Raw genomic sequence first — 144,179 nt, 5'->3', positions numbered from 1 at the left:
TAAAATCTGTTACAAACAAAACTTGATTATTATTATGATGATGATGATCAATGTTATTATGATGATGATGATTGTTCATCATTAATTCGGGTAAAATGGGAAGTGGTTGAGAGAAAGTTGGATGTTCTTGTTGGACTTGTAACACAACTTGTGAAGAAGGAGCAATAGTAGTAGCATCCGGTATGCTAGACAACTCAACTAATGGTGGATTATTGTAGCCATCATTAGGGAGTATATCGTTACTATTTTCGGGTTTTTGTGTCAAGAAGTTGGCGTAAACAACCGCAAGGTCGATCGGAGGAGCCTCGGAATCCGTTGGCGAGGTGGTGGAATCAACCATGTTGTTATTCAATTTACCATAAGAAACATGTCCACCACCAAGTTGATCTTGACTATGATGATGTTGATTGTGATGACTACCAAACATGGTGTTGTTATTCCTAGATGTGAGCCCATGATGGTTTGAGGATGGATGAGTTAGCCTTAGGGTTGTCGACCGAGACCTCCGGCTCTTCCGGCAACCACCACCGATGGGAACGTTCCGAAGGGACCCACCTTTAGTCCAATACCTTCTACAACCTTTGCAAAAATACCTAGGTTGTGTAAGGCTATAATTGTTGTAGTAACAAAATTTGGTGTTAGATGAACCACACCTAGGACATGTAGGTGCCATATCCCTCCATCCTCTTTCCATAACTAAATCACTATCTACAACATTAGCTAAAATATAGCTAGGAAAACCCATTTAAATTTGTACTGATAAAAAGTACAAGAAAAATGCACCTTATATATGTGATAGTGTTGAACACAATGTTAGTAGTAACTTAACTTATATGGGAAGAAGCAAAACAAATTTTGTAATGCACATGATTTAGAGTATTGGGCTGGCCGTTAGAAGGACGGCCACTAACAGCCCCCTTAGAATATTACGGCGTGTCGGCGTTCGAGACACGTGGCATGATATGATTGGTGAAGATGAAGGTAACGTGGGATGCAAATGCCTTGGGTTTACTCAGGTTTTCCTTAAGAGAGCAGACAACTTTGGAGGCTTAAAATTGTTCAAAAGGGTATAAAATAATGATTAATGAATGTGGTAATGTATGAGTAGAAGTGATTGTGTGTAGTTTAAGGGCTCTAATCCCAGGGAATGTACGTAGGATATGGTGCTTAGTTTAAGTTTTGCCATGTGATTGATAGATTTTGGGGGGTCATCAACCATTTTTGCTTGCTAAATGTGAGTGAAGTGGAGGTAACATTGGTACTTGTGGATCTTAATTTTAATTTTATTTTTTGAAAAAATGGTTAAGGGGGAAACACAAATAGGTCTCCTCAAATCATTACAAAAGCTACTAGCTCTTCTATATTGAATCTAATTAAGATTCAAAGTGATTTCCAAATATGTTAATGAAGGTGGTTTCGTTAATATTCCGCCTATATCAGAAAAAGTGTTTATACAGATGACTTTTTCTCGAAACTTTACGTAAAATTTAATAGTTTGATTTTTTTTTTTTTAATTGATAGTTAATTGAAAAAGTTGATGCGATAAGAGTTAATAGAGTGTTTTATTGAAAATATATGTATATTGGAGGGTAAAGATTTTACTCCGTATAAAATTTATCATTATTTTACAATACAAAAAAGTTTGATTGTATAAAGTGAGCTATATAAATATATAAAAATTAATAAAAATAAACGGCGCCATCTATTTATGATCGAAGGTGTGTTACGTGTTATAACGCATATCTAATTCCTTGATTATTTCTCTGTCAAAGAAAAAAAGTAATAGTTCGGAAGATTTGGAATAGTAGATACAGAAAGTGGATTATCCATTCTACTCATAACAATGACTTAGTACAATAACTTTATATGGGGAACCACTTGTTCAATATAGGTTTAATGAGTCAATACACAATTCATATTAAGGCACATTTCATTATCAGATCGGTCAGCTATAAGCTTCTAGTTTGATTATGTCTAATCGTTGAGTAAGGTCCTATTCTTTTCACCTTAAAAAAATAATATTAAGTAAGAATAATTTCACTTCAGTTCAGTAAAATTAATTTCAGATCAGTAAAAATAATTTTAGTTCAGTAAAAATAAGTTCTGTTCAGTAAAATTCAGTTTTCTTAAAGAAGAATTATAATAGAAAATCAGTAAAAATAATTTCAGTTCAGCAAAATTAATTTAAGTTCAGTAAAAATAATTTAAGTTTAGCAAATATAATTTTGTTTCAATAAAAATAATTTTAGTTAAGCAAAAATAAAGTGAAGTGAACGGGGCCTAACTCTTGCTAATAATCATACATAAGCACCTAATCATATTATCAAAACATCATAGTTGTGCAAATCCCATAAATTGCACACGAGTACCTCTAAGTGTACTCTAAAACTTTTATCTTTTGAACATTAATAAGAGTAAAACCTTTAAGAAGATATTGAGTGAAAAGAGTGAGAAAATTTATGGAGGGAACTCACGTGTGCATAGAGAGCTTACTTAATGCTAGTGTTTCGGTCCATAATAACAATAACAAGGAATGTTTCCATTTTTCTTAATGCATTGCTTAGAATGGGATTTCTCGGATCATGGGCTTCTTGGATCATGGGATGCTACTTTCTTACTCCTTGAATTTATTTATTTTTAAATTAATTTTGCGGTCCACTCTATTAATCCGTCAAACTTTAAAGGCAGACAGCTTTCATAAAATCCGATATCATCCATGATTCCTTCGCAATCATTTTTAATTTATTTTTTATTATTAATTTCAATTGTAATATTGTAAAGGAAGTTAGCTAGTTAGCTATAATAGCTAGGGTGTAAGATATAATATGAAATTATGAATTCTAAGTGTTTAGCTTCATATTAACCATGCCTTGAGTATACTCAAGAAAACTGCAAGTTATGAATTCTAAGTGTTTAGCGTTTTCTAAGAATTCTCCTCCTAAACATCACAAATAAACCAAAATCAATACTATGAAACAATAATTACATAATCTTAAATATATTTGCAGCTTTATAGATTATTAAAACTCTCATTTTATAAAACTTTAAAACCCATTTTAAAATCAAAACAAAAAACCAATTCAATACTACATAATTATTACTCTTTAAATTCATTTAAATTCAATGATAAATATTAATTAATCTTTTTGCATTTGATTATGAATATTAAACTTATAAACTTTGAAATTTAGATTAATTAAAATCTAAAAAGTAAAGAAAAGAAGGAAAAAAAAAGAATTTTTTAAAGTTAAGCTTTCAGATACACACACCACCATCACGGTGGCAGCAGCGGCGGCTAGTCGTTGCTAGAGTCTTTGTTGGCTGCCCCATGGTGGCCGGCGGTAGCTGGTGCTTCCTTTGCTGGCCGACTTCCCTTCTTACCCTTTCTTTATTATTTGTTTTCAAAACTTTTTAATAATTAAAATGCTTAATTCTTTAAAAATTTGAGCAAACTTATGAATAAATGGTATTTATTCACTACTCCATTTAAGTCATAACTTTTCTTAAAAAATTTTAGCTTGTCCATCAAGTTTAATTGATTAACAAAATTTGATGTTTCATATTATTCAAGAAAATTCGTACATTATTTTATTTACTATATAAAATCTATGTAGTAAAAATTAATAAATTTACTTGCTTTAAAATATATAATAAATATACTTAAGTTATTTCTTGATTACTTATTTACTTATGTATTAAATACTTGTATAAATACTTACATGCATTTATACTAATAAAATACATGTTTTATACCATATAAATACTCTAAAATACGGGTTATTACAATATTGGGTATAATACGACATACATTAAATCACTCTTATGTTAAAGTAAACCTAGGCAGATCTGAATTTAAAGTAATAGATCAAATAATCCCACTTATTTAATTTTTTTTTTTTTACAAATATTTAAAAGATTAAGAAAATAATGGGTTTATTTAATATTAAATTATTTAACATAGGGAAAAAATAATATGCTAATTTAAGTAATATATAAATACACATGATTATAGGTGTCACACTACAAGAAAAAAGATCAAAGAGAGCGACATAAATTGATCAAGGAGAGCGAGTTGTATTTTGCCTTAGTAGTTTCTATCAAAGAGGGCGAATTTGTAATCACCCCTTTATTACAGAGCAAATAGGGCGAAATTTACTTTTGTGTTTTTATTTTAAAGCAAACAGGACGAATTTAAATTTTCGTCCTCTATTTCATAGAAAAGAGGGCGAAATTTAAATTGCCCTTGTTGTTCTTTGACCCTCACTTAGACACTAGTACTACAAGTAATAAAATAAAATAAAGTAAATACTTACCCAAAATGATTTATTCTCTCTAAACGCTCATTCTTTTACTAAAAAATGATGAACCCTAAAATCGCCTTCCATTGATTGCTCGAATCTCCCAAATTGATTGTTCGAATCTTTTATTACTGCACGCTTCTCTTTTGCTCGAATCTTGTTGTTCTTACTGCTCGATTCTCTTTTGCTTGAATTGCTTACCATTGATACGAGTAGCTTGAATTACTTCCAATCGATTCTTTGTTGAATTATTCGCCCAAATCGAAAGTTTCAGGTACCAATTTTATAATTATATTTTAATTTGAGTTTTTGGTAAAACAGGAGAAATTGTGTGATAATTTATTGATTTCTCGCGATCTGTATATGTCATTTAGTTTTGCCTTATTAATTTTAACTCTAATTTTCTCTATCCGCTCGAATTTGCTTCATTTTAGATATTGCTAAATTTGTGATTCTTAATTGCTACATGTTTTTGTTAAATTCTTAGTTGTGTGAGTTGATTAGTGTTTATTTCCCTGATTTATGTGGAATTCAACACACTAAGGCATGTTCTTTAGAGCTTCCCTACTCTGTTCTGCTATGATCTGCTTTGTTCTACTCTACTCTGCTGAGATTTGCTCTTCTCTACACTGCTCTGCTTAAATCTAATAATTAGTAATAATAATTAAAAGAATTAAAATTTAATAAAAATATAAATAATTAATTTTTATTAATAATCACTAATATTTATAGAAAATAATAATTAATATTTAATATTTAATAATAATAATAATGATAATAATTAATATTTCATAATAATAATAAGACGAATTAATATATAATATTAATTGATAATAAGAACTAATATTTAATTGAAATAATTAATATTTTATATTATTTAACACATTTTCTAATGTTATAAAAAGAGTAAAAAAAAATTAATAATAATAATAATAATTATTATTATTATTATTATTATTATTTTACTAGGATAGGATTTGTTGTAGCTAAAGGAGGGTCTAAATTGTATCTCATAATAATAATAATAATAATAATAATAATAATAATAATAATAATAATAGTAATAATAATAATATTAATAATAATGTTGAAATCTGCTCTTCTCTGCCTTCTTTGCTCTGCTCTGCTTAAATTTGCTCTACTTTGCCCAGAAGCTCAAAAGAACAGGGCCTAAGACTTCAATGGTGGTGTTTAAGCTTAAATTGTATTATAATTCACTACAAAAAATTCACTACAAGAAATAAGCTGATTTTCGACGAATAGGTTCTAACGGACACGTAATTCCGTCGGAAAAACTAAATTATCCGACGAATTTATTTTCCGTCAAAAAAACTAAAATTTTCGACGGATTTACATTCCGTCGGATATTTTCGACAAATTCATTAAATCCGTTGGAAATTTCCGAAGGACCTTAAGTTTCGTCGAAAAATTTCAATGTATAGAATCCGTCGAAAAATTCCGACGGAATTGAAATCTGTCGAAAAATTGGTGCTTGCAGACGGATTTTTTCTTGAGAACCATTAAAATAGTATTTATTAAAAAAAAAAAAAAAAAACCTTAACCCTAGTTGGAGAATTGCGCTGCTAAGTTTTTTCCTCCTTTCTCACGTTGTTCTCCCTCTATCCTCTTTCTCTTTCTTCACGCTATTCTCCTCTCTTTTTTCTCTTTCCTCTGTTCTTTCTCACACCTCTCTATCTCTATCTCCTCTTCTCTTTCTTCTTTCTTTCTTTCTTGTGGTTTTCCCTCTTCTCCTGTTCTCCTCTTTCTCTATCAAAATTAGCACCACCGTCACAAATTTTGCAAAATTTGGCCAAAACAAAGGTTAACATAATCAAAACAAACCTTCACCCTAGTTAGGTTCGAGTGATTGTTCGGCCAGATTGTTTGGTTATGGTTGCAGATCTGGGTTTAGGGTTAGGAATGTAAATCTGGGTTAGGTTGGGTGGGTTAAGGTGGTGGTGGGTTTAGGGTTAGGAATATAGAACTAGGGATTAGGGCCAGGTCGTGTATTAAGGTGGTGGGTTAAGGCGATGGTGGAGGCTGGTAGCGGTGGGGGTTGTGGGGAATAACCTGTAGTTTTTTTTTTATTATGGTGGTGGTGTCTGGTGGCTGTATTGGTGGTGGGGAGACTTTATTTTTATTTTTTTGGCAGGGGTTTCCGACGAGCTTTTCTGGGCTGGAGAAACCTCTTATGACGTCTGAATTTCATAGGAAATTCTTTCAAAAAAGTGTTTCCGACGAAATTTTCCGACGGAATTTCGTTATAAACACGTTTTCCGATGGAAAACAGGATGTCTTCGACGGAATTTTTCCGTCGAAAATGGCCTGTTTTCAAGTAGTGATTATGAATTTCTATTTGATTTATCTCGAATCTAAGTAGTATTAGCAGTCTATTTATGTAGTTGATATATGTACTTGTGAATATTAATCAATGAAAATGGTAAGGGTAAGTAGTTTTTTGAGAAAAAATGTACCAGACCACTAATCTCTCTAGAGATGAGAGACAGAGTCCCCCTTTCCCTCCAAACAACAGCCTCCAACTTCGATCACCACCACCTCACAGTCAATCTCTTGAGCCAGCACCGCAAACAACAACTCCTCCACCCCATCTTCTCCTTCCATCGCTTCTTCTCAACTTCAATTCATGGTTCTTCTTCTTTTCCTTTTCCACCTCTCATGCCTCATAATGTCGAAACTCCACCCTCCCAGCTCTTCTCTTCAACATCGAACACCATCCTTTGGCCACCTTTATTCAAGTAAATGGTCTCCTCAACAAATTTCCCCCCTTGCCATTGTTTTGCTTCAACATCCCTCCCCCCCCAGATTCTTTTGATGCCCAATCCGAGCTTTTTATCCCTTTAGAGGAAACAGAAGAATGGAGATTGTCAATCATCTCAAAACCTTGTGGAAAATCATTCTCATCTGAATTCTTTGTTAACAACATCGCAAAGATTTGGAAAACAAAATCCAAAGTGACTACTTTTCCAATTGGGAAGGGTTATTTTATTTCGAAATTTTCTCTATAGGAAGATTTTGACAAAATTCACAAGTCTGGGCCATGGTTCATAAATGGTACGGTTATTTACATTGTAAGATGGAAACCTGGCTTCAAACCGTCTTCTGCACCACCCCAACAGTTCTCGATATGGGTGGAGCTTCCGAAACTTTCGGCGGAGTTACACTCTGCTTCCATCCTTTCAAAAATAGGAAATTTTATCGGCACCTTTATAAAAAAAGGATACCAATAAAGGAATGAATTACCTGAGAGCGGCAAGAATCCTTGTGCTCATTAATGGTAAGGAGACTAGAAAGGAGTCCATCCGGTTAGGAAAAATAAAGCAACCCTTGTTCTATAAAGAATTTTAACCTCACAAGTCCACCCAAAAAACCGATCAAAACCAAGCAAAATAGAGAAAAAACCACAATCCACCCAATCCAAACCTCCATAAACAACCAGTCATTGCCGAACTTCCAATCCCAAACCTATGCGAAAACGACGACGGACTTGGTTCGATGGATTCATGGAAATTGGTTTCGAAAAAAGGGGAACGGGCTTCGTTGCCCGTTGGATATTCAAGTCGTAAAAAGTGGATCCAAATAGTGAATTTTCCTCTTCTCCTCTTCCCAATATCCTGCGATTTTCAAATCTTTACCCCTTCTACTCTTCTTTTAAGCCTCACGCCTTCACACGCATCACCAATCTACTTTACTCTATAACACTCCAACCAGAAAAATGGAAAGAAGAGCTTCCAAATCTCCCAAACCAGCCCCAACAAAAATCATTCCGCAACCACTACCAAACCCGATGAAAGTCATTCTTTCATGAGCCAGAAACATAAGCATCACAACCAAACCTCAATTCACCGAATTAGAGATAATTATCAACCTCCAAATCTTCTATGCCTAGGGAATTCTAGGTTCATGGAACTCCCTTACCTTGGGACTTGTTCGTCAAATACTCCTCGAATTGGAGAAGGTGGCACCGATGCTCACCAATCTGAAGATGGGGGACTATGTCGACCCCAGGGTGCTGATTCCAGGAAAAAGCGCACATTCTCTCTCTGAAAAATGTCAATCTCATGAACGAGCTGTTGGGAATCCTACTCAAATGATCGATTGCCAAAATGCAGGAAAACTACTCCGGTTTGGTTATGCCATGGGAGCTATAGATGTTGTCAGATCCAGAACCTGTGCTTCTTCTAGAAAGAAAAGCCTTGTCGATTACAAGCGACTGGCTTCTGGTTTAATCCGGAATAGGAACAAATAATGTAAAGTGGCTACATCTAGTTCGACAAGCAACTCAGCTTCAACTCCACTCTGTGTAAGGGAAAGTGAAGAACTCCAACAAGTAGATGTCGGTGGTGAAAATCAAAGTCAACACCCTCAAGAAATATAGTTAGTACTTAGGCCACTACATAACTCTAGACAACAACACCTCATACAAGTCCAAGTAAGAGATGACGAAACTCCCGTTCTGAAGCCCATAATGTCGATTCTTCTATGGAATGCTAGGGGTATCGTGCGCTGTGGCTTCAAGCGCAATATCTGTCAGCTTCTAAAGGACCATAACCATGAGATTGTCATCCTCACAGAGACAAAAGTCAAAACATCAAGAGTGGAGGAAATCATTGACAATCTGCCGTGCAATTCTTTTGAGTTGGTCGATCCAGTGGGCCTTGCTAGGGGATTCTCATTCTGTAGAAATCAGGAGCAAACAACATCCAAATTGTCTCTGAAGACCCCAGATCCATCCACATTGTGATTAAGGTGAATCTAACTTCAAATTGTTTTCATTTCCGTCATATATGCTAGTGCATGTCCTAAAGCTAGATTAGATATGTGGACTGACCTTATAAATCTAATGTCCAATATCTCTTTGCCTTGGGTTGTTTGTGGGGATTTTAATGATGTTTGTTTTAGCCACGAAAAATGGGGAGGTGATCCTCATCCTATTATCCAAATGAGAGCTTATAAGGATTCTATGGACAAATGCAACCTTATAGATCTGGGCTACACAGGCCATAAGTTTACTTGGTTTAACAAAAGAAAAAACAAAAAGACCCAATTTTTTAGTGTTTGGATAGAATTTGGGCCACCCACAACTGGATCCATATGTATCTAGAAGTGGTAGTTCAAAGTCTTCCAAGAATGTCCTCGGATCATAACCCGATTTTTTTAAATTTGGAAAAGCAGGTCGACATGCCGGGTGAAAATCTGTTTCGGTTCGAGCCCATTTAGATGTTGGACCCAAGTTTTAGTCACTTTGTTTTGAACAATTGGGCTGCAATCCAACAGTCTTTGCCTTCTAAATTAACTTGATTTACAAAAAATTGAAAGATTTGGGCCTCAGATATTGATGGTTCTACCCAAAAATAAATAAATAAATAAACAAGATAAATAAGAGCCAGAATTCATGGGGCAAAAAAAAAATCTTGAGAAAAATCCCTTAAACGAGTTTTTTTTTTTTTTTTGTTCTAGATGGCTCTCTTTCAAGTGAGTTAAATCTCCTTCTAGATTATGAGGAAATGTTTTGGATCGCAAGAGCTAGAATCGATTGGCTTATCAACGGTGATAGAAATACCCATTTTTATCTTTCGGCCACAATTCGAAAAAAGAAAAATAAAATCTTTTCTCTAAAGAATGAGGTGGGTGAATGGATTTCTAGTCCTCAAGAAATCCACGGCCACATTCATTCATATTTTTCCGCCTTGTTTTCGGCTAATCCTCTGACATTGCCTCCTAATCTGATTTCTACCCATGATATCTCTTGTTCCTCAGTGCCTTCTCTACTTGAATTGAAAGAAGTTTTCTTCACTGTAGGGGCCCTAAAAGCCCCTGGATAAGATGGCTATCATGCTTTATTTTTCCAGAAAACTTGGGAGATCATGAAGGAGGATTGCTGTGATCTAATCACCTCAATCTTTAAAAATAAACAAGTTCCCCCAACCATCAATAAAACAGTCATTTGTTTGATCCCAAAAATTGAAAACCCTACCAAAACTTCCAGCTTCCGTCCTATTAATTTGGTCAATTCCTGCTACAAATTCCTTTCAAAAATTTTGGTGAATAGGATTAGGCCTCGGCTGCAATCCATTATCTCACCCAATCAAAATAGTTTCATGCCAAGAAGGGGTAGCGAAACCAAATTTGTTATTGCTTCCGAAATTCCTTATTCAATATATGGGAAAGAAGAAAAAAGTCAGGAAAGGAGTGTTTGCTTTAAAGCTAGACCTAGGAAAAGCGTATGACAGACTTGAGTGGTCCTTCATTTACCATTGCCTTCTTTTATTTAATTTTGACAGTGATACTGTATCATGAGATGTGTTACTACGGTTTCATCCTCTATCCTCATAAATGGAAAATTATCAAACCCTTTATAGCCTTCTCACGGGTTGAGACAAGGTGACCCTCTTTCACCTTATTTTTTCATCATTTGCATGGAGTATCTCTTAAGAATGATACTCTCAATGCCAAAACAAAAACTGGTCTCCATTTCGATTTAGAGGAGGAAAGATTGAAATTTCTCACCTCCTCTTTGTCGGCGATGTGCTTCTCTTTGGCAAATAAATCAAAAACACCCTTCACTCCCTCGTTAAGACTCTGAACGAGTTCTTCAGCCTTTCCGGGCAAAAAAAGAATGATCAGAAAAGCTCCATTTTCTTTTTGAAAACACTCCTCCTTCTATGATTGATGAATTTGAAAATGAACTTAATGTCACAGCTAACTTTGACCTTGGTAAATACCTTGGTTTTCCATTGACTTCCAAAAAACCATCTAAAAGAAACCTCTAGTTCATTATTGATAAAATTGGTGGAAGACTAGCTTCGTGGAGAGCTAAGGTTATGACAAAAGTAGGGAGAGCAATTCTTATCTAATCCACCATTTAGTTTATCCTTGGGCACTATATGCAAGCTATTTTTTCCCTTTGTCTTTGTGCAATCACCTTTACTCTATCTGTTCGAACTTTTTATGGGGTAGGAGTGGTGAGTCAAGGAAAATTAGTTAGATTTCCTGTGATAAAATCTGCACCTCAAATAAATATGGGGGGTCGAGTTTCATCAAACATGAACACCTCAACACCATAGCTTCGACCAAGCTTTGTTAGACCATCTTTAATAATATGGGATGGGCAGCATGCAAATGTAATCAGAGAAAAACACATTGAAAAAAAAGGAACCCAAAAATCTTCGAGAAAGGTTCTTACATATGGAAAGGGACTGGTAAGGCTTGGCTGGTGTTTGAAAAAAGCTGAATGTGGGATGTGGGGGATGTTAAATCCATCAATATTTGGGAAGACAGATGGCTTCTCAAAAAATCTCTTCGTGAGTACCTCATTGGCCCAACCCAATTGCATCTTCTTCATCTAAACCTCTCCCAACTTTCTCTCAAATCAAAAGCGCACCTGCAATCTTTGATTTATTTTCCCACATCAAATGATTTGTTCGATCTCCTTCACTCCATCTCTCTCTCTCTCTCTTTCTCTCTCTGATAAAGAGGACACCTCTTTCTCTGACTAGACGTACAAAGAGAAATTTGTTTCTGCAAAAGTGAGAGAAGTTCTGTACTCCCCCTATACAGACATCCCCCAGTTTCAATTGGAGAAAATATGGAAGTTGCATACACATCCAAAAAAAAAAATTCTTTTTATGGCAATTGGCTTGGGATAGAATTTCTAACAATCTCAATCTACACAGAAGAATCAATCATTTTCAACCATATTGTCTTTTCTGCCCCCATTGTGAGGAATCTTCCCTTCACTTGTTTGTTTAATGCCCAAGAGCTAAAGAATATTGGGACCTTTTTCCATCTTTGCTTCCATTTAAACCAAACTCTACCTGGAATTCATGGTTATTTCAAAACATCCATATGTCTACAGAAAGCTTTAACTCCATCCCTTGGAACTCTATCTTCCCTTTTGCACTATGGCACATATGACTTAGAAGAAACTCATGGTCTTTCTCCAAATTAAACTCTCCCGTAAAACAATCAGTCTACCAGTGCTTATGGGCTTCTTTTAAATGTTACTACTCCAAGAGTAACATTCAGAAAGTCCCAAGCCTTCCCTCCGACCCTAGTGCCCCCCCCCCCCTTCATCTTTCTATAAAACTAACTTGTGATGCCTCTTTATGCAAGAAAATGGAGAGACATTGTAAGCGTCGTTCAAAGTGAGCCTACTTAAGCATGTTATGAATATGCTTGGCACTCATAGGAAGTGGGAATTAGCATATACGATTAGGGACACGATTAAGGAAAAAGCAAAGTAGGGAGCCGCCAACAAGTTTTTAAGGAACTTGTAAACCGTTCACGAATCATAAAAGGCAACCACAAATAAAGGGACAACGATTGACCCGTGAAGGTTACACCCCATTCATAATCCATGAGATTACTAACTCCATATGGTTCGGAACCACGAAAGGAGGATCGGGGATGATGGCACGAAGTGAGTCATGGAGTCACATTCACTCATATTGGCCTCTACTTGATTCTTATAGCGAAAAGTGATTCATGCGATCTCAAAGGCATGCAAACAAAGATTCAATTCGCTTCAAACTATTATTATGCTAAATTGGTTGAATATTAATGCAACATATAATTCTAAAATATTAGTGATCACTTTAATTAAATAACAAGATTAAAAAGGAACCTAAATCGGTTGTCCAAATTATCTTATTAGGCATGATTTTCAATTACATATTCCCTTTAAACATGCAATATGGTGATCAATAACAATAGAATAAACATTAATATTGGAAGCAATTCAACAATAATAACGTTAGTCAAATCAAATATAAATTAATCTAACCATGATACTAGAAATATAAAAATAAAATAAGTAATTAAATTAATTAATTACTCACATTAAGCGCGTTCCTTAAAATTGCTACATCATGAATAAATTGTTAGTAACTTCAATAAAAAAATATAAATTAAATTGAAATTAAATTAAATTATAAGTAGAGTTGATTTGATACAAACCCTCAGTTAATTATACCTTTCACGCTTGGTTTAAGCACGGAACCTCAGGTTAAGTATGGACTCCTTGGAGTGCTTAAGGAAGGAATGATGTAGATAGGAATATAAGTTTAAGGCTTAGAGTATGAGAGAGAGAGAAGAGAATGATTTTTGGTGTAGAAGAGAGGAAGAGAGAATGATTTAGTGCCCCGAAACTGCAGAAATCAGGTCTATATTTATAGAGGAAATGAGCAGAGGGAACACACGGAACCTTAAAAAGATAAAACCCTAATTTGGGGCACCGTGACAGCAAAAAGTGTCGTGACACGCTATAGATTACCGCGTCACGGTGCAATAGCTGCCCTAAAATGATAAAACACATGCAGGTTTTACATGGATAAAGCACAGAAAATTCCCGTGACGCGGCAGAAGCTGCCGTAGTGCGGCACGTGGGGCCATGTCACGGTGCACTGCTTTTCCCGAAATGCATCCAAATTCATAAACGTGTGAGAAAAACGCGGAAAATACACGAATAAAGCATCGTGACACGGTGTAGAGTACCATGTCACGGCAATATGCACCGTGCCACGTCATCTTTTGCCGCGACGCGGCATTTTAGCTGTTGCGCGGTAATTCCAGTTTTTTACACGTTTTTAAAACTACAATAACTTTTAATCCGTAACTCGGAATAAGGCATATAATGTATCATTGGAAATCTTATCAAGTCTACTTTCTAATTCAATTAGAATCAGGTAAAAATAATTTTTAGATTTTAAGATATGGTCGTTTTAGTGAAAGGGTATCGGTTTTGGGCCGAGTTTAGTACTTTGCTCATATCTTCTTCGTTTTATATCGGAATTGGCCTTATGATATATCGTTGGAAAACTTATTTCAAGGCCTATCCAACCAAATAATAATTGGATCAAAATTATAGGGCCACAAAATTAATTTCTCTCAGTTTTGTGATGTGGACACGAAAAGTGAAAAATAAGTTATGGTTTAGCAAAATGGGCTAAGAATCGAATTGGTTTATGAAATGTATTGAATGGAAATATGGATTAAGAACTCCAAAGTTTAAATACTTAACCTGACCAATAATGGCAGTGAAAGGTTGTTCATCATCGGGTTTGGTTTTGGGAAGACATTTTAGGTGTCTACAGACAGGATTTGCTGCAGTGTGTAGAAACCACCTTAGTCAGTGGATTGAAGGGATAGCTTGGAAGAGTTATTGTTCTTCTATCCATGAAGCAGAACTACAAGCTATAAATCTATGCTTAATTAAAGTAGGTTAAACAAAAAGGATGGGAAAAGATCATTCTCATCTCTGATTCTAAAAGGGCAGTGGACGAAAATTTAACAGACAATTGTATTTCTAATGCGCCAAATCTGATTAATAATTGCTAGGATTTGATAAGGGAGCTCCACCATCTGGAGTCGCGCTTTGATGGACGAACAACTAACTCGGTAGCAGATTTAGTAGCTAAGGATGCTAGATCTAACTTGGAGGCTTTGAACACGCACTCTATGTATTTTGTACCACCCGCCTCCGGTGTGTAGTGGTGTTTTTGTGAATGATGCTATTCCATGGCCTGTAAACTCTACTTTTTATTCTACTGGGTGATGTCCTAGCTGCTACTACCTCGTTTGTAATTGTCCTTTAATCTATGCATCCTCTCTTTTTAAAAAATAAAGTAGTTGTTTGAGAATTTATTTTTGAGAATTTATATGCAAGTCTGATAATGTAACAATATGTGTTTATTTATATTTATGTCAAAACTTCTATTACTGAAGTAATTAAGGATTTGTTTTTTCATTGTGATGGAAGAATGTGTCGTTCATCGGTCCTTTACTTTTAATAGTTCAATATATAAGAACTGGTTTATTTTGGCACATACGATTGCAGAGGTATCTCTAATGAGTAATGCACTTTGCCAAGTTATTGTCCTGATTGGGTTGATCATTCCATCAAAGCTAAGTACGTAGTATGTGACTATGTTATGATGTTAATTTCAAGTCACTCATAGCTTAATACTAACTATTACTCTCCTTTAACTTTTTTGCTATGTTGATAAAACTTCCTACTTCTTTTGTGTAATATATTATATATACTTGTAGTTTCATGTAATTTGTCAATGATCTTTTAAAAAAAGAAATGTAATTTGTAAATGAACCTTTTTAGGGGGAGTTGGGCTTATTATTCAAGGGTTATTGGCCCTTTTAATTTAGGGTTTTTATAGGATCATATCTTATAGGGCTTTTATAGGGTTTTCAATTTGAACCCAATAATTAAGGAAAACACTAATAGGTAGCCCAATAAAAACTTAGAAGACTAAGTCAACCTAGAGAGTTCATCATCGCATATCACCGAATATTGAGTCGACTTGACGAGCAGAAAACCAAGTAAGAATCGCCAAGCGTTTCAAAGTATAGAACACTAAAATGAACAAGGATGATTCGTAGGCGAACACATACACGTTATTTGTCGCAGTAGCTGAAGATGATGGCGCCAATCAATATTTGTCGGCAGCCTCTACTTTATCAACTTTGTCGTTATAATAGATAGAGACCTCCTCCGACTCTTCCGACGATGGTGAATTGTTTAAATTATTTTATTTTTTAATAAATTTTTCGCTAAAAAAAATATTTACTCATTATTTGCTTTCATCGCAGAACCTTCGCTGAGTGTCGGCTTCGTCAAAATCCGTGAGTATACTCTAGAGGAACCGGTGGTCTTGGAGGTGAAGAAGCATAAGGAGGTCCTAACTGAAATGGTAACAGGAGCCAAAAGAATGAATCATTGACAAGCTAAAGTAGTATCACCTAATCAAAAGTAATTCCTAAAATCACTAACTAAAATAGATATAGAAGTAGGGTCGAATCCATAGGGAAACATCGTTCTTCTATTCCTAATTAATTATTATAATCTAAATCATCAAGAAACAAATAAAGGTTTGTATGAATTAAAATAAGGAAGAAATCAATAATAATAATAAGCCTAGAGTCACAGGTTCATCAATAATTATACTCCGGAATAAAACATAACAATCAATGATTAATATTGCAAATATAACATGAATAACAGGCTCTGGCAATTTACTAGATCTAAGTTCCTATTGAAAATAGTCTTTAATATCAAATTAACGTCTACTCAATTCATCAATTCAATATTGCTATACTTTTACAATCAAATCACATCTACTTGATTCATAATCCAATTGTAAAGAATTAAAACAATTCAATAAGAAATTATCATGCAATATCAATAATCAACCAAAATAATTCATCCATTCATATTAATTATGGATCCTTCACTAACCCTATAATTAAACTACTCATGCATAATTAAAATTAAACTAATCAAAGCAACTAAACAAAGAATAAATAAAAACAATAATCAATAACATAATACTAAAACAGATACCAGGAATGACACGTGTCAATCCCCTGTGTAATTTTTTCCCTCAAAAAAAGCCTTCCCTTTTTTGCTAAAATCTTCTTTAAGAAGTTTGGTATAATATAATTATCATAATATTATTTCAAATATTTTATACGTATCTTTTATAGTAAATATATTCCTTTTAGTTTCTAGTCTGTTTTCCATAAATATTACTCTGTATAAATACATCAGAATTTTTTTCATTCAATTGATTAATATAATTTTAAATGATGAATCTATTAAATAATAGATTTGTCTACACAAATTATTATTTCTTGGGAATTTTGATTTTTTTTTCAATACTTAATTGGTTTCTCGCCTAATTCTAATGCGAATAGCCTAATAAAAATATGAAGGGAGTTTAGCAACATAGCTTAACATTATCAACACTTTATCTATACATGTATTCATGTAAGATAATTTGATTATATTCTTTGTATTTGTATCTCCAATACTTTCATATAGTATCATAATTTAGGGAAAAATTAACAAAACATCAAAATGGGGTTATCATTCCTGCCCATTAAGCGTAATATACTATTTTAAATACTTAGTTGATTAATAAAAAGAAAATTTTATACTAATTTATCATTGAATTTTTAAAACACTCATATGGTCTAACATGTAGATGAAGTTTTAATATACTCATTTATTTAACTCATTCTTTCGTTATATTTCATGTTTCATTTCATTATATACGCAAAATAAGAAGATAAAAATATGTTATAGATGTATTTTATCTATACTATTTTTTAATACAATTTTTTTTCTTTTATTGATTAAGTTTAGTGAAATAACCGTGCATAGCATGGGACCTAATATAATATTAAACTAATAAGAAAGCAATTAAAAGAGAACTAAATTTAAAATAAAACAAAGACGTAAAACGTTACTCAAAACCAAAGTATTAACCGTTAAACAATCAAGAACTAAGAAAAAAACAACGCTGTAAGAAATCTAATCCTAAAATAATTAAACTAAAAGGCATAAAAAAGGGAGAGTCTACAATACATGTTATGTATTGTTATGTAATGTAAAAGTTATGTATTGTAATGTACATATATATTGAAAAAAATAGCATTATTGCTTCAATTTTCTTCATTCATTCACCCGGATTTTCGTCTCTCCTCCCCTTAACCTTCATTCTTCTTAATTTGCTCACCCAAATTTTCATCAAATTTGAGGTTTGAAGCAAATCATAATTTTAAGGAAACTTGAAAATTCGATTGACATAATTTATTTGTTTTCATCAATTTTTATGTCTCCCCTCTTTGATCTGATTCCCTATTTTGTACTGTGTTAATCTCCAATCGTTAATAAATTGCTGGTTTTAATTTGTTCTTAATGTATTTTAATAGAATCAACTATTTTTTAATTAACAAAATTGAAATCAACAAATGAATATAAAGCTATTTAGTGAATCTATAGGCATTACACGGCCAATTAGCCATTATTATTCCCGATTTAGCGTCTTACAATCAAATTTTGAGTGTACATATCATGTGCTCGGCCCTTTGGATTGAAATGTTTGTTTCCTCAAAAATATCCTTGGATAGTTGGATGTTGTTATACTGTAATTAGGCTAAGGGAAATATACTTTGTACAAATTTAATCTATATAATTTTTAATGGAGTTTCTTCGACTTTTGGTTCAAGTTTTACAAGAGTAATGGTATGGACGTTCTACATTTTTCAGTCTTACTTCAAGGCATGGACATTCTAAAGTATCATATAGTGTATAGTCGTACAGAGTAGTACTTGTGAAGTTTATCATCAATTAATCTAATGTATTCGATTGTTACGAATCATAAACATATTTATTGAGTAAAAATTGAATGATTTGATTTTAATATGAATGGCTAATTTTGATTTATTTTGTCATTTTTTTAAAAACCATAATATAAGGAGAAGTCGTCCATCCATTCAATATAATTACAAAGAAAACGTCTCTGCTGATACAAAATAGCAATGTAGCATGATCTAAAAGCTCAAAGTAATTGATTCTAATTATTTAAATTAATACTACAAAAAAATTAAAAATAAAGGGCTAATTATGATAAATCATGAGATAAGAGTGTCTTTTAATCAAGTATAGTGTTCTCAATGAATTATCGTCCTCTCAAATCCTATAAAAAAATATTGATAATTCTCCATTATCGTAGTGTGAAGGGCCAAAATCACAAAAATTAAAGAACGATGAGGTATCGTACTATCATGGTATTCGTGGAGAAAAATAACATATATAAAAAAAATAAAGTAAATTTATTGTGGGGAAAAAGATTTGATCACTATACCTCTAACAAAACCAATAATTCACCAACTTAGCTAAGTGTAGCTAGGGATGTCAATGGGGCGGGAATAGGTCTTGGTTTGGCGAGTGGTGGGGCGAGGATGGGAATAAAAACCATACCCGCCATGGGTGATAGGGCGGGGGTGGATTTTAAGTTGTACCCGCCCTATCCCTGCCCCGCCCCACTTTGTACCTGCCCCATCCCCACATCTATATATCTTTAAAAACAAAATTATATACGTTTATACTATTTTATAAAATAATTACGTGAAATAAAATATTAATTATAATACTTTTTACCACACTTATATTATAAACAAAAACGCGTGTAATATTAAGAATTTTTTTATTATTATTGTAATCCGTATTAATTATGTTGGATTGTGAGTTTGAGAGACGGAGATTAGGTGGGGGTGGATATCTAAGTGGGGGTGAGGCGGAGATGGTTTTGAAGTTGTACCCACTGGGGCGGGGATGAGAATGAATTTTAGACACAGGGATGGAGATGGGGATGGAGATGAAAATGTTAGGTGGAGATGGGGATGGGAAGACCAACATCCGTCCTGCTCCGCCTCACCCCATTGACATCCTCAAGAGTAGCCCATTTTTAAAAGTGCAAAAATATAATTAATATATTTAATTAAAATTATTAGTGACACATTGCTGTACATTACTTTAGTAATATACATAGCGGTACATGACATTTACTGATTTACTATAGTATTTTCGATAAATAAATAAAAATAAAAATAAATAAAAAAAATAAAAAAAACTAACTCACTCCCTCCCTCAAAGCTGCGTACTACTCCTCCTTAAATAGTCAAGCTCATGGGCTTTTAAACAAAACCCACTACTAATAGAATTCTAAAAGAAATCAAAGCCGACAATAATGCAGTAGAAATAAGTGTGCCCGATCGGGCCTCGGCTTGGTCGATCGGGTCCGGTCAGTTTCACCCAGTTGGCAGCAGTCTCCTTGGATTGTAACTTGGGCTTTATACGAGTTGGCCAATTTTCTCTACTCATTACTTGGTCCATGCTATTATTTCTTCGTAGTCTAGCTATGCACTTAATCAAATCTTTAATCACCGAACTAAATTCCTTTAACTCGGTCTTGGGCTTAAATATTCAATCATAAAATACAATCACACTTCAATATCTTTGTAGTGACTCAATAAGCTCGGGAATCATCATAAATCTGCAAATTTCTAAAAAAAATACCAACTCTACAAAAACACTAGAAAACGTATATTAGTAATAAAAATAGTTCCACAAAGCTCAAATAAGTACAAATATGACTATAGGACGGGGAATAAAATATATATAAATAGACTCATCAATCATGGTTTTCATAACAAAGACATCTGTATTTATCCTTTTGCTTGAAGCAATTCATAAAATATGGGTACAAATATACTTCCTCCGTTTTTTTATAGTTGCAACAGTTTGACTTTTACACTATTCATGTGTTTCACTTTTACTAGTTTTGACGATTTATACATAAATAAAAATATAGTCATGTGGGATCTTGTTAGATTCGTCTCAATTTGTACAATTTTAATATCTAAAATTTATAATTTTTACATATTGGTAATCAAAAATATTAACGATTCAAAACATGCATCGGAAAGCGTGAAAAGAGAAGTGTTGCAACTAAAAAAAATGAAAAAAAAAAGAAAAAGAAAAAAGAGAGGAAGTATAAACTAGTTTGGTACCCAAGCGATGCCTTAAGTTGTTAATAAAATTTTAGATAGAATTTTTGGCTTGAATGTTAATTCTTATCAGATATAAAGTACTTAAAAACACTTAAATGGACGTGGTCCACACAAATTTATTGTGGTCCACTAATATTAGAGACACTATGGTTACTATATTAAAATAAAAGTTATTATGTTGAAATAAAAGTTCATTGTGATATTATAAAGGTTATAAGAGGTTATTTATTTTTTTGATGAATTTTATATATACTGGACAATATAAATACTACTTCTGCCACACATTATATGCAACTTTGGAGCTCCCACGAAACCCAAGGCAAAATTTCATAATAGTTAATTAATGAATAAAAGAGTATGTAATTAAGAGTAGGAGAGAGAATGGAGATAATTAACCACCACCATCAACGACAGTCACCCCACTAGGCTACCCCCATAGCCAAACCGCAGCCTCCTCTGCACCACCTCCACTCACCCCTGAACCACCGCAAAACTAACCTGAAACCACCACTACTCACCCAGAACCACCGCTAAACCACCCTACTCACCCTAAATCACCCCTGAACCAACCCGAAACCAACCCAAAACCACCCTGAACCAACCCGAAACCACCCTAAACTCACTTGAAACCACCCTGAACCCACCCGAAACCACCTTGAAACCACCCAAAAACCCACCCGAAACCAACCCTGAACCCACCCGAAACCATTTTGAACCAACCCGAAACCACCCTGAACCCACACCACCACTAACCCGACCTAGTCCCATCGAACCCACCCCGAAAACACCCAAAACCAGTCGAAACGTTCCACTACTAACCCCGATCTACTCGAACCTACCCTTAAAACCTTGTATACCACCCAATACAAGCCCACCCACCCCTACTTCATCAGATCTGAAGATTTGATTAAGAGAAGAAGAGAGAGAGGGGGGGTCTGATTCTTGCGACAGAGAGAGAACGAAAGCGCCAAAGAGAAAGAGAACGAGAGCGCGCGAGATGTTAAAGGTGGTGGTGGCTGGTGATGTTGAAGGTGGTGGTGGCCGGTGACGTTAAAGGTGGTGGTAAGAGGAGTTGTGAAAGATGAATGGATGGAAGTTGATTGTTGATTGGAATTTGTTTTGGGTGAATTGAATTTGGTGAGAAGAATTATGTTAATTAAGTTAATTTATTATTTAATGAATTCTGATTTGTTGTTTAATTGTGTTTATGATATTTTGAGTAAGGGTATTTAAGGGATTTCATTAAAAAAAACTACTAAAATGGAAAGAATGGGAAAGTTGCATCTAATGTAAAATTTCCATTTTTGGCAAAAGTTGCATATAATATGATCCAGAGGTAGTAATAAAGGTTATTATGTTAAAATTAGAGTCACTATGTTTAGCATATGTCGTACTTCAGGTTCATAATAATATTAAATGTCACACAAGTTTTAATAAAAGATTACTATATGTTAAAAATAAGGTTATTGTGAAAAAATTAAGGTCACTATGTTCCATATATAACGTCAGTTGTGTGCGTATAAACCTCGGGTTCACGATAATATTATTGTGTACCATGTCCACGCAAGATTTTTTGTGAAGTACTTATAAATGTTTCAAAATCTCTTTTGATAATGAAAAATATTTAAACATACGATATTATTGATTTATCAATAGTGTTCTTTTTATAGTTTTATTAGTAAATAGATATCTACGTTATTTTTACTTTGTTATTTAACAAAAAAATAAGGAATATAACGTGAAAATTATATACTACCTCCGATTTTTATTAGTTGCAACTTTGGAATATTTTATATCTCACAAATAATACCCCAAAGTTGCAACTAATAAAAATCGAAGGTAGTATCATTTTTTAATATAAAATACTGGTTCTCTAAAAGTTATAAAATCCAATATTGTAAAAATGTGATTTATCAATAAAAATATATTTAAATTAATTTTTAAATAATTTAATTATATAAAATCAACAAGATTAAAAGATTTTTAATGAAAATTTTAATTTATTTAATTTATTTTATACCTATGAAAGATTGAAGGTTTACAAAACTAAATTTTAAAAATAAATTTTTTATTATACTAAATCATCTATCTTAATTTCGATTATTTGAGTTTTCAGCAAGTGTGGCCAACTAACACACAAGCAACCCCCTAATCAAGTAATACCTGACTCACTTAGTAACCCCTGACGTAACCCCTGACCGACCAAGTAAACCCTGATCAAGTAACCCCTCCGACCTAGTAACCTGTAACACCCTAGAAATTCCTTTCCTTCAAAATATCTGTTTTGCTCTTTTTAAAATACGAAATAGGAAAATTTAAGGCATTGTCACCACTGTGATAACGGCTAAGGCAATCATCAAAGACACACAGCGGAAGACTCTCTTTAAAACCATCCAAAATAAGTCAACTTAAAAGTCAAACCAACGAAAGTAAAGTCAAATCGAATTCAAACAAAATCAATCTACAACTTGGAACCACTATAGGCCCATTCCAAACCCAAACGAATAATAAAAACCTTTTTGTTAGTCTAACAAACATATATATATAAACCAAAGCAAATAAAACACATCATATTCTTAGGGAAACTAAACAGGATTCGCTCTTCATTCATACCCATCATGAATATGATTCATCACCTGAAAAGCTTCTCTTTACTTTGTCTCCACTACTCGCCATTAGAAATGGGTCGTCGTAGGGCGAAGATAAAGACAAGGCCAAACAGACATACAAACACACAATGAGCAATGTTGAGTACACAAGCGAAGACGATTCACACTAACATGCTTTCATCCTTACATTACACAACTTACCTTGTTGCACCTGGTTATAAGCATACAACACATATTTCATTCAATAGACATTTACATTGCTTATTTAATTTGATTACGCATCGAACGTGTTTCACCCTAACTTTTCCCAATAAAGGGGTAGTAACACGGGAGCTAACCGTGCCAGTATAGAAGAACCACTTGTAAGTGGCGGAATTCCTACGCATAATAATAAAACGAAAATATAGCGTCCTATACTCCCAGTAGAAGCTATAGTTAAGTATAAAACCAATAACTCCCCCCATATGTTCATACTCGAGGTATATACGTTCCAAAAGTTTTGGTGCGTAATCTCTTTCACTTTACGTTGTTTACATATTTTACACTTGGTGATAACTCTCAAACCATAACACAATCAATCATCATAAATCATATAAGCAATCAAACATAACAATTTAATTCTTGAATAATTAGTGCCCACATTTAATTTAATGTTGAACGTTTTTAAAACTACCTAGACGTTAATAACACCTTAAGCGCATAATGCACCACAAATCGTATCCCTTGGTGTTTCGAACACCTTAAGTGCACTTAATTGGGCACCAAAATATAAATTAATCCTCGTGTACATAGACACTTAAATAGCTTCAACCTCATGCTTATAACATCAATAAAAATTATATGAACCATAATAAAATTCTCTTTCAATATTCTTAACTCAATTAAACATTTAGTTTAATTAAACATACCTTCGGTCATTCCAATAATAAAAATGGGGTCCATATACAACATTCCAACATAATTAATTCCAATCAATAATTCACCTCAAATAAATTCATGCTTCACAAACCCATCACCAAATCAATCTAATCAACAATTCCAACCAATACCTATCATGATACTAACTTGGAATTAATTATACAAGTCATAGCATGCTTCTACACACTTAAATAATTACCGAGTACTCGAATGTACCTCGAATATGATCTTAAAATCACCACGACTACACAAACCTACTCACTTAAAAGTCTCCTACATCCCAAAATTACAATGAGACATTGATACCTATTTATAATAAATTTTCAGCAATATACACTTTTTAAAACACTTTTAAACTTACTAAAACATGCTGAAAATTAATTAAAATCATCTACTTTTATTCCCAATTAATAGGTAATTAAATATCCTTTCAAGAAACATATTTCTAGCCTCTACATAAAAATTCCAGCATTATAAAAACTCTTAAACTTGATGAAATTTAGTTTAAAAACATTAATTTCATTAGTTTTAATCAACTACAATCAAATTCCATCAATAAACATCAATTTAGAAACCTAGGGTTATCAATTTGGGATTTTTAATTTAATTCAAAAACCAAATCTGTAAATTATATACTACTTTCGTCACATATTAGTTGGAACTTTGGGGTATTATTTATGAGACATAAAATATTCCAAAATTAAAACTAATATATAACGGAGGTAGTACATAATAATAATTATTAAAACATCATAAAATCATCACACACACCCAAAATCAATAATTAATCAAGGCTAGATTGAATTAAAAATAAAAGGATGGAGAAGTTTTTATTTATTTTTTGTAAAACCCGAACGTACAAAAAGGAGGGGAAAGTGCCCGGTGCGCCACCTCCCCACGGCTGCTGCTGCTGCCGCTTTGTGTTGGAGGCAGTCGGCTTTGGTGATGGTGGTGGTAGCTGGCCATCGATTGATGGTGAGTGGTGGCGTGTGCGAGCGTGTGAGGTGAGAAGAGAGCAGGGGGAAAAATCAAGGGGAAAGAAAAATAAGAGGAGAGAGAAAGAGGGTTTACTTAGGTATTCTCCACCTTGAGCAAAGTCTAATTTGTTCATACGATGGGTATATACCCTTTCTCAAAACCCTCCTAACTTAATTTCTCTTTCTACCCTTAATGATTCCTACTCCTATTCCAATTGACATTTGACTTTCTTTAAAACTCCATTGACTTTAAAACTTCCTTTTATAAATTTAATATGCCCCAAAGTTTTTAAATGATAAAATAAAATATTTTCAAAACAAATAAATAAATAGAAATGGATTTTTAATTATAATAAACCTTTTTAAATTGTTAAAAATACCATAAATAGTTTACTTCGAATTATTTAAATACTTCATAAAATAATATTTTAAATTAATATACGTATAAAAATACAGGGTATTACATAACCCCTAACCGACCTAGTAACCCTTGACCAAGTAACCCCTGACCTAAGGATGGCAAGTGGGTATAAAGATGCGGATTCCGCACCGCACCCGCCTCAGTTGGGGCGGGTATGGGTACAAGCTTGATGGGTATGTGGGCGGGTATGGATACAAAAGTCATACCCACTATGGGTAGAGGGTAGGTGGTGGATTTTGAGCTATACCCGCCTATTACCCACATAACCCGCCTACTTACTCGCATACTCGCCCAAATACCCATATATAGCCTACTACATTGTATATTATGCTATTATATTACATATTTCACAACAATTTAAAGTGTATAATGACAAGTTATATAGGAAATTTATAAAAAAGAATGTTCATTGGGTGGATAAAAGGAGGGTGGTGGATATCCCACTTGGGTGGTGGAGCGGGTGTGGGTTTAGGTTTCTACCTGCTTAGGCGGGTGCAAGTGTTGAAATTTTACCCACCGCGGGTGGCGGGTAGGTGGTGGGTATAAAATATTTTGGCGGGGGGGTATGGGGGAAGAAATATCCGCACCCACACTGCCCAATTGCCATCCCTACCCTGCCGACCAAGTAACCCCTAAACGACCTGGTAATCCCTGATCAAGTAACCCTTGACCGAACTAGTGACCCATGACCGACCTAATTACCCCTAAACGAACTAGTAACCCCTGACCAAACTATCAGTTCCATCGCTAAAGCAGCCACCAAACCACTAATTCCATCCACCACAACAATCGTCGACTGAGGATCCAATTTTGACTATTTAAAAGCCCTCAAATTAACACCCTCAGATTAACGTTTTTCGTTGCTCACACAAACAGATCTTAATCGTTGGCCTTCATTTTCCAGCAGTTTCTTTTTCTCTCTCCTAAAATTCTTGATTTTTGAACCCTAGAAAAAAGCTTCGATTTATGCAAAAATGGCGGCGATTGAGGATCCAATTGTTATAACTTTAGAGCAAGAGGTTGCTTCTGCTCTGGCAGCCGAGGAAACTCCTAAGGAAGAGAACACCATTGCTGAAGAAGTCGTTAGAAAGCTGAGGAAAGCGAAGGAAGTCAATAGGAAATTGGAATGAAATTGTTGAATTTGTACCTGAATTTATTTAAATTTGGGGGAAATGTTAGGGTTTGGAGCTTCAAAATTTAGTGGCGGAGATCTGGGTTGGTTTGATTGACTAAGACGACGAAAACGACGACGACGGCGGAGACAAAGACAATGGAGGTATTCGGTGCTCCGGCCACTGACGGTTAGAGAAAGTTAGAAAGAGAAAATAAGAGGAGAGATCTAAGAGGAGAAGAGAGAGAGAGAAATTAAAAAAATTGTGGCTGGCTGGACGGTGTGGCAAGCCACATATGAAAGTTCATATTAAGCTTTATGGTTTATGAGTGTTCAATATTTTTTAGGATTAAAAAATCATAAAAGATTTAGGTTTGTACATTAGTCCAGAGTTAAAAATATATATTTTGGAATTTAGAAATAATTTTTGTATATCTTTTTTTACTATATCTATTAAATTAAAAAAAAGTACTATGGTTTAAATATATCATAATTGATCTTTTTATAAAAAAGGTTTTAAAATGAATTTTATGATAACGAAATTTGATGCAAAAATTACAATTTTATAAAATGAGTATTGAAAACTATAAATTATATTATATATGTGAAAGATTAAAAGTTTCTCGAAAATAAAACTCTAAAATAACCTTTATTTATATATATATATATATATATATATATATATATATATATATATATATATATATAGCCATTCATACAATATAATCTAGTGGCTGATATTAAAAACAAAAAAACAAGTAGCTTTACTTCATCTTCCTCACCAAACCACTACTGATAGTTACCGAATTTGTTCTCAGAATTTTGCACTTTTCCTTTTTATCAATCCCTGCCAATTTCGTTAGCTCCCACTAATTCAACAACTTTCTATTTAATCAAGCCTAACCAATTTTGTTCAAATTTTCACTCCTTGTGCACTTTTATCTGACATTTTTCTTCTATTCTCTCTCTAAAAATTATGATATCTTTGTTTTTTAATCAATAAATTTAAGCTTAATCGGTTGAAAATCGATGATTATTAAATTTGGTTGCACAAATTTAGTCAGTTATATGGAGATACAAGAGTTGATTTGAGCGCAAATTCGGTGGCCGTAGACATGTTTGATGACATTAATAAAATATGCTTATTTGTATATCTAATTTGCAGATCCTACACAAATTAAAATACGGAGTACGTTCTTTTTGTTTTTCATGCTCTTTTCCGGTCAATAAGAATGCATGCACATATTATTCGAATATAATGCATATTAAACTATGAGAATATGCATGGTTGAAAAAAATATGAACTGGTACTTCTTTTATGGTGTAGGATCAAGAATGACATGGTATATATATATATATATAATATATGATATTTTGGAAAAGTGAAATTATAATGCACATCATAATCAAACTTTATGCACCATAAAATTGATATACCTTTTTTTTTTTTTTTTGGTATGCACATTTACTTTTAAAAAAATGCACATTCAATATAAAAATTATGCATATTAAATCCTTCTCATCCTTTTATATATATATATATATATATCATGTCTGCAGGGCTCAATTTTATTTATTAGTGATATTATAAGTAATTTTTAAATAAGCAATAATTTAGTTAAGTAAATTGAAAATAAATTTTGAAACTTAATTGAAAAATTATCAACATTTGTTCTTGATAATCCGACTACTTATTCATATGGTCAAAATAAAATAAATTTGTGATAAATGCGAAAGATATATAGTATGTAGGGCCTTATAAGATTAAACTTAGAACAAAATTTTCAAATATAAGTTTTTATATTTTAACTTAACATAGCTAAAGATAATAATGGTCGAAAATGCACATTAAAATCGCACAAATTCAAAGTGATCAAATTATACCAATATAAAAGCTTTAAAATACCATAAACAAAAGATAGATGTATATGTTTAATTTTAAACATATGCTTTAATCTAACATATGTCCATTTTTTTTTTTTTTTTTTGAAACATAACTTATGTCCGTTTTAAGTAAAAGCTTTCATTTAATTTATGAATATCCAGGAGAACTTTTCTAGGGCATAGGAAATGACACCAAAAGTATTTTATATTATCTAATTTAATTTGTGCGCGATAACCTTGGATGAAAATAAATAGGATGAGTGGGAGGGAGTAGGGGTAACTTAGGGATGGCAACGGGTCGGATCTGGACCGGGTCCGGATGGACCCGGATCCAGATCCGTTTTTGTATCTAGGATCCAGATCCGACCCGGATCCATCGGGTCCGAAAAATGAAGACCCAGATCCAGATCCGACGGGTCCACGGATCCGGGTCCAAAACGGGTCCAATATATTTTGCCTAATATTTTGCAATAAATGTAATGTTTGGGTCAAAAAATTTATTTTAAACTTTCGTTGGGGGTTATTAATTTAATTTCAACCTTAATTAATGTTATACACCTAATCTAAAAACACAAAGTAACTAACTTATACACTTATATTTTGTAATAAAAATTATAAACAACGGAAAAAAGTACGATGCTACATATACGATGATATATTCAATATGAGCATCCAAAATTCATCTCTTGAAAAGGCTAATCTTTATCACTACTAACAGCATCAACATTTTAAATAAAGAAACAAACAATTTTTTTTTTCAATATGTAAAATAAAAAAACGGGTAAACGGATCTGGATCCGGGTCTGGGGCTAGACCCGGATCCAGATCCGTTTTTTGTCAGCAGGACCCGGATCCGACCTGGATCCGTCGGGTCCAAAATTTGAAGACCCAGATCCATGAAAAATGGATCTGAATCCACGGATCCGGGTCGGGTCCAGATCCATTGCCATCCCTAGGTACACTATGTATACAAAAGCATCTTGTACACTACTCTCCTATTGGTGGAAAGGGAATTTTCTTTTTGTGTGGGTCGTGTTTATTTTCATTTGAATTTCAAAACATATTTTTTAAATTTTAAATTTTGAATTTTAAATTTAACTCTAACTCTCCAACTACTATATTTAATTAGTATATAATCCCAAAAAAATTATCTTTGATTTTTTTCCCCTCATTTTTTTTCTCTCTCCATAGCAATAACATATGATAAACATTCAAGAAATCCAAGAAATCTAAAATTTCTTCCTTAAAAAATAAAATCTGGAATTTTTTGTGTTGTCAGGATACCTTATCCCCGGTGCGATTGTCAAGGATTTCTTTCCCGGTGTTTTTTTTTTTACTTCGTTTTGTATACCGGCCGTTTTTCCCAGTGGGTTAGAATTATTAAGATGAAATTTATTGTAAATAGTTTTGAAGAATAAAATTATTTGAAAACAAATTTGGTTTGAACATTAATGTTGTAAAATTTGTAGTTGGAAATTGATTTAATGTCGCTGCCGGAATTGAAATTGGACACAGAATATGTCGGAATTGTAATGGATATGAAAGTTTTGCCGGAATTTTAATTGTAGACACCAAAGTTTGGCCGGAATTGTCATTGACACATGTTAATAAATAAATTTCTTTTCACATTATCAACGTGCTGATACCCCTTAGTCCAATGGTTTAGAATACAAGTTTTGTGTGTAAATGTCTGATTACCTGAGTTCGAAATCTGTGACAATAAATAACTTTTTTTTTGTTTGATTACTTTTCGATTTTACGAAATCATATTTTATTTTAAAATAACAAAAACATACTTTTTTTTTTATTTCTTTGAAGGGAACAAAGATATACTTTTAGATGTGTAACTCTTTTATATTTAATAAAAAAGTACCTATAACTAATCTTTAATAACTATTTTTTTCTCAAAAAAAAAAAAAAAAAAGTATTTCCAATGATCTGATATACAAACCCCTTGAGTGATGATGGATAGTCATCTTGTGTTCGAATCTTGTGGAGGTACAAAAGAAACACGTTTTGCTTTTTTATATTTTTTATAAATTTTCATTTTAAGTATCATTTTTGTATTTCAAAAATCATAACTAATTGTTATCAATTTTAAAGGAATCATATTTGTATAAATAAAGTCAAAACATACACCATATTTCAAAGTAAAAAAAATCAAATAATTCTTTTTATTTTAAATTTTTTGCATGTAAATTATTTGTATAATGTGTCCAATCAATTATTTTTGGGCATAAATTTTTTCTAGAAAATAGAATAAAATAATAAGCTAGGAAATTTAGTCTAATGGATAATCTATAAAATTAATTTGTTTTCATCCAATGTATGTGTTGATACCCCTTAGTCTAGTAATAAACAAACCCTTTGAATGACTATGGATAGTCGTCCTACGTTCGAATCTTGTGGAGGTGTAAAGAAAGACGTTTTGATTTTTTATTTTATTTTTTATAAATTTTCATTTTAAGTATCATTTTTGTATTTAAAAACTCAAAAATAATTATTATCAATTTTAAAGGAATCATATTTGTATTTGTAAAATCAAAACTTACACCGTATTTCAAAGTCAAGAAACTTATTGGAACTTTGTAAGACCTTATCAAACTTATTATACCTTACTGAACTTATCAGTCCTTACTGAACTTATTTGAACTTATTATACCTTATTGGACCTCATTAGTACGGGTATCCATCATTCGGATTAAAATCGAAATTTAATCAAATCAAAACTGAATTATTAATTCGAATCCGATCCGAACTTTAAATCGAATCGGATTGGATTGAATTTTTTTGAAAATTTAGACGTTCAAATTGGATGGGATTGACCTTGTTTGAATCCAAAAAAACCAAAATAAATTAAATATGAAATCGTTAGTTTATAAATAAGAATTGTTAATATAATCATGCTAAACTATGATTATAATTATTACTATTTATCATGTAACTTACCTACGTTTTCAATACTTCTATTAATCGTGTGTACAACTATACTTTTAAGAATTAATTTTTTATTATTGTATTTTAATTTTTATTATCGCATTAGGACCCAAAATATTTGCAACGCATTTTAATTTTCACTCTCGTATCGAGTCTAAATAACCGAATTTTAAATCGGTTTGAATCGGATTGGATTTGGTGAGGAATTCAGATCGAGTTGGATTTGATAATTGAAAATCGAAATTTATTTCGGATCAGATTGAATTTGGGCTAAATTCAAGTCAAAAATCGAATGGACACCCCTACTTATTAGACCTTATCATTAGACTTAGTAATGGATACCAAAGAGTGTATATAAGGATTTAGATCAATACTTACAATTTACCTCTCTTTTAATACGTATTATTAAATTACTTACAATTTGAACTCCGTGGTAATACATAAAACGTACAATTTTAAGTTACAAAATGCATGACACACATTTTTTTAAAAAATATAAACATTAAAATAGTATTAACATATCAAAGAGAAGAAATCATTACACTCTATAAAAGCAACTAATACATCTGTAAACTAATGCATTTAGAAAGTGATTCACATAACAAAACAAGAACTATACATAAATTATGGTTACTGTTTCGTGTGTTTTTGTGTCCCTTGGGAGAGTTACAACTCGAAAACTGGGTCCAATGAAGCCGCCTGTACCTGCTAAAGACATATTTAAACAAAGCTTTTTGAATCAAATGAAAGTCAAACACATTCAAACAAAGCTTTTTTAATCGAATGAAAGTCAAATGCATTCAACGAAGCTAATTGAATCAAATAAAAGTCAAACACATTCAAACAAAGCTTTTTGAATCAAATGAAAGTCAAACACATTCAAACAAAGCTTTTTGAATCGAATGAAAGTCAAATGCATTCAACGAAGCTAATTGAATCAAATGAAAGTCAAACACATTCAAACAAATCTTTTTGAATCAAAGGAAAGTCAAACACATTCAAACAAAGCTTTTTTAATCAAATGAAAGTCAAACACATTCAAACAAAGCTTTTTGAATCAAATGAAAGTCAAACATATTCACACAAAGCTTTTTGAATCAAATGAAAGTCAAACATATTTAAACAAAGCTTTTTGAATCAAATACGGAGTTCAAGATGTTCGGAGGTCAGCCTCCGAAGATTAAGTTAGTACGGATTCAGAGCAAAACGTGTGGAAAGTAAATATCTTCTCGGATTCCGAGATTAGGTGTTCTCTGTTTTCGAGAGCAATAAATGATGTAATGATTAACACGTGCCCCAATAAATGGGAAAATCCCCCTATTTATAGGATCCTAGAAAGGTGTGCCCTGTCCTAGAAAGGTGTGTCATATCTGCGTGACATGTGTCAACATATGGGAGGTCCATTTGGACACCTCTTTCAGTGACACGTGTCGCTCTCTTGACGGGGTAGAAATACTCAAATCAGTTACATATTCTTGTTAACACATATTATTAATGCAAATTTTTGCTCATACATATTATTAAACCATACAACGACATTCAATACCATTATCCTTACATTTGAAGCCCCGTAAACCCTAAACCCTAAATACAATGATAAGAAGCAATAATTATCATCTATACTGTATATTAAAAGGCGCCCCTTTTAAAGGAACGGTGCCACGTGACACTCTTCAACGTATATGACAACATGTCACAATGCCACGTCAGCGACACGTAAGCTTGCGACTTCATTTAACAAAATTAATAAAATATGGTTTTATCTAGATTCAAATCCTCAACCTCAAACAAATAAATGCTACATGTTTACCATCTCAACCAACTTTTATTAGTGTTCTAAATTTCACATATTTAACATTATATATTCCTTTTAAATTAGAGGTTATTTAATTTATTTATTTTTCGCAAGATTAGAAAATAAATACATATTAATTATAAAAATAAAAAATAAAAAAATAAAAAATAAAAAAACGTAACATTCGAGACAATGCCCAAATCACACACAAGCTATACAACAGTTGAACATAATTTTCAAATTAAAGAAGTATAAACTAGCAATCCGAGACATCGCCCAGGACACACACTAATTATGTATTACTAAGCATCATTTTAATATTTAAGGAATCATATTGTCGTTCACAGCATCATGGAATTCACTTGACATCAACATCAAATGTAGAAAATAATATAAATTTCGTTCACCAACGTGATTATACGCCCTGATTTAGTTGGTCATTGCTTTCCTATTGTACACAACAGATCTGTGATCGATACCTAACTATACCCATTTTTCTTATTTTTTTTAAATTTTTTTTACGTAAAATCACATATTATCATAGATTCTCCTGAATAAACAACTGCTCTATATTCCTTTTTTTATGTATCCAATTTAAATTAGACTTTTAAATACCAATTAAAGGGTTTACAAAAAAACAATCAAAATAAAATAATTAGCCATAGATTCACCTGAATAAAACAATTTGAGGGTTTAAAAAAAGGTCAAAATAACAATTCAAGAAATCATTTTTTCTTTAAAAGAATCATGGAATTCATTTGACATCACAATAAAATGGTACAAAATACTAAATATTTAAAGATGTACGTGTTGATACCCCTGGCTCGGTTGGTCAATGCTTTCCTATTGTACAAAAGTGATCCGTGTTCGAAACCTTATTACTATACCAGATTTTTTAAAAACAAAAAAAAAAATCAACCATATATTACCCATAAATTTGCCTGAAACTGTGTTATCTGAATATTTCTATAAATATTTATAAAAAAACAAAAACATAATACATATATATTCAAATATAAGATGTACCCAACTTACAATAAATGTATACCCATGTTTATGGATATGATTCCAGAAATAAAAAAACGATCATATGAATTCTCAAATGATTAATATAAATAGTTCATTTTAATGGATGTTTTTAAATATGATGAATTTAACACATGTATGATTTCAAACCAAACTTAAATAAATGAAAACTACCTTAGTAATGGATAACATATAATTTATATAAGGAATTAATACTTACAATTAACCTCTCTGTTAATACATATCCCCTACCTTATAAAAAGTACAAGATTACTCTTATGAATAGTGTAAAGTGTGATGCCATTTATACCATTTAAAATGTGTATTTACACACATACCCTCATTAATTTGTACAACCTTTTGTAATGAATATTGTTTGGACAATTATACCATTTAAAATATTTAATGACTTATTTACCCTTATTAATGATAATTATCTCTCTTCTTTTTATAATTTTTAAAAATAGTGCGAGGATATTAATTCCCCTAAATACATTTGATTATATGTTTTCTTTCACTAAATCGGCCAATAATTTAATTTGTGATGTATGGCCAAATCGAAAAAGATTTTGGGTATGGATAGCTATGACGCGCACATCGCGCGCGTTAACTACCCTAGGTATTAAAAAACTTACAGTTTAAACTCCGTGGTAATATATATAAAATGAACAATTTTAAGTTACAAAATGAATAACCCACTTTTTTTTGAAATATAAACAATAGACTAGTATTAAAATATCATATAGAAGAAATCATTACAATCTATAAAAGCAACCGATACATCGGTAAACTAATTCATTTACAAAGTGATGCACATAACAGAACAAGTATTGTATAACACTTCTTGTTAATACATTTTATTAATACATATTCTTCTTAAAATACATTATTAAACCAAACAACAACATACAATACCATTATCTTAACATTTATTGCTCAATAAAATTTTAACCCTAGACCATGTAACCTAAACCCTAAATCCAACCCTGACAACATTTATATGCAATAGTAATTATCATAATATATTAATAAGCGTCCTATTAACATTTAAGGAATCATATTGTCTTTAATAGAATCATATAATTCATTTGACATAAATATAAATGGTAAAAATAAATAAATAATACAATAACATACGTGCTGGTACCCCCTGGTGTAGTTGATCAATGGTTTCCTATTGAATATAAGTGATCCGTGTTCGAATCCTAACTACACCGATTTTACTTTTTTTTGTTTTAATTTTTTTTTTATTCACCTTCATCAAATTACTAATGTATCCCAATAAAAATTAGTCCTTTTAAATACTAATGTTACCAATCGTCAATAAAACAATTCGAGGTCTGATTTTGTTTTAAATCCGAAATTATGAGACTCCTACTACAAAAGCAAAATCTTTCTGAATTTCAGAGTATCAAACTACATAAAACAAAATCTTTCTAGGTTTAAACAACATCAAAATAGTATTTACAGGATCAAAAAAAAAATTTGCTTACTTATTCATATCAACATAATACTTAGTCATTCAACTCAGAAACATTGGATGGATGTGGGGATCGATTAACATTCGATTGTTGAGAAATATTCTGAGAGCTCATGACAATTTGTCTGGGAACGCCTCTGCCAAAACTACGTAGGTTCAAAATTGTTCCATACTGTTGAAATATTTGACCACCGGGGCTTTGATTTAATCCTTCGTATGGGTTGTGCTGGTAAATGCCTCAAGGGTCAACTGATCCATAGTGGACCGGACCACCGTAAACAAAGCTGAAATTACTAGTATGGTTCTGCGGATTCACTCCATAAAACTAGTTTGCATCACCAAACATACCATTGTCAAAAGTATCATCCCCCTCACCTTCATCCTCAGGTTCCTCAACATAGAACAGTAAAAAAAGGTCTTAATGATAGGAAGAATTAAACTATATAAAACCAGAATAATTATCATTCTATCAATCTAACAAATTTCACTTTCCATTTCACTGCCACAATGTCAACACACTGCTGTATTTTATTTCAGATGCTAAAAAATAAAAAAAGATACTATGAAATAATATTTTAATTTATTATTGAAAAAATGATCTTAAATACAACAAACACATTCTATAAAATAATTTATTATTGACAGCAAATAAACCTCGCTCGATTCTGTTTAACAATTGCTTCCATTACAATGGAACCCATAAACACTCCTGCAATTAAATATAACATTTCACAAGAAACAATTTTAAAATAAACAAAACCAAAGCCAACATACAAATTAATCTATTAATCTAAAAGATTTACCCATTCAAATCAATCTTTATAAAACTTTTAATGTTTACCCAAAATCAATTTTCTTCAAAATCAAACAATGAAAACCCTAAATTATCAAAATCATCAAATTAGGAAATTTAAACGAAATAATTCAACAACAAACAAGATTACCAGTGAATACTTGTAACTAATTAACAAAATTGATATCCACACTTGAATAATTTCTTCACAATTCGTTCCCTTATTTAAATTGGTATGTTCTTCGCCAAAGAATTTTAGGGGAAAAGATGAAATTTTGGGGAGAAGATGATAACTTAATTGTGTATCATCTATTAATTGCATTAATTGTTTGGCGCCCAGTTAAATTTTTGCCGCTCACCTTCCTCACAATGGCGCTCGGCCTGAAAATTTTGCCGCTCTTCTTTCCCTCTTATTTTTTTTCCATTCCCTCTTCTTTTTTCCCCTTCCCTAACTTCAATGCAGGGTTGGCGAAAACTAATTGGTGGTGTATAAAATGCTTTCGTACACCATGTGTACCCCTAGCTTTTACCAGGACGAGTAGTACAAATAAATTATAAATTTTATTGAAATTGAGTCATTGTACATAGATGACAGTTATGAAGGGAGAATACAATTCCCCAACTTTTAAAAAAAAAAAACAAAATTAATTTTTTTTAATACCTCATTCAAGATCAAGAAACAGAGACGGAAATAATTTTCCAAAATAAATTAAACAATGGTAAAAAAAACCAAGCATAATTCAATCAGTCAACTCATCACACCAGAAAAGGTAATGACTAAACTCACTAAAGAGGTAGAACAAGCAGTAACTAATAACAGGAACAGATGAGAATAAAGCTTTAGACGTTAATGACATTGAGTTGAATAGTTACAATAACCCTTCTACTCTACCGCTACTTAACGCTCCATATGGTTATTATCAGGCACGCCAATTATCTCACTGTCCAATCTAACAATTGACGCTATATATAAGCTATATACCAAGCTACATCCTCCTCGATAGTTCATGGCATTGGCAAAAATTATATAAACCAGAAATCTAGTACACAATATGTTTATGGACACAAAATAATGATTTTTTTTTTTTTCTAAGGTGGCAATTTTGAATACCATTAAGTCTGTTGAGCTGCTCATCGAGTTATAGTCACCATTGATATGTGAATGACTCCATACAATTTGAACAAAATCTAGTATTTGAAGTTTTGACAGTGCAGCAACTCAACCACAGCAGCAACCACACCCTTCCCCTCGGCAGTGATGTCTAACCTAGGTTCTTCAATCTTCCTGCTCAAAAGTTTATCAAGCTCCCCTCGCAATTTCTGAGGAATCATGGCGTCAGTCACATTCAATCAAATAGCAATGTAGGGGAAGGAAAAAGAAAACAAAAACTAAATAAAAAGGAGAGGGGGGTGGGGGGGAACAAGCTTTTACCTTCATCAATTCTAACACACTTTTTGAAGCCGAAAAATGAAGGTAACCCCCAAGCATCTCAATTCCTTCTCCAGATTTACTAGGAAGGAGACTACCACCAAATAGAAGAAGAGCATAGTCGGATATATTAGTTGAATCACGAATGAATATGCTAGTTGTCTTCACCTTCTCACTGTAAACCATATACGGCAATGGAAAAAGATGAACACCAGCATTGACAGAAGCAGGATGAATGTCAACTTGCCCAACTTCTTTAGTATAAAATGCTGTCCTCTTTCCTCTTCTCTTACATTGAACAACATTAGGGTAAAGCCCAGCACAGAGGATAGCGCAGACCATCTCCATATCATGACTATACTGGTTATAAGCCTGCATGATCGCATAAATCTAGGTTTTAGAAGATTTAAGGGGATTGAATGTGTCAGCTTCAACTGAAGAAAACACAGATGCAGCATGCAGACAACTAACTAGATATATCAACAGTTTAATAATCCCTCCATCTCTAACAGATTGCCCCAAACTCTCAATTTTACTTTTAAAGAAGCAACACATTTTTTGTATACATAGGTGGACACAATTATTGATGAGGAGAGAGATAGAGAGAGCAAGAAAGGTTGCAACTTGCAAATGAGATAATTTACCACATAAGGTATAAAGCAATCTTTTAGGGACATCTTTTTTTAGTATATGGGGGAATCTTTTAGGGTCGGAGGGAGTACCTTCACCTGCCTTTTATTACAAGCAGTGTTTCACATTCATATCTACAAAATTGTTTATGAGAAACTTGTCTGAATCAACCAAAATTTTATTCAGAGCTTGGACTCTTAATATAGATTTGATGTAAGATGCCACCATCTACCTCTACCCCAAACCCAATCTTTACTAGCCTTGTCCTTTTAAATGCATCATTTTGACTAATGAAGATAAATATCTATCAGACACAAAAGTTCTGGAGAAAAATGATTTCAAATGTCTTCCTACTGCATGTGAATCCAAAATGTCATAATTAGAGAAACAATTGAGTTAAAAGGCTCACATTAGGACCCTTTGCCTTGTCCACAAAGCCGATGTCTGAAAGTAGATCTACAAACTGTTTCCGCATATCATCCATCATTTGCAGAGTTACTGGTGACAAGAAGTTCTCCCAGCAATATGATCTGTCTGTCCTACTGCATTTTGCTTCTTTCCACCCTTCAAATGCTTTTAAAAGTGCTATATGGTCACTGCAAAAAGCACATCACACAATAAAATAAAACAATAAGAACCTTCTATGGACATTTTTCTTTACAAAGTTCATCAACCAGCTTAGAGTTTATTAATAAAACTTAGGGCCATACCTACAAGAATCGCCGGCAAAAGATCTCTTTGCAGCATCAGCTTCCTCCTTCCTATTAATTGGCAAGACAAATGGATTACGATAAGCAAGAGCAGCAGCAATTGTCAAAGCCGGATTCAGGCATTGAAATATCGATCCCATGAGCAGCATCTTCCCAATATTTGGTTCCAAAGGCAGAGTGCAGAGATGTCGGCCTGTTCAATAAATCACATAGATATTCAAAGGTAATTATTATTGGAGAATGAGCTCTAATACTCCAGCCGTTTTGAAAACACTTCGAATAGTTACTTGGGCAAAGAGATTTGGAAATAAGCTGATGAGATGTCTCAATTATTTATTTAATTTAATGAGAAATAATGGGGAATTACTTATCAGAAAAGTAGATATGATAGAAAATTAATTGAATATGAGAGCGATTAGGGCCCTAATTGTTTTTGTAATGGAAAAGGAGATGTACTGTGTATTAAAATAATAATATGGTCTATTCCAAACAACAAGTGTTTGAACTTGGGACGGACAAATAAAGGAAAGTGCTCGAACTAGTTTGAGATGGAGGGGGCAGTTTCTTTTCTTCACAGAACTCTTTATACAGAGAAAAAATAATAATAATTATATGATAAAAAGCCACGAGTCTCTAATTCATAATTTTCATGTTGTAACTCAATTTTCAATAATAGTATCAAGAATGTCAGTGTGACACATTGTACAAGTACATCAAAGTTGATCAAAACATATTTTAAATAAGCCTTAGTCCCAAAATGATTTAGGGTCGTCTAACATAAATGATAAGGACACGTCTGACAAAGAAAAGAACTTAACCATTTAACCAGTTGAAAAAGTTTGAAAAAAAAGTGTAAAGTGAGAAAAAGATAGAGCATCCAAAAAAATAAAATTTAAGAAAGTTTTAAAGGAGTTGTAAAAACATAATGGTTTGAGAATACTTTAGCAAAGAAAATCAGTAAAGTTAATAAAAATATGATTGAATAAAATAATAAAGTAAATGTTAAAATAAAACAAAGTATATATATAATTACGACGTGTTGACGTGAATTTTCTCCCACACCGCGCTATCCAACACCATATTTTCCTCGAAAATACTTGAATCATTTTCAATCAACTTCTAAGTTTTCTTAGGTCATCCTCTACCCCTCGCGATCCCAACACTTTGCAATTCTTAAAGCCTCCTTACTAGAGCCTCACTTGGTCTCCTTCTCCCAAACATCTCCAGACCTCAATAGGAATGTCATCAGGCTCAACTGCTTTCTTCAATCTCATCTTTTTGTAATGCCATTTTGAATCCTCTCTTTTGAATCCTTCGCATAAACTCCCAATATCATGAGGGACACTTGTATGACCAATATCTCGGGTTTGATCTAAATTGAATAGACTATCAAAGTAAGACCTCTATTTATTATCTCCTCATCTCCCACAAGAAAGTCACATGGCACATTAGACTAACACTTTAACTCACATTATCTTCAAACAAAAAGGATTTAGGTTAAATGAACATGGATCTAGGAAAAATACTGATAACGAATAGCAAGTGATTTGCTATACACCCACCAGGCCACCAGATATACCAAATTACGAATTGTAAGCTTCACTAATAAAAGAAGGAAGAAGATTAATTCTGGAAATGAAAATCTGGAAATGAAAATTAATCCTGGAAATGGAAACTAAATGGTGATTGACAAATTAGTAGCTTTAAGAGTAAGAAGATGAACTGATGAAAGGCGGGAGGGATTTTTTGGGGAGGTTAGGAGGTTCCTTATGCTACAAGGAAGAGGAAAGAGAAGTAGATTTAATCAGAAAGTAATATTTTATCATCTCTATAGTGAGAGAAATAGTTCTGGAGTCAAACCAGCAAAGAAAAGGCTTCTTATAGGTCGATCCAGCTGGGACTATCCTATCAAAGACTAGAAGTTGCAATTGCATGCTAATCAATCAAAGCTCATTATGCATGCAATTATACAGTAATACTCTCCACCACGCTCATGATACACCCACACATATTGTGCTCATTGATTATTCTGCCAAATGAAGAAATGTACCAGAAAGAATAAATAAATTTTAAAAAAAAATTAAAGCCTTGGGTGTATGATGAATATTAGAAATTTGCACAATATAAGCAATATCATTATTTTGGTGTATGCCATCACCTTTATCACTAAATTTTATTTGCAAGTATGAATTCATAGAGGGGTCAAATAACATAGAGCAAGAGTCTTGTAAAGTTTCATTTTTTTTAGATTTCTTTAATCTGCCATGGACTAGAGACACAAGTAAAAAAAATCCAGGTTTTTGGTCACCAAGGTCAAATCTTTACGGCCTATCCAAGTTCAGGATGGTGCCTATGTCAATATGATTGATTATGGCTTCCAGTTGAACACTAATTCAGTATCGTTATTAAGGGAAATAAGAACCAACATGGCTGCAGTAACAAGGAGGTAGAGCTATGGTGGTGCAATATGAACACGAAGATGTAACCACAAGTTGGGTTTAGTGAATTATCTTCACAATCTTTATCAAGACTTCACTAACAGTGAACAAGTAATCATAACATTTGACAAAGAGCAGAAACAAAAATGAGAAGGCGGAAATTTGAGATAGGCAAGAATTATTACTCAACCCAGAAACATAAAAATACTCAACCTTTAGCCAACTCATGCAAGGTTGAATTTCCAAACAAAGTTCTCGTCAGATGATATTTAGGTACATTCAGCACATACATAGAATCAGCACACAAAAAAATAAGCAAAAGACATAAAACAATCATTGTACATACCAAGAGGAGTAAGCTCTTCCCTTTCATCTAAAGCTCCAATTGTCTTCAGAAGTTCAATCGCATTTTCAACAGAGAGAGAATCCGGTGGCTGAAGTGCTTTTGCTAAGAATGACCCCACAGTTCCAAGTTGCAAACTCTTTATGTTTAAACAAAGTTCTTGCAAAGGTGTCCGAAGAATTTCTGGTAACTGATATTGAGGCATTGCATCATAAACAAGTTTTGGATACAGCCTATAACAAACTCCAGGCTGCACTCGACCAGCACGACCTCGTCTCTGTTATATTTTCAACCATAATGAAAAATGGGTTAATAAATGTTAAAAATTCAGAAAAGTTGCTTTAAATTCTAACAAACATTACGACGTTGAATCTGAACCTGATGTGCTGACGCTTTTGAGATCCATGACGGCAACAAGCAAGCTAGCTTGTTCAAAGCATCATAACTAGTTTCCTTTGCCTTTCCGCAGTCAACAACATAAACTACATCATCAATAGTAATGCTACTCTCTGCAATATTTGTAGCAAGAACAATTTTCCTGCAAAAAAAAGATAAAAAAAATCATAGGATTTAGCAGGTGCATTTTTGAGAAGATAGAAGAGCCATGCAGTAAATTAGATAATAACAGAAATACCTCAAATAACAGAGAAAAAACAAGTATAACCCATTCAATCAGAGTAGTAAACGAAAAAATTGCTTTAAACAGACTAAAATGCATGCTGAAGAGGGCTGAGGACTGGCATAAAAGAGTATCACTACTTCCTATATCAGCGCCAAGCAAAAATACACTTTTGATAAAGAAAAAGTCCAGTAGCTTAGATTTCTTTAATACTTCCTCCATTTTTTTTCTTTTGTAAAATATCTTCGGTGGTCAAACTTTACAGACTTTGACTGTATATTTTTACAAATGTAATAAAAATTAATCATCACTTGAGAATTTTTTAGATGAGTTTTAATTTGTAGTTCTAAACAACATTTATTACTTATATGTAATAAAGATGTTGGTCAAAGTTTCCATAATATCCTGGTAAAAAATAAAAATGCAATTGATTAAGAACAAAAGATGTTGGTCAAAGTTTGCATAGTATCCTGATAAAGTCTTAATTGGAAAAAGTTGTGATACATGAAGTAATTAGAGACTTAGAGGACAAGGATTTCACAATCAAGAGAAAACAGCAGCTGTCGCTGCAATTGGGTCTGTCCTTCAAGCAACAATTGAATATCTTGCTCCAGATAAGAATTCCACCCATCAGGAAGGTGAGGTATCCTTACATGTATGGAGGAATTTAAGGACTTCAGATATAAGTCAGTAGTATAGTAGCATGACTGGAGTAAGTACAAGATGCCACAGTATCTCTCTTACACCCCCATACCTCTATTCGACCTTTGTGAAATGATTAATGTTTTTTTTTTTTTATTTTTTTTTTTAATTTTTTTTTTTTTTATATCCAATGGATGATCAAAACATCTTCAACGGTTGAATAAACCAAGAATACTGAAATTTTTCTCCTGCAACATATAGCACATCTTAATTCTGACTTCTAAGAAGGTAGCAACACTGAGAATGCATCACAGGTACCGTGTTCTTCCATTAGCATGAGAAGTATGGACTTACTAGTCTTCCAAGTTATCTTGTGTTGGTATCTTCCTTTGTTTCATTATGAAGACAAAACCAAGAGTTTGCAAATGATTTCAATCAATCTAATGGGACCATCCATAATACAATACCTTATTTCAGATCATCAGATATCCAGACCAGTAGACCACCTTGTCCTTTTAAACAATGATGCCCAATAACATCATTACAACCCAAAACGGATGAAGATTTTACTCAAATGATAAACATAAAAAAAAAAAATAAAAAAAATAAAAAAAATAAAAAAATAAAAAAATATTCTAACTATTTTTACTCCCTTTAAGTGAGCACCTCATTGTTGACGGTAAACTTTCCATACAAATAACCTCCAAAATTCATACCAAAGAGAAAGTTGGAAATTGAAGATTGGAGATTCTTCTGTCATTTATCTGAAACTTACTCCCTCAAATATTTACTTTTCTTTTCTTTTCTTTTTTCTTTTTTTTTTTTATTCTTTTTGGGTTCCAAATTGACTTTTGCTTATTTCACAAGTCTTATATTGATCATATATTACTACATTTAAAATTAAAATAAAATAAAATAAATCTTTAATACAACAATATTTTATTATTTTTACTTCTATATAAGGTATATACATTGATGGTCAAAGTTGCAACATTGGCAAATGTGAGTCCATATGGAACAATTAAACAAGAGTAATATCAAAGACGAGTAAAAAAAGAAAAGAGTGAGAAATAAACCGGGGAAAATAAGGGAGGGAAGGAGAAGGAGAAAGAGGGGAACCCACCATTGCAAAGAAAGAGAACAATGAGGCAGATAGAAAGGGACTGAGAAAGAAGAGAGTAGCCAAGAGGAATACAGCCATGTCAGACAGGAACCCTTCTCCAGAAACCAATTTCTAAACCAACTATTGGCCCATTTGGCAGGTAGAAATGGTGGTGATGGGAATGAATTTTAAGTGTAATCTTGCAAGAAAATTGTCATCTTAATGTCTCTGGTAATGCAACTCCCAAATGGTATTGAGTGCTAATGAAAATTTATGAAGAAAAAGAGATACTCTGAGGTGAAGGAGCATAACCATCATTTACTACCACTTACCAAATGGTGCATACATGTAGTTTCCACTTTTTCCCTTCTATTAACAAAAACTGAGCAATAGATTTTTTTCATTTCAATGCTAATAGCGAACATTTCCTTTTTTTTTTTTTTTTTTTTTTTGTACCTCCAGGGGAAAAATCTGAATATACCATAACCATAACGATCACTTAATAACTTATAATGCTTAAAGGTTTGGGATGGAGGAAGCCCCTCTATTCTGAGACAAGGACTCTTCCAGGTAGAATGCAGTTTCTTGGTTTCTTAAACTAGATCATACATGGCAAACACAGCAAAAAGAAAAAAAGAAAAAAAAAAAAAATAGTAAGCCATTTACATTGAGATGTACTTCGTATTAGATTACGAATCAAAAAAATAAAGAATAGATCCTACACTAAAGGGAAAAAAAACAATATGGCCACTTAATTACAAAGATCAAGAGTCAAAGCTAACCTTGTATTTGCAGGTGGTTTATCAAAAATTTCACGTTGATTAACAGTTGGCATTGAACCATGTAAAGGGAGAACAAGAAACTTCGTTGTGTCTCCAAGAAAATTGTTCGCCTTAATGCTGTCAAGTAACTTGGAAATTTCATCCCAGCCAGTGAGAAATACAAGTATTGCCCCTTCACCCTCATGCCGACATATATGCTCAATTGTTGATTCCACCTACAAGCAGATCAAACAAAAGAACTAACGGAGGTTTCACATAGATGTCACGCAAAAGTCAATTGAAAAGAACATGAAAATTTAAGTCTTTTATCACCTAAAGAAAGAGGTACAGCATATTAAATAGAAGATAAAACTCGATATCCTTGTAAAAGTCAATTCATTTCATATATATTACGCAATCACTGGTATATCCAATTACCATAAGCAGCTTCATAAAATAAAATATTAATATGAAAACATTGTTGTCATGACATTGTTCAGAGACAATTACCAATTACAAAGATCATGATCCAAAAGCTTAAACCTAGTGAAAACAAAGGCGCCAAACCATAAACTGACAGAAAGCAAAAGAATGAGCGAAATTTTCTTTCTGAAGTGCATTTCATTAATAGACAATGTATGCTCAGAAAAGATTTACTAATATATCTTCTTTTAATTTGAAGACCATGAATTTCATCGTAACTAAGTTGTTTTAAGCAAGAAGGAAAGCATACTAGTCACATGACAGGTAGCAATCTTATTAAATACTCACAAGACTCAGATCAAGCTGCACACTAGACCAGGCTTCAAGAGACTTTCTTGTATTGATGGTGTAACTCCGGTAATGTGAATCAATGTCAACATCCTGACCAAAAAAAAAAAGTGAAGACAAATACATCAGTATCATTTTTAGAAATATAATCAACAGGCAACAAAACTATAAACAAATCCAAAAGTAAAAATTTCAATATATTACATCAACAATGTCACTCACCATAGAAACAAAAGTAAAGGGAGGTAATTAGAAAGAATTCAGGCTACAGTATCATTGAAATTGTAGATGACAAGAGAACAGTGGAATCTATATACCTATACTAAGATAATCAATCAGAAAATAGCATATCCGTTGTCTCATTTTACAGTCTCTATTAAAGTAATTGATAAGTTAGAGAACTGAGGCAATTCTCTTAATTCTAGATTCAGAGGAGAGCACACAATATTTTGTAGTTGGGATTTAGGGCTCAGCTTGCAAACCTACAAAGCTGTAGAATTCCACACTGTGAAAACCAGAAAAATTGATTCAGAAAATGACTCTGGCAAGTTCTCTCAGAATTTAAATCCTACTTCGTATGTCACAAAGCAATCAAGCATACTACAAATAACCCGTGGAAAGTAATTAACCATATAAAAGTGATTGTGATGGATGTTGTTATAGCTAATAATTATCTTATTTACTTCCCATTCTTCATCATCATAGTCAAGCAATCACACGTACTGGTCCCATATCATATTTTCTAAAGTCGATAGTGCATTCCATTTCATGGATCTTTCAAATATCATGGTGTTTGGACCCCTCAAGAGGGCCCAATTCCAGCAAATAGTGAAATTACTAAAATACCCTTAGGGATAAAATTACCAAAATACCCGGTGCAAACCTACAGTGTGCTCATACACGCCTAAACCCTAATCAGGAATGTTTTACCTCTCCATATAAACGATGCTAGGTCGCTCGCCCAGTGGCATAAAGGGCACCTCGTGCCATAGGGCAACAAGAAGATGAGGGCACCTTGTGCCATGGGGCGACAAGGGTACCTCGTGCCTTTGGGCAACTAGGGCACCTCGTGCTTATGGGCGACAACGGTGCCTTGTCTTTTCACGAGAGAATTTGAGAGCTAACTTTTTAGGTGCCTATGGGCGACGAGGGCGTCTCTAGCCCTTCACAAGGGCACAACCCTCTAGTTGTTAACATACACTAGGCCATCCGCCTGTACTCCATAGAGGTTCCCATGGTTCCAACAGGAACTTAAACATCCAGATTTACATCGCATCACTCATCCATGTGCCCAAACAAATAGGACTTACATTGCCCACCTTGCTTACTCATCATGAAGATGAAGTCAAGCACACAAGATCAAACACTTAGCAATTCACGAGAATTGGGCATTTGTGCATAACTCCCAATCTCAACCGCACTAACTCCATTGGGTTATCCCCTATTTCAATTTGAATTCTCGGAATCCTAACATGATTTGCAAGGGCCTTTACCACACTTGTGTTATTCGTTTCATGGGGGGCAGGGTCCATTCCCTTGTAGTGCCACTAGTTCCTTCGACATCATCCCATATTCCCATTAGCAATTCACGAGAATTGGGCATTTAGGCGTAACTCTCAATCTCAACCGCGCTAACTCCATTGGGTTATCCTCTATTTCAATTTGAATTCTCGAAATCCTAACATGATTTGCAAGGGCCTTTGCCTTAAGGTCTTAACGCCCACACCCTAATTCACTATATTCAAAACCAAGTTTGTAATTAAAGGGAAAAGTGGCATATTCGATTACAAGTAGAGTTTAATGCCCACATTTGGCATATATCTCGTTGAATTACTATGCTACATAGTCCTCTCAAGGCACTAAAGACTACAACATCATTCTAATGTAGCATAAACTTCATTAATCCCAAAGCATCATACAAAATGCATATGTGCAATGAAAGCAGAAATCAAAACCCAATAAAAAGGAAAGATGATACGTTAACTTAAGTAAACAAACAAGGAAACCAAGAAAGCATATCTTGAACCAAAGGAGAGTATAGCATGAACTAAGACTTGAGTAGGATTCAGGGGTGGTTGGATTGTACTCCAACAAAGAAATTGTTAAGTTCCCTTCATCGCCACTAAAACAATACCCTTCCAACTTACCAAAGTCCCAGACTTGGTCCCTGCAGCATCCTCATCTTCTTCCTTATAATCTGATAACAATATCACCTCAACCGACTTAGCCGCATCTTTGAGTACGTTAGTCGCCATAGCTACCTCCTGGTACTTCTCCTTTGGTACAGAGTATCCTGGTTGCTTTGCAATGGAGCATCAACGATCCAACCACCCACACATGAACCTACTGAGGCACTTTGAGAAGCACTTTTGACCAAGGTCCGACAGACGTGAGAAATGAAGTTGTTGCTGACAACCCAAACTCGTCCAAACCATTTCTCCATTGCGGCCCCATGTCGAACATATCTCCTACCTTCAATTGGTTCCACCTAACGATTCAAGACATCTTCAACAAGGTCTCCGAGATAGGTCATTATCTTGGCATACAAGGGATCATCATCTAATACACCCTTAAGCTCCTTCGTAGGATAAGGAGGCACCAAAGACCATTTTCCAAAGGTGGAGTTAGCAAGAGAATAGGGCTTCTTAGCCCCACAAGAACTTGACACTCCCCTTAGGATGTCTCTACAGTTTGCCGACGAGTTCTCTCAGCGATTATCACTGACTTGTGCTTTCCAAGAAATTTTTAAGGCTAACTTTTTTTCATTGACTAAGAACCCATGATGGTGTATGGACCAAGTAGACAAGCCACACACTCACAATAAGCAAAGTTACACATACAAACAAGATAGGACACAAGCACACACCCAAATATGATTAACTTTATAATTTGCGGCTCACAGACTTACAACAAAAATTCTTTCTCTAGAGTTCCCAAAATTCTCTTCCAACAAATGAATGTCAAGGGTGCTCTGAGTATAGCCCAATCAATTTGAAATAACTACCCACTATGCCCACTACATCCATTACTTAGGTAATGGCCCACTACTTTAACTTCTCTTGAATGAATCTAGACTTGTCCACATATATGGGGGAGATCCACTTTCAATAGAGTCAAGGTCAATCAATCAAAGCCTTAATCCCATAAGTGGGTTCGGTTACATGAACCAAAAGTGATTATTCCATGCAGTCATCAGCAAAAATCAATAGAGTCAAGGTAACCGCCGCATAACTATCGCGACCCAATAAGGTCGTGCGCCTAATATTTTCATAGTCATGCATTAGTGGTGATCCTACTACCTATTATCTAGCATAACCACCCACTAGCATAGTGTTCCTACATTTTAGGAACCACCTATGTCGTGGCATAATTTCTAGAACCTCGCATAATCTCCTTAGGATAACTTGCCCACGTCCAAGGATAATTAACCATTAACTTGGTGCTCCTATTTTCTAGGAACCACCTTGCTAAGGGCGTAACTGAAACCAATCGACATTGGCTGTTGGTCAACCTAACCGTTAGTTAGCCCACTAAAATTGGGGGATTTTCTTTTAGAAACTATGCTTAGCCAAGTGCCACATCAACATAACCGTCCCGCCATTTTAGGAAGAGTGGGGCAACGTGGTGGTTACCATAACCGCCTACCATCCCATTAATCAACCTTCCTAGAATCAAGGCAAACGTGTAGACCGTCGGTGAGCAATGAACATGGCTTGACCGATGTCCTACTCGAATCTCGCATGAGTGGGGATTGAGGTGAGTCGTGGCTAAGGGATGGGTGCTTAAGGGACCGTGGGGTGGGATGGTCTGCCACGACTACCACAACTACCTAGTTGGGATCATAAAGTGGGGTTCCTTGATGGTTCACTAAGCCATAGTGTGAGAGCATGTGATTCCCTTGATTCTTGGAAGGTTGAGTAGTGGGATGTGGTTATGAGAACCGCCCACGCTGCCCACTTGGCTAAGCATGGTTCTCGAAAGATAGGACCATGATGTTACTGAATTGACTAGTAGCTAAGTTAACCGATGGTTTCGCGGTTACACCACGAATAAGGCGTTCCTAGGAGTTAGTGATAATTTGGTCCGACGTGCCGAAGAGCAAACTCAAAGTTTATGCATTCTACCAAGATGACAAGGCCACCATCTTGATTAGGAAAAGAAGTTCTGTCCATTGAAATCTTGTTGCCTTGAAAGCTCACTTAGACTAGAGATATCCCAAGGGGAGTGTTGAATCCCAATCGAGCTAAATGGCCCCCGCTGACACCACCTTTGGGCAACGCCCTACAATGCCTTCTCCGAAGACAAGTACCTCGGATTTATTGGATGATAATCCCTTGTATGCCAAGGTGATGACCTATCTTGGAGACCTAAGTGGAGAAGAAAAGGGAGAAGAAAAAACAAACAAACAAACAAACAAAAAAAAAAAAAAAACAACTAAAGCAGGAGGGGGAAAAAAAGACCAGATTAAAAAAAGAAGGTGAAAACATAGCCTAACTATTGTATTATCAAACATTTTGAGAATCTGATGGAAGCTTTCCATCAACTAAGATCACATATCACCAATCCTAGGTCATTATACTTAACAGACATAAAGAATTCACAAGCATAACCTCCACAGCAATTCAGAGAAAAAAATAAAAAATAAAAAATAAAAACATGAGCTCATGCAGCAAAAAATGTGAGATAATAAGAAGAATAATACAAGTAGGAAAAATGATTATCAAAACAGCACAAAAATAACTGGGCAATTGGCAGATTTTTAAAATAATAGAAATTAAAACAGAGCGAAACTACCATAACTTAAATAGTGCCTAGAAAAAAGAAAATGAAGATTTTAGAATATCTACAATATTATTATTGCCATTGTAATAAAAAGTTCCACACCCTTGAACTATATAGAAGTGGAGATGGAAACACAAAATGCTAATCCTCCAAATCCATAAAAAGTCACACTTTAAAGTAATTTTTTAAAATTCCAGAATAGCCATAGTTCCTACTGCCCATCCCCACAACCTTCTGGCGAAATAGGTTTCCCTCACAAAAATCATTTGTATAAAATAGAAAGGGGTAAACTGGTAAAGCAATTGTTTTCAAGAAAGATAAAAGCAGAAGTCCTAAGACAGAAAATTTAGGCATACCTCAAATAATTCAGTTACAGGATCTTTTTTAGAATCCAATTGTTTAACTCGCCGCCTTGAATTGCCCTGGAAATTATCAGATTCTTGTTTGATACGATACCGGGTTTTCTCTAAAACATCTTCCAAAAAGAACTCTTCAACTGGAAAAGTCAGTCCCTGTAAACATGTTAACAAAAAATTAACATGTTTGATCATTCATTCACATAAGTGTACAGATCATTCATCATTAGAATATGTTTATAGTATACACAATACCGGGATATGAATAGTAGGGGCATTCCCAAAATAATGGGAAAATAAGTCAGCATTAATAGTAGCACTCATAAGAATAAGTCGTAAATCTGGACGGCGAGGAAGAAGATCCTTTAATATAATAAGAAGGAAGTCCTCATACATTCCTCTTTCATGAATTTCATCCACTAGCAGATGGCTCACACCAGTTAAATTTGGATCCTGAACCTGTACATTAGCAGAAAATAACAAGTAAGACCAGGACAATCTAAATGCACTCTTCAAGCACACAGAAAACAAGATGCTGGGATACAAAAGAAACCAAGAGATAGATAAAAGCTTACACCCATGCATATAGACTTATAACCAAATACATGAATTTGCATAATTTGCTTCACTAATATAAAAGTGTAAGACTTGATAATATTATACAAGCATACACACAACAACTCGATAGTGAATTAGCAATATATAAATACCATTGAAACCAATGACATTTTCTTAATCTAACTTCACCTTGCCAATCAAAATTGGTAGGAGATAGGAATTGGGCATTCCTTTAATCTCCCATTAGTTACCGGATAATGTCATAGATGAATATGCACAATTCCTGTACTTAAATCAGCATATTCAATGCGGCTTTGGCTATCATAACGATAGAACTAACGAAAAATATTGACATGTGAATGATTCTTCAATTTTCAATTACTTTCATGTGAATGACCAAAGAACTACACTGACACAGACATACGTAATAACTCAAATGTAAAACTGCTGCAAGAAAAACATCTCAATGATTCATATATTAATAAAAATTACAATCATGTAAGAACATTTTCCCCAAGCAAAATTTGTAAGCTCAAGCTCAACTATATGAAGAAAGCTATACAGGCATCACCACATTATGGAACCATAGCTTAACAAAGCTATCAGTCAAACCTCAGCTAATACTGTCAGTAAATTACCAAGATACCAGGGGGAATCAAACTCAGATAATTGTGGGGGTTTTCATGGTATTCTGATTGCTATGAGGTATTTAAGTATTACATTATAATGCCAATACCTTAACCTGGATACCTAATCCAATTTGGGTGAAAGCTAGAGCCTTAGTAATGTAAATAGTCCACATACACACAAATAACTTTCTATGTATATAACCTTACATGTTGAGACTGAGTAAAGGAAGATAATAAAGACACACTTCATTACACACCAGAGCCGCATATAATAATCCATAAAATGATCAATAGAAGCTACCAATTGTCTGAGTAAAACTCCTGTTGTGCAGAACAATAACCGTGTCCGTGCAGAACGTTTTGTCTCCAGACGTATTTGATAGCCAACAGTGTCACCAAGATTCTCTCCCCTTTCAGATGATATACGAGCAGCAACAGATATAGCTGATATACGACGTGGTTGTGTACATATTATGCTGCAATCAGCACCACGCAGCAACGAAATCTCCTCTTCTAAAATGAACTGCGGGAGCTGGGTTGTTTTACCACAGCCAGTCTCCCCTGACACAACTAGGACCTACAATAACAAAAACAAAACAAATCATGTGAAATAATTTCAGGAAAAATTTTGCTTAGTTCTGTAAATTAATAGTCAAACGCAGAAACTAAGTACTCCCTCAGCCCTTATGGTATGCAAAAAAGTACATATTGCACTTTTTAATGTTTTATAAAATGGGCCAGATTAAAAAAATAAATAAATTGGAGAGCCAACAGAGCTTTGATAAGAGACAGAGAGAGTACAACAAAAGGACCACATGACTAAAAGGATATTGTTGCATAATTTAAGGGACAGGAGGAGTAATAATTCAATGCATGTAGCAAACACTCCATACATTCCTTATCTAAGAAGGTATAGAGGACAAAAGGACAAGGAAAGAGATCAATTCATGTTGCAACTAAATATCAGAGCATATAAGACTAATGAAGCCTCTGCAATAAAAATCTGCTTTCAAGTAACTCAAGAGAAAGAGATAATATTAAGTTTTTAACCAAAATAAGAATTCTAAATAAAGTTATGAGACAAAAACCTCGATTAATAAATAATAAGGGAGATCTAGAGTTCAAAAATCAAGTATCCAAAGTATTTCATTCATGCATAAACAGGTATCTTAATTCAAATAATATTAAGGTAAAATATATCAGAATGCAATAAAAGAAGCTAGCTATATTCTACATACTGTAGCCAATCACACCACCACCCCGTAATAATAGGTTTACCCAAACTACAGAAAAAAAAAAAAAAAAAAAAAACCCACCTGATTTTTAGCAACAGCTTTTAGAAATTCAGTTCTCACATTGAAAGCAGGGAGCTTTGCTCTGAACGACTGCATGGCTTGTACATTTGCACTTGCCTAAAAACAAACAAAAATGAAATGTTTCAGAGATTGCAGAACGTACTCAGGAGTCAGGATCACAAGATATGATTTCTATAGGTTGAGATTGCAGTGAATTAGTAATCATGATGGAAGGGAAACAAAATCACATGAAGACAAACCTTCAACTTCTCTTCCTGCTGCTTGAGTGCAGCACTGATTTTATCCTTATCAACATTACTCTCTAAAACGGACACTGGTTTCACAAAGCTTTTTCCTGACGGTGAATTCTTAGAAGTTTGAGAAGATGCACCAGTGGAATTTTCAGTAGAACTTTCACCTTTAGAGGTATCCAATAGTGATCCAACCCGCCTCTCAATGTCTGTAGACATCCGTATCTGTATAGTATTTGTAAATTAAAGTAAAAGATCAGCCAGAAAAAAAATAAAATAAAATTTACATCCACTTTTTGCAATCATACCTCCTTCTGCGTGGATCCATGACGTTCATCTAGATCTGCACGATAATTTGGTAAAGGGACTTTGCTCACAACAAGTGTCTTTCCTTTGTTATATGCATGGCTTTCTTCCCACAAACGCCAAACAAGGAGAGAAATGGAAAACGAAGCAACCACCATATACGATTTCAAGGAGAAAAAAATCAGTTAGGTCAGCTATTCTAAAAACACAGGCTACTTTTGCCAAGATAAACCAACATTTATAATCTGAATGATTCATGAACTTTGTAGTACCATAATCTAAAATATATAAACAATGGACACTCATCTAATGTAATGTCACAGAAACATAATGCGTGGGTAGGGGTGGGGCATTAAAAATCGCCTATTAGAAAAATTGTAAGTCGACTCAGATATTTAATAGCACACATTAGTGAGATTCTCTTTCCTACCATGTATCAAAATATAAGCACAGGAATAGAATATTTCGAGATCAACAAGGTTTTTGGTGCCTTGCTAAGAGACATATCTGAGGCCAATGACAAAGCTTCAGAAGGAGTCCTTAGTACCCCCCCCCCCCCCACCCACCCAAACACACCCCCCCCCCCCCCCTCTTCTCTCTTCCTAGATATGACCTTAGATATACAGAAAAATCAAGGAGAAAAGTTCTAAAGATATGATGAAGCTTAATAAACACATGTATGAAAGATCATCAACAGAATTGCTGAAGACTACAACACAAGGAATAATTACATTAAATAGAAGGGGGGCAGAAAATTTAGGAAAGTTTGATTAAATACAAGAACAAGGACAGTGTTTGTCTTGAGTAAATGGTTATAGTTTAAAAGGATTTAGAAATGTGATAGGATTCTAAGTTCTAACAAAGTCTTAAAGTCGAACATAGATATGATGGTGGTCATATTGTTTGAGCTCAAGATTTATTGCCAAAATTGGAATGAAGCTTGTGGATGCAAACTTCCCAAACACTGTAAAGTCCCCTAAACACTGTAAAGTCGGTTATACTCAACTATGGTTTATCTGGGATCAAACCCAGGGTAGATATTGTTTGTATATGATATTGTATTAGTGGACGAAAGTAGAGCTGAGTTAATGCTAATTTAGAGTAATGCAGTTACTGGTTAAATTCTCGAGGCTTTAAGGTGAGTTGGACTACTATTGAGTATATGGAGTGAAAACTTTAATACTACTAAGAGGGAGCCAAAAGAGGATGTACTAATGCTGTGATATGAAATGGTAAGGATTTACACCTAAGTTAGTATTGAAGTACCTTGTGTCAATTTTTCAAAGAATGGAGAGCTGGGATTGTAGAGACTTTAGAAGTTGTCAAGATATGCCAAAATAATTTGAATGGAAAAGGTAAAGATAATGTGAAGGAAATTGGTTTGCAAGAGCATGCAGCACTTGATATAAGTGAATGGAGGAAGAGGATCTTCATGGACAGCCACAAGAAATAGATTCTTGGTTCATTCACTCAACCCCATCTATTAATGCTTTGGCATTGGTTTTGTTGTATTCTATCTTTGCCTCTTCATGATGATTATTCTGGACTAACAAGGCCAACGGAAAAGACATGCAAAGAATCTTACACTTAACTTTAGCTACGAACAATAACCCCTTGTTCCAAATCATTCAAAACACCACCAATTGAAAGGCTAGCATGCATATGATTCGGTGACTTTAAACTCATTCTAGTGACTCTGGTCACAGTATATTTTCTTATTCTTTTATAATATACAACTTACCCACACGCAAATCAAACAACAACAACAAAAATCAGTAGGAACAATAAAATATACGAAAGTAAAATACGTGCATACACACAACAAACATCAACATACAACTTCACAAACGCATATCAAACAACAACAACAATCAGCAGAAACACTTGGATACAATGTTTTCAATACATTCCCAACAAAACTATAAAATACTTAAAATGCAATTGCTTACAAGTATAGACCAAGCTGTTGCGCCATGTCAGAGAGAAGTTGTTGATCTTCCCGCCTAAAAAGACGCTTAATTATCAACTCCTGCTCTCCTCCTTTCTGAAATCCTTCCATCTTATTCCACCACTCATTCTCATCCAACACTTCATACTACATCATCAACAACAAACCTCCAATCAATTAATCAACAAAACAAACCCTAAAAATCAATTATACAGTCAAAAATGACAATCTAATCAAACATTAGAAACTTCATAAACACGCAAAAAAAAAAAAAAAAAAAAAAGCAATACTTCACCTCAGCTGCTTTCTGCGCAAGCTTCTGAGCTCGCCAAACAGGGTCCCACCATCGCTGCTCTCCGCCACCGCCTCCACGACCACCAGCGCCGCCACGATTGCCGCCTCCGCCGCGATTTCTGCCGCCGCCGCCTCGACGGCCGCCTTGGAAGTTAGGGCGGGAAGACATGGATGTTGAGAGAGAGCAATGGAGAAGGAGAAGAGGAGGTTTGGAAATGGAGGAAGAGAATGAAGAAGAAGTGAGGTGTTTGAGGAGAGAGAAAGTGGTTGGAACACTTGTTGTGGAGAATGCGAAGCAGCGCATAGACGTTCAATTCGCTTGTGTTTAGTGTGTTGTTGTTGGGAGTTGAGTGCGCCGGTGTTGTGTTGTGTTGTGTTGGCTTGCGAGTGATGCAACTCTCAATTGCTCACAATTGCTCATCATAGCAATTGAAGTTTTTTCAAAATGGGTGTCACATCAACTCGTTGAAAAATGGCCGAAGCGGGGAGATTTTGGGAAATACTGGTTTTTTAGGTTGTCTTGATAGAATTTACAAGTTACAACCTCTATTTTGATTGTTTAGTTTTTTTTTTTTTTTTTAATGAAGGAATACAAAGATATTCAAATGACACTTACAAACAATTAGTAGAAAATCTAAAATTTCAACAAAAGTACAAATCACCTTAGAACGAGTTACATCGCAGATTCGATCAACGATCGCCTTTATACAAAACTTCATCCGAAGCAATACAATCTGTGAGTTAGCACTAATTCGGCTTGAGATCCACGAATGAGTAGTTGTTTTGGTGAAAAAACTTATATGGCCTTTCGAAGACGATGAAATCCTAAATCTTCAATCTTTAGCACACGAACAAACAAAAAAAATAAGCCTAATTGAATAAACACCATCATAAAGATGGGATTATTTATTGAAAACAATTAAAAAGTTTTTTGGGGCTTACCACCGGTAAAAACACCGGTGGAAGCCCCTACAAAAATTTACAATTGAGATCAAAATAAAAGAGATGAAAAAGAAAAAGGAACAAAAAAAAAAGGAGAAGATTGAAAGAAAACCTTTAAAAAAAAAAAAAGTAGAATAAATCTAGCAATGGATGCTAGAAAAACACTCCTAAGGGGAAAACCTAGAGGGAACGAAAAAACCCTCCCAAAGAGAAAAACTGAGAGGGAACTCAACTACCCCTCTATTTTTTTAGTTGACATGTTTTGACTTTAGCATTATTTACTCACTTTTCTTTGATTATGTTTTGTGATTTACGTATAGTATTGAGGGATCTTTTATCTGTAATTAAAAATATTGGTAGTTAAATTAGTGCATCGGCAAGCGTGACTAAAGAAGTGTGTCAACTAAAAAAAAGAGGAATTCTTTTATATTTTGATTTGGAAAAGTGCAAGCACCCTTAGGATAAACTTGATATAAGATTAAGAAATCACAAACGAGTAAATTCATGAAAATTCTACAATTTTTGACATGCATTGCTATGTACCACTAAAGTAATGTATCGCTATGTACCACTAATTTTATTTATCAAATATACTATTTAATATTTGTATATTTAAAAAAATTTCAAATCTAGCTAAGATGGTCAAGTGTTTCCTATTTTCACGCTTTTTTTCAAACTCTTTTTTCTCTTCCCTAATTGCTCAAAATATGATAAAATTTTATTTTCATTTCAATTGTCTTAATTATTGTGCCATATACCATACACAAAGGGATTTAATTCTCCCAAAATATGATAAATGAGTATTTATCAATGGGACAGAGAATATTTGTACAAGTTGTCTATTTTTTTAAGGCGACATGAAAAACAAAATATGAGATCTATTAGTTTGAGCAATTAAGTCATCTTGACTAGAAAGGATGCCTAAAGCACCACAATATTTCTTTTGCCGCATCCAATTTATATGTAGTGCTGTAATTATAGCTTATGTAGGATTTGAACCTACATCTATGTACAAAGGTACATTGCTCTACCATTTGAGCCAATAAGCTTTCAAATTCAAAATAAGTTATTCAATAGAAAATACTACAACACGATTTTAAGAGTACAAAACTAAATCTCCACACGATATGAATTTAATAAGCTAGTATAAACTTACATAAGAGCAATTGAGCAAACACTTGTTTTGGCAACACGACACTTACATTCAAACCCCAAAGCTTTTGAATAGTTATTACCTATGATAATCATATATCACTTGATTATGAAGGGATCAATCATTATAGATGACAATAATTTCTTCAGATTTCGATCTTAAGAGTTTATAATCACAAGTGAGTTTCAAAACTTTGGAAAAACCAAGAAGAAGCAATAAAAGACATACAATAATTCTAGAGTTGCAAGTTTGCAACAGCACTCTAGCCACTATGTATTTATACAGGAGCATTAGGTGTGTCCTTTCAAAAGCAAAAAACATCCGACGACATTCTTGTAGATATTCACTTTCAAAAGTAATCCCACCAAATATCTAATAGGCAATGGCGAATCTTCACTATGGGCCAAATGGGGCCTGGCCCCTGGTAGAGTCCAATATATTTTTAGTCTAAAAGCCCAACTCAAAAAATAAAGTTATTGGTTTTTCTATTTTTCTCCCGTTGCTCGTCCACCATTGCTGACCTCACCTAATTTTCCCTCAAAACAAAACAAGAAATGCTGACCCCACATAATTATAAAACTTAAAATATTATTGGCAAATCATCTAAAGTATTCTCAGACACATCCTAATTAATTTAGAAAAAAAAAATAGTACGAGTACTGTACATTTACAAGTGTGTTTTTTTTCGCTATGTTTATATACTAAGGGTCTATTTTCATTTACTGAACTGAGCTGAGCTGAACTGAACTGAATTGTTTATGAGAGAAGGAAATTAGAAACTGAACTGAAATTAAGTTGAAGAGAACAAACCCTAAGATGATTACATTTTTTTTAAGTAACCTTAGTAAAAACAAATTTTATCGTAAAATATGTTGTCAAATACAAAATATTTTGGTTTTTATACTTAAAATTTCATATTAACAATTGTTTAAATATTTTTACATTCAAGCTAGTTTATTGATATATGTGTCGTGTTTAACTATATGTCAATTATGATAGAACTGAAACACCTTACTTAATTATTCATACTCAATAAATTTTAGTCTTTTAAACCAAATTTATAATTTAAATAAGTTTAGTTTGCCCCTAAAAGAAAATTACTCAAGATCCGCCACTGCTAATAGAAGAACTTTCCAAGACTTGTTATTATAACTTCACAATAACAAAATGTTTCCTGCACACAAAACATATTTGACAATTCTTATTCTCTATTTTATCAGTTATTTTGATCGAAGGTTCTGCAAGACTCTCTCCTTAATCAATTTATTTATTTATTCCATTTTAATTTTCATTGATACAAAAATAATTAAATGAAATATGGTACTTGATTATGTTTGAAATATTAATCACGAACTCAATTATGGTACTTGATTGATTCATTATTGATACACAAATTAGGGTTTTAGATCAGTGAGGGGGATTTAAAATTGACAAAAATAAAATTAGTTACCTCAATTGATCTACAATGATATTGAGTGATTTTGTTCCTTCTGATTATAATTTGCTTCAAGCTACATGAAATAATAAAAAGGAAAGCATAATGAGGAGAAAAGGGATGCGAGGAGAAAGAATCAAACTTTTTTTTTTTTTTTGACAGGAGGAATCGATTTTTTTTTTAAATTAAAATTTTAATTTTAAATCTATATATATAATTAAGTAGTACATATATAGCAGTACATATCTTTTATATTACATAGCAACAGAATGAAATTGGCAACAAAGCAAAAACACAGCTACTCTCATACTGTTATTCAAATCTAGCCCTTATAATCCTCCAAACAACTCAACAAGCTCAAAACATAGCAAATTCACAAACACTTAATCAACAAAAACAAAAAAAAAAAAAAAAAAAAAAAACAAAAACAAAAACAAAACCATAAAATGACACCCGAAATAAAACAATAAATTGAACGTCATGTACTATAGACTCTCCCATAAACTCATGTTTTTCATATTGATAAACAAGACAAGTATCTCAAAGGGGTATTTGTGTCATTTTCAATATGTAAGTGGGGTTAGTATTGTAAAATGATCTTAATTTGGCTTCCTCTCATCCATTTGTTCATGTTCTTCCTCCATTCACTCACCTCCATTAATGGAAGTCAAAATCAATAACCTTCGATGGAGAAATTGAAACGCACGAACAACTTCAATGGAGGAGGAAGACAAACTCTACTCTTAAGGGTTAACCATGCTCCAATTTCTCCAATTTCCTTAGGATTTTTTCGTTTAATTTGGAGACGAATGTAATACCCCATATTTTATACGTATTTTAATATAAGTATTTCTTAAAGTATTTAAATAAGTTGAAATGAATTATTTATGATGTTTTATTAATTTATAGAGTTTTATTTTTAAATTAAGGTCCAACTTATTTATTTAATAATTTTGAAAATACTTTATTTTATAATTTAAAAACATTGGGGCATATAATTTTATAAAAAGGTAATTTTTAAAGTCAATGGTATTTAAAGAAAGTCAAAATGTTAGTTTAAATAGGAAAGGGATAATTAAGGGTAGAGAGGCAATTTAAGTCTAGAGGGTTTTAGTAAGGGAGTATAAATACCCATCACATGGGCAAATTAAACTTTGTCCAAGGTGGAGAATACCCAAGGTAACTCTCTCCTCTTATTTTCTCTCTTTCTCTTATTTTCCCTTTTCCCTTTATTTTTATTTGTTTCATCACCACCCACACACACCACCACTGGTCGCCCACCACCACGGCTGCCCACCAGCCGGCTGCCACCACCAACACTCGCCGACAGTAGCTCGGCCTTAGTGGTCGTGCGCGTATCTTCAAAAGTAAAAATTCTTTCTTTTTTATTTTAATTCAATCAGCCCTTGATCTAATTATTGTTTTTGGGTTTTGTGATGATTTTTATGATGTTTGATTTTAAGTATGATGTATATAAATTTTTAGATTTGGTTTTGAATTAAAAAGGCCCAAATTACAAACCCTAGGTTTCTAAGTTTATGTATATTGATGGAAATTGTGTTATGGGTGATCTAAATTATTGAAATAAGTGTTTTAAAACACAATTACAACAATTTTTGATGATTTAATAAAGCTAGAATTTTTGTATATAATTAAGCTACAATTAAGTTTCTTGGAAGGATCTTTAATTACCCATTAATTGGGAATAAAAGTAAGGGTTTTAAATTAAATTTCAGCTTGTTTTAAAAGATTTATGAGTGATTTAAGGAGTGTATATATTGCTGAAAAGTAGTGTGAAATAGGTATTAATGCCTCTTTGTAATTTTGGATTGTAGGAGATTTCCAAATGAGTGATTTCTTGTAGTCGTGGCAATTTTGAGATCATATTCAAGGTACGTTAGCGTACTCGGTAATTATTTGAGTATGTAGAAACATGCTAGGCTTGATTTAATTAATTACAAGGTAGTATCATGATAGGTTTTGGTTGGAATTTGTTGTATGGTTAATGTTGGAGAATGATTTGTGATGAATGGATTAATTATGATGGATTGGTGATTGGAATTAAAGATGATGGCATGTTGGTTATGAACCACGCTTTTATTATTAGCAAAATTGAAGGCATGTTTAATTGAACTAAATGTTTAATTTGGTTTGGAATATGGAAGGAAATTTTATTATGGTTCATATAATTTTTATTGATGCTTTAAGCATGAGAATTGAGCTATTAAGTGTCTTAGTACACATGATTGAATTATATTGCGGTGCCTATGTGCACTTAAGGTGTTTCTAACACTGAGTGATAGGATTTACGGTGCATTATGCGCTTAAGGTGTCTTTGAATTAATTTGGTCAACATTAATTTAGTTAACACTGAGTGATAGATTAAAAGGATTCAACATTAAAAGTTATGTGGTCACTAATTATTCAAGAATTAATTTGGTATAATTGATTGCTTGTATAATTATAATGTTTGATTATGTTATGGTTTAAGAGTCATCACCAAGTTGAAAAATATGTAAAACAACGTAAAGTGAAAGAGATTACGCACCAAAACTCTTGGAACGTATATACCTCAAGTATGAACTTCTTTATATTTAACCATAACTTCTTTTTTTTTTTTGGAAGGTAAGAAAGTATATTGAACAGAAAAGCTGTACAAATGTACAAATTTACAACCTATAAAACAAACTCCAAGCTACACAAGCCCACAAAGGGCACACCCCCCTCCCCAAAGGATCAGCTCAAACTGATCACCTTCTAGGAAGGGTACTAAGAAGAGCTGAGAGCCTACCAGTCAACGCATTCCCTGGTACCTTTTAGGAAGGGCACAGGAGAAACCCTAACCAGAGAACAAACAAAACATCCAAAACCAAAACAATAAAAAAAGCACCAGATTACAACAACCAGGGAAAACACAACCAGCACTTAAATACTACTCTTGAGCTGATGCAGCCATTTGCAGTCTGTAACTGTCCATTTATGATCAATCAGCTGCTGACATCTAATCACCACCTCCCTTTTTACAGCCTTGGCCAAGATATCAGGCCTTAGAACTGCTTTATGCCAGAACACATGGTTCCTAGCAAGCCAGATGTTGTAAACAATAGCAATCAGGCTAGCCAAAATCAACTGTTTTTGAACTCGGTTACTGCCCTCAGACTTCCATGTCTTCCAAGTGTGCAGGATGCTCACTTGATGCTTAACAAAACAAAGCCACTGAGAAACATCACACATCACTCTACTGCTGTATCTGCAGGAGAAAAAGAGGTGAGAATTTGACTCTACAGCTTCCCCACAAAGCAAGCATTCACTTGTATCATAAACCCCAAACTGAAAGAGCTTGTCTCTAGTCCTGAGACTGCCCAGCACAACAAGCAAAGCAATAAAGGTGTGCTTAGGAACATTAAATCTGTTCCAAATCCATTTGTGCCAAGGAACCTTCTCCATATCACCCTGCAGCTAAGTGTAGCCATCCTTGATCTTATATTTCTTATTCAACCATCTCTCACTGTCAAAGCCAGCTTTCATTTCATCTTTCACCTTGCACAGTAATTTCCAAGCCCATCCAGCATCTTTCTTTGGAATGTAATCCCACCAATCCCTATCCTTAATATAGACAGAGTGCACCTATTTTACCCATAAAGAGTTAGTTTTCTTGGCTATCTTCCAAACATAGGAGCCTAAAGCAGCCCTATTCCAGTTACTATAGTTTCTAATCCCCAAACCACCTACCTTCTTAGGTCTGCAAATCCAATCCCAGGCAATAGGAGGAGCCTTAGAAAGGAAAGCATTCCCACTCCAAAGAAAAGCTCTACAGAGTTAAGTAATCCTGTTTATGACTGTCTTGGGCAGCAGAACATATTGAGCCTAATAGGTGTGCAAACTCATCAATACAGCATTGATGAGGGTAACCCTGGCAGTATAGGATAAATTCTTCCTACTCCAGCATTGCAATCTGGCCAGCATCTTATCAATCAAGCTGTCATAATCCACAACCTTTAAGTACGTACTTTGCATTCAGAGGGATCCCAAGGTATCTGAAAGGCATCTCACCCATCACAAAACCATACTGTTCTAGAATACTATCCTAAACTTGTTGCTGCACATTGCCAAAATAAATTGCAGTTTTCTCTAGCCTGCAACCCTGATCTAGCTTCAAAAGTTTTCAAGGCTTTGATTAAAAGTTGGACAGACTTAATGTTCCCATATGAGAACAGCATCAGATCATCAGCAAAGATCAGATGGTTCAGAGGCAGGGGAGCACACCTTTGATGATACTTAAATCTCCTTTTCTTCCCAATCTTCTTCAATAATCTTGACAAATACTCCATCACAATAACAAACAAGAGTGGGGACATAGGATCACCCTGTCTCACTCCCTTCCTGCTTTTAAAAAAGCCATAAGATCCCCCATTAAGCATCAAGGAGAAAGAAGGGGTAGAAACACACTACATCACCCAGGAAATGAACTGGATAGGAAAATTAAGGGCAACCATCATCTCTTGAATAAATTTCCAGCTTACAGCATCATAAGCTTTCCTAAGATCAACTTTAATAGTGCATCTAGGAGGCTTCCTCTTGTTATTGTAAGCTTTAAGCATATCCTAGCAAATCAAAATATTATCAAGAATAGATCTTCTAGACACAAAAGCTCCTTGACAATCATCAATCAACTCAGGTAACACTTCTTTTAGCCTTGCACAAATCATTTTAAAAATGATCTTATAAACAACATTGCAGCAGGCTATAAGTCTGAACTGAGTGACCTTATTAGCATGTTCTACCTTTGGAATCAAAGTCATGATAGGAATGGTGTCCTTCGAACAAGTGTATTATTCCGGTAGAAGGTTCGGAGCTATTGAAAAGCTATTTATTCAGTTTGTTCAAGTGATCGGAATGCCTAGGTGGAGGCCGCTTCCGATCAGTAATATTAATGCATAATTAATATTACAGCTTAATCTTGACTGAACCCTTCGAGTCACACCCAAGCAACTAACGATCCGACACGACGAATTAATTCGGGAGGAATTAATGAGTCGCTCGAGTAATTAATATTTAGACGTCGAAAATCGAGCTTGGAGCGTCGAAACCGAGCGTTGTAAGTCGAGTCGAATTAATTAAAGACGAGACGGTAAAATCACTAATTAATCAACAATTTACCGAAATACCCCTAGCATCGGAATGCCCCGAGCAAATCGAAGCCAAGGGGTATTTGGTATAGCCAAGATGGCTAGCAAGCACACTAAGCCGAGCCTAGGCTGGCTGGTGCGTGCTAGCGCACCAAGGCTAGCATGGCACACTCATAGCCGTAGTTGCTATGGCGCGCCAGCAAGCTAGCTAGGCACGCACATAGCAGCAGCAGCTATGGCGCACCATAGTGCTAGCTATGCTTGCGGGGAGATGCGGGGCAGCAAAGCAGCAGCGCACAACAGCCCGCAGAAATGCGTGGCGTGTTGGTGCGCATGCTGCAGGCTAGTGCACAGCTAGCGTGCCCAGCCAAGGGGCCAGGCAGCCAGCTGGGCAGCCTTAGCGCCCAAGGCAGGCAGGCAGCGCCAGCTGGCGCGCACGGATTGGTGCAAGTGGATGCTTGTGGCCAGCTTTACTCAAGGCTTAGGGATCAAGTTTGGTCCCCCCCTTTCCATTGTGGTCCTTACCTAACCCCTCCTCTAAATGTGCCACTTGTTGATTAATTAGTTGTTGGCTATTTTCTTTTATTTTTGATTTAAAAATAAAAGGAGAAAATTGATTTTACCAACTCTCCCACAATTTCTCACTTGAGTTTCCCTATAAATACCCAACTTGGGATATGGGAAAACTCACTTGAGTAAGAGCTCAATTAGGAATCTCCACTTGAGAGTAAACCTATAAGCTCAATAATTACTCGGGGAGTCTTTTTAGTCGGACTTGGATAACCTCCAAGTATTGGACCGGTCGGGTCGAGTTGTGGGCGGACTTTCGTTGGAGGTCCTTGCCATTTGTGAGGCTCGGCTTTTCTCAAGTAAGAGCTCCGTCCGGGTGAGTGAAGCATGCTACAAGGGTAATTTAGTCTTTTATCTATTCTTGTTATTTATGTATTTTGTTACATTAATTGTGAGTTTGTTCTTGGGCTCGGGTTTTATTTCCGCGGTGAGTCGGACTCATCGAAACCCAACAAGTCAGGGTAGTAGTGTTGATCTGCTTGAGAAGTTGTCCTGACCTGAAAAAATCCAAAAAAGCTCTAGTAACATCAGAACTAACTATGTGCCAGGCAGCCTTGAAGAATTTGCTGGAAAACCCATCAGGGCCAGGGGCCTTATCATCATCAATACTCCACAAAGCAATCTTCACATCATCCTCAGAAAAGGGTCTACAAATGCCAATCCTTTGCTCCTCAGTTAAGATATTACCCTTAGAGATAACAGCATGATGAATGCTGCCTAACATTGGAGCTTCAGCACCAAGAAGCCCCTAATAATAATCCAAGAAAGTATCACAAACTTTCCTAGCTAGGATCATCAGTTACCTCCCCCTCATTATTCACAATAGAATAAATGTTATTATGAAGCCTTCTCTTTTTAATGATGGCATGAAAGAAAGCAGGTTCATATCACCATCTTTAAGCCAATGAACCTTAGCTTTTTGTTTTAAGAACTTATACCTATCAGAATGGGTTTTAGCATAGCTCACTCTAGCATTCCTTTCCAAGGATATCAGATATGCATTCTCAGGATCATCTTGCAATCTAGCCTGAATATCAAGAAGATGCTTTTCAGCAACAGCATCCTCAGTTTCAATACAGGAAAAGTTCACCATTTTTAACTTTTTCAGCACCTTTTTCACTTCTCTTAGCTTCCTAATACACTGAAACATGGGAGTTCCAGTAACATCTTCTTCCCAAGCTTCCTTGACAGCTGGCATAAACTCAGGAGAGTCCACCTAGATATTCACAAACCTAAAAGGTTTCTTGATCTGAGAACCAGAATCAAAAAGGTTGAGAACACAAGGGCAATGATCCATTAACCCTTCAGGAAAAAAAACAGCCTACATATCTAGAAACCTATCCATCCAGTCATTATTCACAATGACTCTGTCAATCTTAGTACATACCCTATCACTTCCATCTTGCTTATTACACCAAGTATAGAACATTCTCCCAGTAGCCCAATTAGTAAGGGCATTTTGTCTCAAACAGAATCTAAAGGGTTCAACCTCAGCCAGAGAGACAGGGCTCCTAATCCTATCATTAAGATTCAGAACATTATTGAAGTCCCCACACAGAATCCAAGAACCATTAATGTTCACACCAATCTCACCAATCTACTCCCAAAGCTTAACTCTAGCAGCAGCCTCATTTAAGCTATACACCATAGTACAGAAAAAAGTTACACCAGAAGCTTTATGAGTGACATGCAATTGAATCAATTGAACTTCACATCTTAACACAGTAACATAAAAAACCTGAGGCAACCAAATAATCCAAATTCTACCCCCTTTATGGTGAGAGTAATTTTCACAAATAGACCAATCACTTCCCAATCTATTGAAAACAACACCAAAATTACTAGCCTTCACCTTGATTTCTAGAAGCCCAAACAGACCAACTCCATGATGTCTAATGAACCATAAAACATCACAAAGCTTACTAGCCTTATTCAGGCCTCTAATATTCTAGAATCCAAGCTTATCCATGGAAAGAGTGAGAGCACTCCCCCTCCTCCAAATCACTGAATCTATTACCACTACTGCTAATCAAAATAACACATGGCTTTAGAATCTGAAGCTCCTGTTGCTTCTCCTGCACTTTGCCAAGATCATTAGTCAACCCACCCCCTTCCTTAGGACATGTCCTGTTCCTAGTCTCCACCCCTTTATCAGGCTGAGCTGGAACTGGTTTCTAAACTGGTCTCCAAACCTTCTGAGTATGGGTAGTCTGCCCCTTCCTTGCCTGCACCTTATGATTTGGGCAGTGCTCATTAATATGCCCCATACCACCACAAACTTTGCAAATCACAGGTCTCCACTCATATTCTACCCTTTGGCTTACACAAACTCCATTTTCATTCAAGAACTCAATACTGTTAGGTAATTGAGCATTGAATTTCACCTCTACAAGAATTCTAGCATACTCCAGTCTTTCTTTGGTAGTTGTTGCTTTATCTGTCTTTACAAGTTTACCAATTAAGGAAGAAATTTTCATAAGAGCATTATGCCCCCAGTATTTAAGCTCCAAACAAGTCAACCTCACCCATATTGGTACCTCAGAAACCATTTCATCAGTCAAGTTCAATCCAGGTTCCCAAGCTTTCATGATCATAAGCTTTTTATCAAACAGTATAGGTCCAGCATTTAGAGCCTTATCTCTACCCTCAATAGTTCGAAATCGAACAAAGAACACACCATTTGATTTCATTAAGACTCTATCAATCCTAAATTTACCCCATATTCTTTGCACAAACCCATTAATCACAGCTAAAGGAGGCTTAGCATAAATTACATAGCAAACAATGGCCGAGCTCCAAAAATATATTTCTAGTTGAACATCATCCATCGTAATTTGAACCTTCTTAGTGCAATTGCTCGAATCCCTCCCTCCAGATAAGTCCAACCCTTCATCCCCTGTCCCCTTGAATAAGCTATCCTTCCAGCTTAGTTGAGCAACAGGAGTGGGGGTTGGAGGATGAGAAACAGGGGAATGCAATTCGGGGGTCACAGAAATTGGGGAAAACACGTTCTTAGTGAAATTAGAATTCTCAATCATCAATAATGGGGTAGGATTACTAAATCCAATTACACTATCACAACAATCAGCAGTTCTAAGCTCATCATCAATGACGGAAGAAGAAGAATGTATTACCTTAAACCATCGATTGAACTCCTCTTGATGCTTTTCACGGTCCTCCTCAGTCACCTCCATCATTGGAATAGTGCTCTCCATTGCAGCATCAAGCCAGCTGTCCATCAAAACATCATCTGAAACCATGCTCTGTTCTTCCCTCTTTGAGAAATTTCGAGTTTTGGGTCTTGGATTTTGCTTCGACTTCTACTTCTTTTTGGATTTTGAGCTTGAATTCTTGCTTCCCTTGCCCTTCTTCCTCTTCGCCATTTAACCATAACTTCTACTAGGAGTACAAGACGCTGTATTTTCCTTTTATTATTATTATTATTATGCGCAAGACGTCCCTCACTTCATGTGAGATTTGCATACCCGGTTAGCTCCCGGTGTAGTTTACCTCAATTTATTTGGGGCAGGAATTTGGTTGGAAACCCGTTCGATGCGTAATTGTAGACACCTAATTGTGTCTCCCCAAAAACCAAACCCAGTGATGAATATCTTTCACGTCATTGATTATCGAACGATGTGAAATGTGAAAGAGTCTCGTGATGCGATTGTTTTAATAAAAATAACTTTATTTCTGTTTTCGGAAATGTACTCTATTTATGAAAACGTCCAATCCAGGTTAGTTTGGTCCATGATAAGGGTCCAATAATGGTGTAGTTGGATTGGGCTCAAAAAGAGCTTTCCAACGATATATTATAAGCCCAATTCCGATGAATTATGAGGAAGTTATGGCCAAAATACTAAGTTGGGCCCGAAACAAGTTTTATATACGGCCCAATGATCTAGTGGAGGGCCCATTAATTATTATTCCTAAGTCATTAGGATTGGCTTTAATCTTCTAGAATAATCTAGAAGGTTCTCTTAAGTTCTAGTGGAATTAGGATTAATAATTATGTTTTTAGAAAATAAAGAATTTTGTTTGGAATAAAACAAGTGTTTTTAAAAGAATTAAATCTGATTTTAAAAGATAAGTACGGACATTAATTAGTCTAATTTAATTAGATTAAGGACTTTGTGCGGCTTTGGGCTAACGCGTGAACCATCGCGATGACGCTGTCGTGCTGTGCTGGATCCTGTCGCACCGCGACATAAGTAGTTTTATTCCAGATTGGATTCGGTCTTTTTCTGATCGTTTCCGGACTATTTTTCTTCTAAATAGGGTCGTATTTCCCGTTTTCAATCGTCAACAATAATCTTATTATATCCTCTTCTCTCTTAAGTATAAGCTTATTCTTTCTCCCTCTTCATAAGCACAATTTCGTATTCACGAGTCTTAGACACACCCAGCCAAGCTCGAAGTTGCCTTCGTCCTAGACGTGAAAGGTTGATAATTTCTGAGGGTTTGGTCCCAAATCCCTATTTTTAATTATTTAAATTAATTGTTTGATTTAATATTTTCATTAAAGTTAATAACGTGTGTATTGTTTTGATAGAAAGAGATACGAGGCATTGAAGTAAGTAATTTAATTACTTAATTATTCTTTTGATATAGAAATCATGCTTAGATTATATTAATTCCTAATATCATGTATGTTTTTAGTATCATGCTTAGGTTGCTTCCTATTTCTTTTATCATGTTAGTGTCATGTTAGGGCTAAAGTTTTGATCTTTAATGTTTAGTGACATGCTAGGATTTGTTATTAATCTTGTTAGTATCATGCCTAGGATCTTGCTAATAATATTATTATGCTTTATTGAGATTATTATTATGATGATGATGTTGTTATTATTATGTTGCTTGAAATTATTGTTATTGCTTGATCACGCCCTCTCTTGTAGGATTAAAGGGAACTTGTACTTGTAATTGAAAGGAATGGTGTACTTCGAACAAGTGTATTATTCCGATAGAGGGTTCGGAATTATTAGAAAGCTAATTATTCAGTGAGGTTTAGTGATCGGAATGCCTGGGTGGAGGCCGCTTCTGATCAGTAATATTAATGTATAATTGATATTATAACTTAATCTTGACTGAACCCTTCGGGTCACACCCAAGCAACTAGAGAATCGAAGCGACGAAATAATTCGGAAGGAATTAATGAGTCTCCCGAGTAATTAATATTTAGACGTCGGAAATTCGAGCTTGGAGCGTCGAAACTTGAGTCGATAATAATAAAAGACGAGACGAGAAAAACTAATAAATCAACAAATTCCCAAAATACCCCTAACATCGAAATGCCCCGAGCAAACTGAGTGCTAGGGGCATATAGTCTAGCATGCGCACCAAGCCGAGCCTATGGCTGGCTTGTGCGTGCTAGCGCGCCTATGCTAGCATGGCTGCCGCGGCCATGTGCGCACAAGGCCAGCAGCAGCCCTCGGCAGCAGCCCGCACATATGGTGCGAGGCATGCTGGGCGAGGGAGCTAACAGCAGCCCACGGCAGCAGCAGCCCGCACGCTCGTGCTGGGCCTGCTGGCCGTGGGTAGCCTCGAGCATAAGGGGTAGCATGGCAACCCACTTGGGGTGCCTTGGTGCCCAAGTGGGGCTGCCATGTGGCGGCTAGCAAGAGAGGGTGAGAGGTGTGAGATGACGGTTTTTAGGAGAGGAGTGGGGAGTAAGTTTGGTCCCCCCATCCTCCAAATGGTCCTCACCTAACCCCTCATGTGAGCTTGACACTTATTGAATTATTAGTAGCTTGCTTATTTATTTTATTTTAGATTTAAAATAAAATGAATAAAATCAAAATCTCCCACATGGAAAGATGATGGGAATTTTGAGAGCCTTTGCCTATAAATACCAACCTAGGAAGTTGGGAATTCTTCACTTGAGTAAGTGTTGAAAAAGGCATCAAGTGTGAAAACCTTTGAACACTAATTACTCGGGTTTTGAGGTTGGGCCTTGCTAACTCCAAGGCAATAGACCGAGTTCGGTGCTCGCGTTGCGGGTGGACTTCGAAGGAGGTCTCCGTGTGAGCGGAGCTAAAGGGCTTTTGAAGTAAGAGCTCAATTAAGTAAGTGAAGCACACTACAAAGGTAATAATCTCTTACTTAGTCTTGTGTTTTTTTTTTAATTATGCATTATGGTTATAATTATTGTGAGTTTGGTTTTGGGGTTCCTTCCGCGGTGGGTCGGACTCACCGAAACCCAACAACGGTATCGGAGCCTTGCTCATTTATTTTTATAATCATATTTTTCAAGGTATTTTTATGGCTTAACTTTTCTAGTTTTAAGTTGCTAATTATATTAGTAGCTCGGTTTTATTAATTTAATCCCGTATTGGAGCTGATTTCAGCCCCGAACCCAGATTTTCGCCCAAAAATAGTGAATTTTGGGTGGAAAAGGCGTTTTGGACATGGTTTTACCCTCTCAGGACTGTGTTTTTAGCCAAAAAACGACCAGAAATGCACTTTTCGAGGGATTTTTCGTTTTGACGAAAAATTTTAAGTCTTTCTAACCTTGAAATATTATCGCATATTTATGGTGGTTATGTATTTGGTTCATTCCTTAATTTATATGCAATTTTAAACCTCTTTAAGCATGATTACTTGGTAGAAATTGGTGCTTGAAAATTTGGTTTTATGTTTCACATAATTGCAAATTAATTGCATTAAGTGTGAAAAGTTTGTTCTTTGTTGCTTCCAAGTACTAAAGATTCAATCTTTATTGTTTTAAGTGATTGAAACTTTGAGTTACTAAATTCCATGAATTTTTGGATGAACTTTTGATTTAATCATGTATTAAATTGATTGGAATCATAAAATTTGAAACTTGTGATAGAAATTTCATTTATCTTCATATTGGAAGATATAATTTTTCAAGGATTCACAAGTATTAAAGTTGGAATTTTTATTGAACTTGTGTTCATGTTTCTAACTCCCTTTTAATTTGTCAAAATCACATGATTAATTTAAATTAATTAAATTAATAGTGAGTGATTGCCCTTATTATTTTATTGCACCAAGTTAAACCAATTTTATTAAAGAATGGTTCTTGGAAATAATTTTGGTTGTGTGCACTTTTTATGAATTTTTAATTAAAGTTGGACTTATTTAATTTTTCATTTTTGCTCACTAAATTGGTTCTAAAAATTAATTTAGAATTAATTAATTAGTCACGCAAAAAAAAAAAAAAAAAAAAAAACTCAGTTTTAAATCCCGATAGTATGGCACGCAAACCAAGCAACACCCCTTTGCTAGCGGGGTGCTGTGATGCTTGGTGCGCGCCACACAAGGGCAGCGTGGCTAGCGCCCAGCCACAGTAGCGACACAGCAGCACCAGCCAAGCAACAACGCGCTGCGGCTGTGCTGTGTGCGTGCGTGCTGCTGTGTTCCGTGGGTCGTGGGCAGGATGTGCAAGCTTGGTGCTTGGTGTTTTGGGTGTTTTTGTCCCTCGGGAGAGTTATAGCTTAAGGACTGATCCGACTGCGCCTGTACCTGCAAAACAACGGAGACTCCGGGTGCTTGGAGCTCCGCCTCCGACGCTCAAGTTAGTACTTGAATATGAGTGGGAGAAGGTGCGAAAAATGAAATGAGATCTTCTCGGGTTCCGAGATCAAGTGCTCTCTGATGTGAGAGAATGTAGGGTAGGAGTAATAAAATGATTGAATGAATGTCCCCCAAAATTGGGGGATATCTCTCTATTAATAGGATCATTGGGGAACGTGCCCTCTCTTAGGTCACTTGACCTAGATTTGGTAGGATGCGCCGCTTTGCGGCGTTCTTGGGAATTGGGCCTTGAAAGGCGCAATTTTGGAAGGCATCTGAGGCTGCCACGTGTCAGCTGGCAATTGGCCCAAATGGGACCTGCCTATGCTTGACACGTGGGCCTCTCTGATTGGTCCACATGGACAGGGTATTTTTACCAAAAACATTTGCCCCTCACAGGTGGCACGTGGCGCCTGTGACACGCGGCATTCAGGGAATGGTGAACAGTAAAAACGTTCACCTTCTAGGGTATGACGGGGATGCCCCCATTTTTACCCTTCTATAAATAGAAATTTAACCTTCTCTCTCTCCTCATTTCACACCAGCATTTGACTTTTTAGAGAGAGAAAGAGAAAACTTTTAGAGAGAGAAGTCTGCATCCGTCTGCCGTGAATTTGCGGTTTTTTTCGCCTGCGTTTCGAGGAGCACATCCGGTCACCGCGTGTAGCAGTTCTCAGATTTTCAGAGCTAAGTTTAAAGGTAACCGCCTCTACTCCCTCAAGGCTTTTTACACTTTTCCGCTTGTGTAGTTAGGCTTCAAAAACAAAATGGACTCTTCATCGGCCCATACGGCACCGCCTAGGTCATTCAACCGGTCTCCTGGTACGGCTGAATCTAGAACTAGGGGTGCCTTTTTGGACATTCGGATCTGCTTTGCTCATCCCCGAACACCTCCGTCTTTGTGTCTATGTAGGACACAATGCCAAGAGTTAAGCAAACAACAAGGAGGCGGCGCGCTAAAAGAGTGCCCGCTAATGAAGTTATTCCTGACGAGGAATACGAGGGTTCGAAAGAGGAGCAGGCGGGTTCTTCCCCGGATGGCACCCCTTCAACCCCCAGTGACACAATCCTGGAAGAGGCACACGACGAGGACGATGCCTCTTCCCTAGGGTCTGATGAAGATGGGTCAGGCGATGAGGAAGCCGCCGAAAGATCCGGCTCAGAGGCGTCGGGCTCTGGCCAAGAAAATATGGCGGCTGACTACCATCAGCCGCCTAAAGGACCGGATTAGCAAAATCCCTTAATAACTAAAATTCTTGCTAGGGACTTGGCTGTTATGCAAAACAGCTTTGGAGCCTTTGCAGAGACACATCCGGTAGGAGAGGGCTGGAGAATAGAGGTCCCGTCGCCTGAGGCAATGGTTGCCTGGGAGGATGATATTGATAATGCTGACAGCTGTTTCGGCTGCTATGAAGCCGTGATCAAAGCCGGCCTCCATTTTCCCTTTCACAAAGGGATTAAGAAGATTTTGAAGGGATATGACTTGGGCGTCTGGCAGCTTACCCCTAATTCGTGGATAAACATTCTGAGTTATATCGCCGCCTGCGAGTTTCAGGACATAGAGCCTAATTTCGCGGCGTTTGCTCATACGCATTATATGAGCCGGGCCCCAGGCGGGTATGGGGCGTGGTACACTCTTACCACACACCATTAGTATCTGATGTCCTTAGACAAGCCGTCCAAGTGGTTCGACTGGAAGGAGAGATTCTACTTGATCTCTTCTCCAACACTGGGACACAAACGGTTTCTACGTCGGTACAATCAAGATACGACACTGCTCGGGAAAAGTGCTCCCTTCCCCGGATGTTATCTAGGGCTTACGAGCAGATAATGGAGCCGGGCGTTTTCGAGACCGGGACTGAGCCCTTAGAGGATAGGACTCAAATAATCGTTCCAAAGAACTGGACACCCTATCCGGATTTTTTAAAGAGCGAGGCCTTCCTCTCCACCTATGGGCTTAGCATCATGTTCCCATAGGGTATACTTACTACACATCCAGCAATTTGCCGTCTGTATTGATGCTTTAATTGTTTTTGTTAATCTTTTTAACTAATTGTTTCCTTTCTTTTTGTAGAGGAAGCAAAGGACATGGTTCCTCTAGAGATGATGCCTGCTAAATCGGCTGCCCTACTGAGGAAGGAGCAGCTTCTTGAGAAAAAGGCCGCCTTGGAAGCCAAGGAGGCTAAGAAAGGAGGGGTAAGCTCGCCTGCTAGACTCTTCCAGCTTTTATAACAACTTAGTTATTTACCGGCCGTACCCTTTTCCTTCAACATATAAATTTTCCGTTTGTAATTTCTTATTTTGTTATTTGCAGAGCGGAAGTAAGTCAATTCCCCGCTCAATAACCAAATTATTCAAGCGGCCAGGAGATGAGCTGAGTAAAACTTCGCCTAAGACGGGAAGGAAGAACCCTCCTCACTGCACCGCTTCAGCCAACCCAGATCGGCTCACAACCGGGGGCAAGGGCCCGGCTGTGATGAAAGCCCTGAGCGAAAGCTCAGAGCGAGCTGCTGGGAAATAACTGGATGTCTCTACGACATCGAAGAGTGGCGAGCCACTCACTACTGCAGTCGACGCTGGAACGACTGAAGCGGAGTCTCCTTAGCTTCGCGTCCAAGGCAAGACACGAATCGAACTCCCTTGGCCGGTTGCTATATGCGAGTCAAGACCCGGGTCAATCCGCCTAATGGTTCGATGAGCAGCCGACATGAGTCGGGTGCCGCTTGTGCTGCTTTCTCACTAAGTACTTCTTTTGGTGCAAATACCCCCTCAGAGCCGCCTGACATGCAGGTATTTGCTAAGAGTATGGTGTAGACCCTCACCCGGACAGAGAAGCACTCTGTGCCGGATGTGCAGGTGCTGGATTTTGACCGGATCCAGGGCCTGCTGGCTAAGGTAACTTTTACCTATGATTTCACTTTTTAAAGTTTTCAACTTATTTTGCTAACCGTCTGACCCCACCTTTTCAGGTGATGCTGAGGGTAGACAGGCTTAGGGTCCCCTTCAGACAGATGGGAGAAGAGGTAAATGACGCTAAACAGAGGGCCATTCAAGCTCTCAACTCTGCTGAATACAGTAAAATACAATGTGATGTTGAAATTAAAGCAGTAGAGTTGAAACAGAATGAGCTGATAAGGAACTTGACGGCTGCTAATGACGCCGCTAATGAGCGGATGGCCAAGCTTGAGCAGGATCTGAAGACTGCCCAGTTAGATCTCAAAGCCTTGAAAGGTGCTGATAAGGAGAATGCCCAGTTGAAAGCAGACGTTAGACGCCTGGGGGTCGATCTCGTCCAACAAAGGAACCAGCACAAGGACGAGGTTGCCCAAAAGCAAAAGCGGCTGATTACTGAAAATGAGCGGGACATTGAAGCTCTGCCGTGCATTACATGGGGTCTACTCCACCCAAAAGTTGAGTTTGATGTGCTCAAATTGCGATTGATTACGCCACTGAGGTGCATGACGCACAGCAGCTCAATGAGCAGGCCCCGCCTCCCTTTAAGGCATGGGCCCTTGAACAGGGCTATGAGGTCTCTAATGATAAGGAAGAGACGGCTGCCAACCAGGATGATCAGGCCCAGGCTAATGAAGCTCAAGCTGATCAAATCCAGGATGGCCAGGTCCCGGATGCACGAAACGAAACAAGCCTCCCAGCAGGTCAGAACCAGCCGGAGCCTGTCTAGCAGCCGTAACTCAGCTCCCTTTCTTCTGCGGCTGTATGCCAATTTATCTTTCCGGACTGTGACCCGAGTATCTGTGTACTTTTACCGACTAAGGAGTCGGGTAACAATTTTATTTTCTCTTTTGTCCCGGATGTTTATCCGGTTAACACTACTATCCGGTTTTTACCAGTTTGAATGAAATTTGCCAAGTGAGTCGGCTTGATGAATTTGATGTTCTTGACTCAATTTTTGCACTTAAATTCTACAATTTTTATTTTTGAATTTTTGCCCAACTTTTTACAGCATGCGGCAATTTAAATAGTATACCGGCTACTCTTGCCCCTGGCGGCTGTGTTGTTGGTTTTAGTACTTCTTTGATTGATTGACTTTGGAAGGTTTGATACTTTAAAGAGTATGGAATGTTCCTAAGTCAATCAATCACAGTAGTGATTGCCCCAAACCAAGTACACAGCCGTCCACAAGCCAATAAGTAGCCGTTTTACCCAACCGGGGAGTAGGCTGGATCAAAGCCTTATTTTCCCTTTTGTGGTATTCGCATTTCACCTCTTAGTGAACCAGGCGGGAACTTGCCGCCTGGTTGTTAATAGAACAAGAAATATATTGTCTGCTTGTCTGATGGTCCCTAGACGGCTTTAAGGCCTTCTGGGGTGCCTGCAATCCATTGCACCTGGTTCGTCTGCCCCATTGGGGTGACTGGTACAATTTCGTTGAATAACCTAACAGAGAACTTCAGTTATTAACCAGCTGATGTCTTTTGACATCCGGTCTCTACACTTAATCGTTCTATTAGACTATTTTGGTCAGACAACTATGAGTTAACCAATTAGGTCGTTCAATCTATGCCATCTGCATATGCTGGTAGAGCAAACGATAGAATGCCCTCTGCGACGATAACACCCGGAGGGGCGTCGTCGGACGCAATACTCATATGGGAGCAGACGAATTTATAAAATAAGTTTGCATCCGGCCATTGGCCTCAATTTAAGTATCAAGTTAGCCGCTAAGTTTTTATCCTAGCTTTTTTATTCAATAGTCCATTTGTGATTTCCACAGTCGGTAGTAGATTGTTACGCATGTACATATATGAAGCAATTAAGTCAAATTGGAAACAACAAGCAACCTTTCATTGATGGGCTTTTTATTTACAAAAATTTACAAGTCTCAGAAGTAGTACTTTTTCAACTTGTCTACATTCCAAGTTTTAGGCAGCCGCCTGCCGTCTAGGGTTTCCAGCCGGTAGGTGCCGTTTCTCACTTCTTCATAGATCCGGTAGGGGCCTTCTCAGTTAGGAGTTAGCTTTCCTTGTTCATTGGCCCTACCGGTTTCCTCCGTCTTGCGTAACACAAAGTCCCCAACCTTTAAGGGCCGTTTGTGTACTCTTTTATTATAGGCACGAGTCATTCTCAGACGGTAAATCTCATGACGCAAGGCGGCATTGCCCCTGCGCTCCGGAAGTGAGTCCAATGCTAGCCGCATGGCCTCTCAGTTCGCCTCTTCATCGTATAGCATGACTCGTAGAGTCGGCTCATAATGCTCGATGGGCAAGACAGCTTCTGCACCGTAAACCATGAGAAATGGGATTTCACCGGTTGCCCCCTTTTCAGTTGTCCGGATGGCCCATGGGACATGAATTAACTCTTCAGCCCATAAACCACCGGCTCTTTCAATTTTCTTTTTGATACCGTCTGAGATGAGTTTGTTGAAGGCTTCAACTTGGCCATTTGCTTGGGGTTGGCCGACTGATGCAAAGCAATGTGAGATCCCTTGATCTCCTAACTAAGTTTTAAGCTAAGGCGTCTCGAATTGAGGTCCATTATCAAACACCATAGACATGGGTACCCCAAACCGGGTGATAATGTTCTTCCAGATGAAGAAGATGACATCCTTTGTCTTGATGCCTGTGACCGCCACTGCTTCCACCCACTTGGTGAAATAATCCACAGCCGCTAGAATATAGCGCTTTCCGCCTGGTGCAGGCGTATAAGGACCTAGAATGTCCATGCCCCATTTAGCAAACGGGACTGGGCTGTAGATTGTCGTCAGGTCAGTAGCCGGGCGATGGATTAGCTTGCCAAATCTTTGACACTTATCACATTTTTTAACAAACTCCATGGCATCTGACTCAAGAGTGGGCCAGAAATAGTGTCGCCTGGCTCTGACGGCTAGGGACCTGCCGCCTGCATGAGAGGCGCAGTATCCCGCATGCAATTTTTTGAGAACTTCTCTCCCCTTTTCTGGGGTAACGCACTTCAATAGAGGCTTCAGAAACCCCGCCTTGAAGAGTTCTCCTTCCCTCTTCTCGAAGTTTGCAGCACGCTTCTTTAGTACGACCGCTTCTTGGGGTGAATCAGGGAGCGTGCCGTCTGTCAGATATGCCCGGATGCTATCTATCCAAGTAGAACTTCGATCTAGAATTCCAATGGGCTCGTCATCATATTTACTCCTCTTTTCCATAACTTCCCAGAAGACTGACTGAGGCGCATCACAGGATGCGGAGGATGCCAATTTTGACAATGCATCCGCCTGGTTATTTTCAAACCTGGGAACTTGACTTAGGTGAAATTGTTCAAGTGTCCCAACTTCAGCTTTGACCGCCTGCAAGTATTTGATCATAGCCGGATGGGTGGCTTCATACTCACCATGGTATTGGCTAACGACCAACAGAGAATCGGAGCAGGCGTCTATTTTTGTTGCCCCTTCCGCCTTACACATGCGGATACCGGCTAGCAGGGCTTCATATTCCGCCTCATTATTTGAGGCCTGGAACTTAAACCGTAGTGCATATTCATATTTATCTCCATCTAGAGATTTACAGATTATGCCTGCACCACAGCCGTTCATATTTATCTCTTTTCTTTTGCCGGATGGGCTTCTTTTTTGGATCCACGGCGAGTTTGTGGATAGCGAGATACGGGCTGAAGCCTGGCATCTCTTCCACTTCAAAGGCAAAAATGTCTTTGAATTCTTTCAGCAGAAGGTGCAAGTTGGCACCAAGCCTTTCAAAGGTAACTGTCCCCACCTTAACAGTTCGCTCTAGACAGCTGTCGTCTAGAGGAATATCAATGTGCTCACCAGCCGGCTGGGGACGGAGATCATCTGACCGTTCCCCGGTCAGTGATTGCTATTTCTTCTCCTTCTTCACCTCCGCCAACTGTTTAGTTTTTCTTTTCTTTGCGGCTGCTGGAGGGGGTGAATCAGGGTCTTTGACATCGTCAAGGTTTATTGGCTCCTTCGGCTGGCCGGCTGAAGCAGTAGTGGCTTGACGTCTGATAGATAACACTCCCTTTCTGTCTTCTGATCCCCGTTAAGGGAGCCAACAGAGCCATCATCCTTTTCATACTTGAGAAGCATGAGATCTGGGATGATGACGGCCTTGCACTCGTTTAGAGTGGGTCGGCCAAGAATAATGTTGTAGGCGGTCAGCTCTTTAACCACTAGGAACCGGACGACCATGTGTCGCCCTTTTCCCTTCTCCCCCAGCCGGATGGGTATATCGATTTGTCCGACTGGGTGCACCACCCCTCCACCAAAGCCAACTAATGGATGGGAGACGTCGCGTAGGCTGTCCCGCTTGTAATTAAGCTTGGACAGACACTTGAAGCTGATGAGATCAGAGGAGCTACCTGTATCTATTAGGATCCGGCCAACCAGCTGATTGGCGACCTTGCATTCAATGACGACTTGGTCGTCATGCGGTCGGCGCACTTTGCCCTGATCTTTCTCATTGATGAGGACGTCAAGGAATGTACCACTGGAGGATGCCTGTCCATCATCAACTAAATGGATCATCTTCTTCAGATGATCCTTGGTGTCCCGAATGGTCGGGCCACCGCTTGCGAATCCGCCTGCTATAGTGTAGATCGGATCCTTGTCGGTATCCGAGCTACTAGTAGGCTGGACAATTTTTGATAACTGCCCCGGATTCGTCTTAGAAGTCGATTTGGACTTCAAGACATAGGAATTCAGCAAGCCTTTGTCAGCCAGACGGTCCAACGTCCGCTTGAGACTGTAGTAGTCGTTGGTGTTATGACCCACTTCCTAATGGAAGTGGCAGAATTTATTCTTGTTCTGCGACTGAACAGAACTCTTCATAGGATTCGGCTTCTCAATGGTCAGCCGGTCTTTCACCTCTGTAAAGATGGTGTAACAGTCTTTATTGAATTCATACCGTGAGACATACGGTTTGAATTCTTTCTTTTTCTTTTTAGACGGCTAATCAGGTGCCTCAACCGCCCAGACTTCTTTTCTCTTTTTGCCCTCTTCGGCTTTCTGAGCTGGCTGAGCAGACCGACTCTCTTTTCGCTTGTCGGACTTCTTGGAGTCCGGTTGATGGTTGGACGAGCAGAGGTCGGTGGCTTGAATAAAGCTTTCCGCCTCTATCAACGCCTCTTGAAGGGTGAAAACCCTCTTCCGAACAAGGTCGAACTTAAAGGTCGACCCGTCCTTCAGACCTTTAAAGAAGTCTGTATAGGCTACCTCGTTAGACAGCCCCTGGATTTGAATTCTCACCGGGTTGAACCGCCTGACATAGGAGCGAAGTCCTTCTCTATCTCCCTGCCGGATGGTGCTCAAATCGAGGCTTGTTTTCTTGGCAGGGATGTTTATCGAGAAGTTGGAGGCAAACAGGAAGGCAAGCTTCCTGAAGCTGTCAATACATCCGGCTGGCAGGTTGCCAAACCATTGTTAGGCAATGCCCTTCAATGTAGCCGGGAAGCACCGGCACCACATAGCATCCTCCAACCCCTGCATGTGCATGAGGTTGGAGTAGGCCATAAGGTGGTCCTCCGGGTTGGTGGTACTGTCATAGGCACCCACCAACACATTCTTAACCTTGGACGGCTAGGCGGCCTCTGTTATCTCCTTGGTGAACGCAGAAGTTTGTTCACCAAGTTTGAGTAGACGGAGCTGCCAGTCCAAAGGTTGGATATTGTATGCCGCCTGACCCCCAAAGAGGGCCTGCTGCATGAAATGAGGAGAATACGGACTGTAAACCATAGGGGGTACATACGGTGCATTCCCGATCATCTGAGGACCAGAATGGACGGTGTTACCGCTTGTATGGCTCTCATGCAAGGATTGAATATTCCCTGTAGATGTGTTTTTGAAGCTGTCTGGAAAGCTCGAAGTAGAGGCTGACTTAGACAACTGCTGACTTCTCCTGCGCTCGATGATTTGACGAGCGTTAGGGGTAGATTTTTTGTTACCCACCGGTTGATCCTCCCGGCGAGGATTTCTTAGACCCTTCTGGGGCAGAAGGATCTTCAACCAGTCAATGGCAGGTGTAGTCTTGTCCTTTGGGTGTGGAGTAGGTTGCTTGTCTTTGACTAACTTCTTCCTCGCAGTTCGAGGAGACTTCTTAGCCGGCTGACCCTTGCTAGAGCCAGCAATTTTCTTTTCGATCAGGTCCTTGATCTCACCCTTGAAACTAGTCATGAATTTCATGAGCTCGTCTCCAGTGACTGGAGCCCGATCTCTTGCCGACTGGGTTTCCCCTTCCGGCTGACCAGAGGGCCTACTGGTACCCGCCTGGCTTTCACCTCGTTCCAAAGTGTCTCTTGGACGAATACGCTTAGTGATGAGAGAGCCATCTTTGGCAATGTATGTTTTGACCTAAGGCTCATCATCCTCATGGTCTGTAAAGACCTCCGGCTGGTTAGCCTTGGGGTCAGGAGGCGGTACAGACTCTTGAACCATCCTTGAGGCATTCTCCCCACAAACGGCACCAAATGTTTCGGGTGGTTTTGTCCCTCGGGAGAGTTATAGCTCGAGAACTGATCCGACTGCGCCTGTACCTGAAAAACAACGGAGACTTCGGGTGCTTAGAGCTCCGCCTTTGACGATCAAGTTAGTACTTGAATATGAGTAGGAGAAGGTGCGGAAAATGAAATGAGATCTTCTCGGGTTCCGAGATCAATTGCTCTCTGATGTGAGAAAATGTAGGGTAGGAGTAATAAAATGATTGAATGAATGTCCCCTAAAATTGGGGGATATCTCCCTATTTATAGGGTCATTGGGGAACGTGCCCTCTCTTAGGTCACTTGACCTAGATTTGGTGGGCTGCGCCGCTTTGCGGCGTTCTTGGGAATTGGGCCTTGAAAGGCGCAATTTTGAAAGGCATCTGAGGCTGTCACGTGTCAGCTGACAATTGGCCCAAATGGACCTGACTATGCTTGACACGTGGCCCTCTCTGATTGGTCCACATGGACAGGGTATTTTTACCCAAAACACTTGGTGCAAACGGGTAAGCAGCCATGGGTGTGTGCCTAGCATCAGGTGACCCGTAGCAAACGCTACTAGGCTCGGCCTAGCTAGTACTACGTGGGGTGATGGAGGCACATGCACCAAGCCGCATAGTCCGGGGTTGCTAGACGACCTTGGCTTGCATATGGCACGCAAGTAGTGCGTGAGCCACTTGAGTGTGGTTGGCTTCGTGTTTACTTATTTTGCCGTTTTAATTAATTTAATTTGGTTTTAATTATTTTAATAAATATTGGAGGCTAGGCCTCGGTTTTTGAGCGGCATTTGCAAAATTTAATTTTGGCAAATAATTGGGTTTACCGGCTCAATTAATTGGATTAATTAAGATGGATGCGGAATTTAGTGGGAGCTTCAATAATTAATTGTGTTAAATTACATATCAATTAAACAAATTTGACTAGTTTTAATTAGGCATGTTAATTGGATTAACGACCTAAATTAGTTACTAGTTTACGATCGTTTTATGCATTGTTACTTGTTTTATCGTTGTAAAATGCATGGGGCATTCACAAATAGTGAATATTGAATGGAATGTATATTCTCTCACAGGTTTTATAAAATGGCAACTAGTGGGCCCCGATTAGGATAGAAAATACGGACTGCGATCCGTGATGTATTTTTGTAAATCTAAACACGGTCTGCGAATCATTGAGTATTTTTGTACCTTAATATTTAGATTAGTCCTAATCGTAGATACTAGTATTTGCATAATTATGGTAATGTCTTGAAGACGGAGGTTCTTAAGATGAAGCCTTGAAGTTGCAAAAGTCGTCCTTTGAAGACTTGAAGATTCAAGGGGTCATGCTAGTTGCCAAATGTATCTTTATTTATGTTTTCGATATATATCTATGAGAATTTATATATGAATTATATGTTAGATGCATGTTTAGGATTTCGAATGTTGTGATGATTAATTAAGTTCACTTAAATCAACCAACTTAGAAACCCTAGGTCCCTAAAATATTGAGTGAAATTGCCATTCCAAAACAACACTTATCAACCTATTGAGAGTAGTGATGGGCTACACCAAAGCGAGACATCACTATTACTCCCTAGGATACGTAAGGCATACCGGGTATGCAAGTTGGTTTTGGTTGTACTCAACGATATGAGTAGTGGAGTCCTAACATGTCGTGGCAAAGTGAATAAATTGTTGAGAGAGCATTAGATGTGACGACTTATTCAACCAAGAGTGGCTTGGAGCCATTAGCAAAGCGTTGCTTACCTTAAGAGATTGAGTGTTAAGACAAGCCAAAGCATGCTTAACTACTCTCTGTTTCTTTGGATCTTGGAATCGACTTATTAAATGGGGACAATTTTAATGTGTGAATAAGACGTTTAAATAAGTTTGATTAAAATGCATGATTTCAATCTTATTTAAGTATTATGAATGGTTTTTCATTTCAAATTCTTTCAATTGTAGAATCATGTCTTCAAATAACTCAAACAACCAATTCTCATTGCGCTCTATTCTCGACAAGGAGAAGTTGAGTGGGCCAAATTTTCTTGATTGGCAAAGGAACTTGCGTATAGTTCTCATGCAAGAGCAAAAGGAATATGTCCTTGATGAGGAAATGCCCGAGACTCCCAATGAGGAGGTGACTCAGGCTTCCCTAAACCGATGGCAAAGTGCCAATTGGGATGTCAAATGCATCATGTTAGCCACAATGTCTCCCGAGCTTCAAAAGACTTTCTTTGAAAAGGAGACAGCTTTTGAGATCAATTCTGAGCTGCAAAACATGTTCCAAGAGCAGGCCCGAACTGAGAGGTTTGAAACCCACAGGCAGATCCTTGAGAGTAACCTCAAGAAAGGACAGCCAGTCAGCCCACATGTACTCAAAATGATAGGATTGTTTGAGAATATGGAAAGGCTTGATGCAGGGTATTCAACCGAGATGGCAATTGACATCATTCTCCATTCGCTGCACAAAGGTTATGACCACTTCAAGATGAACTATAACATGCACATCATGGAGAAAACCCTCACCGAGCTTCATGGTATGTTGAAGCAAGCCGAGAAAACACTCAAGGATGTGGGGAAGCATGATATGCTCATGATCAAAAGGGGCAAGTCGTTCAAATTCTCAGGCAAGAAGAAGAAAGGCTTTAAGGGGAAGGGTAAGAAGAAGACCTTTTTGCCTAAGCCTAAAGCTGCCAAGGAGAAGAAGGTAGCGTCTTCTAAATATGATTTCGAATGCTTCTACTGTAAGAAGAAGGGATATTGGAAGAGAGATTGCCTCAAGTTCAAGGAAGATAAGAAGAACGGAACCATTGCTTCTGAATCGGGTATATTGGTTATAGACTTAAACTTCACTAGCTCAACATCATGGGTATTAGATACCAGATGTGGCTCACACCTTTGTTCCAATTCTCAGGGTTTAAGGAACATTAGGAAGCTAGCGAAGGGAGAGGTAGAACTCCAGGTCGGCAATGGAGCCAGAATTACAGCCGTATCCGTAGGAACTCTCAGTTTGTCTTTGCCCTCTGGGCTTGTTTTGGAACTTGAAAACTGTTTTTATGTTCCCAACATTACCAAAAACATTATTTCAATTTCGGCATTGGACGCCAAAGGTTTTGAATTTCGAGTAAAGAACCATGAATGTTCATTTTATCTCGATAATGTTTTATATGGTATTGCACATTCTAAAAATGGTCTTTATGTGCTTTCTTTAGACAAACAAGTTTATAATGTGAATAATACTACCAAAAGAGCTAAGACTATGGAGTCAAATCAGACTTACTTGTGGCATTGTCGTCTTGGCCACATTAACATCAAACGCATCAAGAAACTTCTACAGGAAGGTGTTCTTGACTCTTTCGATTTAGAATCGTTTGAGAATTGCGAAGGATGTTTATTAGGCAAGATGATTAAGCAGCCATTCTCCAAGCAGGGAGAAAGGGCCGGAGACTTATTGGGTCTAATACATACCGATGTATGTGGACCAATGAGCTCCACCACAAGGAACGGACATTGATATTTTATCACCTTCACAGAAGACTATAGTAGATATGGCTATGTCTACCTCATGTCGCACAAATTTGAATCGTTTGAAAATTTCAAAGAATTTCAGAGTGAAGTTGAAAATCAGCTTGGCAAGAAAATCAAAGCCCTTTGATCGGATCGAGATGGTGAATACTTGAGCCAAGAATTCGATGACCATCTGAAAGAAAAGGGTATACTTTCATAATTGACACCTCCAGGAACTCCACGATGGAACGGAGTATCCGAAAGGAGAAATCGAACCTTGTTAGACATGGTACGATCAACAATGGGTCTTAGTGATCTTCCTATCTCTTTCTAGGGACACGCTTTTCTAACTGCGGCACTAACACTGAACCGTGCTACACCAAAAGCTGTAGAAAAGACTCCATACGAGTTATGGATGAAGAAACCTCCTAGGTTATCTTTTCTAAAGATATGGGGATGCGAAGCATATGTCAAGAAATTGATTTCTGACAAACTTCATCCCAAATCTGACAAGGTTTACTTTGTGGGCTACCCAAAAGAAACCAAAGGGTATTACTTCTAAAACGAATCGGAGAACAAAGTTTTTGTTGCTCGCGATGGTGTCTTTTTAGAGAAGGAGCACCTTTCCAAAATGACAAGTGGGAGGAAAATCGAACTCGACGAAGTTCGTGAGGATGAGCAACAAAATCAGAATGATAGTCAAAGTGCTCAAACAGCATCTGTTGACGCAGATCAAAATGATCAAAATGTGCAAAGTTACACCGACAATGCAAAAGCTCATTCCATTACCCTACGTAGGTCTCAGAGGCCGAGATCTCAACCTGATAGATATCTTGGTTTAGTATTAACCGAGAATCAGGACATCCTGATCATGGATGGAGATGAACCAGCAACCTACAAGCAAGCGATGGGAAGCACTGACTCTGCTAAATGGCAAGAGGCCATGAGATTTGAAATGGATTCCATGTTTGAAAATCAAGTTTGGGACTTAGTTGACTTACCCGAAGGTTACACACCTATCGGAAGTAAGTGGATTTTCAAGTTGAAAACCGACAAAGATGGAAATGTATTCATTTACAAAGCTAGATTGGTAGCAAAAGGTTACAGAAAAGTTCATGTTATTGATTACGATGAAACCTTTTCTCCAGTCGCAATGCTTAAATCCGTTCGGATCCTCCTAGCGATTGCTGCATATTACAATTATGAAATATGGCAGATGGACGTCAAAACCGCCTTCCTAAATGGTATTTTGGAAGAAACTGCGTATATGAGACAGCTTGAAGGTTTTGTCGACCAAAATAATGCTAGGAAAGTTTGTAAGCTTAAGAAGTCCATTTATGGACTAAAGCAAGCAAGCAGGAGTTGGAATCTGCGATTCGATGAAGCCATCAGTAAATTTGGTTTTATCAAGAATCCAAATGAATCTTGTGTTTACAAGAAGGTCAGTGGGAGTGTCATCGCCTTCCTAGTCTTATATGTCGATGATATATTGCTCATTGGAAATAGCATTCCGTTGTTAGAGTTTGTAAAGGCCTGGCTTGGAAAGTGTTTCTCAATGAAAGACTTGGGAGAGGCTCAGTACATACTAGGCATCAAGATCTACAGGGATAGATCAAAAAGGATGATTGGATTGAGTCAAAGTACTTACATTTATAAGGTACTTGATCCATTTAGCATGGAGGAGGCCAAGAGAGGTCACCTACCAATGCCACATGGCATAACCCTAAGCAAGAAGCAGTGTCCACAGACACCTGATGAGTGGGTAAGAATGAATCAGATTCCATATGCTTCGCTTATTGGATCGATCATTGTAGACACCCAAATGTGTCTCCCCAAAACCAAACCCAGTGATGAACACCTTTCATGTCATTTCATTATCGAACAAAGTGAAAGTGTGAAAAGTCTAGTGATGAGGATGTTTTTATTAAAATATCTCTTCTTTCTGTTTTTGAAAATATTTCTTTTCTCACCTTATTTTATGAAAACGTGCAGTCCAGTTTAGTTTGGTCCGTGATATGGGTCCAATAATAATGTAGTTGGATGGGGCTTGAAAAGATCTTTCCAACGATATATTATAAGCCCAATTCCGATGAATAATGAGGAAGTTATGGCCAAAATACTAAACTAGGCTCAAACCGGATTTTACCTACGGCCCAATGATCATGTGGAGGGTACAAAGGTTTAATCCTATTCCTAAAATAATTAGGATTAATTAGAAGCTTCCATAAGTTTCTAAAAGATCTTAATTATCCTTTTTTGAAAAGATAAAATCAAGGAGTTTTAAATTGAATAAAAAACTTTCTTTTTTTAAAACTTTCTTTTTTTAAGTCCTAATTCTATTCGAATTTAAGGATGTTCAAAGACGGTCAGATATTACTTTCGTGCCTCATAATTTTTATCAAAATCTTATAAGGTTGGATAGATCTTGAAATTATCTTTCCAATGATATATTATAATATTAATTCTGAGCTATAACGAAAAAGATATGAATAGAATACGAAACTCTATCCAAAACTGACACCGTTCCACTATTTCGGCCATATCTTTTTATCTACAAAAGATTTTAATCTGATTCTAATTGGGTTGGAAAGTAGACTTCAAGAGATTTCCAACGACATATTATATGACTTATTTGGACTTCTGGATCAAAAGTTATGATAAAAAAATATTCGCAAAAACTGCTGACCGACGAGTTTTATTTCGATTCGAATTTGAATTCGGATTCTTTTCTTATTCTTCGACTCTCTTTTTTCCTATAAATAGAGGTCACATATCCCCTTTTTTCAATCATCTAAAATCAACTCTCATCAAGAATTTCTTGATTCTCTTTCTCTTTCTAAACCTTCCCTCAAACACAATTCCTCATACATTAGCACTAGACACACCTAGCCAAGTTCGAAGTTGCCTTCGCCGTAGACGTGAAAGGTTATAATTTCTGAGGGTTTGGTCCCTAATCTCTATTTCAATTATTTGATTTGATTGTTTGATTTTATATTTTCCTTGAAGTTACTAACGCTTGTATTTTGTTATTAGAAAGAGGTACGAGGCATCAAAGTATGTAATTTTATTGCTCTATTCTTGTAGAAAGCATGTTTAAATTCATTTAATTCCTAGTATCATGTTAGGATGTTATTATTTCTTTCTAGTATCATGTTTAGGGTGCCTTTTACTCTTTTCTAATATCATGTTAGTATCATGTTAGAGCTAAAGCTTTGATCTTTATTGTTTAGTGACATGCAAGGGTTTGTTATTAATCTTGTTAGTATCATGCCTAGGATCTTGCTATTAATATTATGCTTTAACATGATTATGATAATTATGATTATTATGATTGTTATCATGATTATGATTATTATTTTTATGATTATTATGTTGCTTGATATATTTATATTGTTATTGCTTGATCACGCCTTTTATGCATGTTTAAAAGGAATTTGTACTTGTAATCACGCTTAATAAGATAATTAATAATCTTGTTTAAGGCTAATATGATTATAATTCAAGTGATCGCCAATAATAGTTTTGCTTGTGCATTAATATTCAACCAACATAGATAAACAGGTTTAGGGTTAACCTATTGTTTGCATGTTAGTCAGAAAGCGCACATGAATACGAGAAGAATGAAGTAGAGGCCTATTATTAGGGCAGGTTCAATCTATATAAGGTTGGATTTGTACCCTCATCCCCGAACCCTATTTGGTTCAAGACCTTTTGGAGTTGACGATCTCCTGGATCGTTAAGGAGTGTAATCTTCACCTTGTGAACGGTTTACAAGTTCCTAAAACTTGTTGGCGACTCTTTTGCTCTAGCTTCCTTCCCTTTGGACGCCACCATGCTTAAGTGTATGATCACAGTGGGGTTCAAGTTTGGGGTAATGCTTGAAATATTCCCTACAATCATGTATGCCATGATATGTACTAGGCCAGATATCGTATGCCTTGAGTGCTACGAGCCGTTACCAATCAGATCCAGGAGAGGCCCATTGGGCTGTGGCCAAGAATATCCTAAAGTACCTAAAAAGGAACAAGGATAAGTTCCTGGTGTATGGTGGTTCAGAGGAATTAGTTGTTGAAGGTTATACCGATGCGAGCTTCCTGACAGACAGAGACGATTTTAAATCGCAATCTGGATATGTGTTCTGTCTAAATGGAGGAGCGTTTAGTTGGAAGAGTGCCAAGCAGAGCATAACTGCAGATTCTACAACTGAAGTCGAATAATTAACAGCTGCTAAAGCAGCTGAGGAGGCTGTTTGGATTCGTAAGTACGTTAGTGAACTTGATGTTGTACCCTCAATCAAGGGTCCAATAGCCCTCTATTGTGATAACAATGGAGCTATTGCTCAGGCCAGAGAGGCAAGGGAACATCAGAAGGTCAAACATGTTAAACAACGATTTCACATGATTCGAGAATGGAAATCAGAAGGTGAAATCAGAATTTGCAAAGTTGGAACGGATGATAATGTAGCCGATCCACTTACTAAACCTTTGCCTCAAGTGAAGCACAACAAGCACGTTGAGGCAATGGGAATCAAGCACGTAGGAGACTGGCTTTGATTTCCCTATTTAGTGTTTTAGTTAATTTTGAACATTTAATGTAAGATACTAAGAAAAACCATTCAAGTTTTTGGAGTAATATAAATTTCATGCAATATTTTATCACTCCATTTGCTATTTAATTGTGGTTTAGGATTAAATAATGAGTCCACTCGATTCTGAGAATATTCAAAATAGGGTATCAAGACCAGTCTTGTTAAGGAAACACCTATTAAGTGAACATTGAATATTATAATCGAAAATTATCCCTAATCGAGGTCATTTAAACGATGGATGATTAATGACCATTTGAGATTAGTGTGTAGTTTAATTTATAGCATCGTTTCTTGTGCTACAAGGACATGATCGTCATAAATCATTTACACAGGTATTGGTTTAAAACCATACTGGATCGACCTATGAGAATACTTTAAGAGATTAAAAATCGTCATAAGCATACTTCTCATTATGGCTATCGGAACCTATTTCATCGACCATGAGTATTGTGAGTTCCCTGTTTGAGTACTAGTCCGCTTTGATGTTGTCAAACGTCTGCGGTAATAGGGGATTATAACGGCAACACTCGGGCGGCTAGGTCCTCTTAGTAAGAGAAGCTACATTACAAGACTGGGAATGTTCCCCTACTAAAAATAGGGAAGATGTCTTTGTTGTTTACAAGGCCTCTCGACGAGCAAGACTGTAAAATGCATGGCCGTGATCGGATGGATTTTAGAAATCATCTATTTATTGACAGTCGAACTCGGGATCGAGAAACACTTCTGGACAAAATAAGGATGACGAATAAATCTTACCTTATAGTTCATGAAGAGACATTAAGTGACATAGGAAAAAGGCTATACACTAAATGCGCACTTGTCCGGAAGGACAAGTGGGAGATTGAAAGGAATGGTGTCCTTCGAACAAGTGTATTATTCCGATAGAGGGTTCGGAATTATTAGAAAGCTAATTATTCAGTGAGGTCAAGTGATCGGAATGCCAAGGTGGAGGCCGCTTTCTATCAGTAATATTAATGTATAATTGATATTACAGCTTAATCTTGACCGAACCCTTCGAGTCACACCCAAGCAAATAGCAAACCGAAGTGACGAATTAATTCGGAAGGAATTAATGAGTCGCCCGAGTAATTAATATTTAGACGTCGGAAATTCGAGATTGGAGCGTTAAAACCGAGCGTCGAAAGTCAAGTCGATAATAATAAAAGACGAGACGAGAAAAACTAATAAATTAACAAATTCCCAAAATACCCCTAGCATCGGAATTCCCTGAGCAAACCGAGTGCTAGGGGTATATAGTTTAGCATGGTGGCTAGCATGCGCACCAAGCCTAGCCTATGGCTGGCTGGTGCGTGCTAGTGCGCCTATGCTAGCATGGCTGCCGCGGCCATGTGTGCACAAGGCCAGCAGCATCCCCCGGCAACAGCCCGCACATATGGTGCGAGGCATGCTGTGCGGGGAGCTAGCAGCAGCCCACGGCTGCAGCAGCCCGCACGCTCGTGCTGGGCCTGCTGGCCGTGGGTATCCTCGTGCATAATGGGTAGCATGGAAGCCCACTTGGGGTGCCTTGGTACCCAAGTAGGGCTGCCATGTGGCGGCTAGCAAGAGAGGGTGAGAGGTGTGAGGTGGCGGTTTTTAGGAGAGGAGTGGGGAGCAAGTTTGGTCCCCCCCTCCTCCAAATGGTCCTCACCTAACCCCTCATGTGAGCTTGACACTTGTTTATTTATTAGTAGCTTGCTTATTTATTTATTTTAGGTTTAAAATAAAATGAATAAAATCAAAATCTCCCACATGGAAAGATGATGGGAATTTTGAGAGCCTTTGCCTATAAATACCAACCTAGGAAGTTGTGAATTCTTCACTTGAGTAAGTGTTGAAAAAGGCATCACAGTGTGAAAACCTTTGAACACTAATTACTCGGGTTTTGAGGTCGGGCCTTGCTAACTCCAAGGCAATAGACCGAGTTCGGTGCTCGCGTTGCGGGTGGACTTCGAAGGAGGTCTCCGTGTGAGCGGAGCTAAAGGGCTTTTCAAATAAGAGCTCAATTAAGTGAGCGAAGCACGCTACAAAGGTAATAATCTCTTACTTAGTCTTGTGTTTATTTTAATTATGCATTATGGTTATAATTATTGTGAGTTTGGTTTTGGGGTCGGGTTTTCTTCGGCGGTGGGTCGGACTCACCGAAACCCAATAGTATTCACGCTTAATAAGATAATTAATAATCTTGTTTAGGCTAATATGATTTTAATTCAAGTGATCACCAGTAATAGATTTGTTTATGCATTAATATTCAACCAACGTAGATTAAACAGGTTTAGGATTAATATAATGATTGTATGTTAGTCAGAAAGCGCACATGAATATGAGAAGAATAAAGTAGAGGCCTATTTTTAGGGCAGGTTCAATCTCTTTTAGGTTGGATTTGTACCTTCATCCCCGAATATCCAGTCATGTTTCTAGACCACTATGGAGTTAGCAATCTCATGGATCGTGAAGGGGTGTAACCTTCACCCTGTGAACGGTTTACAAGTTTCTAAAACTTATTGGCGACTCTTTTGCTCTAGCTTCCTTCTCTTTGGACGCCACCATACTTAAGTGTATGATTACAGTGGGGCTCAAGTGTGGGATGCTTGAAATTATTCCCTACAGTAATCAAATTAAATTGACATTGGTATTTTTCTAGTTGATGTTGAATGTCTTGTATGCTTGTTTACAGGTGCAACAAGGTAAGTTGTGTGATGATAGGATGAAAGCATGTTAGTGTGTTTTATTATGCTTATGTACTCAACACTGCTGATTCTGTGTTTGTATGTTTGTTTGGCCTTGTCTTTATCTTGGGCCTACAACAACCCATTTCTAATGGCGAGTAGTGGGGACATGTAGAGAGAAACTTTTCAGGTGATGAAGCATTTTCATGATGAGCATGAGCGAAGAACGAATCATGCTAGTTTCCATAGGAATATGATGCGTTTTTATTGCTTTGAATATTATTTATTTTATTATGCTCATGAGACTAACGTAAAGGTTTTCAGTATTGTTTGGTTTTAAGGGCCTATAGTGGCTCCAAGTTATAGGTTGACTTTGTTTCACTTTGGTTTGACTTTACTTTTGTTTGGTTTTGACTTTTAAGTTAACTTGTTTTGAATGGTTTTATAGAAAGTCTTCTGCTTTGTGCCTTTGACATTTGGCTTAGCCATTTTCACGGCGGCGGTAATGTCTTAGATTTTTCTATTTCGTATTTTAAAAAGGGTAAAACAGGTATTTTAAAGGAAAGGAATTTCTAAGGTATTACTACGAAGGAGAGTGAAGAAGATAGGGGAGGACGAGTTACCAGGCCATGTCAAGCATTCAAGCGTGAAGTCGATCTAGTTCAATGGAGTTCAGAGGTGAACACGTGGATGACAAAAGCGAAAAAGTACCAAAAAAATATTTAAAAAGTTGTTTTTGTTTACAAGTGTGTCATTTTGAAATACAATTATGTTTATCAATATGAGAAACTAGGGTTTGCTCACTGCAAACCTTGTCTTTTTCACCCAAAATACTTTCAAAAGATGTCACCTAAAATCAAGAATACTCTCTCCCTACTTTCACCCTTGCATGAAGAACAAGTGAAGTTTTCGCCTTGCTTTTCTTCCTTTTTCTCTTGTGATTTCTTGCGTGTAAAGCTCAGAGCATTAATAATGGTAGTATCTTAGGTAGTTTTTAAAGAGAGAGAAAGTTTAAGAGATAGGTTCTTAAATAAGAAATGGAAGTTTCTTAGACCATCTCCAATGGTGAGACTTGAAGGAGTTTTTTTTAGGAGATAGAGAATATTTTTGCAAAGGATACCAATAAGTTGGTATCTAAACTCAGCAACTTTAAAAGAAAGTTGCTAAGTTTGGATACCCAACTTTTGAGTCTCATTTGACAAAAAGTGTGGGCCCCTTATCAATATTATAAAATATTTTGTAAATTATTTAAGTTATATTTTTATTAAAATATTACAATATGAATTTGGTAGACCATAAATTGAAAGTGACATTAGTATACTTTAGGGAGTCTCACCATTAGGAAATTAGACTTCACATGGGTTGTTACATTGAGAAGTGTGTTAGGTATCACCATTGAAGGTAAAAAACAACTCATTTTGTATTTCAATACTCAAAATTGAGTATCACCAATGTAGATGATCTTATGTAGAAAGTGTGTTTAGGAGTTTTGAAATAAGCAATGGCTCTTGAGAAAAATAACTGTTGTTGACTAAGCTTTATACGACATAGTATACAACTGAATTTTGTGTGTTTTGCTTGAACTTGTACTCTTATACAAAAGTGGAAGCTGTGTTTTTGCGGGGGAAATGCAGAAAGAGATGTTATCCACCCACGTGGCCATGCTATGCATGCATGCAAATGGCTATTATCCTTCCAACGACTCTTTTATATATTGGCATGCATTATTTTTTTTTAATTTTTTATTTTACCAAAATTTGAATTGTAAAAAACAAAAATATGAGTTTTTTTTTTTTTTTTCTTCTTCTGCTTAGTCATAGAAGTTCTATTCCACCAAAATCACCATACTTAATATGTTGTTGTTTTCCTTGTGATAATACTCTATCATAATTAACACCTATTTCTCATCATGGATAAAATTAATCCAAATTTATAGATTACCAAACTACTCAACAAATCCAAATTACCCTACAAATCCAAATTACACTATAGACAATCAAAATTTCAATATTATCCAAACAATCAACATTATCTTAATAATCATAATCACCCAACTATCAAAAGTAACCCAATAATCCAAATTTTCCACCCATCCAAGCCACCCAATAAACTAAAAGTTTCAAGTAAATCCAAACTTAATCCTAATTTCCATTCTTCTTTTAACCATCACCGGCCAAAATATGGGAATCAACATTATGCCATCTTCACCTTTTGCCCCATATACTCCCCACAAAATTCTTCAAATTATTTTACAGACATATTAAACAGTCCAAATTTTTCAAATGTTGGGGAATGTCAAGATGTGGATGGGGCCAATCATGGTGGTGGAGGTTTGGGGTCCATCATTTATCTTAGTAACATTAACATTAATGTCATGGATGATGAAGAAAATTAAGATGATAATGATGAACCAACACCAACACCTTCAAGTAAAGGGAGGAGGATATCTTAGAATTAAGCCCAAGATAACCTTCTAATCAGTGGGTGGCTCAATTATGTTCTTGATAAGATAAATAGTACAAATAAAACTAGTGAAACATTTTGGATTAAGATAGTAAACCACTACAACAAGCATCACAATGGAGGAAGGCTAAGAGAACTTCAACAACTCAAGTGTCGTTGGCAAAAAATACGACCCATGGTTGCAAACTATGCAGCATGTGTTCATCTATGCAAACAGGAAATAAAGGAGTGTACTTTAGATGTCACTAGGGGTGGTTATTGGGAGGGTCAGTGCGGGTCGGTAGCGGGGCGGGTCAGTTGCGGGTCAATAGAAATAGTTAGTGGGTTAGGGTCAAGTCAGGGTCAATGCGGGTTAGGGTCGGGTCAGGGTCGGAGTAAAAATGAAGCGGGTCATTAATGGGCCTTTACCCACTTAATTTACATACATCCCTACTGCTCATGTAAACAATGAAACAAAAATAGCAATGTAATTTTTTTTTTTTCGTGAGTTCTTGGAAATTATTGAAGAACTGCATCTACCATAAATCTGCATCATATTATAGCTTGAATTCAATTAATCTATTGTCAAAGTTAGTGGAGTTGTAATCACCAAATCAAATATGGCATATTATTGTCTTTGCATCTGCAGATGAAATAGTGTCTAAAATTCTCTCAATAAGGTAATGAAATAATCAATGAATCATAATATTGTCTGATTCATCGAAATCTTGGAATGATAATGCATAATAGATTGGGCTCTTAGCCTTTTCTTTTGGTCACGATAAAAATCATCAATTCATGAAAAAACAAGAACCCTAACCCCTAAAATTCCAACAAAATACAACAATGTGATTTCTAAATCAAAATAAAATGTGCAAACATACCACTAGAATTACGCAAACATACAAAGTAAATTTGATGTTCGATAAACTGCTTCAAGCCTTCAATGGAGGAGATGAACGGAGAAGACGCTTCATTGGAGGAGAGAGAGTAAGCATTTCTTTTGAAACTGATTATGTTCTTATTGGGCTACTTATTAGATTTTCCTTTAATTAATGGGCTTTAATTGAAGACCCTATAAAAGCCCTATAAGACATGACCCTTTAAAAGCCCTGTCCATTAAAGTTAAAAGGGTCAAAACTCTTTAATTATAAGCCCGACCCTTTTGCCATTGGGTAGCCTATCCAATAACCAGGCCTAGATGTCACTAATGAAGCTAGCCCAAATTATTATTTTGATATGGATGAAGATTTTAAGTTCGACTTCGCATATGAAAGATTAAAAAACCAACCTAAATTTATTAATGCATTTGTATACAACATCGATTCTTCAACACCCTTATTTTATCCTCCAAATTATCAAACTCAATCTAAGTGCTATAAATCAATCTAGAGGAAGTGTTTTTTGCTTCGTCTGCAAAAAGAACACCATAAAATGCTAAACCCCCCCCCCCCCTTAACACATCCATGGGGTCAAAAGAAAGTAAAAAGGAAATTGAAGATGAAGGCAACTAATGGTATTGATCCATTACAACAAAAAACTTGCAACTACGCACACAAAATTCAAACAAAGAAATTACAAAGCGATGAAGGAATTTGTTGAGGTTAAACTAATTAGACAGGAAAGAGAGAAGAAAAAAAGCCCAAATTATGAACGAACAAGAATTAAAATATCATGCAATTACTACAAGCGTTACTAAAGTCGAGATACTTTATTTGAGGAAGATCGATGAAGCTCGTTAAAAGAAATTGTAGAATAAACTAATGACCATGTGATGACTTTATTTTATGTATCATCGTTAATTTAATGTAATTGTAGATCATTAGTAGTTATTATGTTTAATTAGTCACGACTAGTGGATGTATTAGTATAATAATTCTTAATCTTATTAGTTGATGTTGTATTGAAAAAACAAAAAAAAATAAAAAATAAAAAAAAATTGTATTTGCTACTATTATCTTGTCGTGACATTGTATTGTCTTTGTCATATATCTTTTTGCTGGTGAATTATTGATGTAGTCTGTGAACACTTTTGTTAACATAAATATATAGTATTGTACTGGCATAATATGATTCTGGTGTGACATTGCATATTGTGTCAAGTATCTTTCAATTTTAAACTTTTCATATTTGTATAATAACATCTTCTTGTACATCAATATTGTCACCACCTACAACTAAAACACTATTTTTCTTCACAAATTTTTTTTTAATATATACTAATCTCAAAATAATTATGGCTTCTGGTTCAAGTTCAAGCTCTAGGAGTTCAGATTTTGAAAATCCAAACCCCCGTTCACAAGTACAACATATGGTTTGGATTTGGATTAATTGAAAGTCATTCTCCCAATCGACCAAGAGATCATGTTGTTGGTCACAACCGCTTATTCTTAGATTAATTTGTTGAGAATCCAGTATATACTGATGATCAATTTCGATGAAGTTTTAGAATGAAAAGCCCGTTATTTCTTCATATAGTTGAAAGAGTCCAACAACATGGTCCATGGTTTCAACAAAAAATACAATGCAGTTGGTAAGCCCGATTTTTCACCACTACAATAATGCACTACAACTATGAAATTGTTGGCATATGGAGTAGCATGTGACCAAATCGATGCGCACGTCAAAACTAGTGATTGAGAAAAGCTCACTCAATGCCTTAAATAGATTTTTTATGTCATAATTGTCGAGTTTTAACACATGTATTTGAGGAAGCCAAGTCAACATGACTTACAAAGGCGATTGCACATTGGAGAGGTGCGTGGATTTCTAGGCATGTTGGGAAGTGTAGATTAATTGTATGTAGTGGGAGTGGAAAATAAAATTGTCAAACCACTTGACAAGGACAATTTCAAGGCCTAGAATTGGTAAAGCAACAACCATATTAGAAGCTATTCCATTAGCAAATTATGGATTTGGCATGCTTAGCTTTTTTTGGAGTTCTGGGTTCATCAAACGACATTAATGTACTAAATGGATCTCTAGTTTGTAACAATAATTTGGAAGGACGAACACTACCAGTTAATCTTAAAATAAATGGTCACCAATACAATATGAGATATTACCTAGCAGATAGTATATATCCAAAATGAGCAACTTTTGTGCAAGCATTATTAGGACTTCCACAATGTCCAAAGGCAAAATTATTTTCACAAGGCTAACAACTGGCACAAAAGATGTATGTGTGAGCATGTTTTTGGAGTTCTCTAGGCGAGATTTGCTATAATTTGAAATCCGATACAAATATGGAAAATAGAAGTTGTGCAAATGATAGCTTGTATCATAGTGCATAACATGATTGTTGAAGATGAATGACAAGGTTATCTTCACAACAAAAAATATGGAAATTTCAGGCAATTTTATCACGAAAAGATTATGATGACTCACTAATTATAATATACGTTGGTGTATCGATTTACAATCATACCTAAGGGAAAGGATAAGAGTACAAAACAGGGAAACATATAATCAATTGCGAGACGACTTGACAAAACATATATGGGATCGGTTGGTCATGGTGGTGTTGAGTAATATGTATTTTTATTTCTTTTATTACTTTTAATTTTTGATTAGTTGTGCTGAAAATATTTAAAAATAGTATACATTATATTACATTAATGATGCATGTTATTCCCAATAAAACTATACAATATAGATGTCGTATGTATGATTTTTTTTATTAATGAATTAAATTAGTTAACAAAAAAACTATACAACGTACTTCCAAAAAATAAGCTAAGTAAAATAATTAAAAAAAAACCTTAAAGCTAACATCATATATTGTATTGACGGGAAATTTTTTTAATGATAGCGACATATGTCCAAAATGATTGATGTAAGCATGACCTTTTTAGTAATAGTTAATAGATTTTTGAAGGAAAAAAAGTTATAAGTTGGTAATATTGTTACAAAAATATTTAACATATTACTAACTCAATTATTATTATTTCATAAGATTTCAAAGATCAGCACCATGAATAGAATTTTTTTTTTTTTTTTTTTTTTTTTTTTTTTTTTTTTTTTTTTTTTCTATTGAACCCCATTATTGTACAACTATATAGTGGTAATTTATATGTTAATATTGTATTTTTGGCTCCGTTATTTTATACTCTCCACGATATATATTAACCTTCTAAATTATAGTTTATTCTCCCTTAATTTACAATGTCTCAAAATCTTGTGTAACAATTTTAAATAAATAGAACACAAAATACAATTATTACAAAGATAATATAAAAGATTAGGAATAATATGTTATAAAAGTTGTATTATACAAATATTCCAAAAATAAAATATTTTTGCTAAAAGGGAAGGGGGGTTTTGGAGGGTAAAAACAGCACCATGAAGTGACACGTGTCATTCATGGTGTCTGTTTTAGTATTATGTTATTGATTGATTGATTGATAGTGAAGTAAAAAAAAAATAGGGTTTTACAAAGCTATGCCCCCGTAGTTGTTGGGTTTCTAAGGTGTGCCCATACTTTTTCAAAATTACAAGATGCGCCCTCCAACTTAAGATGTTTATTTAATCATACCTTGTGACGTTAACCCATAGCGAGTAATTGTGTTAACTGTTAATTACCTCGCTTTGGAGAGAAATTTCACACCCAAATTGAGTTACATTTTATATAAGAGGATTAAAATTAAGCATTTTTTTCCACATTTTCTGATCTATTTTTTCTTTTTTCTTATAAAAGCAATCATTGATATTTCAAGCTCTCGGCATAATTTTTCTTCTTTTTTCTTGTTCGGTTTTTATTACTTCCTATGTTTTTGAAACTATTAACATCAAGTTAACGTCAGAGGGTTAAACAATTTAAGTTGGAGGGCACAACTTGTAATTTTGAAAAAGAATGAACACACCTTCAAAACTCAAGAACCTCGAGGGCACAACTCAGAAAAACCCAAAAAAATATGTTTGAATATGTATGGAATCTTTGTTTCCTTACAATATGATGCTATTAATAGATATTACAACAAAGTTAAAAATAGATATTACTACAATAATTAGTTATGGGAATTCTTCCGTTGAATCTAATGTAATTAGGGATTATTTATGGGAATTATTTCGTTGAAAATCTAAGTAATTATAATTGGCGAGAATTTAGGAATCTAATTGAGCAAGATGATTGACCTCATTATAGTTGTTTATTTATTTTTTCAGTTGATTTTTTCTATTAATAATTTCAAATTTTGCTTAGTGGTAGCTAGGAATGCTAGTTATTTATGAGTAGATCACTAGATTAGGGATTCGAAAATTGCTAGAGATATTTTGTTTTTCAATGAGAGGAAATGCATCTCTCCAAATAAATTTCATGACGTAATATAAGATGTCGTATTAAATGTAATGATGAAGTTTTAGTCTAACATTGTATGAGGTGGCCTCAAGTTAGTCTTAAAAAGGTGACGCATAGCGAGATCCTTGGCTATAATCTATTAACTATTACTAAAACAAAACGTTGATCATTGTCCACATGTTACTCTCATAATAATAATAAAAAAAAATCGCTTAAATGTAAGGATGATGTCATCTTTTTTTTTTTTTTTTTTTTTTTTTTTTTTTTTTTTTGGAGAGCTATCATATTTAACAATTTTAAAATTTGAATATTAGAAGCTTCTACATTACAACTACAACCTATCAATTTATCCTTAAAAAGTAAAATAATTTTAAGCAGCACAATAATAAATAGATTCTTACATTGAAATATGTATTAGGCGACGTTGAACAAGTATTATATCATAATTAAAATAAAAAAACTTAAAAAGTACAAATATTTTTTGTACAAGATGCATAATTCTTATTTATATTAATTTATTTTTTTTAAAAAAATACACAAATTATAAAAATAGATTTTAGATAACCCGTGCATCGCACGAGTTTCAACCTAGTTACAGTAATATATGATTTTTGCTATATGATCGTCCAAATGGGTGAGTTAGGATGTGTCGCTACTTTTTTATTCCTTTTTTAAATAACTCCTAACACGTAAACTTTATTCGTGTAAAAGAAAATTTAAAACTTTAAATCTTCACCTTCTTCCTCTCATCCTCCACACTCAAAAAACCCCATCACATATACAATGATTAATTCTCAAGAATAAGCCAAACAAAAATAATTGTTGGGTAAGCACAAGTCAAACATATTAAATGCTAGGTTGAAAATAAATTAGATAAAACTAGTTATACTTTTGTGTAGCAAAAAAGTCGAGTAAAACAAATTACAGGTTGAAACATGTTACGAGTTGACTTACCTATATTTTTCTTGGTCAAATTGATTATGGGTTAAAATGGGTTGGGTCAACAACGAGTTGAGTCATCTTTAGGTTGGTTTGATTTTGGGTAATGGCGCCTTTGAGTCGGATCGGCTGGGTTTACTTCAAATCATGTTACCTTCATTCCAAGGCGAGTTATAAACTTAATGAATCAACCACTTCTTATGTTTCAAAATAAATGTCCATTTTGACCATCACATTTGTCAATGCGAAAATTTAACCATTACTATTTTTAATTATCAATAGTCATAAGCTATAAGAAAATGATAATTAGAAAATATATTCATAGAGACGATTAAAGCAAGTACTGATATGACTATATTTTAGCATAAATATAAAGTACAAGGTCAAAATAGTGTATGTAAATAGTGTAAAAGTTAGCATGAGACATTTATTTTGAACAATAAGTCTTGTATGAAAGGTGATTACTTACTTTAATTATAAGACAATCAATTTAGATAATTTTTAAAAAATTTTATGATAACTTTAACCCATTTTACAATAATAACTTTATAAAAGTTCGCATAAAATCAGAATTATACATAGTAGTATTTTGAAATGGAAAATGTTAATTAGATAGGAGTAGAATGTTATAGTGCTCTCACATTATCACATAAGAATCTAGTGGTGGTGCTACAAAGTCAAAAATTAAGTAAAAGTTGGGTGGGTGAGAGAGAGTATCAAACTTGCTCAAAAAGTGATACTCCCAACTTTTCAAGTATACTCTCAATTATATAATCGATATTACGAAGTTTCATTCTACTTTCTCACATTTTTGGATGCTCAAAGCTTCATTTTTCGTTGCAAATACACTTTCCTTTTTCAAAGTTTCTGTACTATTATCATCGAACTTTGGAATGCTTATTGATTGAGATCGATCCTCAAGGGTTTGGTTCTGAAGAAATTCTCCAATCGATAAGGTTTGATTGAAAATTTTATGCTACTTTTGCTCTCAATTATTCAAATTTTGAACTAAATCTGGCATTTTTGCTGAATTTGGATGTGTTTTGGTTCAGGTATACTATTCATTTTTGCATTTTAGGGTTTGGGTTTATGCTGAACTAGCTTTAAGATATTGGGATTTTTGGTGGTTGTTGATGCAATTAGTAGTTGATTATACTTGAAAAGTTCTATAATTTGGTGATATACTAGGGTTTGGAACCGATTTTGCTAAAAGGTAGTACTGTTGTTGCTAAGCTGAATTCGAATATGTCTAGAAGACATGAAGATACGAGGTTGAAACCCTCAGTTGTTCCGACGAGGGATCGTCGTGATGATTTGGAGCAGGAAGCTTATTTTGCACCACGCCGTGGTGGTCCTGTACGCTCCAGGCGGAGCTTGAGTCCTCAAGAGATGGTAGATAGAAGTCGGCAGAGTATGAATCAAGATCGAAGGAGCAGCTCACTTGAAAGGAGAGAGTACGAGCAGCACATTGATCGTGTTCGCGGTGGTAGTGGTGGTGGTGGTGGTGGTGGTCAAATGTTGTCTAGATCACCTCCGGTCCAACACCCACAAAAGAGGTTACATCTAGATGAAAGGGCTTTCGGAACAAGTCCGACAGCTATGAGAATCCATGGAAAATCGGAATATCCTGAATATGTGGAATATAGTAATTTGAATACAAGACCCAGAAATGTTTACAATTATGATGATCATATGGATGTTGTTAAGCAGAAGGAATATAGTGCAAGAAGATTGTGCTCAAGTGGGCATCATTCTATGGCTGAAACGCTTCCTTTCGAGGAAGAGGAATCCATGGACAGAGATGTTGGGTTGCGTCCTAACTATGTTTTTGCATCAAGATATGCTGAACCTAGTGGGAACTACTCGACAACTGATATGCACAGAGTTAAGAATGAGAATGCTCAGTATCAAAACGCAATATCTCATGAAAAGATAGCTAAGGACATTTATTACAAGGATGGAGAACAATCTGCATATTATTCTAGAGAGAGTCCTTATATAGATTCTCCGCTATCTCAAATCAAGGATTTTGGAAGTGAAGCCTTACTAAAGAATATTCCAAGCACCTCCTCAAGTATTATGACTAGGGGAGAGTATCTATCCAAGGTTCATGATGTTCGCACTTTGCCACCTGATGGGTATCCAAAACGCTACGGAAAAGATTTAGAACCTCTTGTTATTGATGATTATGGTCAACGTATTATGTCAGACTCTAGAAGAGGTTACGAACCAGTATGTAGGGATCCAAAATGTTATGCATGTGATGCATACAAATCATCCAGGCCTGAGCGTAAAGACTATGAATATCCTGAAATCAGGGTTAGAGGGGATGATGAAATTGGCTATGCTTCCCAAGAAAATTTGTATACTAAGGCACAATACACTCGTGAAGTACATGATCGTAGAGATGTACTAAGACCTGATAGGATGGACTCACTTGTAGAAAGTATACCCAAAGGTGAAGGTTCTCACTCTTCTCGAAGAATCATTAAGAATGTTGGAGGTCGAGACTTTGATGTTATTCAAAAAGAGACGGTACTAGATTATGTGGGCACAAGAAGATCATCAAATGGACTAATACAAGCTGGGGAGTATTTGGATAGTGGGAATTCTCACGTTGAACCAACTAGAAAAGCTTCAAACCATCGTCATATATCAGATCTTGGTGGCTTACACGAGCATGAATTCGAGGATCCTCATTTGGATTATGGCTATGAAAGGTATGCACAGATTGGTTCTGATAGAACCATGTTAAAGAATTCTTCTGAATATATAAACGTGGAATTGCAAAGAGGTACAGGAGGATATGAAAGAATAAAGGCTGATGAACTTGTAGATAATGACAGAGTGCTGAAACGTAAATATAGTAATGATAATGTTAGCAGGATGGATTCCAGAAATGAGAATGATTATCATGATCACCAGGTTGAGTGGACCAGTAGGAAAGGCGATATCATTCATCTGAAAAGACCTTCTGGATATGAGCGCAGCCACTACTATGCAGAAGTAAAGCAAATGCCTGATGGTACCTACTTTCATAAAGACTCTATTAATGATGATTGGACTTCATACCAAGATAAATCAGAAAGTATTCAAGAGCATTCTGGAAAACCATATAAAATGGGAAATAGACATTTCAAAGGATATACTAAATCTGAATCCTCTAAAGGCTACAACCATATCTCCCATTCACATCCAAGAAATACTCACTACAAGCAGCAAAATCTCAGGCAAAGAAATGATAAGGGCAATAATGTAGCAATGCATGCACAGACTGCTGACATAATAGAATATTCCGGAACTCCTTGGAAGTCTGATCCTTCAGAGGATTCTGATAGTTTTAAGCAGAGGATACAAGCAGCTTTCTTAGACTTCTCCAAGAGATTTAATGAGAATCCAACTGCTCGAAAGCTTTACAAGGAGGAAGGAAAGGCTGGTAGTTTGTTCTGCGTTGTTTGTCGCCGAAGGTCTGTCCTTTCTTTCACGAACTAGATAAATATTTACAATCTTGTTATTCTTATTCTTCGTCAATGCCATGTGGGTATTTACTTTGCTAAATGATGTATAGCTATGGTACTAACTACTCCTGTCCCATGTTTGACCGAGTGGTTATGGTTGGGTAATTTTCGTTTTTTTTTTGGGGTGTATACTTTAGCTAGAGACCTGCCACCAGTCTTCTTTGTGTTGCTTGGATGATGGGATGATTTTGTTGGAGAGACTTTTCGGTTTGATTCTTAAGGCTTTCTATAATTTGATAGGGTGTGATTTTTGGAGATGATACATGTATTGGGTACATCTGTATGGGTAATGTGGTGGTAATAACTGCTGCTTGCATTTGTTTTTTGGTAGAGACAGAAGGATTCTTTGTGGGAACTTGCTTTTGTCTCACTAAATATTCTCCCCTTTGCATATGGTAAAATATCGTGTAGTATTTTTTAAAAAGGTAAGAAGGACCCTAATGAACCGGCACCTCTTTTAGCCCAATCTAGTCTAGCTTTGTAGATCAGACTCATTGGGAGTGAGGGAGGAGGATAAAAGAATCCTAACTCCCAAAGAGCCCCTAGTGGGATTTGATTACATAACCTTCAAGTCATGAGGTCAAATTACCAAATCCTTACTAGGAGGCCATTTTGTAGGTACATTCATTCGGTAAATTTTTTTCGGTGAAATATGCTGTAGAATGCTTTAGTATTGTAGATGGTATATCATTTGTAGGTAAATTCGTTCGGAGAAATTTTGTCCCTACCATTTCCTCACGCAATGATCGGGAGAACCCTTGTAAATTATTTATCGATACATGATGTGGCAATCATAACTTTTTTTCTTGCAGTGCATCAAAAGAATTCCTAAATACAAAGGCTTTGGCGACTCATGCTTATATGTCTTACAAGGTTGGGTTGAGGCCGCAACACTTGGGTCTTCACAGAGCTATTTGTTTTCTCATGGGATGGAACACCATGCCAGACCCTAATTCAGGCACCTGGGTTCCAGAGTTACTTCCCAAACCTGATGCTTTGGCTCAGAAGGAGGACCTTATACTGTGGCCCCCCATTGTTATTGTTCACAACATTTCATTGTCAAATAATGATCACAACAAATGGAAGCTCATTAACATTGATGCACTTGGAGAGTTTCTAAGAGGTTTGTGATTTAATCACTGGAAAACTACTACTATATTTAATTCATTGCCATATGCAGTTTGAAATGTGAAATGTCCACATTCACCTTATTAACAGTCTTCATTATTTTCCTTATCTTTCTTTCTTTCTTTTTTCTTTTTCATTTTTTCAAAGAGTAATACACAGAAAGGTAGTTAGGTCTTTTCTCAAGGCAATAGATTTTCATACTTTTAGAAGATCTAATATTTAATAGTGATATTTGGATGTAAATAATAATTTCTGTAGATGCACTTCAGAATTCTTAAGGGGTTTTTATTTTTTTATTATTGGTGTTTTTTTGTTAGTTCTTTTGCTAATCTCTCACTTTGGTCATGCACTCATGCAGTCAAGGGTTTCCATCTGGGCAAGATGAAAATCTGTCTTGGAAATCCTGGTGATCACAGTGTAATCTTGGTGAAATTCTTGGGCACTTTTTCTGGACTTCAAGAGGCAGAGAGGCTTCATAAAATATTTCTTGGGAGGAAGCATGGAAGAGTTGATTTTGAACAAGCAATTTCTGGAATTGAGCCAGTTGATGAGTTGGCACAAGGAGATAATCCGGTTGAGAAGGTAGAGGATGGGCTGCTCTATGGCTACATGGGGATTTCTGAAGACTTGGATAGTGTTGATTTTGATACAAAGAAAAGGTGTTCGGTCAAGAGCAAAAAAGAAATTCATGAACTCGCAGATGCACCAGTGAAGACTGAATAAGTGAAGTATCTTGTACAGCTATAGTTGTGGGATTATTTCTCTCAGGACATCGGCTTTTGATGCATTAACTCTCTAGCATTAGGAAGAATGATGAGTTCCTGCAAGAAGGGTTATTAGGTGAAGTTGGTTTCAATACATAATAATGTCAGGGGAATAAGATTCATCAACTCTCAGATGTAACATAGAATCCTGTATAACCTCGCTTTAGCGTGTTGAGCTCATATCGAGAATTTACTTCTTTCAGGACATTGTAATTTGCCTCTATTTGATTATGCTGTCTCTTTCCTTTACTCAGTATTATTAAGTATAACAGCTATGAATGACCATGAGTTAAGGTCCATGGCTGTAGATTCTCTCGTATGTAAACATTCAGGATTTTCTTTTTTTTATGCAAAGAGGGAATGTATGGATTTAAGAGGCCTTTTCACCATTGACAGCTATAAGCATTGTTCTATGTAACAGGGGCAATTGCATTTTATTTTCTGCCTAGTGAGGTGGGGTCAGCTTAGTTTGGTTCTATATTTTCAAACGGAGAAGTTTACTCTGTGTCTGTTATGTTCCTTTTATTTTATACCTACACAGCTCTGAGCTTAGTCGGGGAAAAAAAAGGTAAAAGGTTGTTGACATACTAACCTCACCAGGAGAAGTGAAATTGCGGCTCAAGGTATGTATATAGTTTGAGTTTTCACAATTTCATAACTGTTTTGGTCTTGAGTTTATGCTGTAGTTGACTCAAATTGAATTTGGTTAATACGACTTTTGTGGTCTTAATTACAAATGGAATCTTGATAGTTTCTTCATAGTAGTTGTATACAATTGCATGTGTTGAGAATTGTCTGGTTTATAGATCTTCAACTCTTTTTCAACTGTTGTTTTTGTTGATTGGTTCATGATTAATATGAAACCTATTGCATCGTTTTGCTATATGGAATGATATTTTGTTGACTATTGATTTATTGGTGGATTTTTTGCTGCTTATAACATCAAATTACTGTCAGAAACATTTGTTGCTGCTTATAACATCAAATTACTGTCAGAAACATTTGTGAACAAGGCTTTCTTCTTCCCAGAGATAATGGTTTGCTTCTCCTGTGCAGTTTCTGGGCTACAACCTCAGAGTTCAAGAACTTTTCTCATTATTGGATGTCATGTTATTTTTACTAGTTAACTTGAGAAATAAAGAATAATAGGTTTATTTATTAATTTTTTTATTTTTTAATTTTATATCGTTTTTTTTTTTTTTGGGGGGGGGGGGGGGGGGGGGGGGGGGGGGGGTGTGGTGCTTATATTATCTGCAATGTCTGAAAAGATTGGAGGAATTAATATATATCTTTGTAATGGAAGTGCTAATCTTTTATTTCCGTGACTCCTTATTTACTTTCTCAAATAAATTGTTCCGTTGCTACAATGACCAAATTTTAGCATTTTGTTATGATATTTCGATTTTATGCTTGTTTTGGTACAATGTTTTGCCTATATAATTCATCAGCTGTATGTGGGAAAGATTGTGTAATACAAAGTATAATGTACGGAGTATGTGTTTTATTTGTTTAAAATAAAAATTCTAGATGCTGTATTACTGTCAAAAACATTTGTAAACAAGGCTTTCTTCTCCCAAGAGATATTGCTTTGCTTCTCCTGTGCAGTTTTTGGGTTACAACCTCAGAGTTCAAGAAGTTTTCCCATTATTGGATGTCATGTATTTCATATACTCCATCAAGCCTTTACAAACAAGTTTCGAGTTTACAATCTCTATTTTCCTTGCTTTGTCTGTGAATTGAAATTTGTTAAGTTGTTGCTAATTTTCACTTACGTTGCCCAAAATAAGGAAGATTTATTCTCTTTGTTTCATACTAGTTAATTGATACGTACATGTAAATTGATCTTTGTAAAGATATATCCTCAAAGTCCTTAATTTGACAATCAAACATCGTGTTTTTTTTTTCCTCCGATAATTGCCCCAAATTAAGCTTTCTAAGTCATCAATTATTGTAAGGGGCTCACAAACAGAAGGTCCCATTAGAAGACCTGCTGCTTCTTCTCCTGATCCTCTTCAGCTGCCTTCGTCACCTCCTCTGCCTCCGAAGCTGGTCTCAGGTTCTACAGTAAACACTCATCCTTATGTGGGTACTCCCTTTGAAGCATATTAGTCACTTCAGACTTTGTTACTGACATTGATGTGGGTTAGAAATTGAGATTTGAACGAAGCTTTTCAAAAACACCTGATTAAAGGATTCTCTTTGTTTACCATGAAAATAGAATGCATAAGATCTGATAGTCTGATACAATATTTGTTTATACAAGTATGATTATGCTTTTCCATATACAAGTCACTCTACTAAGGAGTTGTAAACTTGTAATATATGCTCAGCAACATGCAATCATAGTAAATTACAAGTATCACTAACATAAAAGAACATGGAACTACAAGTTTTTGAGTGAGAAGAAACAAATCAACCAAACAAACTTAAGAGTTCTTTCATTAATTGTCCTTAAAACAACTTACAAGCAAAGGATTAGACTTAATAATGTCCAGAAATATCTATACTACTGGCTACATCTAACAGAGATCTGATAGAAGTATGTGTAACGAAAGATCTACGACCACGACACTGATTTGCTATTCAAAGACATGCTAGACTTTTACTCTCCACTCAATCAATTTTCAAATCCCTAACTTCAGACAGCTGCTCAGTAGTCACTCGAAAAACTGGGCTGACCTCGTGCTTCTCACTTGTTATCTGAAGTAGTTTTTTCCGGGGACCATCTGAAGAACTCAGTTCTGTTTTCAGTTTTTCCACAAGCTCAGAAACCAGTGACAATTCTGCATCAGACATACTTGCTGACAAGCCTTCTTTCTTCATGACTTCCTGAGTTGTATCATTGACCGGGAACTCAAATTTAATTGGCTTTTCACCAGCAATAATCAATGCCATCTCAAAAGGACCAGTGCCCAAAGATATCCCTCTTAACGTAAAAGGCCTAGGTTGTACTTGTAATCTATCTGGCCTCGGTTGAAGAAACTCGCCATTCAAGAGTTCAGTTGCAGTGGGTCTGTCAGAAAGAGGACTCAGACACTTTTCAATGAACTTCTTAATCTCAGAGTCTGTCATTTTCATTAGTGCGTCAGGCTTTTCACCAGACTTAACCTTTGCACGAATATGATACTTGTTACTTAATTCGCAGTATGGTGTTTCCCGAGTAACCATCTGAAGCACACACATCCCAAACGCGTAAATGTCAATCAGCTCATTATAATGATACCCTTCAAGAAGTTCTGGTGCCATGAACTCAGGTCTGCAAGAAAAACTCTGTACTGTATTCCCCTGCTCAACAATCAGCGCGAGACCCAATTCTCCAATCTTCACTATACTCGAGCTTCCATCAACAAATATGTTATCACAGTTAAGATCGCGATGAATGATCTTGAGATCATGCCTGTGAAGATGATCCAACCCTTCAAGAATCTGTGTACACCAATTCTTGATCGCCCTTATATCAATTTTCTCATGTTTCCTGACATAGTCTCCCATATTACCCGAAGGAAAATCCTCAGTAATCATGTTAATGTATTCCTTTTTATCATCAATCCAAGAATGGAAGCAACTCACTATATTCTGATGCCTCAATGACTTCAACAGCTGAGGTTCTGCACACAAGCGCTCGAGCAAGTTCTTGTTCCTTAACGTTTTCGGTGTTAATTCTATCTTACTCCAAGCAATTACCTTACCAGTAACACCATCAATGCCCATGTAAACTTTCTTCCTAGCACTTTCTCTTATGATCTTTTCGTACCTTTTGTATCGACCACTCGGATCACTTTCGAGGGCTGCATCATTACTTGAAGAAGCCATTACTAACAATAATAATGCAGAACAAGAAAATTGATTTGGGTTTGAAAAGGGATGATTCAAACTGAGTTTTGATGATTTTTTTAATGGAGTTTTGGTTTCAGAAATGTACGCTAGTTTATGTATGTAGTGAGAGTTTGTGGGATGTGACAGTAAAATGAAGGAATAAGAATGTTTATATAGAGGAAATAGTATGGCAGTTAGGATAAGTTAGTTATCAAGAAACAGAAAATAGCATTTCTTGATTTCTTTTTTTTTTTTTTTTTAAAAAAAAGCCATTTCTTGATATTTACTTAAAAAAAATAGTATAAAAATTCTTTGCCCACTTTTGTTTGAGAAAATATGTTATTCTGTTAGTAACAGAATAGAAGTCACGAGAAAAAAAATACTTAATATTGATTCTTGACTAAGGTAACAAAGTAAAATAACCCCGTTATGTAGTAATTAGTGTAACAAAGTAAAGTAAGCCGATTTTGCAATATACCTTATAAGAGGGTTAATTCGTGGTTGGTGCACCCGGTATAAAACGACATTTCCGAAAATATAAAACGCAGACCCCTCGCAAATAAAAAAAAGGCGGAAAGAACATTAAGAAGCATTGTAAAGAACATGGGTTTATAAATGAACATAAAAGCTTTGATAAAAGAACGCGAGAAATGGGATGGAGGTTTCATTTATTTTCGGAAAATAACTAACCCATATCCCACCTTTTTGGTAAAAAATTTGGGTAAAAATCGTTTCCAAAGCAACCATTTTCTCTCTCTAGAACTTTTCTCTCTATCTTCAATTTTTTTCTATTTTTCAAAAAATTTCACAACAGCAAAACCGTTCATCTCCAAAGTGAAACCCTAGAAAAAAATTGAACTTATTTCAACAATTCAACCTTCAAACTTGAACAAATGGCAGATTTTAGTAAAATGTAAGTATAAATTTTGTACATGAAAATTGTTTTTCGTCAATAATTTTGAAGTCAAAGTGTTTAATTTTGTGAAATTGGGGGTTTTTTTAAAAAAAAATATATAAAAATTTAAAGCAATGAAGTACAAGTTGTTCAAAAGGAACAGTTGGAGGAGAAAGAAGAATAGCAACGAAACCAAGTGGAAGATAACTAAGCAAGGTTAATTTTTCAAACACTAGCATGTTCTTTTTATTCCATGTTCTTCAAAATATGTCTAATGTTCTTTTCAGGTGCCATATTCTTTGTCAAACACAAACATGTTCTTTTTATTCCATGTTCTTCAAAATATGTCTAATGTTCTTTTCAGGTGCCATATTCTTTGTCAAACACAAACATGTTCTTTTTATTCCATGTTCTTCAAAATATGTCTAATGTTCTTTTCAGGTGCCATATTCTTTGTCAAACACAAACATGTTCTTTTGTTGAACATTAGTATGCATCTTCTTCAAATACTAGCATGTTCTTTTCCAAATACTCGTATGTTCTTTTTTTTTTTGTTTGTTTTTTTTTTCATGTTTTTTTAAAATAAGCGTAATGTTCTTTCCGGGTGCACCATGCCCCATGCGCATGGTGCACCCGAGTGCACTATACTATTTCCAGAAGTAGAGAATATCGACTAAAATCAAAGTCCGAAACCTTCCAACCTAATTTGGAAAGTATTACTCCATATGACGGAAAAAAAACACTATAATATACTACATTCCACTAATCACATTAAGAAAAAAAAAAAAAAAAAAAAAAAAAAAAAAAAAAAAAAACTGTCTCATAGTAATAAAAAAGAAGAGTACAATTTATAAAAGTAAAAAATAAAAAATATGATTGATCAAATATTAGTTAGTTATAACTTCTTTCAAAATAAAATGTTCTAACTTTAAAAATAATAACATAGGTTATCATTTACTTAAATAAAATAATAACCCTACTTTTCATTAAATAAATGATAATATAAGGGGCATAACCAATCAATTGCACGGTTTGTTTCTCTATGAATGTGTTGAACTTCGATTTGACTTATTGGATCCTCTATCACGTCCCTATACAGTGTGCTACAATCTGTGTCATCCATTTCAACATATAATTCTGATACCCCCATCCTTAGTGCAAGCTCTAAGCCATACTCTACAGCTTTAACTTCGGCTTTGAAAGAAAAACAAGACGGTCAAGACCCCGACTTAAGGAAGAAGCCATAGCACATTCTTCCATCCTGTATAATTCCGGCTGGTCCAGGAGAGCCCTTTTAGCAGCTCAATCAGAGTTAAGGGCAAACCAGCCATCAGAGCGAGCAATCAATCCATTTGATATATGCTTCTCTACATGGGGGCAGTGAGGTAGCATTGCAAACAACATCGTCGCAACAACACTCCACACCTCCTTAAATCTTGCTAGCACGAATTGCCTCACGTCAACAGGAAATACCCAATACCCTTCTTACGAAATATCAACTTCCTTTCTAGCTAACATTCGTTCTGTTTGTGATTCCCATGATTTTTGTAGCTTCTGTCACCTTTTTTTTTTTTTTTTTTACCACTTTCTTAATTCTTGTATAACTCACATGTTGCTAAAATTTTATTTTTGGTATGGAGGAAATAGTATATAAAGAACGCATTGACAGCATCATGATGTGCTAACTCCTAACTGCTAATCCAAAAAATAAACTACAATCTGAGTCATATCAGGAGAGATTTTGACTGAAAAATCACATCAAATTAACTAGTTTCAAAGCACATATATCAGTCACTATGTCAAACAAACACGCTTAAAAGTTCTTTTATTAAATGTTCTCAAAACAACTTACAAGCAAAGAATTAGACTTAAAAAATGTCCAGAAAAATCTATACTACTGGCTACATCTAACAGAGAAGTATGTGTAAAGAATTATACTATCTACGCTATGACACTGATTTGCTCTTCAAAGACATGCTAGACTTTTACTGTCAACTCAATCAATTTGCATATCCGTAACTTCAGACTGCTGCTCATCAGTCAATTGAAAAACTGTCCTGACCTCGCGCTCCTCACTTGTTATCTGAAGTAATTTCATCTCGGAACCATCTGAAGAACTCAGTTCTGTTTTCAGTTTTTCCAGAAGCTCAGAAACCAGTGACAATTCTGCATCAGACATTCTTGCTGACAACCCTTCTTTCTCCATGACTTCCTGAGTTGTATCATTGACCGGGAAATCAAATTTAATCGGCTCTTCATCAGCAATAAACAAAATCATCTTAAAAGGACCAGTCTCCAAAGATTTCCCTTTGATTCTAAAAGGCCTCGGTTCATTCATACTCATACTACTACTTGCTGCTACAGAGCTAGAAACACTCGGTTGAAGAAACGAGTCATTCAAGAGTTCATTTGCTGTGCGTCTGTCAGATGCAGGCCTCAGACACTTCTCAATGAATCTCTTAACCTCAGAGTCTGTCACTTTGCTTAGTGCGTCAGGCATTTTACGTTTCCCAACCCTTCCAAGAATGTGTTGATTGGATCTGCATTCACTGTATGGTGTTTCCCGAGTAACCATCTGAAGCACGCACATCCCAAACGAATGAATGTCAATCAGTTCATCATAATAATCTTCTGTAAGATCTTCTGGTGCCATGAACTGAGGTTTGCTATAAAAAGTCGGCATTTCACCCCCCTGCTCAAAAATCCACCTGAAACCCAATTCTCCAATCTTCACCCTGTCGAAGCTTCCATCAAAGAATATGTTATCACAGTTAATATCGCGATGAATGATCTTGGGATCATGTCTGTGAAGATGGTCCAACCCTTTAAGAATCTGTGTACACCAATTCTTGATCGCGTTTATATCAGTAACATCATGTTTCCTGACATACTCTCCAATATTCCCCAAAGGAAAAGACTCAGCAATCATGTTAATCTTTTCATCACCAATCCAAACACTGAAGCAACTCACTATATTATCATGCCTCAATGAGTTCCAACAGTTGAGGTTCGGCATACAAACGCTGGAGCAAGTTCTTGTCACTTTTCATTTCGTCTGTTACTTCTACCTTACTCCAAGCAATTTCCTTACGATTAGCACCATCTAACCCCTTGTAAACTTTCTTCTTATCACCCATTCTTATGATCGTGTCGTACCTTTTGTATCGCCCACTCGGATCTGTCTCGACAACTACATCAGTACTTGAAGAAGCCATTACTAACTACAATACAGGACAAGAAGAATGATTTGGGTTTGAAAAGGGATGATTCAAACTGAGTTTTGATGATTTTTTTATGGAGTTTTGGATTCACTAAAGTACGCTAGTTTATGTATATTGATGAGAATTTTGGAGGATGTGAGTTACAAAATGAAGGAATAAGAATGCTTATATAGAGGAAATAGTATGACAGTTAGGATAAGTCAGTTATCAAGAAACAGAAAATAGCATTTCTTGATTTCTTTAAAAAAAAAAAAAAAAAAAAAACCAAATAAAAGCCATTTCTTGATTTTTCACTTTTATTTTGAAACAAATCTCCATTTCTTGATTTTTTTACGTTAAAAAAAAAAAAAATAAAATAAAATAAAAAAAAAATCCTTGCCAACTTTTGATTAAAAAAATTGGTTATTCTGTTAGTAACAGAATCAAATAGTAATATTTAATCTTGAACAGTGTAACAAAGTAAAATAAACCCATTCTGCCCGTCTAACTGCTAATCCAGAAATTAGTAAATTCAGCATGCTAGATTGGGCTGCCTGGTTCTGTAGGAATGAGCGTTTGCATAATGAACCGGTAAATGACCCTATCCAAGTTGCTGTGAACTACTCGAAAATGCTGGCTGATTATGTAGACTATGCAACACGTGTTTTCAGACCTGCTGCTGTACCAGTTGGCTTACAAAACCACTGGATTCCCCCTGATGCAGGCACCATTAAGGTGAACACAGATGCTCACATGGCTGCTGGGAGATGAGAATGGTGGTCTGGTGGCTGCTGTGAAGCAGGTCGTGAATAGCAAGCTGAAATTGCTGCCGTGAGATTTGGTATTCAGGTTGCACGTCAGTTGGAATACATGAGCATTGTGCTAGAATGTGACGCGCTTACAGTGGTGCAGACGATCAACAACGAGCCTTTGGGATACTCTCCTTTGATGCTGCTCTATGAGGATGTTAAGAGAATGAAATCTGATTTTATGTCATTTTCTGGTTGTCATGTTCGGAGGTCGGGTAATACTCTAGCGCACTTTGTTGCTAGGTATGAAGTTAGTGACACAATTTATATATGGCTTGACAATTTCCCTCAAAGCTTTATCACTTGGGTGAAGATTGATTTGATTTAATAATATTGCCCGGCTAACGTCAAAAAAAAAAAAAAAAAAAACTGCTAATCCAGAAAATAAACTACTTTCAGAGTGAGAAGAGGAGAAAGATTTTGACTGAAAAATCACATCGAATTAGCTAGTTTAATAGCACATATATCTTGTATTCTGAAAGGCAAATTTGAGCCATTACATGTGATTTGCATCAGTCACTATGGTAAAGTAAAAACCACGGATTCAATTAAAAACCTGTAAGCTACGGTAACTCCCACCCATAACCCCAGTAAAGATGTAAATCATCAGTCGAACATAAATTTGATGACCCCTGGATCATGGTTTGCTTAGGGAGGCGGAACTTTAAGCTGCCTTCTACAGCTTCGACATGGAATAGTCCAAAGCATCAACAAGAAAATCTGCATCATCTTTGCTGAAGCACATTGGAGGTTTTATTCGGAAAACATTTCCATGTAGACCACCTTTGCCGACAAGAACACCAAGCTCTTCACAGAAAAAGGGTAAACATTGGCAAACATCAGTATAGAAACATATGCGAGCAGGAAGCTGATAAATAATAATAAGCTAACTACTGGAAGGAGTCCAATTACCTCTCATTTTCTCAAACAGAACTCCAGTTTCTGCCTTAGCAGGAGTTTTCTCTTTCCTGTCGGTGACCAATTCGACTCCCACCATCAAACCTCTTCCCCTCACATCTCCGATGACTGAAAAACAGAATTTCAATTAGTGTCAAGTTAGTGAAGGTCGGGTGTACAACAAGCTCCATTCAGCTTATCAAGCAAAGAGAAATGAAATATTGTGTATTGCTGTTAAAGGAAAAATTTACAGCCATATGAATCATAGACTATCAATCAATCAATCAATCAAAGCCATAATCCCATAAGTGGGGTCAGCTAACAAGAACCAAATTTGATTATTCCGTGTAGTCATCAACATGAATCATAGACTATAAACAGATAATCCTAGCGTCAGATAAAAATAAACAAAAACACTAGTCTATCACCAGTAACAACTATTGGAATAGCATGACATGATACCGAGCCATTGTACAAAATAGGGATTAAGATTTGACTAGGTTCGTAAAACAAATAAAGTATCACTAGACTACTTTTGACCAAAAAGTAAACTTTTAACTTAACCATTACCTATATTACTACATCCCTTGTTTGATTTGAGGTTATGAATACATACTCAATACTAACAATGAAAATTTGTTCTGAAGATTACCAGGAGGTTACAGGCTGTTATGCCACGACTACAGAAGTTTTAAACGACTAATGATGTTGTCACAAACCTCAGCACATTCAAAATAAAAAACAACAGAAGAACTAGCCAGTCATATAAACAAAAATCCACCATATATCTTCATATAATTAATAATAGGAACACATACTATCATGCTTCTGCTGCAGAAGTTTCAATCGATCAATCAAATGAGTCCCTACATCAGCACAGTGTTGTTGACGCTTTTCTTTATCAATTACCCTCAGGACTGCAAGACCACCTGCAGAGCACACCGGGTTTCCTCCGTAAGTGTTAAATTGAATTTTCTGAGCCAATACGCTAGCAATCTCAGGTGTGGTCACCACTGCTCCAAGGGGTAGGCCATTGCCAATTCCCTGCAACATTATATTAAGTATACTGGTTAGATAAATTGACAATTTCAGCGCAGTACAAAGACTGGCTACACTTGTTTTAAATCAAAATAAGTACTACAGCTAGAGTATACTTAAAGACCTTGGCCATTGTCACTATATCAGGAATAACGCCTTGTGTTTCAAAGCCCCAATACTTGCTCCCTGTTCTACCAAATCCAGTTTGAACTTCATCAGCAATGCAGACTCCTCCAGCCTTACGTACCATATCATACACCAGCTTCAAATATCCAGGAGCTAACTCAACTGCTCCTCCAACACCCTAAACATAAATAACATGTACCATTAAGTTACAGTAGCTAAAAGCAAGAAGCTTTTGAAGCACGAAACAAAGAGAAAGGTAAACCTGAATTGTTTCAGCAATGAAGCCTGCTATTTTCCCAGATGTGCCATAATCAATGTAATCTAGAACATCCCTTGCATAAGCTTTCGCATCTGAACCAAAAACACCACGGTAGGGATCTGGATTGATCACATGATGAATATCACCCTGCATATGCACAGACATTCAATTGATTCAATCTTCTTGACTGTAACATATCTTACCAAGCAAGCCTTATCAACTACCATATGATGTCCATGGACATAAAAGTTACTAATAAAGCAATACCTACTTCCATGCTATAAGGGGAAACAATCTATCAAAATGATGGAAGAACAAAGTTGTACAGCATGAGGAGAGAGGCTAAAGAAAGGTAACACGGTTAAACCTTACACCTTGATTGTGAGGAAATATTTAGAGATGGAAAGAAAAGCAACAATTCACGAAAGAGAGAGCTGTCTTGCTACTAAGTTCAAACCATTTGAAACAGAACATGAAGCAGCAAGCTGTGGAATTGAAGTAGACCTTGGCAAGTAAATGCTATATCTGTCCTTACTTATGGGCAGAATGTTAATGGGTTGAAAATGTAGGGACAAAGGAGTGATGCATAAGTTTTAGTTGGTGCAATTTTTCTCTTAGTTTTTTTTTGCTAATAGGCCTACCTTGACACTCATTTTGATTTTCTTTCAGCTTCTCTCTTAATTTCTTTCAGATATTAAGAAAAAGGTAACCGAGGCTTTTCTTCACACAGGAGTCTCTTGTATGGCCATGCACTATAAATAATTAAATAGTGATCTTTTGTTGTGAGTAGCTTTTAATTATATTCCTTTAGGAGTTCTCTAAAGTTCATCATGGTCTCTTACAGTCTATTCTTGCAAATAATGATACGATGCCTGCTGAATTTCTATCTTCTTGCACTGTGAATTCACTACTATTAATATCCAGAGAGTAAACCTTTTCTCACTTTAAGCTAGAGAATTCCATATGCTTATGAATATCACAAGAAACCAGGCCCTTTATGTCATTAGAAAAATCAGACTAGTGTACATGATTAGAAGCTAGATAATAGGGTTAGAACCTTTATAGCTTAGAAGACATAAGCTTTAGGTCCAAGATAAACAGGAAGCAAATCAGAAAATTAAGCAATAAGGACTTTGGCTTAAGTCAATACATGGCCAAAGAAGGCAACGAGTGGCAGAAAATTTTGAAATGTGTACCAATCACTAAAGCGGGATTTTAAAATCCTTAGTAGATTTGTCAATGCATCACATGCAATTTAAAGTTACTCTATAGAAGGAAACAGAGGATCATAGCCAACTATTAAAGTATTAAACCATGTAACTATGAACCAACAATCTTGATGAGACGTCACATGATATAATATTACGATAATAAGAATGACTACTTATAGGGTTATCATAGAAAAGAACCTGTGGTATTGAATATTTCCATGTATTTAAAGCCGTCAATCCAATGGTATTACTACTTCCACCATGGTAGGCATTTCTCAATGAAATCATGCCATGATTACCAGTATAAAGCTTTGCCATCAATGTAGCCAATTCATTTGCTTCTGTCCCAGAATTGACGAAATAGACAACCTGCATAAAAATTTTACATTGATGAGCCAGAAATGCCATACCCTCTTTTTCAAGTTCTTGCTCACTTGAGAGTTTAAGAGTGGAAAACAGTAAAGGGGAAGATGGTATGTAGACTTGTGTAGGGGATCATGATATATCTTGGAACATTACAAAACAATAATAAACCAAAGAAATGGAGAGCATAACTCTATTTTCTAAAACAAATGAGAAATTAAAGTAAATAAAAAAATTGTCTAACTGATGTATGAAATAACAAATCAAGTTGATGTTAAAGGCAATGTTGTGAAAAGTCATGCACAACTATGGAGGAACATTTCATAAAATTTAAGATATGTTTCCTGATCCAAGAACAATTTTTTTTTTTTTTCCTTCTGTTTCTAAGCCATGAACAAATTGTTCAGCTGATTTTTTCTTGTTAATAATGAATGCAGAAGGTATTGTTAACATAATTTGTAAGAATTGAAAGCATAATTGTAAATTAACAATCTTGTCATATACTAAAACATAGGATTTGGTTCATCAATTTGAGGAAAGCCTTGAAATCACCTTGTAAAATTATGAGTTAAATGCTCCACGGTTCTTGTAAAAAACATCTATGACTAGATTAACAACATACAGCAAATTGCCTAGAGTGCAAGTAATGAGAGATGATGATCAGATTAGTGAGACATGTCAAATTAAAACAATAAGCAACATAAGTTTGCAATGGTTAAAGTGGGGCAATATAGGTTAAGAGAAGCAACCTTTAGATTTCCAGGCATTTTCGATGCCAAAGCCTCTGCAAAGTCAGCTATGGCATGGTGCAAATATATAGTTGTCGCATGCTGAAGAAGTTTACTTTGCTCTATTACAGCATTCAATATATCAGGGTGGCAGTGGCCACAAGACACAGTCACAATCCCGGCAAATGCATCAAGATAGCGTCTACCCGTCTCATCAAACAAATACTGCATCTTACCCTCCACAATATTCAGCTGAACAACCATGAGCATAGAGTTAAGTACCAACATAGAGGCATAAAATATACACAGTAATGTAATTCAAAATTAAGGCATCAATTTAGATACCATCTAAAAAAGACATATAACAACATTTTACATGAAAATATAAGGTTTATAATTTAATATGAAGTATAAGGTTTTTATAGAGTTAAGTAGGGTCATTGCTTTGAACATAGTTTGGCCCGACATTGATAGCAACTGAAAGCAATAACATATAAAGTTTCTTCCATTTAATATTTTTTGACAATTTCTTCCATTTAATAAGAATCCCTCATTTGGGATTCAATAATCATATAGCTAATTCAAATTACACTATCAACACGACTATTATACCCGACACATAGGAGTATTTGACTAACACTTGATCAACAACAAATTCAATCCAAAATCTACTACATACCCACATCAATAAAATACTCAAAATATGTAATTAAATCTTAAAACCCATAAAACCAAAACAAAAATGAATGTAAGATTAAAGGGTATTTAATTTCTTACTGGCTTTTGATAATAGTGAAAAAGAGAAGGACCCAGATATTTTTTGCGCTTCTGAAAAACTTCATCAGCTAATTGCCCTGTATAAGGCTTAGGTTGGTAATCAAATTCAGGGATTTTTGGAGGTTCCAATGATGATGAAGAAGAAGAAAGAGTGGCGAATCCCGAGGAGAGAGAATACTGATTTCTGCATTTTTGCAAGCATTTCTCCCTCAAAATTCTTTGTAAAGCCATCTTCTATGGAAAGATGGCAGCTTTGAGAATCACGCTTTGGGTTTTAATTGAATTGGAGTGGAGTTTATGTGAAAGCTGTAATGATTTTATAGAGAGACGTTTAAATTAAATATCCATAAAAAAGGAAATAATACTACTTATTGTGGAATGAAAATTAAGAAAGCAACAATTCATGGGGTGTTACAAAAAGAATAATAGATTTTCAAGAGATTGCTTTTATTGTTTCTTTACTCATTTGATTTGGGTGGTGGGACTGCTGACTGTAAAGTGATGTGGAGAATATACTTTCATTTATCAATTTATGGAAACGGATTAGAACTTAATAGACATGTACAACACTACATATATGGGTCTGTCTGATTAACTGAGCTGAATTGAAGTGAATTGAACTAAAATGAATTGAACTTATTAGAGCTTAAGTGAACTAAACTGAACTGAATATTTTATGAGAAAAGAAAATTAAAAAAAAAAAAAAAACTGAACTGAATTGAACTTATTGGAGCTGAACTAAATTGAACTGAAAATAAGCTGAAAAGAACATGCACGTACTAGTATATGTATATCTGTATATTGCATTTTCTTTTTTTTAGTTGGATCTTGATCAAAACTCAGGTCCTCACAGTTTTTTGGTCCAATATTTACAGGCCGAACACTTGGGAGCTAGGAGTAGAGGTGATACTAAGGAAATTCCTAACCCCAACATACCCTCACTTGGTAGAATTTAAACTTTAAACCTATAAGATTTAAGGTAAGAACTTTATCAATTGACCAACATTATGTTGGTATGTAGTTATGTACATTGGATTATTTGGGTAGTAGGTAACGTAAGCGATTTTTGATTCCGTAATATGGTCCACTTGGGGGAGGTATCATATACTCCTCTATTTATTTATTTATTTATTAAGGAATCATACACTCCATATTCATATGAGATTAATGTTTGTTTACATCATTTATTTTTGCAACATTCTTCATATACGAGTAAGTAACCAGAGAATTCCCTATTTTTTTTTTTATAATTAATACACTTTCTAGTATATTTTCATTTTTAATTGATATGTTTATTCCCAAACTATACTGAATAGCTTTTACAACAAATATAGTCATGTAAGAGTCTTATTTGAGTCGTCTTAATATATATTTATTAATATTCACTTTTTATTATTTTACTTATCAATTATTCGAGAAATTAATCATTAATTTTGTGTGTTGACAAATGTTATAAAATAAACGTGTTAACTTTACTTATATTTTGAGATATTAATCATCAAGTTTGTGCAGTGGGTTGACAAACGTGATAAAAGAAGCGTGTTAACTAAAAAAAAAATCGGAGAAAATAGTATTTATTTTCCTTCTGTAACACCCCCAAATCTCCCTCTACGGAATTACCAGTATAATACATATAATTATACCGTAGAGATAGACTTAGGCGTATTACCGCCGCATGATTACGCAAGGCTACTCAAACTTACTAAATAAAAACCTGTACTTTGCAACGGAAATTTAAACTCTTTCTTTATTAATAAGACTATAAATAGTAACCATTGTCATGAGTACTCATAATTAAAAACGAGGACCAACATTCCTAATATAGATGAAGACATTCTTGGAACTCCATATGCTCATACATTGACTCCACCTGAAATTAGACAACACCGCTTACCATTAAGGTAGGCAAACAGGGCGAACCAAAACAAATAAGAAATAAGTACAGATGAGCAAAACATGCTAAGTACGATAAGTGCAAGATAATTAAACTCAATTTATTAGCAAACATGGTTTTAAAACCAATTCCAATCAATTCCAAAATTCATGATTCAAAACCAATTCTCAATATTCTCAAATAATTCCAATAACTCAATAATAATGATTAATAAATCAATTATTTTCAAAACTCATTCTCCTCTCTAAGTGTGCACACACCCCAAGCTATTCTCCTATTATTTTAAGGCTATTCTTGGAGAAAGACTAGGTTATACAAAGTCCATAGTATTCAATGAATCCGCATAGTGGGATTAATATAATAAACATGCTTGTAAAGCTTTTTAAATAGTCAATAAACCTTTTTAACTCAATAATTCCAATAAATAACTCAAACTCCTTTTTAATTAAATTCAATATACTTTTAAATCAATCCATTAAAACATGATAAATAATCTTAATAATTCAAAACATGATATAAAAACCAATTAATTAAACATGCTTTATTTCATAAATCATAATTTAATTTAGTTTAATTTAATCATCATAAAAATCATACTTGTATAAAACATACTCTTTTAATCCAATCAATTTCAAAGGTATCAAGCCACCTGGCCTAAACGTACCTTTGATCCTTGCTTAGCATACATAAAGAAACTTCAAGAACTCTTGTCAAACACACCCTACAAATAAATATAACCTTAATTAATATAAGGTTAACAAATAATCACAACAATTAATTTAAAAATCCCCCAACTCTATATGTACATGAACCTTATAAATTATTTTTCTCATAAACATGAATAAAATCTGATTTTATTTAATTAAAACCATTCATAATAATTTTTATAAATCCCCAATAATAATAATAATAATAATAAATTAAGAGAAGAGAAGAGAAGAAGAAAAGGTAGAAAAAGAGAAGGAGAAGGTGGTGGCAAGGATGGCAGTTGGTGGTTGCCGTGGCTGGGCTCGGTGCTGGTGGTCGGCGGCAGATGGCAGCCGGCGGTGGTTGCGCAAGAAAAGAAGAAGAAAAAGAAAAGAAAAAGAGAAGATAATTAGAGAGAATTAAGAGGGAATTAAGAGAATTGTTGTGAGTGTTTAGCCGTGAATCAATGGGTATTTATAGGTTAGCTCATGCATAAATTATGGTAGGAAAACGTATGAAGATTTATGGATGGAAAAAAAAAAAGAATTAAGGAATTACTTGGAGAAGAGAATAAAGAAATATGGAAAGTTTTGATATTAAGGTGATTAAGAATAATAAAATTAAGGAAAGTATGTTGTCATGAAAAATAATATGGAAAAAGAGGTTTACTTGGGGAATAATCAAGGAAGATATAAGGTAGGAAAATAAGATGACCAAATATTTAGGAGGTGGGAAATAAAAATTAAGGAAAATATTAATTTTGAGTAAGATAATTAAAAGTACAAGTTACCAAAATAATTTACCCAAAATCCAACCAAGGTGGCCGAATATTGTGAGCTTCCATGCTCCAAATTTACGGACCTCCTTTGTAGTATTTATGGATTGTTTTTGCTAGATTTAAGGCTTAAAAATAATTGTGTAAATAATATTTATTGTATAAAATAATTAATTAATAAAATACCAATTATTCACTAAATAAAATAACTAAGAAAATAAGATTTTCCACACATAGAAAATCCGAAAATAATAGTCGTTAAATTAGGATTTTTCGGCCCTTTTAAATAAATAATAAAATATAATTTTATTTAATTAAAAGATCCGAAATATATATAAATAATCCGGTTTTAAAATTAGAATAAATGGATAATAAATCTTATCCAAAATCTAAAAATAATAATTACGTTTCAAAATAATTTTGGCGCCAAAATTCAAATATTTGCTCCAAAATTCAAATAGTAAAATAAATTACTAAAATATCCTTTTTAGAAAATAATAATTAATTAACTAATTTAGAAAATATGTACCAAAATATGGGGTATTACACCTTATCTCATATCTCTTGTTATTAAATAACTTTTTAGCCCACAATCAATTGTTTTTTTTTTAAAAAAACATTTCTTTTCTTAATAAACCCCACTTGCATACTTTCTTTGCTCCAAATTTATGAGTAACGTTACGTTTGCCAATGTAAAATTTCAATTAAAAAAATATTTTTTATGGAGTATCAGTGTATTACATTATTGAAAAAAATACTAAAAATTGAATTTTAATTAAATACACATTAGAACAAATATATATGATTATACTTTTTCATATATATATCACAAACTTTAGTCATCCTGTCAAAAAAAAAAAAAAAAAAAAAAAAAAAAAAAAAAAAAAAACAGAATGTTAGTCAAAGTTAAGTTTATGAATCCCTATCTATATCCCTACCTTATAAAAGTTTAAGAAAACTCTTACGAATAGTGCATGGACATTTATATCCCTAAAAATGTTCTTTTACATATTTGCCCTGGCCCCATATGATTTCAAAAGCATTAAAATTGCATCTTGAATTCCCTAAATTGATTTAAAAAGTTATGTTTATATCTTTTAATATCTCCATTAAATTATTATTATTAGACATTTATATATCTAGATTGAAATCAACATCCTTTTACCGTTCAATCACTAAATCAAAGTAGCACAACTAAACTTTTGAACATTGCACAACTACACAACATCAATCTAATGTAGTTATCGTCTACATGCAAATAGTTTTAACATTGCACCGCGTGCGTTGAAATCCCTAGTAATATCAAAAGTCAGAAAGTGTCAACTAAGACCCCGTTCTTTAGAGCTACTCTGCTCTGTTGAAATCTGCTCTACTCTGCTCTACTGAAATCTGCTCTGCCTTACTTCAATCTGTTCTAGGCCCTGTTCTTTTGAGCTTCTGGGCAGAGCAGAGCAGATTTCAGCAGAGCAGAGCAAAGCAGAGCAAAGCAGAGCCGAGCCGAGCAGAGCAGATTTCATTAATATTAATATTATTACTAATATTATTATAATTACTAATATTATTATTACTATTATTATTATTACTATTATTATTATTATTACTATTATTACTATTATTATTATTATTACTATTATTATTATTATTATTATTATTATTATTACTACTACTACTACTACTACTACTACTACTACTACTACTACTACTACTACTACTATTATAATCATTAAATTTTATTATTAAATATTAATTATAATTAATAATATTTATATTATTAAATATTAATTATATTATTATTATTAATATTATTATTATAAAATATTAATTATGTTATTATTAATATTATTATTATTAAATATTAATTATATTATTATTAATATTATTATTATTAAATATTAATTATTATTATTATTAAATATTAATTATTATTATTATTAAATATTAATATTTAATATTATTATTATTATTATTAAATATTAATTATATATTATTATTATTATTAAATATTAATTATATATTATTATTATTAAATATGTATTATTATTATTAAATAGTATTTATATATTATTATTATTAAATATTAATTATATATTATTATTATTAAATATTATTTATATATTATTATTATTAAATATTAATTATATATTATTATTAAATATTTATTATTATTATTAAATATTATTTATTTATTATTATTAGATATTAATTATTATTATCATTAAGTATTAATTATTTATTATTATTATTATTAAATATACATTATTATTATAATAATTCAATATTAAGTATTAATTTTAAGCAGAGCAGGGCAGAGCAGAGCAGATTGAAGCAGAGCAGAGCAGATTTCAGCAGAGCAGAGCAAAGCAGAGCAGATTTCAGCAGAGCAAAGCAGAGCAGAGCAGCTCTAAAAAACGGGGCCCTACTCTGCTATGCCCTGCTCTCCTCTGCTTAAAAATAATACTTAATATTTAATTATAATAATAATAATAATAATAATTAATATTTATTAATAACAATAAATAATTAATATTTAATAATAAGAATAATTTATATTGAATTATTCTAATAATAATAATTAATATTTTATAATAACAATAATAAATAATTAGTATTAATAATTAATATTTAATAATAACAATAATAAATAATTAATATTTAATAATAATAATAATAAATAAAAAATAATAATATTTAATAATATTAATATTATTAAAAATTAATATTTAATAATAATAATAATAATAAATAATTAATATTTAATAATTATAACATTAATAATAATAATTAATATTTAATAATAATAATAATAATAATATTTTCTCAAAAAAAATAATGATAATAATAGTAATAATAATAATTATTTTTAATAATATTAATAATAATAAAAATAATAACTATTAATTTTTAATAATAATAACAAAAATAATAATTAAATAATATTTAATAATAATAATAATTATAATAATAATAATTAATATTTAATAATATTATTTAATGATTATAATAATAATGCGATAATATTAATAATAGTAATAATAATAGTAGTAGTAGTAGTAGTAGTAGTAGTAGTAGTAGTAGTAGTAACAACAACAACAACAACAACAAAACAATCACAACAACAACAACAACAACAACAACAACAGTAATAATAATAATAATAATAATAATAATAATAATAATAATAATAATGAATAAATATTCCATGTGCTTCTCTGCTCTGCTCGGCTCTGCTATGCTCTGCTCTGCTTCAATCTGCTATGCTCTGCTGAAATCTGCTCTGCCCAGAAGCTCAAAAGAACAGGGCTTAATTTGAAGCGACATAAGTAATATTTTAACAAATTTAACACATTCACATAATATTCCATGTTGTTCAAAATGTTACTCCCCCTATCCCTTTTTCCATTTGACTTTTCACGGTTTTCAAGACATGTCTTAAATCGTATATAACTCTATTTGTATATGCGTAAAAATTATTAAAACTTGATATTGAATAAATATACAATGAGCCAAATCCAACAAGACCTCACTTAACTATATTATCTCTTATAAATTAATGAGAATTTAGGGTCAAAATTTTAAATGTTTGACTCAATTATTAGCAACGGGGCAAAAAAATAGGAACAGAAAGAGTACATATTAAAAAGAAGAAAGTGCCATATGTTAATGTAAAAACCGTGTCCAGTTCAACTTATTTAAGTTGATAAAAAATTATTTCAAAATTAATCAGATCAGATCTTATCTTTTGATTTGCATTTATTTATCTTTGAATTTTTTCCTTTTCATAATTTAAAAAAAATCTATAAATTTCATATTTGGAATTTTTATATTAATATATGAATCCAATTACTTCCTCAATTTTTAAATACTTGTTCCATTTCTCATAGGCACGTATGCCAATGCTAATATTTGATCAATAATATCTTTAATTATTAATAAGTATAAATTCTTACAATTGAAATTAGTAATCTATTCATTGAGATGATTCCAACAAGTAGTACCTACAAGACTATTTATTTATTTATTTATGTATAAATCACAAACATTATTCAAAGTAGGTTAAATAGATAGTGAAAAAAGTAAAAATGGAGCAAATATTTAAAACGGAGGGTACATCTCATTTAAAATTTTGTAAAATGGAAAAACTTAAATATTAAGTCGAAGTTTGGTCAAATTAAATATCAAAGTACTACGGAGTATTAAAGTAAGATCAGATAAACTGAACATACATGATATGTACTCCTTCCGTGTTTTAATGAATGAAACGTTTTTCTATTGCCCCAGTATTTAAATAATGAAATGTTTCCTTTTTTTAGTAGCATGTCTCTATTTTTTTTTTAATAATTTATTCTCTTTGTTTTTATAATAATATTCTATTAATGTTTTTTTTTCTTTTTTTTTTTTAACAAAGGATACAAACAGATTACACACTAATACTAAAGCAAATAAAATTAACCACCTCTTCCCCGACAATTTGATGAGCTCGATGAACGCGTTGACGATCCGCCTTATGTATACTACAATACTGAAAGGTTGAGCCAAGTTGTTGAATCTTGCGGATGAGCCAAAGGTATGCCACATTACCATGGCCGTCCCCTCGAAGAAGGGTAACAAGATTATATGAATCAATAAAAACCGTGATAGAATGAAACCTACGATCAAATGTCCATTGTAGCCCATACAAGCACGCCAAAGCCTCCGCATGTAAAGCTGAAGTACAAACTGCGAAGTTACTTCCTCCAATGATGCGATCATCCAACGGGTCATCATTATCCAAGCACCAACCCATCCTAGCATGATGAGAGTCTTGGAACCAAGCACCATCAACTTGTAGTGAAAGTAAAGTACCCCCATGGTTACTCAGACCAAGCTGAGTTGTGTAAAACCCAGGCGGAGGAGAGGCACCTGCGTCACCTCCCCAATATTAGGGGTACAAGCAGAATCAGCCGAGGATACAAAGACTGAATGAGTGTCCATGACCTTCGCAAACTGTGAATCAAAGGGCCTGGAAAAAGAAGAATCCCCAAAAATTCTAGAATTCTGACATAACCACAAACTCCAAAACGTGCCGACGAAGGTACCTAAGCGAGCGCTGGAAGGCCCATCCTGAATAATAAAAAGTCAGATATAATCTTGGATCCAATATGAGAGAGAAAGGTCTCCATTAAATTCTGAGCGGATATCGAGGCATCCACCTCTCCAAACTGAGCGTGCATCAAAACACATTCTGAAGAGATGCTGTAAATCCTCTGGTTCTGAATGACAGAGGTCACATGAAACATCTTGAACCGGAACTCCTCTATGATGGAGTTCCACCCTAATTGCTAGAGCCCGATGTAGCAGTTTCCATAAGAACAACTTCCATTTAGGTTGTAACCGGAGAGACCAAAGAACTTTCCATAAAGAATCAGAAGAAGAAAGAGTGGCAACAGGAGAAAGTTGTTGTTGAAGCATTGCATAGCCTATTTTCACCGAGTACCTACCCGATGGGGTACTCGCCCAATAACGAAATTCTTCCTGAGTCGTATCAGGTGCCTCCAATACAAGGATTGCAGAAGAATCCGCGGGCACAAACCAGTCGAGTACTTTAGTAGAATCCCACCCTATTGACTGAGGATGGATGAAAAAACTAACAGTAGGAGCTGCAAGAATTGGGCAATGGAATTCCGGGTTTATACTCAGGAATGCGACCATTGACCCATTTAGCTGAACCAGCGAGAGTAGACCGGCCGTTACCAATTTTCCAGTTGCAACCCTGTTTTAAAAGGGTGTCTGCCTTCAGTAACCCTCGAAGACCATACGAATGGCGACCAGAAAAGGTAGGCCCACTGTGAGGGTTGTTGGAAAGAAAGGTCGTACGGGCGCCCAAAGCTCTTGATACTAGTAGCTGCGGGTTGGAAAAGAGCCTCCAAACCTGTTTCATGAGCAACGCCTTGTTTAAGGAGGACAAGCAGCGAATGCCCAAGCCACACAGGCCACGAGGAAGATGCATGGTATCCTTATTAACCCAATGCATACCTTTAGTATCAGAATGCGCCTAGAAGAAGCGCATCAGTAAGGAATCAATTTTCCCAGTAATAGAGACCGATAACTCATAGCAAGCGAGAACATGGGAAGCCATTGCCACCAGGATATAGTTAATGAAAATCAACTTCTGCGATTGTGAGAGCCGGAGAGCATTTAAACAATTAATTCTTCCAATAATTTTGTCGATGATGAATTGAAAGTAGTCCTTCTTTTTTCCGAGGAAATCGATTGGAGCCCCCAGGTGATGATCGAACACCTAGACATGCTTCATTTGGAATATTGATTTGAAATATGCTAGAGAAGAGGCCCATATATTCGTGCTAAACTTTATCAAGGACTTTACCAAGTTTATCTCTTCTGTAGAAATCTTAGTAAATCGCTGAATGATCTGCATGATATTAGAATAGGAAGCGGACGTTGCCCGAAAGAAGATAAGAGTGTCATTCGCAAAGAATAAATGCGAGATAGAAGGGCTCGCTCTAGACAGCTTGATTCCCTAAAAAAGCTTTAAATCCTGTCCCAGATGCAATATACGAGAGAAAATATCCATGCAGAATAGGAAAAGATACGGAGAGATTGGATCACCCTAACGAAGACCACATTGTGGTTTAAAAGTGTCTGAGGTAGTACCATTGATCAAGGATTTGTAAGTAACCGTAACGAGGAATTGTTGGATCATCTGTAACCAACGAGCCGGGAACCCATAGGCTTTTAAGACCTGCAAAAGAAAACTCCAGTGAACTCTGTCATAAGCTTTGCTCATATCAATTTTGATCGAAGCAAGCCAATTAGTGCCTGTTTTGGAACAGTTGATTTTCTCCATTAATTCATGACTCAGTAAGATATTATCCATCATAACGCGGTCTTGACAAAGGCGTGCTGAGAATCTGAGATTAGAAGAGGGAGAAACTGGCGCAATCTAGCCACCAAGCATTTAGAAGCGCATTTGTACACTGTGTTACACAGGCTAATAGGATGTAAATGCCCCATCTCTGTTGGGTTACCAATCTTAGGAATCATAACAAGGACTGACTGATTTCATTCTTTCAAGAGGAACCCCGTTTGAAAGAAACTTTGAATGCCTGAAACCACTAAATCTCCCACAACGTCCCAATGTGTTTTGATTAATTCAACTGTAATTCCGTCTGGCCCTGGAGACTTACAGTTCCCTAACGAAAACATGGCAGTTCGAATCTCAGAAGCAATGAAGGGACGTTCCAAATTAGCGATTTGAGAGGAATTGAAACGAGGAAGATCTAACTCCCGCAAGATGGTATCAATTTTCGGATCATAAGGAGGCATGTAATCAGTTTTAAAAGTCTTCTTAAGAGATTGCACACAACATGCTGAACATTCGTCTGCCCATGTTGGAGAACACCAAGATCATCAAGTAGCGAGCTAATCTCATTTTTTTTCTGTCGACATTTGACCTTTGAGAATAGAAGTTTAGATGAGCAATCACCTTTTAGTATCCAGTTTTTCTTGCAACGTTGTCTATAGAATTGTAGTTGCAATAAGATACTCTCCTTTGAAGTAACAATATTTTTCATGTAGAGAGAGCCATCATGAACCAAACGAAGTAACTCTCCCTCATTGGAAAGATCCTTTGAGAAATGTTTTCAATTGACACCCCAAAATTTTTTATTGTTGAGACACTAATTCCTCACCAGTGACTTTACGTGTTCCAGATTTTTAGAGAGAATGAACATGGGAAAGCCAAAGATATTTCTTTGCCAAGTAGAGAGAACGAAGTTATGTATTTCTTGATAGTTCAGAAACCAATTGTCCAATTGATATGGACGGTTAGACTGTCTTTGAAATGGGGAGTCACCAAAGAAAATAGCAGTATGATCAGAAATGAGAATCGGTTGATTGAGTAAACGTCTATCAGGATATTCATGAAACCAATCAGAGGTCATGTATGCCCGATCTAGACGTTGTAGAATGAGTTGATCGGCATCCCGATTATTCGTCCAAGTATAGGGTGGGCCTTTAAAGGGGGTTGCAAGTAAACTAGACTTGAGTCTAAAATCAATAAAGAAATCCCAACCCTTAATGACATTTGATCCACCCAACCTATCATAATGGTGCTCAATTTGGTTGATATCTCCAATAATCAAGCAATTAGGAGCAATAACGAGTAAATCTAAAATTAAACCCCAAAGTTGAGGTCTATTTTCTAGAACAGGAGCACCATAAACAAACATCACACATTTACTATTTCCATTAGTAAGCTTTATATTACAAAGTACAACATTTGCACAACAAAAAACACAAGAGACTTCTTTCGAACCATAACCAAAAACCACTAAACCTCCACTAGAGCCTTCTGAATCAACCCCAAAAATCGAAGAAGGACAATTACAACTAAGAAAGCTAGTAATAACTACAGAAACTGAAACTTAAGTTTCACAAAGAAACAAAAACTTAGGAGCAAAAGAGTGCAACAACCAGAACACATAAGGAAGCTTAGGAGAACTTAGGTCATTTAGTCCCCTACAATTCCAAGATGTGATCTTCATAAACCCTTGGGGGGCTGTGAAGGGCCAGCCGCCAAACCGAAGTTGCTTGAGAAAACAGGTGACAAACGAGCAGACGTAGCAGTTGAGCCCAAGTGTAAGGCCTTAGAAGAAAACCCAGCTCTAGAAACCTTGAGTAGCTTATAAGAAGAGGCGCTGCTACACTCCCCTATTTTCCTTTTATTACCCACTAAGCCAAAATTTTCTAAAGAGGAAGTGAACATAGCAGAAGAACCTCGAAGAACTCCTAAATGAGCAGCTGTAGACACATCAGAGTGGCATTTATTTTTTGCACCACGACGCAAGGTAGAAGCAGGCATAATGTAATTATCCTTGTTTTGCAGATTAAGGGCACTAATTTTGTGTCTTTTCTAAGACCAAGTAGACCCATGGTACCCAAAATAGGGATCTTAATCATAAGAGCGGCATCTATGAAAAGGTAGCACACGACTCCTTTTAGGAGGCCACCCATCATTGTGCTTCGAAGAAGGCAGAATAGGTGCCTGAGAATGCTACTTAGGAACAACAGCGGTGGCAGGGGGATAAGCAGCAACAGCCGCATTATTCTACTGCAAGGAAAGCGACTCAAACAAAGAATGAGGCATAGCAGCAGCAGGGGACTCAGTTGCAACCACCTGAACAGGCAGAAGAGAGACTGAATCAGAATTTGATTCATCAGTGAGGTAACTGTCCTCTAGTGCAGCTGAAATTCGAAACCCACCACCAATAAAAGAAGAGCGAGCAGTAGTATATGGAGCATAAGGGTCACCAGCCAACATTATAGCCTTATTCTCTTCTATAAACCTTGTAGAATGCGGATTGTGATACAACTCGACTGTTGTTGGATTAGTTTTAGACGAAGAAAATCTAGGAGTCCCTGATTTGAAGTAGAACCAGTCGAAGATGAAGACATAGCAACCACATTTGGATGAGACAAATACCTATTTTGATACACCCCATTAATTGGGATAAAATCCGGCTCAAAATTTTCATTATCATCATGATTATCCCCATTAGGAGCATCACCATTTACATGACCATTAGGCGTATTGTTTTTGTTATCCCCTGCTCCCGAAGAATCCGAGACTGAATTATCCGGTTCGGCATTAGAATTATCCTCATCATCTTTATTATTATCAGGTGGTTCATCATCCTCATCTTCATTACCATCATCATTATTATCATTATCCATATCATCATTATCATCAGCCCCGTCATCATCATTATTACCCGAACCACCTGAACTATCATCATTAAAGTCAAAGTCCTGCGCTAGAACAATAAGATTCACTCTAGTGTTACGAGTATTGAAATTCTCTTGGGACCCTTCCACCATATTCGAATAAAAAGCACGATTACTTGGATCATAAAGCACAATCCTCCCTTGAGACTCAAAGGTCTCCATCTGAGCATGAATACGGCGGGCAGCCAAATAATCCGAGAGCATACAAATCTCCTTATAATGACCAACACAGCCACACTTCTTGCAAAATCTAAACACTCCTTCATACCTAAAAAAAATCCAAATTGGACCGAATTCCCCAGGAATGTAACACCCTGGAATTAAAGGTTTAGAGAGGTCTCCCATAACCTGACCTCGGAACTCCGGCTCCTCCGGCAGGCCATCTCCATCATAATTAAGATTTTCCACCAACCCTACAAGTTCTAGGGTTTTTACAGCCTACTCCGGATCGAGAAAACCTAAAGGAAGCACATAAACTCTAATCCATAACCTAGTAAAATCGAAATTAACGGAAGCAGGCATAGTGTAACGATTACAACTTCAAACATTGCAAATTCTACCATCCAAGATGAAGGTGTGTTGCTCAAGTAAAGCCTCTACGTCCGCTAAGTTCGCACATGCAAAAATAAAATAACAACCAGTACGATGAACAATAATATTACCTCGTGTGAGCCATTGAGTATCGACCATCTGTTGAACAATCGTGCGGCTAGGAGGATTGGGCCCAAAGAAACGACCAATTACCGCTTTGTTCCAATCGATGTTTGTAATATAATTCTCCAAAGGCTCAGTTAAATACACCCCCATTTGATACACGGTCCAATAATTCCTATTTAACATTATGAACGAGACAACAAAGGACAGCAATAAAGAACAGTAATAAAGAAGAGAAGAAGAGTTGTTAAAGGCGGAATAAAGAACAAAGAATATTTGAGAATAGAAAAAGGAGGATACTTTGATGGATTCTAAAATCCCAAAGGAATTAAACCTCAAAGGGAAAGAGACACGTACTAAGAAACTTTGCATGCTCTCCACGTGTGATTAAGGGGAGCAAAGGAGTTGAACAAGCTAGAATAGTGGGGCTAGTCAAGAACAAACCTTGAATACTACAGATAGCTTTAGCAAAGAAATTTGGGGAATAAAAAACCCTTCAAAAACCTTGATTGGTAGAAATAGACGGCTACTTGGCACAATTAAGCTGAAGACCCAAGTAGAAATTGACACAAATAGGAGGAAAAGGAAGATTGAAGTTAAAGAACTTCAAGAACAAGGGAAAAACCCTACGCACCGACTCAAATATTTGAGAGAAAAATTGACCTGTTTGCTTGAAAATTATCTCAGGTTGAGGGCACGTAAGTTGTTTTCTTCTATTAACTGATAGTTCTCACAAAATCCCCTACTTCCTTTTATCTCCTCAAACTTAGGGTCTGTTCTATTCAGTTAAATTTCAGTTCAGTTCAGTTCAACTCAGTTTAGTTCAGTTCAGCTCAACTCCAATCAGTTTAGTTCAGTTCTTTTGCTAATTTATTTGTTTTATACGAAGTATGATTTAGTTAATGATGTTAATGACAACTTAGTTTAGGCATGCCTTTGGGTCGATCCTTTTAAGTTCATCATTTATGTCTAATGATATTGCTAATGATACTTAAATCGAAATTTCATACTTTATAATATATATCACAAAAACAACTAACAACTATAACAACAACTATAACAATAACAATAACAATAATAATAACAATAATAATAATAATAATAATAATAATAATAATAATAATAATAATAATAATAATAATTGTTCAAATGGTTATAATTTTTTATACACAATTTTGCAGTTGAACTCTTTGGCAAAATGAGAGTATTACAGAACATTTACTAGTTTTCATAATCGGTTAGTTATTCGTCTTCTTCTTGTCCATCAAGCTGCTCCATTACCTTGGGATTCCTCTAAATTGACTGCCATATCTGATCAGTTATTTGCTGTCGTGCATGCACTGTCCATAGCTGCTTTTTTGTTATCATCGTACATATTATGATCTTCTCTTGGTTCCATGACTTCAACTTGGTACGTGTATGGAATCCCTAGATCATGTAAACGAATATAATTATGCAGGGTACAACAAGCAACGATAATTTGCAACTGATAACAAAAGTCTATTTGCGGCATCGCTTTAGGTTGTAGAACCTTCCACCTATTTTTCAGATCCCCAAAAATCCTCTCAATTACATTTCTACAAGAAGAGTGTCAGTAATTGATCGAATTGCTCATTTAGGTTGTAGAACCTTCCGTCCTTCCACTTTTTTTTCTTCATTTTTGGATATTTTCTTCGTTTTTTTTTTGTTTCATTTTTTAACAGCCAAATTATTGCAGTAGATTAATTTCACAAGCATTAATTAACATGAAAATAAATTTTTTTTTTTAAAAAAAAAACTATTAGTGGATTAATTTTGAACTTCATTTTATTTTTCATAATTATTAGTGGATTAGTATCATAACTAATCCATAAATAGTTAAAAATCATTAATTCGTAGTCAAATATTTCAGTTCAGCTCCAATCAGTTCAATTCAGTTCAGTTTAGCCCCAATCAGTTCCAATCATTTTAGTTCATTTCAGTTTAGTTGTTTTCAATTAATCAGAACACGCCCTTATAACCTACTATCTTAATAAATTCGAGGGAAATTCCTAACGGCAACCCCCTTTTTAGTTTCTTAATGGTGATTCCTAATTGTTCAAATTATCAAAAATAACACATAATTTCTAATCAATCATTAACATGGTATTTTCAGTTAAAATGGATATTTTTGATAATATGAAGAATTAGGAGTCATCGTTGAAAAACTAATAAAGTTGAGGTTTATCATTGAGAATTTTTCTAAATTCAGTTAACCTTTCTACAATTCCGTAAAAGTTAAAGCGTTTTAGATTAATATCGCACGGCCGCGGTATGTACCAATACTCAACGGTAGCCTTACGATACTACCCCAACCTTTACGGCTAGACGTCACTTTCCTAGATACTTCATCGATTCTTCCCTTTTCAACCTTGTAGTACTAGTTCTGCAACCGCATCTAACATATTACTCCAATTCACAGCCAAAATCATAATTCAATCATCTCACCTTGTATTATTATAATCCAAACTCCCCATTTTAGTCAAAGTCTTCTCCTTCCCATTGACTTCATCCTCTTGAACTAGTATTACATACTCCTTCATCCATCTCCTTTTTCTGTACCTCCAACTTTGACAATTCAACTACTCAACCAAATCCAAATCCAAATCCAAATCCAACTCCACTTTTACATTTAAACTCATCTCCATTTACAAATCAAACTCCACAAAAAAAAACCCAAACCCCAACAAAGAAAAAAAAACATAAATAAAAAAAAATGAACAATCTTATTACAAGCTCATTCTCCCGGTTCAGAGAAAACCCGGGTGACTTAGAGATGGGTTCACCCACCCCTAACCCAGGCGTAAACCTCGATAAGTTCTTCGACGACGTCGAGACAATCAAAGATGACTTGAAGGAGATTGAGGAAGTGCATAAAAAACTAAGAACATCCCATGAAGAAACCAAAACGGCCCACACTGCCGGTTCAGTTAAAGATCTCCGGTCTAGAATGGACCGTGATGTCGCGGTTGCATTGAAGAAGGCTAAAATGATCAAAGTAAGGTTGGAAGCATTAGACCGGTCTAATGCTGCGAACCGGAATATCGCCGGGTGTGGACCGGGAAGTTCAGCGGACCGGACGAGAACTTCGGTTGTTAATGGGTTAAGAAAGAAATTGAAGGAGAAAATGGATGAATTTCAGGAGTTAAGGGAGAAGATTAGTGGGGAATATAGGGAGACTGTTGAAAGAAGGTTTTTTACTGTTACTGGTGAAAATCCTGATGAAAAGACTGTTGATTTGTTGATTAGTACTGGTGAAAGTGAGAATTTTCTGCAAAAGGCTATTCAACAACAGGTTTGTTTTTTCTGATTTTTAATTATATTTTTTTTGTTTACGTATTTTTGTTTTGATGAAAAATATGAATAGGGAGATTTGATAATTGGGATGAATGATTGATCATGTGGTAGATATGAATATTTAATGTAGAATAATGTGGACATGTGAATTTCTTTGACTTATAGTTGTAGTTGTTTATCATCACTTTCTCTAATTATTCATTTAAGGTATCTCTATGTGATTCATTTTGTTTGAAATTAGTGTAATATTACTGGTATTTTAAACTTATACTCGTATTAGTTAATTTTCATAGAATTTGTTATATACACCTGAGTACACCATATATATATAAGCATTTGTTCTTATTTTTATGATTATTTTTCATTTAATCATCAAATGAAGAACAAAAACTAATCTTGAGTTAGTTGGGTGTACGGTACACCCGGGAGTATGTAAAAATCTCTTAATTTTCTTGTGTCAGAAAAGTAGGATTGAAAATGAATGAGTTAATATTGAGAATGTAGTATTCTTTGGTTACATATAAGATGTCTTTTAAAATTATGCACAAGCTTTCGTCAGAAAGTAGGATTGAAAATGAATGAGTTAATATTGTGAACGTATGGAGTAGTATTCTTTGAGGTTGAGGTGATGGAGTAGTAACATCGCTCCCACCTTGTATCCTAGAGGTCTGGGGATCAAGCCTCATGGGACTCATTTGAGGGATTTCCCTTATCTCTCCCCTCAAATGAGCCCCCTTCTTCTTACCAAAAAAAAAAAAAAAAAAAAACAGAGTAGTATTCTTTAGTTACATGCACAAGCAAAATGACTGTTTAACCATGTAAGCCCCATCGGGTAAAAAAAAAAAAAAAACAACAAATTAAACATTCGGATTACACACTAATTATGAAATGGAGAGAATGATATAGTTAACAAATTGATCCAAATATTGAATGCCGCCTATTATTTTGTCAATGAATGCAGTTTACAAGGGGAATGGATTTTTTCTTATTAGATAATAATATCTAGACTTCCATCCACCCATCGTCTTAATTGTAGGTGTTTAATAATCTATTCATCCTCCATCAAACTATTGAGCTCTTAGGTTTTGGCACACTGCACACATTTTAAGTGTAAATAATTGATAAATATATCTTCTTTGTAAAATTTTGGAAAATTAAGAATACATGGAGTAAATGAGAGTGGGATAGTTAGTGGTGGGGCCGACGTCATATGGGTTGGATTGGTTGGGTAAGTGAAATATTCCGTTTAAATGACTGGGCAATTATTTGAAAACCGACTAAAATAGTTTACATGACAATTATTTGAAGACAATGGAGTATGTTTATTATGAGTTTGGTAATGCAACACTTGTGGTTGAATGATGTACATTACTCCATACAAAGTTTAGTTCAAGTTAAGCATCCCTTCGATTCACTCTCATGGAGTCATGGGGCCATTTTACTTTTTCCGTATTGAACACACTGACCTTTATCTGAATTTATCTTCTCTGTGACATGAACTTGGTAGCTCTTATCTTGAAAGTCTGAAACCGTAGAGGTTTATTATTATAGGGTCTTTTTTGCAATACTCCGTGTCTTTTAAAGTTTTTAGGTAGCTGAGGTTAGACATAGTTACATCATTCGTTGTAAGTTGGAAGCACTTCGTAGTAGTTTTGGTATGGTAGTGGTTCTTGTAGTGGTTAGAAGTCCGTAAAAGACAAAACCTTAGAATTTTGAATGTTTCAAATTTGCCTACTGGTTTGGAAGGATTCTTAGAGCCAGAAGTAAAAAAGCAGAATAGAATCTCCCTTTTGATGTAGGCAGTGGAAAACTCCAGAAGAAACTTTCTAACACAATTAATATGGAGTGGAAGAACTGTAGTAAAATTGAGACATTCAAACCATCCTTGGTACTCATCATTATAGATTTAATTGGTCGAGAGTTATCATACTGCAACTGAAATTAATAGGGTTAAACAGTAATCAATACGATTGAGTCGTGTTGTAGCAGATGCTACGGATAACACTCAGACTCCCAGAAAAAGTTTAAGAGCTAATACAATAACTCAAAGTTTGGGTAATATCTACTAGTTTACACTAATTTAAAAGCCAATTTTCTTTCCAATGAAAGTTAAAGGCTCTTGTTTACATATTTGAATCTTCCAAGAAAATGTAAATTTCTATAAAATATTCAAATGGAAGTTTTTTAGATCATTGATTGGATTTCTAACTAGAGAACTGAATGTAAGTCATTCAGATTTTACTGTGCGGATTTGCACGATATTGAACGTCAACTATTTTCCTGAGGGTAGCTAGAGCTGTAGAATTTGCCATTCAAGACTGGGTTTATAATTCTGTGAAGTTTCAATTTTTCTTATTCATTCAGGTTTATACTTGCATAATGCAATTTAGGTGAAACAAGATACTCCATTCATCTACTATTTCGAATTGTTCCCAAACAAATTTCACATGTTCTTATAATTGCAAGATAGAAATCCATATTATTGCCTGACCAAAAATGTAGAGTTCACTATGAAACAGAAGGAGTAATTGGATTGATTTGGTTCGATTTCTATGCTAATCGGGTGAACCTGTAAAATAGATATAATACAAGAGTAAATTTTGATAAATGGCCAATCTTTAAAGTTTCTCCTCAATTAGGTAGTTTTCTCACTAACCTTTACATCAGAAGTGTTAATTTATATCCCATGTTAAGTGCTTAAACATTTGGTTACATAGTTTTTTTTGGATATCAATTAAGTGGCATAATGCATATAGCAATGCTCATGTTCCATACAAATCTTGTTATATATACCCGGAATGCTATAATTTATTTAGTGTGAGAAACAATGTGAACTGTCATGTGAATTTGCTTTAGTGCAATTGTATCTTTTATTAAGGAGCAATTTGAACTGATGCATGAAGTCGTTCTTGTGAAACTGCAGGGCAGGGGACAAATTCTAGATACGATTGCTGAGATCCAAGAGAGGCATGATGCTGTCAAAGATATCGAAAGAAACTTAATGGAACTACACCAGACATTTCTAGATATGGCAGTGTTGGTTCAGTATCAAGGTGAGCAGTTAGATGACATACAGGCTAATGTTGGTAGAGCTTCTTCCTTTGTTAGGGGAGGAACTGAACAACTGCATACTGCTAGGAAACACCAGAAGAATACTCGAAAATGGACTTGCTTTGCCATCATTATACTTCTCATCATCATATTAATTATTGTTCTCTCTTTAAAGCCATGGAAAAAGTAACTCACTAGTCATTCCGCCACATTGGTTTTTGGATGGAGGATTACAAGATCTTGAAATGCCATCTCGTACACTTTGTACCAATGTCACATCTTCGCTTCATTTTATATTTTTTTTTTCCATCTTTTGTCATTGTAATTAAGAATTGTGGGAGCTCAATTTTGATCAGGCATGAAGTCAATTTTGTTTCCAAGATGAAGAGAAACAAAGCTTGTGTTAAACTAGATTTTGGAGTAGTTCCTCTGTTTGGCTCAATTGGGACGTTTTTGTATTTGATCCTCATCTGTAAATACCCTTATTGTTTGCTTGTACCATTTTGTTGGCCAAGTGATAAAGAAATTTTCTTCTAACTTTGATGTTAGGGGTTCAATATCCTTAAGCATGAAGGATCCCCTTACCCTTCTCCCCCAAAAAAAACTCCGTAATTGATTTGTTCAAGTATATTCCATATAAACATTTGAAAGGAATAAGATAATAGAGATACTAAAAAGCTAAATATTCAATAAGTTAATTTTTAAAAAGAAATTTTGTCTAAAACCACCCGCCAAATACTGTTTTTTGTCAAAAACTACCCACTTGAAAATATGTTGCCTAAGACTACCCAAATACAAAATTTGTTGTGTAAGACCACCTGGCTCAACTTTCCAGCCTTGACTTCAAACTCCAGCATTGACCCAGGTCACGTGACAAAGCACGTGACTTTTAATGACCCCCCTCCCTCTTTTCTTTTTATTTCCCCTTCTAATTTTTTGGCTTCCCTCTCTTTGTTCTCCATGCATTAAACCTTTTGCAAATTGTAGTAAAGATTGGACATCCTTCTTAATTGTGGACGGTGAATCGATTAATTGTGGGGAGTTTAAATACTGAAGTGAAGATTAAAAAGGTAATTTTTTTCTACTTCTGACCTAATTTTACACTGGTTTTTTTTTCCTCTTTTGGGTTTGTTATTTTCTGGAAATTTTTTTGATAAGCTGATTCATAATCAACGGATAAATATACAAATGACAAACAGAAGAAGGAATTTGGGGGGGGGGGGGGGGGGAACCAACTGGGAGATAGTGCAAAAGCAATGTACGTTTTGAGGTAATTGTATATTGTAAAACTGTGCTATTTTCTTGGTATTTGAAGCAATTTGAGTTTGTATTTCTAAATTTGTTGGTACTTGATGCATGTTGATTATTTAATTAGGAGTGTGGATATCCTTTTTATGGTTGTTGTAAATTCAAGTTAGTGTGGTAATTAAAGTAGTGTGTATTGTTGTTTGTTGGTGTGTATCAGGTTAATGGCAAAAAATTCGTAGGTTTGCCTAGGCATAGATTAAAAATTGGGAAAATGAATTTTAGGTTGTACTATGGTGGGGTTTTTGTCACTAATAAGAAGAAAAGGCAAACCACTTATGAATCAGGACCTACTGGATATCATGTCCTTAGTTTACACCCAAATGTTGAGGAGGCTTGTTATTTTAAGTTTGCTTACTTGATTAGGCATAAAAATTGGGAAAATGAATTTTAGGTTGTATTGTGGTGGGGTTTTTGTCACTAATAAGAAGAAAAGGCAAACCACTTATGAACCAGGACCTACTGGATATCATGGCCTTAGTTTACACCCAAATGTTGAGGAGGCTTGTTACTTTGAGTTTGCTTACTTGATTAGGCATGAGTTGAAGTATGAGGATGTTGGTGAGATTTGGTTTAGGAGGAAAAATTGTAATTTATTTACTGGGAGGAAGCAGGTAGAGAATGACAAAGAGAAGCTGTTGGAATCTCCTAAGAGTGACGGCTGGTACAACTTGTATGTTGTACATCATGAGAGAGTGAATACAGTTGGAGGAGGGAAAAGCCAAGAGGAGGGGCCAGCTTTGTGTGATGAGTGTGATGAAGGTGAGTATGATTATGAGTATGAGGAATATGAGAATCTTTCTAATGTTAAAAAGACTGGTTTAATGTGGACCAGCTGGTGGGGTTGGATAAAAAAGGAAAGGGTAAAGTTGGTGAGTCAACAAGTGAGGGGGGCCCACATTGTGCACTTGATAACCCTAGATCTGGTACACGCTCTCACTCATTTCTTCAACTGCTAACCACCCATGTACCACTTCCTTAAACCAAGAACACTCCATAAAAAACCCTTCCTCACACAGAAAAGGAAAAACAACTATGAGATCTAAGAAATGGCAAGCTAGTGAGGACATTGTAAAT

The 144,179-nt window shown here is 35.4% G+C and overlaps 8 protein-coding genes and 1 pseudogene across 8 annotated transcripts in view; 2 read left to right on the top strand and 7 right to left on the bottom strand.

Annotated features, from left to right (window-relative positions):
• The window catches only part of LOC145566681 (uncharacterized), a 1,130-nt gene extending 344 nt beyond the window's left edge, over nt 1-786 (bottom strand). The window contains exon 1 of the mRNA XM_081626024.1: nt 1-786. This exon is cut by the window's left edge and continues 344 nt beyond it. Coding sequence (XP_081482150.1) covers nt 1-745 — 745 coding nt within the window. The 5' untranslated portion in view covers nt 746-786.
• A 36,659-nt stretch (nt 787-37,445) lies between these two features.
• On the bottom strand, nt 37,446-56,840 carry LOC145568942 (DExH-box ATP-dependent RNA helicase DExH1-like). Its single transcript, XM_081628323.1, has 16 exons — nt 56,504-56,840; nt 56,210-56,355; nt 54,263-54,362; nt 53,964-54,179; nt 53,725-53,820; nt 52,710-52,985; nt 51,477-51,680; nt 51,222-51,377; nt 46,084-46,176; nt 45,334-45,548; nt 42,567-42,726; nt 42,192-42,465; nt 39,408-39,600; nt 39,107-39,293; nt 38,071-38,439; nt 37,446-37,958 (listed from the first exon to the last, which is right to left on the bottom strand). Exons 1-16 carry the CDS (start codon nt 56,804-56,806, stop codon nt 37,827-37,829), a joined length of 3,120 nt encoding a protein of 1,039 aa, XP_081484449.1. The 5' UTR covers nt 56,807-56,840; the 3' UTR covers nt 37,446-37,826.
• Nucleotides 56,841-62,957: 6,117 nt separating this feature from the next.
• On the bottom strand, nt 62,958-63,479 carry LOC145566680 (uncharacterized). The gene has a single exon (XM_081626023.1). The coding sequence runs from the start codon at nt 63,477-63,479 to the stop codon at nt 62,958-62,960; it is 522 nt and encodes a 173-aa protein (XP_081482149.1).
• Nucleotides 63,480-63,491: 12 nt separating this feature from the next.
• LOC145566679 (uncharacterized) lies at nt 63,492-68,991 on the bottom strand. The gene is made up of 10 exons (XM_081626022.1): nt 67,924-68,991; nt 67,718-67,806; nt 67,470-67,623; nt 67,119-67,328; nt 66,642-66,947; nt 66,270-66,479; nt 64,556-64,636; nt 64,299-64,480; nt 63,765-63,843; nt 63,492-63,659 (listed from the first exon to the last, which is right to left on the bottom strand). Exons 1-10 carry the CDS (start codon nt 68,989-68,991, stop codon nt 63,492-63,494), a joined length of 2,547 nt encoding a protein of 848 aa, XP_081482148.1.
• Nucleotides 68,992-102,792: 33,801 nt separating this feature from the next.
• On the top strand, nt 102,793-107,893 carry LOC145567603 (uncharacterized). Its single transcript, XM_081626920.1, has 4 exons — nt 102,793-103,065; nt 103,162-105,576; nt 106,440-106,750; nt 107,114-107,893. Exons 2-4 carry the CDS (start codon nt 103,355-103,357, stop codon nt 107,476-107,478), a joined length of 2,898 nt encoding a protein of 965 aa, XP_081483046.1. The 5' UTR covers nt 102,793-103,065; nt 103,162-103,354; the 3' UTR covers nt 107,479-107,893.
• Nucleotides 107,894-110,132: 2,239 nt separating this feature from the next.
• On the bottom strand, nt 110,133-111,332 carry LOC145566678 (putative serine/threonine-protein kinase WNK11 pseudogene; annotated as a pseudogene).
• A 2,894-nt stretch (nt 111,333-114,226) lies between these two features.
• Nucleotides 114,227-115,159, bottom strand: LOC145566677 (serine/threonine-protein kinase WNK8-like). The gene has a single exon (XM_081626021.1). The coding sequence runs from the start codon at nt 115,157-115,159 to the stop codon at nt 114,227-114,229; it is 933 nt and encodes a 310-aa protein (XP_081482147.1).
• A 1,522-nt stretch (nt 115,160-116,681) lies between these two features.
• LOC145567602 (alanine--glyoxylate aminotransferase 2 homolog 1, mitochondrial-like) lies at nt 116,682-121,998 on the bottom strand. The gene is made up of 8 exons (XM_081626919.1): nt 121,639-121,998; nt 120,883-121,113; nt 119,969-120,139; nt 118,563-118,706; nt 118,299-118,478; nt 117,955-118,180; nt 117,152-117,265; nt 116,682-117,046 (listed from the first exon to the last, which is right to left on the bottom strand). Exons 1-8 carry the CDS (start codon nt 121,867-121,869, stop codon nt 116,916-116,918), a joined length of 1,428 nt encoding a protein of 475 aa, XP_081483045.1. The 5' UTR covers nt 121,870-121,998; the 3' UTR covers nt 116,682-116,915.
• Nucleotides 121,999-137,887: 15,889 nt separating this feature from the next.
• On the top strand, nt 137,888-142,295 carry LOC145567601 (syntaxin-121-like). The gene is made up of 2 exons (XM_081626917.1): nt 137,888-138,744; nt 141,670-142,295. The coding sequence occupies exons 1-2, from the start codon at nt 138,166-138,168 to the stop codon at nt 141,985-141,987; spliced, it is 897 nt and encodes a 298-aa protein (XP_081483043.1). The 5' UTR covers nt 137,888-138,165; the 3' UTR covers nt 141,988-142,295.
• The last annotated feature ends 1,884 nt before the right edge of the window (nt 142,296-144,179 follow it).

This window comes from Chenopodium album, chromosome 11, assembly GCF_948465745.1.
Source record: "Chenopodium album chromosome 11, dcCheAlbu1.1, whole genome shotgun sequence".
Lineage (NCBI taxonomy): Eukaryota > Viridiplantae > Streptophyta > Magnoliopsida > Caryophyllales > Amaranthaceae > Chenopodium > Chenopodium album.
This window is presented reverse-complemented; position numbering and strand designations above follow the sequence as displayed.

Coding starts and splice junctions, on each gene's coding strand:
- LOC145566677 (XM_081626021.1), bottom strand. CDS start 115,159: ATGATTGCTGAGTCTTTTCCTTTGGGGAATATTGGAGAGTATGTCAGG.
- LOC145567601 (XM_081626917.1), top strand. CDS start 138,166: ATGAACAATCTTATTACAAGCTCATTCTCCCGGTTCAGAGAAAACCCG. Junction 138,745..141,669: donor AAAAGGCTATTCAACAACAG/GTTTGTTTTTTC, acceptor GTGAAACTGCAG/GGCAGGGGACAAATTCTAGA.
- LOC145568942 (XM_081628323.1), bottom strand. CDS start 56,806: ATGCGCTGCTTCGCATTCTCCACAACAAGTGTTCCAACCACTTTCTCT. Junction 46,177..51,221: donor CTGTAACTGAATTATTTGAG/GTATGCCTAAAT, acceptor TTTTTTGGTCAG/GATGTTGACATTGATTCACA. Junction 38,440..39,106: donor ACAAGGCAAAGGGTCCTAAT/GTGAGCCTTTTA, acceptor GCGATCATGCAG/GCTTATAACCAGTATAGTCA.
- LOC145566679 (XM_081626022.1), bottom strand. CDS start 68,991: ATGGTTTCAGATGATGTTTTGATGGACAGCTGGCTTGATGCTGCAATG. Junction 66,948..67,118: donor AGCAAGATGGAAGTGATAGG/GTATGTACTAAG, acceptor GTGAATATCTAG/GTGGACTCTCCTGAGTTTAT. Junction 64,481..64,555: donor TTAGGAAAGCTTATGATGCT/GTAAGCTGGAAA, acceptor TGGGTGATGTAG/TGTGTTTCTACCCCTTCTTT.
- LOC145567602 (XM_081626919.1), bottom strand. CDS start 121,869: ATGGCTTTACAAAGAATTTTGAGGGAGAAATGCTTGCAAAAATGCAGA. Junction 120,140..120,882: donor AAATGCCTGGAAATCTAAAG/GTTGCTTCTCTT, acceptor ATTTTTATGCAG/GTTGTCTATTTCGTCAATTC. Junction 118,479..118,562: donor TCATTGCTGAAACAATTCAG/GTTTACCTTTCT, acceptor ATTTATGTTTAG/GGTGTTGGAGGAGCAGTTGA.
- LOC145566680 (XM_081626023.1), bottom strand. CDS start 63,479: ATGGAGAAGGTTCCTTGGCACAAATGGATTTGGAACAGATTTAATGTT.
- LOC145567603 (XM_081626920.1), top strand. CDS start 103,355: ATGTCTAGAAGACATGAAGATACGAGGTTGAAACCCTCAGTTGTTCCG. Junction 105,577..106,439: donor TGCGTTGTTTGTCGCCGAAG/GTCTGTCCTTTC, acceptor TTTTTCTTGCAG/TGCATCAAAAGAATTCCTAA. Junction 106,751..107,113: donor ACTTGGAGAGTTTCTAAGAG/GTTTGTGATTTA, acceptor GCACTCATGCAG/TCAAGGGTTTCCATCTGGGC.